Source organism: Bufo bufo, chromosome 6, assembly GCF_905171765.1.
Source record: "Bufo bufo chromosome 6, aBufBuf1.1, whole genome shotgun sequence".
Lineage (NCBI taxonomy): Eukaryota > Metazoa > Chordata > Amphibia > Anura > Bufonidae > Bufo > Bufo bufo.
Window position 1 is genome coordinate 343,131,786 of NC_053394.1, and position 144,179 is coordinate 343,275,964.

A 144,179-nucleotide genomic window follows, 5' to 3' on the forward strand; every position below is an offset into this window, starting at 1 on the left:
GACCCAGCACTACCGGAGTGGGAAGCCCCTCCAGAACATAACCTGAAAGCATCTCGTTATGGTGGTCCCCTACCCGAAGGTGTAAATTATGAACCATGTGCGTGAGGTTTCTCTGAGACAGGGGAGCAGAATCAATAGCGAATATGGGAATGGGTCTCTGTAAAGTACAGAGAGACAAACCCAAAGAGCGGGCAAAATGGGCATCTATCAAATTTACCCCTGCTCCACTGTCTAGAAAGAAAGAAATAGTCTCCGTCTTATCACCAAAAATAATAACCGCTGGCAACACAAATTGCGATGTACGTATGGAGGAAACGTATACCCCCCGGCTGACATCCTCCACACAGCCTGGGGTTAGTAGTTTTTCCGACGGTCTTTTGTTTCTGAGGAAAGAAGGACAGACATTAATGAAATGACCCCTCTCCCCACAAAAAAAACAAACCCCACGTCTACGGCGAGCCTCAGGAGGACGGACCTGACGAGTAGTTCCTCCTAGCTGCATAGGCTCGTCTAAGTCCGTACAGACTAACTGCTGCTTGGGAGGGGTTACCAATTGCTCCGGTTTTTTCAACCTGACCCTAAGGCGTCTATCTATTCGGATAGAAAGGGACATAACCGCATCAAGGGAAAAGGGGGTCTCATATAATGCAAGCGCATCCTTAACCCTTTCGGATAACCCAGAGCAGAACTGACTCCTGAGAGCCGGGTCGTTCCATTGGGTATCCGTAGCCCACCTACGGAATTCAGAGCAATACTCCTCTACCGGCCGCTCTCCTTGTAAGAGTCTCCGTAATCTTGATTCAGCCAGGGCGACTCGGTCAGGATCATCATATATGAGACCCAAGGCCCCAAAAAACTCATCCACTGACCGAAGAGCCTGGGAATCAGTAGGTAAAGAGAACGCCCAGGACTGCGGATCCCCCTGCAGCAGGGAAATAACAACCCCCACCCGCTGATCTTCATTACCAGAGGAGTAAGGGCGCAGTTTAAAATATAACTTACAGGCCTCACGGAATATCAAAAACTTGTCCCTTCCCCCAGAAAATCTGTCAGGGAGAGGGACCTTGGGTTCCGCAACAACCTGGTTACCAGTAGCAACCGCTGGGCTTGCAGTCAGTTGTAATTGCTGCTGTTGCTGGAGGACCGACGCCTTCAATCCTACCACCTCCAAAGACAGGCCATGAAATTGTTTGGATAGAGCAGCAATTTGATCCATACTGGATTCTAAGTAGGTAAAAAAAAAATTTTTTTTTTTTTTTTTTTTTTTTTACCTACACAAAAATAATTGGCCAGAGATAATGTAACGACCGACGACACGCACAGGGAGGAAAACAGGGAAAGCCCTGCCCAAGGGAGAGGGAAAGGTGGTGACCCCTAACTCACCTTGCGGCTGGCACCTGACTGCCCTGACGTCCCTAGACGGGTTCCTCACCCGTGCGGCGATCGCGTGCCTAAACCCTGGCTTTCCCTAATATGAGCCCTGGATAGTGAACAGGCCGGTGGGATCGCTAGTCCACACCACTATCACTAAGAGGGAAACACCAGGGAGAGGACAGACAAAACATACAAACACATACACCCAGGTGGGCGACCACAATAAACCAAAAAGGTCCAACAGGGATCTGGAGGGTAGCGTACTGGACCAACTACCAGCGAACGCAGCAACACAGCTCCAGAAGGTCAGAATAGATGTCCAGGCAGGAAGCTCTATCTCTGGCAACCAGAGAAGTGTGAGAGAGAAATATAAGGAGGTCTGGGAGTGCTGGACAAGGAACAGCTGAGGAGAAGGAGCTACGGATCCCTGAGTGAGCCAAAAGGGTTTGCTATGCAAACCCAGAAAGCTACCATAAGGAAAACAGCCCTATCTTAAATAGAGCGTGCAGCCAAACGCTGCGACTTCCTGACCCCGGGTATAACGGAGTCAGGCGTGGTCCTCGACACCCTCGTGACAGGGGGTTCAGAGAGAATATCTTTATGAATGAGCGTTTAAGACATCTTCTCTTATTCACATACCACTGCTCACAAAAAGTTAGGGATATTTGGCTTGTGGGTGAAATTTCAGGATGAATCTAAAAAGCACTCTAACCTTTACAGGTGAACTTAAAGTGACCTTCTCTAACCTTTTGAATGCACATGTCCAGCTGTTCAGTGTTTCAGTACTTTTTGCACAACTTGCTGTTCTCTAACAAGGAGCTTAATGGCAAAATTCACAACAGGTGTTTGATCCATGGATCGCCCAATAAATTTCCTGGTTCAATTAGAATTGGTATTTAATCAGTCCTCCTCATCATGATGTTCACATTTTGATATCATGAGACCAAGACAACACCTAACAATTGATCAACAGTACCCCGCTACTGCGAGACTTCAAGCAGGATGTTCTCAGACGGAAGTGACAGAAAGGCATAGAAGTGGACGTCCCAGACTGGCCAGATCCCACACTGATGACTGCTTCATTGTGAACAATGCCCTGCGGAACCGGATAATGAATGCCACACAACTCCAGGCACATTTAAGGGAGGTGAGAGGCACCTAAGTGTTATGTCAGACCGTTCGAAACCATTTACATCAGCGTGGTCTGCGTGCTAGATGACCTGCAAGGGTACCTGACCACACCACCAGACACAAGCGTCATCATCGTCTTGCATGGGCCAGAGAGCATCTACGCTGGACGAGGGACCAGTGGGCCTTAGTGCTTTTCACTGATGAAAGTCGATTCATGCTGAGCAGAAATTATTGCCACCAACGATGTTGAAGATGTCAAGGAGAGCGCTGTGCATCAGCCACTGTTGTCACCAGACCAGACGAGCCTTTGGTGGTGTCCCACACTTTGTGAATGGTACAGTGACAAGCCCATACTACTACTAATTTCATCTTCTTGGATGACATTTCGTCAGCTCATCGAGGTCACATCATTAGGGGACGGCTGCTGGGGACTGGGGTACCTCAAATGGAGTTGGCTGCACTTTCTCCAGACCTGAATCCCATTGAAAACCCATGGGATCAGCTGAATCGCCGTTTAGAGGCTCATACCCCAGAACCTCAATGACCTGAGGGCCGCCCTTCAAGAACAGTGGGATACCATGCCTCAGCAGACAATAGGTCGGCTTGTGAATAGCAGCAGACGTCGTTGTCAAGCTGTAATTGATGCTCAAGGCCACATGACAAGTTATTGTGACATTGACATTTTTTGTGGGGGTATACCCACCACTGGTGTTGGCTTTTGTTTCAATAAATTGTTTGAGATGAGGAAATCGCGGTTGCTGCTTCTACTTAAATGCCTTACTTTCATGATATAATATCACTGTAGTGTGAACGTTTTACGTTTTCCATAAATGTCACTTGAAAGCCAAAAATCCCTAACTTTTTCTGAGTAATGTTTATCTGCTGCACTGATGTGGTGGTCTGGTCCTTCCTCTTTCTATAGGAAAAGAGAAGTAAACATAGTTTGCACACAGAATTAATAATATGCTGTGGTATCGCTTCTTGTAATCAGGAGCGCTTGACTGTGATATGTGATGAAAAGTATGGCCACCTTTAGGATGGGGCTACACGGTGATCTTGGCTAAAACACCCTTCACGTGACTAAGGATCGCTGTGTAACAGTGCAGCCATGGAAAATAATGGAGTAGAAGCATGACTCACAAACTGTTGCAATCCCAGAATTGCAAAAAATTGAGCAAGGATGTTGGATTTTGCAGTGCAACCCCCATTAATTTCTATGACTGCACTGCTACTCAGCGATCCTTGGTTGTGGCCAAGCTCACCGTGTAGCGCCAGCGTTAAAGAAGTCCTCCAGGTAAAGTTGGGGAGTGATGCTCAAGTAGTGATTTTGAGTTGGGGAGTGATGCTCTTCTTATCAACTCCTGTGGCCTCATTGTGAACATGTAGGGCTGTTCTCTCCTTCACATGGCCTGACCCAGACCCTCGTTACTAGGCCCTTAGGGCACGACCACACTGTTCAGTCTGCCTGCATTGTTATTAGCTGTGCTGTGCTTCCATTAGCAATTCAGATCGACTAAACAGTGTGGTCTTCATTAGCTTAAAGGGGTTTTCCGAGATTTTAATACTGGTAACATATCCTCGGGAAACCTGGGACCCCCCCCCCCCCATCAGCTGCTCGAGAAGGCAATGGTGCTAGCAGTAGATCGGTCATGTAGCCTAGGAGCAGCTCAGCCCCATAGAAGTGAATGGGGCTGAGTCGCAATACAAAGCACTGCCACTATACAATGGACTGCTGTGCTTGGTGAGCGGAGAGAAGGCTGCGGCATTACTGTGAGCACCGGTGCCTTCTCAAGCAGGTGATCGGTGGGGGTCCCGGGTGTCGGACTCCAGTTGATCCGATACTGATGACCTATCCTGAGTCTTGGAAAACCCTTTTACCCAGAACCTGCTGAGGCCAACACGGCCACGTCTCAACTGTGACACAACGGTGCTATTTGGTCGTACCCTTAAGCCACACTGTTCATGGTCCGCCTCCACCTGCTCTTTTTTAAGACTCATTTACACATCAGGGTTTTGGTCACTGATTTCCATCAGTCATTGTGAGCCAAAACCAGGATTGGAGCCTCCACAGACATAAGTTTTAATAGAAAGATCTGCACTTGTTCTGTGTTTAGAGCCACACCAGGCTCAAAATCACTGATGGAAATCACTGACCGAACACTGATGTGTGAATGAGACATAACACAGGTCAATACAGATCCTTACATAAAACTGCCGGACCTCTGTAAGACCTCATGCCGTATTACAGATCCATTATATCCACCCATAGAAATCTGTGGATCTATATACTTTACTTCCATGTGGCTTTAATTTAATACAGAGTCATACGGAGGTTTATTCACAGATTTTGCATGCATTTATATGGGATCCATGAGAAAAGACTGCATAGTTTCAGACGAGCAAGTTGACTGCCAGAAACATGCTCAGTGTGGGAGCCCGATTTCCCGTCCTGGACTCTGGATATCACGGCATTATAACGATTTACAATGCGTTGTGTCCCTGCTCAACCTCAACTGTAATGAATTGTAGTGACGGCATTATGTCAGTACAATTGCAGATGATGTCGGGTAGAGACACACAGCATTATAAATCACTATAATGCAGTGACATCCCATTACAAAGATGGAAAAATCACACTCCCACACTACGCGTGTTTCTCGCAGTCAACTTGCTCGTCTGAAACTGGCCTTAAAGAGGTATTGACCTCTAGAGGTATACTGGGTGTATTTATCACTCCCCCATGCCAGAAAGCATAAAAAAAGTTGCGAACCTTGTGTTTGTGACTTTTTAATCGCCACTGCAACAAATTTATGTTGTATATATCGTTTCTATGCTGCCCTCAGCACTTGTCAAAAATAAAGCGCGCCAAGCACAGGGAGTGTCCTGGCATGAATAAAGACAGAAATCTACGACAGCTTGGAGCTTCCATAGATTTCAGTCTAGCGCACGCCCTGCTGGAGGATGCGCCAAATCTATGACGAGGCCCCGATCTTCATAAATGTCCCCGATTAGGTTTTCCAAAGCTCCGCAATACAGAGACACCCGTGTCATGCTGTAAGGCTCCATATGCATGACTTTGTTGTGTGCCTGAGGCATAAGAACTAGAGATGAGCCAAGCGACTTCAGACGCTACATACGAAGTCACGTTGCTAAAAAATTCATTATAATACTGTACGGAAATTAGTCTCCGTACAGTATTAGAATGTGTGGGCTCTGATGAGCCGAAGTAAGTGAGACAAGTCGCTTGAGACTTTGTTGAATAACTTTGATAATTGATTATTACAGTGAAAAACCTTGGAACGGAACTCAGCTTCGGTTCTAAGGTACCACTCAGAACCAAGGCCGAGTTTGGTTCCAAGTTTTAAAATGGTAATAATCAATTATCGACGTTATTCAACGAAGTCTCGCATTACTTCGGCCCATCAGAGCCTATACATTCTAATACTGTACGGAGATTCCTCTCCGTACAGTATTATAAATAATTTTTTAGTGAAGCGACTTCGAATTAAGCATCCAAAGTCGCTTCGCTCATCTCTAATAAGAACCAATTTATCCCGAGTCTAAGGCCGCGTTTACATCTCTGTTTCGGAGGTCCAGCAGCCTGATCCGGCACAAATGGCAGCTGTCGGCTGGACAAAAAAATCCATGCAATGGTTTTTATCTGGCCAAAACTAATAAATCACTGCAAAGGGGCACTGCAAAATATGCAACGCTAGATGTTAAAATGAGACTTTAGCCAATATATTCCGGTCAAGAACATATCGGATCCTGCGCACCCCGTCAAGGTATCTCAGTTGGTGCGTAACTTACCACTAAACCTACCTTTAGGCTCCATTCACACGTCCGCAAATGGGTCCGCATCCGTTCCGCAATTTTGCGGAATGGGTGCAGACCCATTCATTTTCTATGGGGACGGAATGGATGCGGACAGCATACAGTGTGCTGTCCGCATCCGCATTTGCGGAGCTCGGCCCCGATCTTCGGGTCCGCAGCTCCGCAAAAGATAGAACATGTCCTATTCTTGTCCGCAAGAATAGGCATTTCTATAGGGGTGCCGGGCGGGTGTGTTGCGGATCCGCAATTTGCGGGTCCGCAACACACCACGGACGTGTGAATGGAGCCTTAGTGTGGGAACACTGTCTGATAGGTGCTGAGGTCCAACTCACAGCCAAACTACCACAAACCTCCAAGGTAAGATCCCAAATACAATAGGAGGAGGGAGGAGGGAGGAGGCAGTGCACCTTTGCAGTGATTTATTTATTTGTGCTCGGATCGACTATCAGAATGACAGTAACCTAAACATAGCAGTAGAGTAGTGGCGGAACTGCTGTAAAGGGTAGCCTAAAGGGGGCCACCCTGTAAGTAAGGATGATATGAGGGTTGGGTGGGAGGGGCATGACGCTGCTGTGAACGTGATGCGAACGTAGCTGACAGGGGGGAGGGTACGCAGTGCTTTATATACGATGTGCGGGAGCCTCCCCTCCCACAAATACGGCAACTACGTTGCCTACACTTGTGCTCGGATCGACTATCAGAATGACAGTAACCTAAACATAGCAGTAGAGTAGTGGCGGAACTGCTGTAAAGGGTAGCCTAAAGGGGCCAAAAATACAAGACTCAGTAGTAGAGAAAACAGGGAACTGTTATTACAATAACATCATGACAGCAAATTCTGAAAGCCAAAGACATGTCTCGTTTAGGGTAGGGTATGTAACGAGTGTACCATGGCGATTTCCAACGACCCGGTTCTTAACAATGTGAACAGGTACATTGTACCTGATGCGGCCGAGGCGGCTCCTATTCTGGATGAGTGGCCGGCCATTCTTAACGGATCGATATCTAACTAAGGCGATAAACACGTGTGTACTTTAGGGATATATGAATGCTTAGGGGCCGGAGTTGTATGCTAATACGAGGGGAGTTAGGTGGAGCGCATTTGATGAATTCCGACCGTACGTTAAAGACTGCCACTGGACACCACTTGTTACCCGTAGGGAAGAACTTCAACTTTATGGTTTCGCCTGGTTGTGTGGTTTTGTATGATCAAGTGTAGGACGTGGAGGAACCTAGGCATTTGGTTGTTGTTTTAGCACGAAGGTACTGCTAGTGATGGGGCACGTGAATTTCCCAGGTCGCAGGAACCCCTGGAAACATAAATACAGGGCTGTTTTGACCAAAGCGTAAGTCCTTAACCAAAGGGGTTTGCACATAACGTAATCAACATGGATTTAACATTTCACCTGAGAATGGTTTCCTGGAAATCTTACTCACGGTTGACGCGTTAAGTATTCCTTTCAAGAATGCACTAATAGGGTGTGCTAAGAATGAAGATGACCTGTCTGGATAGGAAAAATGCCAATGGTGTTGTATCCCGGCTAAATATAACTTGATCGTTCCGTAGGAATGTTTAAGATCTAAGTGGCAAAAATGCGATAAACGTGAGTAGGTATGTGATGTGATTCAACCCTGTTGCGGACAAGACTGTTGAAATCTGGAAACGGGACCAAGCCGTCGCGTAATTACTTGCCGTATTCTTGGATAATGACTTCTGCCTTATTACTGTACCTCCTACGGGAAGATGGACCGATACCCAGGACTTTGGCTGGACACCAACACCCTCAGCCCAAGTTTGTAGATGAAATAAGTATGCCTGAGAGAAGATGATGTCCGCCAAGGCAGGCTTGGGATGACTGCTTATAGGGAAAACAATGAAGACCCGACGACCTAGAAAATAAAAGTCAGAGAAAACAATAACGTGAGAGAGACTCTAATGGCGCAAGCCACGCGTGCGAGTCACCACGAGATAATTGTATTGCGAGCCACAGATGACCGAGCCATGCGAGCGGGTCTGAAGGCAGAAAAGACATCGAACCTACTGGTTGTGGGACCATGCAGCCGGCCTCGACTGGCGGAGTTATGTGTGTAACATTTAATTAGAGAAGCCATGCGTGAGAGACTCTAATGGCGGAGCCATATGTGTAAAATTAACACGGAGAAGCCATACGTGAGAGACTCTAATGGCGGAGCCATATGTGTAAAATGAACACGGAGAAGCCATGCGTGAGAGACTCTAATGGCGGAGCCATGCGTGAGAGACTCTAATGGCTGAGCCATATGTGTAAAATTAACACGGAGAAGCCATGCGTGAGAGGCTCTAATGGCGGAGCCATGCGTGAGAGACTCTAATGGCGGAGTCATGTGTGTAAAACTAGAATGGAGAAGCCATGCGTGAGAGGCTCTAATGGCGGGGCCATGCGTGAGAGACTCTAATGGCGAAGTCATAAGTGTGACACTAAACGGAGAAGCCATGCGTGAGACTAATGGCGGAGTCATATGTGTAAAACTAAAACGGCAAAGTAATGCGTGAGAGACTCTAATGGCGGAGTTATATGTGTAACACTAAAACGACGAAGTAATGCGTGTGAGACTAACGACGGAGTTATATGTGTAACACTAAACGGAGAAGCCATGCGTGAGAGACTCTAATGGCGGAGCCATGCGTGAGAGACTCTAACGGCGGAGCCATGCATGAGAGACTCTAATGGCTGAGCCATGCGTGAGAGACTCTAATGGCTGAGCCATATGTGTAAAATTAACACGGAGAAGCCATGCGTGAGAGGCTCTAATGGCGGGGCCGTGCGTGAGACTCTACTGGCGAAGTCATAAGTGTGACACTAAACGGATAAGCCATGCGTGAGACTAATGGCGGAGTCATACGTGTAAAATTTAAAACGGAGAAGCCATGCGTGAGAGGCTCTAATGGCGAAGTCATATGTGTAAAACTAAACGGAGAAGCCATGCGTGAGACTAATGGCGGAGTCATATGTGTAAAACTAAAACGGCAAAGTAATGCGTGAGAGGCTGTAATGGCGGAGTTATGTGTGTAAAACTAAAACGGCGAAGTAATGCGTGAGAGACTCTAATGGCGGAGTTATATGTGTAAAACTAAAACGGCGAAGTAATGCGTGAGAGACTCTAATGGTGGAGTAATGTGTGTAAAACTAAAACGGCAAAGTAATGCGCAAGAGACTGTAATGGCGGAGTTATATGTGTAAAGCTAAAACGGCGAAGTAATGCATGAGAGACTCTAATGGCGGAGTAATGTGTGTAAAACTAAAACGGCGAAGTAATGCGTGAGAGAAAATAATGGCGGAGTTATATGTGTAACACTAAAACGGCGAAGTAATGCGCGAGAGACTCTAATGGCGGAGTTATATGTGTAAAACTAAAACTGCGAAGTAATGCGCGAGAGACTCTAATGGCGGAGTTATATGTGTAAAACTAAAACTGCGAAGTAATGCGTGAGAGACTAATGGCGGAGTTATATGTGTAAAACTAAAACGGCGAAGTAATGCGTGAGGGACTCTAATGGCGGGGTTATATGTGAAACACTAAAACGGAGAAGCCATGTGTGAGAGACTCTAATGGCGGAGTTATATGTGAAACACTAAAAATGGAGAAAGCCATGCGTGAGAGACTCTAATGGCGGAGCCATGCGTGAGAGACTCAAATAGCGGAGTCATATGTATACAACTAAAACGGAGAAGCCATGTAGAGGAGTCATATGTGCGTGCTAAACTGGAGAAGCCATGCGTGGTAGACTAATGGTGGAGTTCTGTGTGCAACACTAAAACGGATAAGCCATGCGTGGGCGACTAATAGCAGATGTTTTTTTTTTGTTTGTTTTTTTCACTTATGCGGCACCAATAGGACTCGCATAACCATGACCATCTCCGACAATGAACTTGAGACCCTAACCAGCCTACAACTGTATAGTACCCCTAATGGACAACACGAAGAACGGTCACCGGGCCCCGAAGCCAAGGGACCGAACTGGATGACCTCATGGTGACGATGAGAAGTTGAACATGAGCCAGACCTGATGGAAAAAAGCATGGACAGTAGTGATTCGAACCACGTGCACAACCGAAACATTAATCAACCGCGAACCGCGAAATTGAACAGATGGGAGAAACCAAGGGCCAGAGGCATTGCAGCTCGCTAAGAGAAGACCCTTGTCGTGGCAAACGAATGACCAACTTGTGAACATAGTAGGAACACACTCTTATAGGCCTAGAAATGAAAAGAAATACAGCTTTAGTGGAAGCAGAGTATAACACATGATGTACGAACAAGTGCGTGAATGCAGCACTGGATGTGAGTGGTGCCTAAAACATGGAATGGGCACAGCTCTGAGTATGAGTATGAAAAGCATGGTATAAAGCAGTCTTATGAATGCAATCTGAAGTGAGCCGAGTATTGATGGAATGCAACCGCGGACGCATAAACGCAGCTCAGCAGTGAAAGGCGCATGGGACAAAAAGTAAATGCAGACGAACGGACGTGGCTTTGAAGGTAACAATCCTAACCACAATCATTCGACCATTAGTGCCCAACCCCCTTGACCCCAGAGCGCTATAAGTCACAAACCGTGGAACCACGTCTGATCCCACCGTGAATGCCAGCCCTCGCCTGACACCTTCTGCCATTTTTTTTCTCTCTCACCTCGTATTGGCCTAAGAAACACGTGAACGTGGTTGACCATAACCCTGATGCAACGCCAATTGATAGACATAGTGCACCTATGAACATGCATGTAACCGCTGACGCGTGCTTGCCCGTAAAGTAGTGTTTACAGAATAAACACTTTTACATGCCAGAACATCGGAACTCAATCACAGATGCCTTGACCCTATCTGCTAGGGCCACCATACATGGACCACTGATGCACACTACCCAACATGTTTGGCGCTAACTGCGGATGTGCGCCACACACGTAGAACAGGAGACCGTTAAACATTTATTTTTTATTTTTTATCACATTACCAATCACTTGAACACAGCGTGCGAAGCTAGGGCCACTGCAGACACCCGCCCCGCATATAACCAAGTATCAGCAACATGCAAACACACGTACTCTAAGCACGTGCAACCCCAATACTGGGCAGGACGAACGAACTAACAACCATCGTTCGACCATTAGCGCCCAAGCTCAGCTCCATCCCAGAGCGCCACATGTCGCCAACCACAGCGTGGGTCCCATATGAACCACTCTGATCCTACCATAAATACCAGCGCACTCCTGAGACCTTCTGCCGTCGCCCCGCCATAAGGAGCCTCCACGCCAGCTGCTGTATGCTAGAGCTGACCCAGGTAGTGAAATCAGCTGAAACAACCCTACCGTGGTATATTTAGACAAGCACTTACGTATAGTTGATAAGCTTGTATGGCACTGATACAGTATATGGGCCCTGTATGTATGGGCTGTTATGCAGTTGTGACATGATATGGGCACTGATTGGTGACCACTATATTTGTGTGCCCACTGATGGCCACTGAAATGGCTGCTATATTTGTAAGAACACTGAATTGTGGTGTTACATTCCTATGGGTACTGTTAAGTGCTTTCTACATATGTGATGGTATTAAAAATGTGCATAATGTTAACATTTAGCAACCATTTGGTGGACATAATGTCAGCAAGTTGTTTTCATAGACTGCCATTTTAGCCTATGGCTTGAAATAACACTTAATGGGTTTTAGACAAAACCTAATTGTGTCCACTATTATGTAGTTGCTAACATTTACCCATACAGTTAGGCGTGAAATCAGAGCCGGTATCTGCCGTGCAGGGAGTTTGAGGCAGCTGCACAGAGAGCCGATTGTGCCGAGCCGCATGTGACAGAGCCAACGCTGCCCGGACGTGGGGCTCGGCTGTCAGAAGGAAGAGCACGCAAGGCCGGACTTACCCTACCCGAACCGGACGCACACGCCGACGAACGATGTGGGAACTCTGCTGGCCGTACGTTGGGGCGCAGAGGACGCTGACCCCGCTCGTGACCCGGAAGTGAAGATGCGCCTGCGCATGACGCTGCTGTGAACGTGATGCAAACGTAGCTGACAGGGGGGAGGGTACGCAGTGCTTTATATACGATGTGCGGGAGCCTCCCCTCCCACAAATACGGCAACTGCGTTGCCTACACTTATTTATTCTCATAGTTTCATCCACACATTATTCCATCTTGTGTAGGATATTTTGTGGCACATGTGGTCCTCTGCCGACATCCTTCATTGTATGCATTATTTGCTGGGGATTGCTGTTTGCTGTGGATCACATGTGGAGGTTTTGCTCCCCCGGTTATAAATCCGCTACAGTATTTGGGGTTCTGAGCATTTCCTCCCATTAAGACCACTTTATTCAGTGATTTCTCTTGCTGAAACCCAGCATTTATGCTGGCAATCAACCAGATAACCCCTGGACCTTATTGCAGTCAATGGGAATATGGTGGTGAAGTAGATGATCTCACCACGCCAGATCTGTGAGATCAGATCATAGCAACCCAGTTTATATAAGTAAGAGATTTAAAGGGGTTGTGCCATCGCTTTAATCGCTAGAGTCCAACCTCTGGGACCCACAGCAATTCCGAGAACAGGGGTCTGCAAGTACCGGCTAACTGCCCCATGAGAATGGAGCGGTCCCAAAGCTCGGACCCACAGCGATCAAACATTTATCCTGTGAATAGGGGGATGAGTGTTATTAGTGAGTCATGACACAACCCCTTTAACTAATGAAGTGGATTAGCCTCTGAATAGGGTCTTTGTGACTGGTAAGATTTATGGTGAATATTTGTGTCTGTAGCTGCTTGGCGACTGCGCTGCTCTGACTTTTACTAGTTTACTAATCTGTGGGTAAAATTCCAGAGACATAAGTAATGCCGTTCCAGAATTTCCTACCTCGGCTACCTGTCATCCTGGCATCATGTGAGCATTACTGATCTGTATTTCATTATTTCACTTATAGAGGACCTGTCCCCTCTCCTGACCTGCCCCCCATGTAATAACAATTCTGGAGCATCTATTTCTATGTTGTACAATTTCTCTATTACTCCTGCTAGAAGTTATCAATGAATTGTTAGCAGTTTGCAATGAAGGTCCAGTTGGTGTGTCCTGCACAGTCTGACACTGGCAGTGCTGTTTGGATAATGGCAGACTGTGCAGAGGGACCCCCCTCCCTTCCCAACTGGATCTTCACTGGTAATTCATTCATAAATTCCTGGAGGAAAAATAGAGGAAGGACACAATATTGAGTTAAAAATGATATATGCTCCAGCACTATTACTACATGTAAATGGAAGCATTTACAAGAACAGACATGTCAGGAGAAGGGACAGGTCCTCTTTTATTAGCCACCATCTTTCCATGAGGAAGTGACACTTGTATATTTTCCCTTCCTTCTCAGGGACATTTTTTAATTAGATTTGTTTCACTTATGAAAAAATGAAATAGGCAGTCATTGTTTAAAGGGGTTGGCTCATCTGAGATATTGAAGTCATATCACTAGGGTATGTCATCATGTACCATCATATACAGTATGCTATGGCACCTCTGGGACCCTCTCCTATCTCTAGAATGGGTCCTCCAAAGCGAAGGAAAGCCCACTGCGCATGCGCAGCTTGCTGTACATTCATTGCTATGGGAGTTCCAAAAACCAGTGCACTAGGCTATTTTCAGAAGTCCCATAGCGGTGAATAGAGAGTCCACCACACAAGAGCAGCCACTGCTGGGGGACTGCCGTAAATAGCCTTCGGGTGCCGCATTCTGACGATAAGAGCGGGTCCCACTAAGCCTAGGGCCCCCCCCCCCCGCGACAAGCAGTCCTGCAGTGACGGACCTAGCGCTCTTATTTTCTGCAGCGCTTTACAATTCGTGAACATGGGTCACTAGAGACCTCTTTGGGCATCTTTGTGCACTAAACAGGGAGGCAAAAGTTTCCAATGCATGAGATGTCTCAGTACTCTTAACTGGTCAAAAGGGCTTATGTGGGAGCGTCGTGGTCCTGCAGTGATGGAGCCAGCAGCGCATGATATTGTGAGGCCCTTATGCACACTATGTACCGTGGTACACTGGTCCAGGTAGAGAAAGGAGAGGCGTCGTCACCATCATGGGGGAGGTAGCGGGCTTGCTGAAGAGGCGGGTTTGGGCTCTTTGTAAGGTAAGAAATGCGTTGCTGGGCTCTTTGTAAGGGCTCATGCACACGAACGCATCCGAGCCGAGTCCGCTTTGCGGACAAGAATAGGCATTTCTATTACGGGTGGCCCGTTTCATTCCACAAATTGCGGAATGCACGCGGGTGGCAGCCGTGTTTTGCGAATCCGCAATTTGCGGACTGCAAAACACGGCAAAGTCGTTTGCATGAGCCCTAACACAGAAGGCATGTTTTAAACCAAGTATGAGTGCAAAACAGCATTAGTTATATAGATGAAATATTGCTGATAGATTCCCTTTAAAAATTTTAAAAAAACACAAAAAAATTTAAATCACCCCCCTTTTCCTACTTTACATAAAAATAACCAATAAAAAAAAATTCCCACATTCGAAAATCTCAGAACTATTAAAATATAAAAATGTTATTCCTGCATGGTGAATGCCGTAACGGGAAATGCCATCCTGCCCCCAAAAATTCAATAAAAAGTCATCAAAAAGTGCTATAAATACAAAACCTGAAAAATCATGGTGAAAATGCGGTTTTATTTTTATATAACCCGACAAAGATTTTTTTTTCTGTTTTTCAATAGAGGGTATAGTAAATGAAATGGCGCCGTTAAAAATACAACTTGATCCGGAAAAATAAAATGCCCCCGTAAGGCTGTGTGAATGGAAAAGCAAAAAAGTTATGGCAGAGAGTTGAAAATGAAAATGCAAAATTGAAACTTGGCCTGTTCCATAAGGGGTTAAAGTGGTATTCCAGCTTTAGGGAACTGTTTACATTTGGCCAGTACTGCACCTTAGCTAAATAAAGAAAAATCCACTTACCTGCTCCCCGACACTCAGTTCCAGGGCAGAGGATCCTCTCAACAACGTTTCTGGTCCCCAGCTTGTACACATCCAGATGGGGTCACTTTTGCCACTGCAGCCAATCACTGGCCTCAGTAGTGATGTGTCCCCAAGCGGCATGTGACCCATTAGTGACATGCCGCTTGGGGACATGTCACCGCTGAGGCATGTGACCCTGTCCGAATGTGTACAGGCCTGGGACCAGAAGAATCTCTGAGAGGAACCAATGCACTGGATCTGTGCGGTGGGGATCAGGTAAGTGGACTTTTCTTTGTTTAGTTAAGGCACAGTACTGGCCAAATGTAAATAGTTCCCTAAGGCCGGAATACCACTTTAAGGCCAAGGACATAGCACTATTTCGGTCAGTATTTGTAAGTCAAAACCAGGAGTGGATCCAAATCATGGAAGAGGTGTGCTTCCGGTAAGGTAAGTTATGTGACATCACAACCAGGAGGTGGGCAAAGGGGCCCACATTCCAAAGAGCACCTTTAGGATTTCACAGGTCATTTACCTACTTACCACACATTAGGGCTCCTAGAATGCCAGGGCAGTATAACTACCCCACAAGTGACCCCATTTTGGAAAGAAGACACCCCAAGGTATTCCGTGAGGGGCATGGCGAGTTCCTAGAATTTTTTATTTTTTGTCACAAGTTAGCGGAAAATTATGATTTTTATTTTTATTTTTCTTCTTACAAAGTCTCATATTCCACTAACTTGTGACAAAAAATAAAAACTTCCATGAACTCACTATGCCCATCACGAAATACCTTGGGGTGTCTTCTTTCCAAAATGGGGTCACTTGTGGGGTAGTTATACTGCCCTGGCATTTTAGGGGCCCGAATGCGTGAGAAGTGGTTTGAAATCAAAATCTGTAAAAAATGGCCGGTGAAATCCGAAAGGTGCTCTTTGGAATGTGGGCCCCTTTGCCCACCTAGGCTGCAAAAAAGTGTCACACATCTGGTATCACCGTACTCAGGAGAAGTTGGGCAATGTGTTTTGGGGTGTCTTTTTACATATACCCATGCTGGGTGAGAGAAATATCTTGGCAAAAAACAACTTTTCCCATTTTTTTATACAAAGTTGGCATTTGACCAAGATATTTATCTCACCCAGCATGGGTATATGTAAAATGACACCCCAAAACACATTGCCCAACTTCTCCTGAGTACGGTGATACCAGATGTGTGACACTTTTTTGCAGCCTAGGTGGGCAAAGGGGCCCACATTCCAAAGAGCACCTTTCGGATTTCACCGGCCATTTTTTACAGATTTTGATTTCAAACTACTTCTCACGCATTCGGGCCCCTAAAATGCCAGGGCAGTATAACTACCCCACAAGTGACCCCATTTTGGAAAGAAGACACCCCAAGGTATTTTGTGATGGGCATAGTGAGTTCATGGAAGTTTTTATTTTTTGTCACAAGTTAGTGGAATATGAGACTTTGTAAGAAAAAAATAAATAAAAAATAAATCATCATTTTCCGCTAACTTGTGACAAAAAATAAAAAATTCTAGGAACTCGCCATGCCCCTCACGGAATACCTTGGGGTGTCTTCTTTCCAAAATGGGGTCACTTGTGGGGTAGTTATACTGCCCTGGCATTCTAGGGGCCCGAATGTGTGGTAAGTAGTTTGAAATCAAAATCTGTAAAAAATGACCTGTGAAATCCTAAAGGTGCTCTTTGGAATGTGGGCCCCTTTGCCCACCTAGGTTGCAAAAAAGTGGCACACATGTGGTATCGCCGTACTCAGGAGAAGTTGGGCAATGTGTTTTGGGGTGTCATTTTACATATACCCATGCTGGGTGAGATAAATATCTTGGTCAAATGCCAACTTTGTATAAAAAAATGGGAAAAGTTGTCTTTTGCCAAGATATTTCTCTTACCCAGCATGGGTATATGTAAAATGACACCCCAAAACACATTGCCCAACTTCTCCTGAGTACGGCAATACCAGATGTGTGACACTTTTTTGCAGCCTAGGTGGGCAAAGGGGCCCACATTCCAAAGAGCACCTTTCGGATTTCACCGGCCATTTTTTACAGATTTTGATTTCAAACTACTTCGCACGCATTTGGGCCCCTAAAATGCCAGGGCAGTATAACTACCCCATAAGTGACCCCATTTTGGAAAGAAGGCACCCCAAGGTATTTCGTGATGGGCATAGTGAGTTCATGGAAGTTTTTATTTTTTGTCACAAGTTAGTGGAATATGAGACTTTGTAAGAAAAAAAAAATAATCATTATTTTCCGCTAACTTGTGACAAAAAATATAAAGTTCTATGAACTCACTATGCCCATCAGCGAATACCTTAGGGGGTCTACTTTCCGAAATGGGGTCATTTGTGGGGTTTTTCTACTGTCTGGGCATTGTAGAACCTCAGGAAACATGACAGGTGCTCAGAAAGTCAGAGCTGCTTCAAAAAGCGGAAATTCACATTTTTGTACCATAGTTTGTAAACGCTATAACTTTTACCCAAACCATTTTTTTTTTACCCAAACATTTTTTTTTATCAAAGACATGTAGAACAATAAATTTAGAGAAAAATGTATATATAGATGTCCTTTTTTTTGCAAAATTTTACAACTGAAAGTGAAAAATGTCATTTTTTTGCAAAAAAATCGTTAAATTTCGATTAATAACAAAAAAAGTAAAAATGTCAGCAGCAATGAAATACCACAAAATAAAAGCTCTATTAGTGAGAAGAAAATGAGGTAAAATTCATTTGGGTGGTAAGTTGCATGACCGAGCAATAAATGATGAAAGTAGCGTAGGTCAGAAGTGTAAAAAGTGGCCTGGTCATTAAGGGTGTTTAAGCTAGGGGGGCTGAGGTGGTTAAAATGGGATGAGTTCCGAAATTGGAGCCATAGCTCCCAGGAGCGCGAGAAAGTTGGTACATGGTTATGGGATTCTAGTGCAAATACCCAGGTTATCCTCAGCAAGCAGTCTGTGGACCTCCATCTGCGGGGAATGATCTGTCTCATTGCTTGTACAAAGGTTCTGAGAACCCCTCTCTTTACCTGTTGGGGCCGTCCTGGGTAAATGGACAGTAGAGCAATCAGAGGGGAGGGAGAGATATTAGAATGGTATAAGGCGTTATATAAAGCAAAGATGTCTAACCATAAGGAGGAAACCCCGGGGCATTCCCACCATATGTGGAGCATAGTGCCCACCGCTGAACTACATTGCCAACAAGTGTCAGTGGCTGAGGGATAAAATCGGTGAACCGTCACTGGGGTCCTATACCATCTTATCAGTATTTTATAATTAAGTTCTTGCAAGCGACATGACGCAGTAGATTTGTGCGTGAACTGAAAAGCTCTGCACCATTGATCAGCGGTTAACAAAGTATTCAAGTCCTTCTCCCAATCAGGAGAAAACTTAGCTCTTGCAAGTTGGGCCGTGAGTGGCCTGTCCCCGATCTCCCTAGCACCCAACATGCCATAAATGAGAGAGATAGCATGTCCAGGACTGGAGTCTGCAAGGCATAGCTTCTCAAAGTCAGTCGAGGGAGCCGATAACTGCGATCCAGGAGCCAAAGAGCGTAGGAAGTTGCGGAGCTGGAAGTAGAGAAACCATTGACCCGGGGAACCCATCAATATGTCAGATAAGTCAGTCATAGGGCGAATACCGGAGTCCCCTAGGAGGTCTTGCACTCTAATCAAGGACGGAGATGTGGCTTGGAAGGCCGGGAGGAGCCCGATCGCCACTGGCACGTCAGGACAACTACCTAAGACCATTAGAGGACCATAGGCCGTGATCAGTCGGAGTTTGGACGCAAACTTACCCCATGATGAAGCAAGCATATGAAGGAGGGAGGAATACTTGGGGTCAAATAGTTGTCTCTGACGGGCAGGCGGCAACCAGAAAACCCCTGTCGCCAGGAGAGGATCCAGGTCATAAACCATCTCCACCCACAATTTCTTGTCTCGGTTATGGAAAAGATCCAGAACACAATTTGCTAACGCTGCTCTGTAGTAGGAACTGAAATTGGGCAAACCCGCTCCCCCTATGTTTTTGGGGCGGGACAAGACACTATAGCTTAGTCTAGCTCTGGTACCTGCCCAAATAAATTGTGAGGCTAGTCTGCGGATCTGGCCAAAAAATGTTTGGGGAATGACACATGGAATCGTTTGAAACAGATATACTAACTTAGGAAGGATATCCATCTTAAGAGCGTTAATCCTCCCAAACCATGAGATTTGAAGAGGAGACCATACCTGTAAGCTGGCCGTAATAGAGCTAATGATAGGTTTATAATTAAGTTTATATAAATGAGTGGGATTGGCCGGTAGACAGATTCCCAGGTGTCTGATATAGAGGGTAGCACAATGAAACGAGAAGGTATCCCTGATGTGGGTGACCTCCCGCTGTGGTAGCGTAACATTCAAAATTTCGGATTTCTGCCCATTCACCTTAAAATTACTAAGGCGGCCGAATGTATCAAATTCTCGTAGGACCGAGGGTAGACCCACCCTCGGAGTCGACAGATACAGGAGGAGGTCATCCGCAAACAGAGACAGCTTGTGCTCAGTGCGTCCCATTTGTATTCCTTTGATGGAAGGGTTGGACTGTAGGGCATTGGCCAGGGATTCCATACACAGAATGTACAGAAAAGGGGAGAGAGGGCATCCCTGACGTGTTCCATTTTGTATCTCGAAGGAACTGGATAGCACTCCATTAACCCTCACTTGGGCCGAGGGGGAGGAGTAAAGTGCCATGATCCTACCAATCATCCTAGTTCCCAACCCTATTCGCTCTAATGCTTTGGAAAAAACTGCCAATTCACCCTATCAAATGCCTTCTCGGCATCAACCGAGAGAAGACAAAGAGGGGTTTTCGAGAGTCTCGCTCTACTTATTATACCTATCGATTTCAGGGTATTTTCTCGTGCCTCCCTTCCGGGGACAAATCCGACTTGTTCCCTGTGGATGCAACTGGGGATATATGGGTGTAGCCTCAATGCCAACAGTTTAGCGTATACCTTCAGGTCTACGTTAAGTAGGGATATCGGACGGTAGTTGGCACATAAGAAAGGGTCCTTCCCTGGCTTGGGTATCACCGTGATGTGGGCACTAAGACACTAAGAGTTTGGTGGGGAAAGGAGCTAATACTGGAGATGTGGTTAAATGCCCACAAGAGGACAGTGGAAAGTTCTTCCCCCAAGATCTTATAGAAACGAGGAGTCAGGCCATCTGGACCTGGGCTCTTCCCAGCTTTATGATCTTTTATGACACCTAAAAGTTCGGGGGCCGAGAAATCGTCCTCCAAACTTAAAGCTGAGTCAACCGGGATGCGTGCCGGACTGAATTGCTGCAGGTATTGCTGCATGTCGGTTAGACAGGACTCGGACTTGGTGCCTCTCCCAGTGTTGAGATTATAAAGTTTCTCATAATAGGCCCTGAATTCAGAGGTAATATCTGACGGGGTACGAACTAGGCCTCTGGAGGGTGAGTTAATGGATGACACATGAGAGAGGGGTAAGCGAGGATGTAAAGCCCTGGCCAACCATTTCCCGCACTTGTCACCATACTCAAAGAAACCATATTTAATCCGATCTCGTAAGCAGAGTGTTTTTTGATCAAGAATCTGAAGAATTTGTTGACAGATTGAGGAAATATCGGCTTTAAGCTGATCAGAGGGGATATTTTTATTTAGGGCTTCTCTACTATCCAGCTTCGCAAGAAGGGTGGTGAGTCGTTTCGATCGCTCCTTTTTTAGTCTGGCTCCGTGTGATATAAAGACACCTCTAAGAACACATTTCAGGGCCTCCCACTGTATAGTCGGTGAGGTTGTGTCTGATTGATGGATCTGAATGAAATCTGTAATACCGGAGCGGATGTCTGATAGACAGACCTGGTCGTTAAGCAGATTGTCATTCAGCCTCCAAGTAAAAAAGCGGTGTCCCAAAGGCGACGGGCTCAAAAGGCCATAAACCGGGGTATAGTCAGACCACAGGAAGCCATCCATAGAGCAACGAGGTTCGGAGTCTAGCAGCTGATGCGAAACAAAAAGGTAGTCTAGTCTACCATAGCTATAATGAGCTTGTGAGTGAAAGCTGTAATCTCTAACCCCTGGATGCAGTACCCTCCACAGATCAACCAGGCGAAGTGAAGCTAGGTCTGTTTTAAACTTGTGTTGGGATACCAAGGAGATCGAGGACTTACCAGTAGAGGAATCCATGGAAGGATCCATTGTCATGTTGAAATCACCACCGAGTATGATAGGGGAACCATCCGCGAGAGAGACGTCTGAGAATTGCCGTTCCGAAGGACACCTGCCCCTGATTGGGAAAATAGAAGTTAGCAACCGTGTAAACAGACTGGTCCACAGACAGCTTGAGGAAAACATATCGCCCTTTGTGGTCAATATCAGAGGATAGTACCACTGGTCGAAAGCCCCTTTGGAAAGCAATGGAAACACCTTCAGACTTTTTCGTGGGATGATGACTATGGTACCAAGTGTTGTAGTAACTATGTGCACATTTGGGTATCGACTGAGCTTTGAAATGGGTTTCCTGAAACATAACTAACATGACACGCTTACGATGGCTAAGATTTGGCTTCTTTTCTCGGGTTTATTGAGTCCTCTAGCATTAAAAGTACAGAAGAAGAGGTGAGACATTACGGACCGCAGAGAAATTCTTCTAAGCGGCTAGGCTGGATAAGCAGTAATCAAGACTAAGGGGGGACCAGTAAGGGCAGAAACACTAGGAAAACAGGGAGGGAAAGTAGGTAGACGTAGACAGGCTCCGGTAAGAGCGAGCCAACTAAAAGGCTCTAGGTAAACTAAAGAGTGACAAAGGTCGCAATCCCTACGTGGGAGGAGAAGAGGTCAAGGGACAGTAAGGAACCTTACTAGTCTCTGGCCACAAAACAACTATGCACTGTAGAGGTGAACAGTGCGAGAAAAACAACAAAAACAGAGATGGAAAGCTGGAACGCAAGAACCATGGACTGTATGTCCAGCCAGGAGACATTCGACTCAGTCTGTGGGTCTTTGATGGCGTCTGGATGACCTCTGCGGCTTCGGGTCTGCCACCTGCCAAGCCTCCCGTCTCTGAGTGGGTGGCACAGTTGGTGGTCGGGGCCAATCAGGGAGGTCCATCATGGGAAGGTCAAAGGTGGCCAGAAACTTCGGGAGGTCCACAAGCGATCTGAAGACTGCCGACTTTCCTTCTTTTTTGGCGATGAGCTGAAATGGAAAGCCCCATCTGTAGATGATAGCATTGTCCCGAAGGGTGATCAGGAGAGGTTTCAAGGCCTTCCGTAATATTAAGGTGCGCCGAGCTAGGTCAGGCAGAATGATAAAGTTAGATGACGCTGTGGAGGATTTCTCTGCTGGTCTAGCGGCTCTGAGGATGGCCTCCTTCTCATTGTAGAAGTGGATACGGCATATGATGTCCCACGGTCGGGCTGGGTCTGATGGCTTCGGGCCTAATGCTCTGTGTATGCTAACTATTTATATAGGCCTGCCGTCTCCTTTGTTCAGTAGTTTGCTGAAATAGCTCTGGGCCCATGCCTCCAGATCAGGTATATCAATTGTTTCAGGAACCCCTCTATACGGAGATTGTTTCTCCTGTTTCTGTTTTGGATCTCTTCTAAGTGGGCCAGTATTTCCTGGAACTGGGCAGTTTGGTCATTTATGACCTTCTGATGTGTCTCCAATGTTGTGAGAATATGTTCTTGGGTGTCCTGTTTATGGGAGGCCTCCATCCTGCTTAGGAGGGCATCTACCTCACTTTTAGTTGGAAGGGCCCGTAGATGAGACTTCCAGTCCCAATCTTCTGGCTGATGGTGGGATAAGGGAGACCCTCCTGACTGGGATGACATGGTGAGGGATGCAGCCCGGAGAGGTGAGGATCTAATGGAAGCCCCAGTGTCTCTGAAGGGAGCAGGGGAAGAAGGAGCCACTGACTTGGGGCTCACCACTGCCGCGTATGAGACTGGTGGATCACTGTGCTTGCCATCCCCCCGATCGCTGAGGTCCGGAGAGGGTGTCTGTGCTCCGGCCGTGTGTAGAGACGCGCTGTGTTACCGCGCCGCCTCCGCCATCTTGGATTCGGCAGATCCCGTGGCAGCCTCTCCTTGCTGGCTGGAGGGGCTGAAATACCAGTCGATTGCTCCCGGATCGCGATCAGCCGGGGTTGAGGTGGAAGCGGGGGCTCTCTTGCGTCCCATAAGGTGAGCTGTAGTGAGGTTTTCGCTCTGTAATGAGGGATAAAGCCGGTGATGTTCAGGAGCTCTGGCGCTATGCTGCCTACTCTGCCATTGGCAAGCTCCGCCCCCTGACATGTCTGTTTTAGTAACTACTTGCATTCCCCATGTAATAACAATTCTGAAGCATCTAAAAGGGGCAGACTGGAAATTCACCTCTCCGGGAAAAAATATGAGAAAGGCTAAATCCATTATGTGAATTTACCCTTACATTAAAAACTGCATGTATGTGTCACGCTAGGGTAGGGAACAGTGCAGCCCTAAATTCCACTCACTCCACTGTCCCTACCTACTTGGACGATAAATGATGGCCCCCAACCAGTCGATGGTCCCTAACCTGGATACGTGCACACAACCTAATCAGGGGGAAGAACGAGTAGTCAGAGAGACTGGGTCAGAACCAGATAGGCACGACAAGGATTAAATCAGAATCAAAAAGCATAACCAATGACAAGCCTAAGTCAAAACCAGTGTCACATCAGAACCAAAACGAAGGGACATAATGTAACACCCCAGAGTTGTGTTACTACACGCCTCTACCCCGCTACTAATTTCTAAGAGCCTGTATATTGTCATCTGACATGATTTTGCTCATGTCTTCACTAATGTGCATACAAAACCATGTTAAACACAATTGTTCTTGTAATTTACCTGGTTACCAGTAAGTGGCAGCAACACTTTGGCAAGGTACAAGTCCCAGTTTAGTGAATTTAAGCTGGAATGGATTATTCCAGCTTAGCTCCCCCTCTGTGGAGAGGTGGGCTGTTCCCACATCCTGCAGCATGGGTGGAGAAGGAAGTTAGAGGTAGTGTAGCCTCCCCCCTGCTAGGGGAAGGCTGTGTGATAGCGTTCAGTGGAACCCTTGCATAGGGAAGACAGCAAGGATCTTGTCTCGGCTGAGACTTGATCATATACCTAGTCTGAGCACCTTAAGCCTCAGCTGGATGAAGAAAACAGAAACTACAACCTCCAGAGTGCCAGGAAGAAAGCATCCCATGAAAATCTATCTGTGCGTTAAGTCCAGAGACCTAGGAGAAGCCATTCCTCCTCAGCTAGTCTGTCCCCATAAAGCAGAAGTTACAGAAAAGTGCAGAAGATTAATTCTTGCCACAATTACAGAGCTACCAAGCAGACGACTTATCCTGCAAGCTCCAGATTTAAAAGCAGAAGTATTTATTCCTGCCAATCATTACCAAAACCTGCTGGTACCAGAGACCAAAGCTGTATACTGCTTGGATACAAGTTATGTAAAGTAAAGAAGCGTTTGAACTTCATCTAAAGGTCTGGACATCATTTATGCTGCAAAATTCCTCTATTACTCCTGCTATCACTACATTCAAATTTATTGCAAGTGAACCAGGAGCCAGGAGTCCAGCCGTATCCAGGTTGGAGACACTGTGACACAATTATCACTACACTAAAGAGACATTATAGGCCATTACACCACTCTGGCATTCCTAATCTGGGGCGTGCGTTATAACACCTTGGAAGGGCCCTGGGATAGTACCCTGCGCATGCTGCAATTGGCGTCACGAACAAATACAGACTATTGTCCACCTGACCCAGCCACTGCATTAAAGTGGCGTCAGCGTACCCGTATCCTGGCCATTGAAATAACTACTGTGTGGGGGCACTAAGGAGACATAACTACTGTGTGGGGGCACTAAGGGGACATAACTACTGTGTGGAGGGCACTAAAGGGACATAACTACTGTGTGGGGCACTAAGTGGACATAACTACTGTGTGGGGGGAACTAAGGACACATAACTACTGTGTGGGTAAACTAAGGGGGCATAACTACTGTACAGGGGCATAAGGGGGCATAAATACTGTGTGAGGGGCACTAAGGGGACATAACTACTGTGTGGGGCACTAAGGAGACATAACTACTGTGTAAGGGCACTTAGGGGACATAACTACTGTATGGGGGCACTAAGGGGACATAACTACTGTGTGGGGCACTAAGGGGGGACATAACTACTATGTGGGGGCACTAAAGAGACATTACTGTGTGGGGGCACTAAGGGGACATAACTACTGTGTGTGGGCATTAAGGGGACATAACTACTGTGGGGACACTAAGGGGACATAACTACTGTGTGGGGGCACTAAGGGGGCATAAATACTGTGTGAGGGCACTTAGGGGACATAACTACTGTATAGGGGCACTAAGGGGACATAACTACTGTGTGGGGCAGTAAGGGGGGGCATAACTGCTATGTGGGGGCACAAAGGGAACATAACTACTGTGTGGGGGCACTTAGGGGTGTGGGAGTTCGCTCTGGTAGACAGGGTGTGCAGACGCAGTACAGAGGCAAATTACCAGTTCTTAAATCAAACTTCCGTGTTTATTCACACATAAAGCAAAAATAAAACGTCACTTTGCAGTCTTGTGTTAGTTCACACACAATGGAAAGCCCACATAGCAAAAAATCACCTTGTTGGCAGTTCTGCCTCCAGCAGTCCATAACAGGCTTTTAGGGGGCCCGTTTCCCTTACAGATAGGTCTCAGCCCTCCAGCACGGCACAAGCCTCAGATCCCAGCACACACATCTCCTGAGCTCCACTGTCAGACTGAGGTAATCCTCCTCACCTGGCAGTGCTGGCTGGTTTATAGGCCTGGAAAAACCCAGCCTGGAACATGGGGAGTAGTCACCCACCCAGCACTTTGACTACTCCCAGTAAGATCCATCCCGGATCAGCTATACAGCCATACTAAGTATTAAAGGGAACCTGTCATCAACTTTATGCTGCCCATACTAACGGCAGTATAAAGTAGAGACAGGTGAATTGATTTCAGCGGTCTGTCATTTAAAAGTTAAAAGTAAGTGGTTGCCAAGAACCAACATCACAATCATTGCAGACTAGGCCTGGAAAAGAGTCATGGCCATCTGCGAAGAGTCATGGTTATTAATTCTTGCTCTCCCTGCCCACCTGCTGATGACTGACAGGCTTCTACCTAATTTTCCCCCTTTCTCTCTAGGAGAGAACTGCCAATCATCAGCAGATGGGCAGGAAGAGTAGCAGATTATGAATAACCAGGACTCTTCTCAAGTAGATTTGACTCTTTTCAAGGCCTGGGCTGCAATGATTATGATGCTGGTTCTCAGCAACCACTTACTTTTAGCTCATGAGTGACACACTGCTGAAATCAGCATTTCTGTCACTATTTTATGCTGCCCTCAATGAGGTCAGCATAAAGTTGATGACAGGTTCCCTTTAAGGTGTCAAACAGTTACTGCTGCTGACACATAAAAACCGGCTCTTACTCCACCGAGGCCAGGAACCTTGGTGACACGTACCTATCATCCACGATGATTTCTTGTACCTTCTTACATACCTCCCCCCTTTATTCAACCCTGAGGGAGTGAACACATGCCATACAGTATACTTGGGACAGGGCATTCGCGTTTCCCTGCAACCTTCCTGCCCTGTGTTCTACGGAGAGCTTAAAGTTTTGTAAGGACAGGAACCACCTGGTGACTTGGGCATTTCTCTCTTTGGCCTGGCTCATCCACTTGAGAGGGGAGTGGTCAGTCACCAGGCGGAATGTTCTCGCTAACAAACAATAGCCGAGAGACTCAAGTGCCGATTTGATAGCCAGGCACTCTCTCTCCACTATACTGTACCTGGTCTTGGCTGGGGTGAGCTTGCAGCTTAGGAAGACAACGGGATGCTCCTCCCCTTTGACTTCCTGAGACAGTACAGCACCGAGGCCTACTTCTGAGGCATCTGTCTGTACTGTGAATTCCCGCTTGAAGTCGGGTGTCACCAAAATGGGGACCCACACAGGGACGACTTCAAAGCGGAGAAAGCCTCTTCTGCCCGGTCATTCCAGTGAACCATCACTGACTTGCGTCCCTTCAATAACCCTGTCAATGGCGTTACTACACTAGCAAAGTGGGGAATAAATCTTATGTAATAGCCTATCATTCCTAGGAATGACTTTACTTGTTTAGTGGTGACAGGTCGGGGCCAATTTCTTATTGCCTCTATTTTGTTTACTTGGGGTTTGATGACTCCGCGCCCAATGACATACCCCATGTATTTAGTCCCCCTAACCGTATCGCACATTTTTTTTGGGTTAGTGGTTAGTCCTGCCTTCCAAAGTGAGTCCACTACAGCCTGCACTTTGGGTAGGTGACTTTCCCAATCGGTACTGTGGATGACAATATCGTCCAGGTAAGCCGAAGCGTACTGACGATGTGGAGGCAGCACAATGTCCATAAGCCGTTGAAAAGTGGCGGGGGCACCATACAGACCAAAGGGTAGCACCTTGTACTAATACAGCCCTTCAGGTGTGATGAAGGCAGTTTTCTCTTTGGCAGCCTCCGTTAAGGGCACCTGCCAGTACCCTTTCGTGAGGTCCAAAACTGAAAAATACCGGGCTTGTCCTAACCTGTTGATAAGCTCATCCAGCTGGGGCATGGGATATGCATCGAGTCCACTACAGCCTGCACTTTGGGTAGGTGACTTTCCCAATCGGTACTGTGGATGACAATATCGTCCAGGTAAGCCGAAGCGTACCGACGATGTGGAGGCAGCACAATGTCCATAAACCGTTGAAAAGTGGCGGGGGCACCATACAGACCAAAGGGTAGCACCTTGTACTAATACAGCCCTTCAGGTGTGATGAAGGCAGTTTTCTCTTTGGCAGCCTCCATTAAGGGCACCTGCCAGTACCCTTTCGTGAAGTCCAAAACAGAAAAATACCAGGCTTGTCCTAAACTGTTGATAAGCTCATCCACCTGGGGCATGGGATATGCATCGAATTTGGAAATCCCGTTCAGTTTACGGAAATCGTTACAGAACCGTAACGTCCCATCCGGCTTGGGTATCAGAACTATTGGGCTGGCCCACTCACTTTTAGAATCCTCAATGACATCTAGCCTCAGCATCATCTGCACTTCCTCTGAGATGGCTTGTTGCCGAGCCTCGGGTACCCGATATGGTTTTAGCCGGACTTTCACCTGAGGCTCAGTGACAATGTCATGCCGAATTGTGGAAGTGCGTCCAGGGAGATCAGAAAACACATCCTTGTTCCGGCCAATAAACTCCCTGGCCTCTTAAGCCTGCTTAGAGGAGAGACTGTCAGCAATTCTTACTGTGGCAGCTGCTTACCTTGCTTCAGACAGAGGGGCCGAAACCGCTCCCCTAGAAAACCTGGCCTTGGGCTGTCTTCAGTACAGGTTTCCCTATCTTTCAACGGTTTGAGTTGGTACACCTGCTCTGGCTTTGACCTCCCTGGCTGGTGTACCTTGAAATTTACCTCTCCAATTTTTTCAAGTACCTCGTAGGGCCCCTGCCACCTGGCCAGGAACTTACTGTCCACAGTCGGCACCAGAACCAAAACCCGATCACCCGGGTTAAAGATTATGGGATCGCTGAGTGGCCTCCATATGCTCCCTGACAAGAGGCAAAACGGTCTCTATCCGCTTTTGCATAAACTAGGATGACCAGGATGTGTTGGTGTCCTCTAGTGGACTTCGGTACTGGGCCTACGAGGTCCATCGCGACCCTCTCAAACAGTACCTCGATGATCGGGAGAGGTACCAAGGGACTGCGGAAAAAGTGCTGGGGGCTAGTTGCTTGGCAGGTCGGGCAAGACTTACAGAATTCGTCCACCTCTCTAAACACACTGGGCCAGTAAAACCGTTGTAGTATCCGATCCTGTGTTTTCTGCATTCCTAGATGCCCCCCGAGAACATATTAGTGGGCTAACTCTAGCACGAGTTTGCGATAAGCCTGGGGCACCACTTACTGTTCAATATGTTCACCCCGCAGTTGGTTTACCCGATACAACATATCCTGATGAACCACAAAACGGGGAAACACCGACTCTGCCATCTACTATTAATACATTTCCCCAAGCTCAGTATAGGGTTGGGTCTCGGTGTTCTGCAGTACCAAAATTATCCCCACAGACATTAAGGTCTGCCAGCTCAGGCAGCGGCGGCAAGTCCTCTACATCTCCCACCATTACGCTCAGTGGGGTTGTCCCCCCCTCTTCCACCGAAATGGCGGTCACCCCTACCACTGGCTCTTCCCTGAGTCCAGCAGTGCCTCCACTGGAGTGTCTCCCACCCGGCACAAGTGGTTTAGAGTTTCTGCGGTACCTGCTGCACACAGCTTCCTGGCATATAACTATTGACGGTAGCCATAGTTAGCATCCATGGGTTCCACCTGATGTGGACAGTCAGCTCTTACATGGCCAGGCTCCTGACACCGCCAGCAGACTATCAGAGCCAGGTTCGTAGGGGGTACATCCCGGGTGGGTTTGGTTGATACAAGTCGCCGGGTCTGGGATGGAGATTTACGGGGTTTGACTTCCCCCCTCCCAAAAGAACCCCCGTAAGATTCTTAGTAGCCTCGTAGCACTCTACCATTTCCAGGGCATTGCCAGGAGACACCTGGCCGATCCAGTGCTGGAGGGGAGGTGGCAGAGCCCTCCAGAACATATCAGCCAATAGTCTATCCAGCATAGCCGTGGGACTCAGCACATCAGGCTGTAGCCACTTTTGCAAAAGGTGGAATAAGTCATAATCAGGGGAGCTCCCAGGAATTTTGTCTAGGGGGGGTCCGAAAGGCAAAAAAATGTGGCATGTGTAGTGCGGGGGGGGGGGGGGGGCTGTAGTGTGTTGCGCTGATTCTTTTACTTGGCCATTTCTAAAAGCTCTGCAGGAATGGAATAATGCGCCGCCATTTTAGACCCGCCCATTATTAAAAGCCCCTCCTGCATATAATAGGCCACGCCCAACAAACACTGTACAGCTGAAATTCTATAGTTGAGGCCTGTCTCTACATATCATACGGAGAGGGGAGGGTCTGTCCTGGCTGCACTGCCTGCTTATACAACAATCTACAGCCAGGAAGCTCCTCCGCTCTCCTCCCTCCCCTGATCCTGCTTAAGGCTTGTGGTTCCCCCCCACCATCTGTCACCCGCCCGTGGCCTGCTGCCCCCTTTTGGCCGTCCTCACCCAGCTCTGAATCCTCCTTCTGCAAATGGCAGGGGGAGGAGCCGGAGCATCTCCTCTCCTACATAGCGCCCCATACCTCTTACATCCAGTGATGTCACCTTTGTTGTAGACGTTCTCTTTCTTTATCTTCTCCATTCAGACCAGCCGGCCATGATGATTTTTCAGCCATCTCCCGTCTCTGCAGAGATTAACAAACAGACATTAGTTTCCCACATTTCCATCATCTTCTGAACACCCTTTCCTGCCACCCCCAATATTATACTGCAGAGAAAGTCCCCCTGGAAATACTGCTACCACACAGATAGTGCCCCCTTCAACAATTATTGGCACACAGTGCTCTAAAAAATAACTGCGCCCAGACACTAATAGTATAAAGATAATGTCCCCCAAAAATTATTGTGCTAAGCTGATACTGTGCCAGGGTGCCCCCCAAAGTAACAGTGCTCCCCAAAATCCCACCAATAGAAATAATTCTCTGCCAGAGCACACTTAGTAGTAATAATGCCCCTATAGTGCGCATACTAGTAATCATGTTCCTCATAGCCCCCCAGTAGTAGTAAAGCTAATACCCCCTAGTAGTAATAATTCTCCCTATAATATGACAGTACATGAAATTCCCCCGCTTAGTGCCCGCAGTTAATGTCCCCATAATGTATGCCAGTATAAAATACCCCTATATAGTGCCCCAGTAAATGCCCTCATAGTGCTCCTCTCGCCCTTTATCATAGTGTCCCCCATAATATGCCAGTAAAAAATGCCCCTTCTAAGTGCCACCATATGCCCCAATAGTGCTCCACTCCCCCATAGTGCCCCCAAATAATGCCCCATAGTGCCGCTCCCCGATAGTGCCAGTAAAAAATGCCCCCTTAGTGCCACCAGATGCCATAATGCCCCCCATAATGTGCCAATAAGAAAAAAGGCCCCTTTAGAGCCCCCACTTCCCCATAGTGCCCCCATAGTGCCCCAAATAATGCCCCTATAGTGCCACCAGATGCCCCATAGTGCCGTTCTCCCCTATAGTGCCCCCCATAATGTGTCAATAAAAAAAAAGCCCCTTTAGACCCCCCAGATGCCCCCATAGTGCTCCTCTCCCCCATGGTGCCCCCCCCCATAATGTGCCAGTGAAAAATGCCCCTTTAGTGCCACCAGATGCCATAATGCCCCCCATAATGTGCCAATAAGAAAAAAGTCCCCTTTAGAACCCCCACTTCCCCCATAGTGCCCCCAAATAATGCCCCTATAGTGCCACCAGATGCCCCATAGTGCCGTTTATCCTATAGTGCCTCCCATAATGTGTCAATAAAAAAAAAGCCCCTTTAGAGCCCCCAGATGCCCCCCATAGTGCTCCTCTCCCCCTTGGTGGCCCCCCCCATAATGTGCCAGTAAGAAATGCCCCCAGAGTGCCACCCCCAAAAAAAATTGGGCTGTAAGAATTGTCAGATGCCCCCATAGTGCCAGCTCCCCCCCCCCTCTCCAAAAAAAAAAAAGAAAAAAAAATAGAAAACACTGATACTTACCTCCATCAGCAGCGATGTGATGCAGGCTCTTCCGGCCTGTGTCCCTGCTGTGTGCTGCCCGGCTCAGGCGGCGCGATGATGACGTCATCGCGCCGCCTGAGCCGGCCTCTGATAGGCTGCAGGCATTAGTGCCTGCAGCCTATCAGAAGAACAGGGGAGGGACACACCTCTCCCTCCCCTGCCGCAGCACAGGATGGATATGGAGATGAGCGCTTCCACAATGGAAGCGCTCATCTCCTACTGCCCGCCCGGCCCCCCCACCGCTGCCGCAATTACATCCAGGGCCGCGCCGCCTGTGGTGATCGGCGGTGCGGCCCTGAGGGATAAAAATAAAAGTCTGGTTGTTCTAGGGGGGGTCCAGACCCGCTGGAACCCCCCTGTAGGTGCGCCACTGGTCATAATATTGGGGTCTCGCAGGCTCCGCCAGCTTAAACCCCTACTGATGTACCCGCTGGGCCCGGACCAACACATTCACCCCCAGTCTTGCCAAAATCTCACCCTTTACTTTTTGGTAGGCGGCCTCTTGATTGTCCGGCAAGTCGAAATACACTTGCTGGGAATCGGATGCCAGGAACGGAGCGACGACCTCAGCCCACTGGTCTCGGGGTAGCTTCTCCCTGATGGCCACTTTCTCGTACATCGCCAGGTAGGTTTCGATGTCGTCTGCGGGGGTCATCTTAGGAATCGCGGCACGGACTGCTTTCCGGGCATCGTGGACGTTTGGGGTTGCTCCTGCTGTCTGCAAAGCCATCACATGTTGTAGCAGCAACTGGTTAGTCTCCTGCTGCTGCTTATTAGCCTCGTGTTGGTGCAGGTTTGTCTCTCGCTGCTGCAGATTAGCCTCCATGACGGCCTTCACAACAGCCTCCATTTTGTCATGGGGCACTGGTTGTAATACAGCTGGTTTAATGTACGACATACAACCGTGCCTGGAAAAATGCAGAACCCAAAAACCCACTGTTCTTGCCCGCATCCTCAACCAATTGTGGAAGTTCGCTCTGGTAGACAGGGTGTACGGACGTAGTACAGAGGCAAATTACCAGAAATTAAATCAAACTTCCATGTTTATTCACACATAAAGCAAAAACAAAACGGCACTTTGCAGTCTTGGTGTTAGTTTACACACAATGGAAAGTCCACATAGCAAAAATCACCTTGTTGGCAGTTCTGCCTCCAGCAGTCCATAGCAGGCTTTTAGGGGGCCTGTTTCCCTTACAGATGGGTCTCAGCCCTCCAGCACAAGCCTCAGATCCCAGCACACACACCTTCTGAGCGCCACTGTCAGACTGAGGTAATCCTCCTCACCTGGCAGTGCTGGCTGGTTTATAGGCCTGGCAAAACCCAGCCTGGAACATGGGGAGTAGTCACCCACCCAGCACTTTGACTACTCCCAGTAAGAGCTGTCCCGGATCAGCTATACAGCCATACTAAGTATTAAGGTGTCAAACAGCAACTGCTGCTGACACATAAAAACTGGCTCTTACTCCACCGAGGCCAGGAACCTCGGTGACAAGTACCTATTATCCACGATGATTCCTTGTACCTTCTTACAGGGGACATAACTACTATGTGGGGGCACTAAGGGGACATAAGTACTGTGTGGCGGCAGTAAGAGGGGGACATAACTACTGTGTGGGGACACTAAGAGGACATTACTGCATGGGAGCAGTAAGGGGGGACATATCTAATGTGTGGGGGCAGCAATAGAGGGAACATAACTACTATGTGGGGGCACTCAGGGGCATAACTACTCTGCGGAAGCAGAAAGGGGATTGGGCGTGTATAGATTTCCATTGGGGGAGTTAAAGGTGTGGCTTCCTGTAAAAAAATTTGCTCTTGTCCATCCTTGGACTTTTCAAGTTAGCCGTTCGGTCAGTGGCGTAACTACCGGGGAAGCAGCTGCTTCGGGGCCCGGCAGCGTGTCAGTCAGATTATTTAGAGAGGACCTTTCATGGGTCCGGACTTTGTTAACTAAGTAGCAGGACATGTAGAGCGGCGCCCAGGGATCTCCCTGCACTTACTATTATATCTGGGCGCCGCTCCGTTCGTCCGCTGTGGCCACTGTTACCATCTCCCGAGCTGTATGATAATTACTACTATCAGAGCAGGGAGGAGGAGACTGCCCTTTTTTTCAATGGGTGTTCCTTCTCCCTGGCTGTAGCGCTGTCCAATCGCAGAGCGTCACAGCCAGCCGTCCGGCGCCCAGATATAATAGAAAGTGCAGGGAGATCCCTGGGCGCCACTCTACATGTCCTGCTACTTAGTTAACAAAGTCCGGACCCATGAAAGGTCCTCTTTAATACAGTTTTTCAGGCCAGGCCCCTTCACATACAGTGCTGCGCCGGCGACATTGGGGCCCGGCTTGTCCATCATCATCCTTCCATCGTCCATCCATGTCTGTGCCCGCTGCCTGTTTGCCCCCCCTTGGCTGTGGCTCCCTGGCCCCTGGGTCCTAGCCCTTATCTGTGCCCCACTTCCTTTCCGGCCTTTGTCTACGCCCCTGGCTGCGCCTCCTTGGCCCTTGTCTCTGCCCCCTGTGTGCGCCACCCTGGCCCTTTCTGTGCCCCCCCCCCCCCGGCCCCTGTCTTCACCTCCCTGGCCCCTGTCTGCGCCCCTGGCCCTTATCTGTGCCCCCTCCCTGACCCTTGTCTGCGCCCCCCGGCTCTTATCTGTGCCCCCACCGGCCCTTGTCTGCGCCCCCTGGCCCTTATCTGTGCCCCCCCTGGCCTTTGTCTGCGCCCCTGTGTGCTCCTCCCTGGCCCTTTCTGTGCCCCCCTGTCTGCGCTCCTGGCCCTTATCTGTGCCCCGTCCCTTGTCTGTACCCCTGGCCCTTATCTGCGCCCCCCTGGCCCCTTATTTGTTCCCCCCCTGTCCCTTGTCTGCGCCCCTGGCCCTTATCTGTGCCCCCCTGGCCTTTGTCTGCGCTCCTGTCTGCCCCTCCCTGGTCCTTGTCTGTGCCCCCTTGGCCCCTGTCTGCGCCCCCCTGCTTGCTGTTCTGCCAACTACTACTGCTTATTTTACTCTCATATATGCAGAGGGTGTGCGCTTATATATGCCATAATAAGCACTAGTACATGGCGGAACAGCGGGCAGAAAGAGGAGACTGCCATGTACTGCAAGCTATAGACAGTATCACCCACCTATCACCCCCAAAACACACACATGCACCAAAACAAAAAAATATTTTATAAGGGCCTATGCACACGACAATATGCCGTCTGAGACATTCGGTCCTTGAGCGGGCCATATGTCCTGGAGCAGCATTGATCGTGTGCACGGGAGTGCACAGCTTCATAGATTACTAAAACGTATGATTATGGGACAGTAGTCTCGCGCGCAGCCCAACGCGCACATAACCTATGATGCTGTGCGCTCCTGTGCACATGATTAATGCCGCTGCGGGACATATGACTCGCTCACAGACTGTATGAGACGGAGGGCATACGGTTGTGTGCATGGGCGCTAACAATGATCAAAAAATTGCACACACCCCAAAAATGGTACCAATAAAAACTACAGTTCACCCGCAAAAAAGCCCTCATAAAGAAATATGAAAAAGTTATGGCTGTCAGAAAATGGTAATGCAAAGAAAAAACTTTTTTCCCCTCAAAAGTTTTATTTTAACCCCTTCTACCCTAGAGGCTTTTTTCCTTTTGCATTTTTGTTTTGTGCTCTCCGCCTTCCCAGAGCCTCAACTTTTTTTATTTTTCTGCTCACATAGCTGTATGAGGGCTTGTTTTTAGCAGGACAAGTTGTACTTTCCAATGCAACCATTTAATATTGCATAAAATGTAGTGGGAAGTGGTAAAAAATTCCAAAGGTGGTGGAATTGAAAAAAAAACACCCAACTTTGCCACAGTTTTACACGTTTTTTTTTCACTTGTGATCTTGATTCTCCAGGTCAGTATAAATCTGGCGGATACCACATATGTATAGCTTTTCTTGCGTTTTGCTACTGGAACAAAAAAAAATTAGAAAATTATTATTTTTTGCCATTTTTGGACCCCTATAAGCTTTTTGTAGTTAACTAGTATTGGAGTCTATAATGATTTTACTAGTTTCCTATCGAGCCCGGCTACAGACGGGCTCCGTAGGAAACACTGTGCAGCAGCCTCCTGTCATTTACTATGACAGGGGCTGCCGTACACAAGCTCCGGCTCCTCTGATCGCCACACAGGGGATCTGGAGCATTACCAGAAGCGCGTATTGAAAAAAAGGACTATGTAAATTAAAAAGTTCCTGATCTTGGAGGCAAAGGAGGAAATAAAAAAATAAAAATTAAGTATTAAAGGGGCTGTGTAATCTTAGACATTGGTGGCATGTTGCTACAAAATGCCACCAATGTCAGTTAGGTGCGGGTCCCACCTGTGCGGGTCCCATCTCTATAACAAAACCCCAAAACTGAAAATAGCCAAGCGCACTGCTCAGGTCATGTCTAGGATTCGATGACTTTCTTACCCTCATCTTATATTTTCTACCTCTTGGGCTAATAGTATATTATAAAAGATTTTTTTCTACCTTCTAGATTTCATTGCTTGGAGCAGTGCGTCGGCACAACTTGAAGAGGAGGATAGCACGTCAGTGAAGACTGCAGTCCAGTGAGAAAGATCCCAACATGGCTGAGTATGGCTGGCTTCAGTGCTGTGGGCCCGAGTGTCTCCTTCTCAGCCTCTACATCTTAGTAAAATTACAGGAGGAGAAGGATGGACTTCCGTGGTATCCGGCACTGGCCGCCAGGCTACACCGAGTGGGACTTGGAATGTGCAGGGTGTTGGAGAAGGGCAGCTGCAGACTACTAACACAATCTCCTTAAGGCCTCTTTCACACGGGCGAGATTTCTGCGCGGGTGCGATGCGTGAGGTGAACGCATTGCACCCGCACTGAATCCGGACCCATTCATTTCTATGGGGCTGTGCACATGAGCGGTGATTTTCACGCTTCACTTTTGCGTTGCGTGAAAATCGCAGCCTGCTCTATTTTGTGCGTTTTTCACTCAACACAGGCCCCATAGAAGTGAATAGGGCTGCGTGAAAATCGCAAGCATCCGCAAGCAAGTGCGGATGTGGTGCGATTTTCACGCACGGTTGCTAGGAGACGATCGGGATGGGGACGCGATCATTATTATTTTTCCTTATAACATGGTTATAAGGGAAAATAATAGCATTCTTATTAAAGAATGTGAAGAAGTCCGGGTTCGGGTACCAAACATGCCAATTTTTCTCACGCGCGTGCAAAACACATTAAAATGTTTTGCACTCGCGCGGAAAAATCGCACATTTTCCCACGACGCACCTTATCTTAGCCGGCCCAAATCCGTGACGCCCGTGTGAAAGAGGCCTAAAGGCTTTGTCTGTTTTTTTTTTCTATTCATGACCTATTCAGTACAATCGCTGCCTTCTCCTCATTATTAACCTGCTTACCGACTGCAGTGAAGAGCAGTGTAATTGCAACTATGGCATCCCCATTCACTTCTATGGGACATTACCCTACTACTCACTTGGACAGGAAGGAGCTGTCCCATTGAAGTGAATGCAGTTGCGAGGGCAAGCAGGCAAACAATGAGGAGAAGGCAGTGCTTGTATGAGCGCTGCTTTCTCTTCAAACAGCTGATTGGCGGGGGTGCTGGTGTCGGACCCACGCTGATCTGATATTGATGACCTATCTTGAGAATGGGTCATCAATAGAAAAAAAGCTGAAAACCCCTTTAAGGAAATGATCTGCTTTTATAAAACTGATAACCGATCCGGATAGGACATCGACATTAGAGCTCATGCACACAATAGAATTTCCCCCCCATGTTCATTAGTTTTTTTTAGGCCTGTATGTATAACCATTCACTACAATGGGCCTGGCAAAAAATGGAAATGACACAAAGTGCATTACATGCCTGTATGTACGGATGGCGGTTCCAGGGGTAAGGATAGGAAATTTCTGCAGGAGCCAAAATAAAGGACGACACACCCTAGGGCAGAATCAGTGTTTTGTCGTCCTTCGGTACTGACTGGTACCTTGGTTCTGAAGCCGACTTCAGATACCTGTTTAAAATCTGTTTTAAGTTAAATAATCAAATACCGAAGTTATTGCCGGTCTCCCAAGACTTTGTCAATAACGAAGTTTGAAGCGAATTGACTTTGGATCTTGGCTTTGAAGATCAGTACGCTCAACCCTAGTGAGGATGCTTGTTACTGATAATCTGAGCATGTAAGGGCTCTTTCACACAAGTGGATCCTGTGCGGGTAATCCGCTGCGTGAATGACAGCCAAGCCCCGTTCCGGACAGCAGAGACACGGAGCACTGACATGACTGATAATGCTCCGTGCCTCTCTGGGATCTTTTTACTACAAAATCCCGGTGACAACTTTATCTCACTTTCATTTTGTAGTAAAAAGATCACAGAGAGGCACGGAGCATTATCAGTCATGTTACATGACAGACAGTGTGTGTGTATATGTATATTATATAGGAAAAGGATGGCGTGGCAGCCTGGTCTGGTCTAGATCGGGACTAGCCAAAGGAGTGGGGTTTACACAGGAGGAAGGGGGGGGGGCATACAAAAATGTGCTGTGGGGCCCAGTCACTTCTAGCTACGCCCCTGCGTTCTGTAATAACGTTCTACACACCGAGGCCATGGGCGTAGCACCTGCTATGGGGCCCGGAGGTTCGGGGGGCAGTCAGGTGTAAGAACATTGTACGTTTTTTGCAGGGAATAACAACATGGCAGCGTTCTGCTGTAATGTGGGTTTTGTATTATATGGCGCTATTATACTTACCTTTCGTTATTGCTATTTATGCCACTAGGTGGTGGGGGCCCGGTTTTATTTTGCTATGGGGCCCTATGACTTCTAGTTAGGCTCCTGATCCAGGATATTTGTGACATATTGTTAAATTAACACCAGTGTCAAGAATAGACCATCTACCAAGGCGGCGCCCCCTGTGCCTGCCCCCACGGCCTCCTGAGGTGGCACCGGCTCATCCACATGACTTCACTTCCTTCTCCTAGAAGCCATGTGTCAGCCATACATGTATCTGTATGAATGCTCCATGCCTGGCAGATGTGTCACACTCCTATTCACTAGGAAAGAATGAGGGAAGCAGGAAAAAGGGGCTCGGGCTGGGGAGGAGGAGGAGGAGGGAGATAAGGCAAGTGCAGGAATGGAGGAGGAGGAGGAGGAGCGGCGCCACATAAAGGAAGACACAGAATACAAGGAAAGGGATGCGCCGAGAAGAGACGGGCAGGGCCAGCTGGGAGAAGCCGCCCGTAGGGTGTAGCGCACAGACACAACCGCTAGGGGGAGCACGAGAGACTGAGTCATACAGACACATGGAGGGAAGGACTGGCTCATCTCCGCCTCCCGGGGGTGGGCTGCAATCAGTCGGTCTGGAGGAGGGAGCCGCTGCCGGCCGGGCGTGAACCTCAATCCAAGGAGAGGCGCAAACTTCTCGGCCCGGAGCATCAGGGGATCAATGGGAAAGTGATAGGAGCGCAGGCCGAGGCTGACCCCGCGGGAGCGCGCCTTACCCCCCTCTAACTGAGGGGGGTCCCCGGAGACCGGTACACCCACCGACACCCCCCTGTGGGTCACAACAAGGTGAGCATTGGGTCGGGGGCGGCAGTGGGGCAGGAGTAGTCTCCCCCTTTAAGCCTCCTTGTGTCTGTATTGTGGTCCAGTCCATGAGGGGCAGCTCCAGGGCAGGGGGGGATGCATGTTACTGTGAGCACCTTACTGGGGGCTTGTGTGTCACCGTGTATCACACCTATGTCACCGTGTGTCACACATGTAAATATGTGCTGCTCACTTGTCTGTCCAGTCTGTGTCCCTGTGAATCACACGTCGTCCCCTGACCTATGTATATATGTGCTGCTCGCGTGTCTGTCCAGTCCGTGTCACCGTATATCACACATGTATGTGCCGCTCACGTGTCTGTCCAGTCTGTGATCCTGTCAATCGCACGTTGTCCCCTGACCTATGTATATATGTGCCGCTTCCGTGTCCAATCCGTGTCACTGTGTATCGCACATGTATGTGCCGCTCACGTGTCTGTCCAGTCTGTGATCCTGTCAATCGCACGTCGTCCCCTGACCTATGTATATATGTGCTGCTTCCTTGTCACTGTATATCACACATGTATGTGCTGCTCACGTGTCTGTCCAGTCCGTGTCACCACAGATTACACACATAGTCCCTATGTATATATGTGCTACCCTCCGCCCAGTCCGTGATACGTGGTTACGAGCGTCAGACGTGAAAACTTTATAATGTACGAAATCTCAGGCCGGACATGCTGAGGTGCCGCATGAGTATGTTGATGAACGAGGGGCGTGAAAACGTGCAGAACGCCTACATACATCTTGTACTTACCTTTGTAAAGCGCCCCTTTAAGGCTATCTGGCCTATTGTAGTCGTGTGACATAAGATCACCTATCCTCCTACGACAATCGCACCCAGTGATGGCGAGATCACAAACCGCCAATTACCGTGATACGACATTCGCTGTCATTAGGGGCGACACTTGCAATCTTAATGTCGTGCCGTTAGGAGTCACTGTGTAGACCGAGCCTCAGGCGCCCTTTTCTTCAGTGTGCCATCTGTAGTTTTTGTGGGTAGCTCACTGACTCATTTCTACAAGGCCACATCTGCAGGTTTTTGTCGCTGTTCCGAAAATATCAGAGCACGTCCTCTGGTCTGTTTTGCGGCCGAGAATAATAATTTCATTGAAGAGATCTGTGGTTTGCCAACAGAAACGTGGACGCGGTTGTGTGCACGAGGCTGTGGCTACGTGAGGACGCCTTTTGTGGTGCAGCCACTTGCCTGGCTAACGGTTGTAAGATTCGGTCCACTTGTCCCTCAACAAAACCGCTATCTTTTACCCTGTGTATAGGGAAGCACAGTATGAAAAAGGCAGTGTGCCAGCACTTACCACCTTGACAGGGGCCAAAAGGAGAATAGTATGGCCTTCTTCAGGTGAATGTCGCCCTAAGGGTACAGTTAAAGGGGTTGTGCCACCTCACATGTTGGTGGTAGGGACACTGCTCCTTTCGCTTCAGTGGGAATAGCTGAGCCAGAACTTGGCTATTTTTTATTTTATTTTTTATTTTTGGAACTCCCATAGAAATGAATGGAGGGTGGCTGCGCATGCGCGATGCCCGCTCCTTCACTTCGGAAAGAAGTGTGACCCGCACTTATCTGACATTGGTAGCGAATCCTAGCAGTAGACTACCAATGTCTGTAGCACATTTGACTGGGAGCCTTTTCCAGTGCATGTGTAAAAGGTAGTACTCCAGCACAGCGTGCGCAGGGCTGAAGTGTTGCACGTGAAGCCGTTGTCCACCAGTTTCGTGATTGTCGCACTGTGTGTGACTGCGTTCTGTGTAGTCCCAGCCTCGGAATCTGATTACCCTGTGACTTAGGTCGTACCACTATAGCTTCCATCCCCTAAGCTTGGTCCAAGATATCGCCCTTGGCCGAGCCAGAACCCTACTCCGTGCTCATGAGGGTCATACGCCCCAAAACAGGTGTCTGCGGGTGGATGTTTGGCTTGACTATTTCCCCTTATGATCTCATTCTTAAAAAAAAAAAAAAGCCGGCATAGACTCAGGGAGCCACGTCCAGAAGGTGGTGCTAGTGAGATGATGGTTCTCTTTCTCTTGGACAGGGGTCAGCAGCGTTCCGCACTCCAGTTGTTGTGAAACTACAATTCCCAGCATGCTCCATTAACTTCTATGAGACTTCTGAGAAGAGCAGATCAAGGAGATACTCTTTGCATATTTTCCTGTACAGCATAGCCAATAAGTCTCCATACAGGGCTGGTCTCCTTAAGGAGAGCCGGTACCTCTCCTAGACATAGTTGTGACCTCTGATGGCACCAAAATTGCAATTAGCAGCTTTGGCGCAAGTGTCTGTCACGTGACGTGCGCAGCGCAAAAGAGATGGCACCGCATCACATTCACCAGGCCGCCAGGGCTTCAAGTTCGCTGTGTGAGCGCCATATTGGTCGAGGTTTGGCCCGGCTCTATGTAGTGGAGTGATTGTGCCAAGAAATCACTGGTTAATCTGTTGTCGGCATTTTCTCTTCAGAGCTTGTTCGCAATCACTTCCTATCTCGGTAGAAGAGCTGACTATCAGTTTGTAGTATCTTTTCCTCTGCTTCCCCGTCTTAACCCCCTGTTCATCTTTCTGGCAATTTTTTTTTTTTTTTTTTTTTACATTTTTTTTTTTTTTTTTTACTGTTTTAGGTCTGTGGATATTATCTAGACCAAAATATTCAGCGTTCCACCTCCTCCTCACCGACGTATTCCTGGCAGGTTGCGGCTTGTCTCCTCTGGAAGAATTGCACATACCTCTCCTCCCAGCTGCAGGCCACGAGGTGGGGGTTCTGTAAGGCTACCCGGAAATTTCAGAGATATGTGTGCGCTGTCCATACGGACAAGTGATGTGCAGCAAAGTATATGACGCGTACATTTCTGGAGTACATACTAACTAGAGTCCGGCTTCACGTGCAGTGCTAACGTGTAATGTCCGCCACGCTGCTATAGGAGAAGCAGAATAGGAAGTCCTTTGTCTTACTTTTAGTAGCTCTTTTTTTAAAGTTTTTATTACTACATGTTCCATTTATTATTATTGTGATTTATTATACTCCAGGGTATACAAAAAGACAATTGGGGGGGGGGGTCATTTACTAAATGTGCCTTGCCACTTTTTGGCAAAAAAAAGTTGCACAACGCCTATTTCCCACACGCCCGTGTGACAATATTTAGTCACCCAGGCGTTTGCCACTTGGGAAGGAGGGGCTGGGAATTTACTTACAATTATGCCTGTTTCCAGATGCACGGCTGTTGTAGAAGCGCATAATTTATGATAAAGTGCAATCCTTGTCATAAATTAGCTGAATCTTACGGAGGCCCAGGGGGGAATCTAAGGGCTATATTAGACCTGCAGATCAGCATTTCGATTCTCGGGAAGGAAGCGTTCCTTCTCAACAGTCACCTGCTTGTCAATGAAGGAGACCTCTGCTATTACATGCAGCGATCTCCTCCCCAGTATGGGGAGGAGTGATTTCTAATGCCAATCGCTAATGTAATCGGCGGCACTTTTACACTGACCGATTGCCGCTGGCCGTCCCTCTGCAGGTCTAATACAGCCCTAAGACGGGCGTAAAAAGCTTTGCTTAATAAATGACCCCTTGTGTGGTACGGACAATTGAGTCCACCTTTGTTTACATTTCTCACCTCCATTCAGCCAGCTAATGGAACAGGAAAAACCTCTCTGCAGGTGTCTAGGCCATTCCCCAGTTCAATAAAATTTAGCAGGCAGCATGGAACCGGCAGTACATAAGGAATTATGAATCGCCCGCCCATCACAGGCACAAACCAGATACATATTTGTGTCCCTGTGGCCACGATGAACAGGCCGTGGTCATAGTCTGGCGGTGGGATGCCAGGGAGGGGAGATATACATATCTACCCACAGAAACCACATAACGGTACCAGGTTTGAACTCTACTTGTAGCCGGAATCCAGGTGGGTCCGTTGGTCCCAGAACCATCTCCCTGTGATCTTCTGGTCTGGAGCTATGAACTCTAAAGGGTTTTGTGGGTCATTTGCTGCCAGACCAGAAGAGGGGGAGTGGACCCTTTCCGGAGGCGGGAAGAGGAGAGGCCGGCTATAGTTTAAAAGGCTTGTGCCAACAAGCGGGCATGTCTTTTCTCTGAAGGAGGGTCAAATCGTGCCATATGTTTAGAGGGACATGCAACCTGCTGACATCACTGCCCTCAATGTGACTATAGCAAAGGATTCCTCACAACCCAAAAGGACTGATCCATCTGGTAAACTGACTTTTGCTCTATTTATTCCTGTTTGTACCATACCACTTGTATTTGTAACCTCAGACCATTGTATATATCCTTGTGTGTGTGTGTGTGTATAGTGTATTGTCTAGTGAGCCCCTAAGGCGATTAAATATTTAATTTTAATCTTGTGCTGTCTTGGATCACGAATCCCCACGTCCGTGTTTTGGCATAGTTATACTCTACCGCGAGTTGGTTTCTTAACCTATATAATCCCATTAGCGGACCAGGCTTATATCAAACAAGAAACTGGTGACAGTCTTCCCAGGCTGAGGACGGGGGCAGTGAAAAGGCTCTCACGGCTTGTTGCCTCTCTGTGCCTATGTGGACAGGAGGAGTCTGTGAAAACTGTACCAAGGCTGACCTTACCCGCTCCTTCAGGTCACGCTTTGGTAACCAGTGACCATACAGTATCTCGTGAGCTCGACGTAGTTGACGTCAAGCGGGCACGAGGGGTGGGATCCCTCATATATTGGTGGCAGCAAAGTGGGATCGAGATACTATGTGTGTGGGACCCATACTCCCAGACACTAAAGACTATCAGCAGTAGCTTTTGCCGCTGGAGTCTTAAGATCAGCTCAACATTAGACAGTCTGAGTGCAAATACAATAAGGTGTGTGTGCATCAGGTTGCAGTCTGTGTCAGTGATCATCCGTGGCAATGATGGCCAGTATCACAAGGAGCAAAGATAAGGAGATGGCCGATGCTATGAATTAGGGGTGGGCGATATGGCCTAAAATTTATATTGCGATATAATTTTAAGCATGTGCGATATGCGATATATATTGCGATATATTGTTTTCTATATTGGGGGGGTGTTTAAACTTTTTTTTTTTTTTTTTACTTTTTATTTAATAACTATTAGCCTCCTTAAGGGCTAGAACCCTTGTCATATTCACCCTAATAGAGCTCTATTAGGGTGAATAGGACTTCACACTCTCCCTGCTGCCCTGTGCTTTGTGCACACAACAGCAGGGAGCTGACCATGGCAGCCAGCCTCTCATGTGCCCCCTCCAGCCTCTCATGTGCCCCCCCAGCCTCTCATGTGCCCCCCCAGCCTCTTATCTGCTCCCCCCCCAGCCTCTTATCTGCTCCCCCCCCAGCCTCTTATCTGCTCCCCCCCCAGCCTCTTATCTGCTCCCCCCCAGCCTCTTATCTGCTCCCCCACAGCCTCTTATCTGCTCCCCCACAGCCTCTTATCTGCTCCCCCACAGCCTCTTATCTGCTCCCCCACAGCCTCTTATCTGCTCCCCCACAGCCTCTTATCTGCTCCCCCACAGCCTCTTATCTGCTCCCCCACAGCCTCTTATCTGCTCCCCCACAGCCTCTTATCTGCTCCCCCACAGCCTCTTATCTGCTCCCCCACAGCCTCTTATCTGCTCCCCCACAGCCTCTTATCTGCTCCCCCACAGCCTCTTATCTGCTCCCCCACAGCCTCTTATCTGCTCCCCCACAGCCTCTTATCTGCTCCCCCACAGCCTCTTATCTGCTCCCCCACAGCCTCTTATCTGCCCCCCTATGGTAACTCAAACCCACCCCCCCTCACTCCCTCCCCTCCCTCCCCAGTATTAATCATTGGTGGCAGTGGCCACAGGGTCCCCCCCCCCCCTCCCCTAGTTCATTGATGGCAGTGGGCAGTTCCGATCGGAGTCCCAGCAGTATAATGCTGGGGCTCCGATCGGTTACCATGGCAGCCAGGAGTCACGCTACTGAAGTCCTGGCTGCGATGGTATGTTAGTGAGCAGCATTATACTCACGTGCGCCGTGGCCGCCGGGCGCTCCTTCTTCTCATAGGTCTATGCGGCGCATTGCTAATGCTATAAGCATTAGCAATGCGCCGCACAGACAGAAGAAGGAGCGCCCGGCGGCCACGGCGCACGTGAGTATAATGCTGCTCACTAACATACCATCGCAGCCAGGACTTCAGTAGCGTGACTCCTGGCTGCCATGGTAACCGATCGGAGCCCCAGCATTACACTGCTGGGACTCCGATCGGAACTGCCCACTGCCATCAATGAACTAGGGGGGAGGAGGGGGGGGGGACCCTGTGGGATATGGCCGGCCACAGTCCGTCCCCTCCTCCTACTCTGTCCTCTCCTCATTGGTGTTCAGCGGCAGCCGCGCACAGTGGGGAGGGAGGGACTCCCTCCTTCTCCCTCCTTCTCCCTCCTTCTCCCTCCACTGTGCCGGCCGGCAGGCTCAGGAGTAAATGGTGCGCGCAGAGAGCGCAATCATATCGCGGTCCGGCGATATGGCGAAAATCCATATCGTGGCCCAAATTTATATCGCATATCGCCTATATCGCCTATACCGCCCACCCCTACTATGAATGGTGGCGGGGAGGACGCAGTCCAGAGGAGGTGGAAGGCAACTTTATTCAATGTGAGGGGGAGCACAGCCAAAGCTCCCCAAGGAGCCAGTTGCCGGCGGTGAGGCCCGTGGTGGGCCGCACTCCACCTGCCCATCCCCCCCCCAGCCAGGCAGGCAGGCTCTGCTGCTCTCCTAAAAGCTGCCGTGGAGGCCGGAGACCAGGCGGCCTATGAGATCCTCATGGCAGCTGCAGAACATCGCGTACGAACAGAGGCTGCAGAACGAGAACGTCGCGAGCAACCACAGGCCGAGCGCGAGCATCACCTGCGAGTGCTCCAACTCCAGCAGCCTAAGCCCGATGTGAGTCTCCAGAGATCCGGATTCCTAAACTGCGGGCGGAGGACACTTTGCTGGACAAAGATGGGGACTTGGACACTTTTTTGTTGGCGTTTGAGATGGCCGGACCTCAGTACCAGCTGCTGGAGCACCAGTGGGTCCAATTTCTAACACCACGTCTCAGGGGAAAGCCCTCAAAATCTTCGGGTACCTGCCCAGTGAGACCATCCTGAGCTATGAGGACATCAAGCAGGCTCTGGTCCGGCAGTACAACTTAACCCCTGAGTCGTACCAGAAAAAGCTCCGAAGTTTGCAGCGGGGTCCTACCCAGAGCTGGGCCGATCACATGCAGGCCTTGCTGAGAGCGGTCGACCAATGGACCACGGGATTGGAGCTCACCACTGTCCAGCAGCTGAAGGAGCTCATTGCCACAGAGCAGTTCTTGTGGAATTGCCAGGAAGACCTCCAGCAGTACCTCCGTAATTGGAAGCCAAAGGGGGCCTTGGCAACAGCAGCCCTGGCCGACGAGTACATACACAACCGGACTTCAGAGGCCCGGAAACCTGTCTGCTGGAGAAGGGGGTAAGACACACTACCCCTGCCCCTAGGCCCAGGTGGGCACCGGCCCTGGCTTCACTTTCCAAGTTGGTGGGGGAACACTGACTTTGCCACCTCTGGAAACAGCCAGGACACTTCAAGGCCATGTGTCCCCAGCGCCCAAGGGACCCATCCCAGTCATCGACCCAGAAACCGTTCACTGTGTTGTGTGTGTGTGTGTGTGTGTGTGTGTATAGGCCCCTTGACAATTTTCAACCGGTCACCGTCGGCCAGGCCGTGGCCATGGGACTTAGAGACACCGGCGCTGCGATGACTTTGGTACGGCCTGAACTAGTGGCACCCCATGATTTATTGCCTGGAAGATCCCTTACTGTCTCTGGGATTGGAGGAGTAGAACCATCGCTGCCCGTCGCCAAGGTCTATTTGGACTGGGGGTATCCTCAAATATCCCTGCCAGTGTTTTGCTGTGATGTCATGTCCACCCCTGTTGATACTGTTAATGTACCTAACATGCCTGTTGATGGGGATGTAATGTGTGCCTCTCCCCTCAGTGGGGAGAGGGTCATTCACGCCATCTATGCTGAGGCCCCAGGGTGTGGCCAGCAAGCCTGCTGGAATCTGTTGTCCTCAGGTGTGGCTACTGAGGGGATAAGCAGGGGTCAGACAGCTGCGGGGGAGGAGGATGCAAATGAGGTCAGGGCTGTCCCAGAAGAAGTAGGGCTCTTAGGTAAAGCCTCAGTGCAGGGTTCCTCCCCAACCGGGATGTTGGAGGGCCAGGTTAGTCCGTCTGGAATGATGACTTGGTCGGAAGCTGAGGGGAAGCAGGCACTACCAGCGGTGGCAGTGGCTATAGCTGCTGTCACGCGCAGTGGGAGTGCTGGAGCCCCTCAGTGGTCTGATGGCTTTCACCCTTTCGACCAAGTGGCTGCCAAGTCAGATGGAGGCCAGGAGACAGGTCCCAGGGACCTGACAGGACGTGGCAGTCTCGTCTATTCTGTCCATGTCTAGTCAGGAGTTTCAGGCAGCGTAAGTGGCTGACGCCAGCCTGACCGCTCTCAAGGAGCAGGCGGCGCAGCCCACCTCGGACTTGGACCTCAAGCGAATGGTCTGAGACCAAGGACTGCTGTACCGGGTCACGGTCCAGCAGGGCTCACCGGAGGCGTGGCCTAGGGATCGACAGCTAGTGGTACCCTATCAGTTCAGAACAGAGTTGTTGCGGGTTGCGCATGAGATTTCCATGGCTGGACACCTAGGGGTCTCTAAGACAAATGCCAGACTAGCCCAGCATTTCTACTGGCCAAAGATGGGGGACGATGTGGTTGCCTACTGCCGTCCATGTGACACCTGCCAGCGGGTGGGGAAGGCGGGGTGGCGCCCCAAAGCCCCACTGTTAACGCTGCCCATAATCGAAGAGCCTTTCAGGAGGGTGGCTGTGGATCTGATTGGACCGCTGTCCATTCCCAGCAGCTCCGGGAAACGCTTCATATTGACGGTAGTAGATTATGGTACCCGGAAGCGGTAGCCTTGTCCTCCATTTGGACTGACAAGGTGGCCACCGCCTTGCTGGAGATTTTCTCCAGAGTGGGCTTTCCCCAGGAAATGCTCACTGGCTGGGGGACCCAGTTCATGTCGCAATTGATGGAGTCTCTCTGTAGGCAAATACAGGTGCAACATCTGGTGACCAGCCCATACCACCCACAGACCAACAGCCTATGCGAACGGTTTAATGGCACCTTAAAGCAGATGCTTAAGATGTTGGTTGACTCCCATGGGCGTGACTGGGAGCGGTACCTCCCAAATCTATGGTTTGCCTATCGAGAGGTCCCATAGGCCTCCATGGGGTTCTCCTCCTTTGAGCTCCTATATAGTGAAAGAGAGCTTGGAGGGAGTTGTAGCCACCCCTGGAGTGTTGGTCATCGAGTGTGTCATGCGCTTCCGAAACAAGATGCAGGCCTTGTCACAGCTGGTGCACGATAATATGAAGCGGGCTCAGGCCGACCAGAAGCGATGGTACAACCAGAACGCTTGTGAGAGGACCTACTAGGTGGGTCAAAAGATATGGGTACTGGTCCCTGTACCTCAGGACAAGCTTCAGGCAGCCTGAATGGCCCATACCTCGTGCATCAGCGCCTCAACGAAGTGACGTACCTGGTCACCCTGGACCACGCCCGGGGAAGGCGGAAGGCCTTCCATGTGAACATGATGAAGGCACATCAAGAGAGGGAGGCATGTGCCCTCCCTGTCTGCAACCTCCCAGAAGATGGGGAGGAGGAAACCCTCCTGGACATGCTCGCCCAGGTGAAGGCGGGTGGGTTCATTGTGGAGGTGGACCAACCGTCCAAGCTATGGGCCACCCTTCACCCCTTCCGGGAGTTGTTCACCCCTGGAGGACATAGTTGGTCGTCCATCACATGAACACCAGGGATCTCCCCCCCCCCCCCCCCCCCCCCCCCCCCAATCCAGCGTTCAGCATATCGGGTTTCCTTGGAGGTGAAGCAGCACATGCGCCAGGAGATTGATGGATGCCTGGATGACCACCAGCTTCAGCATCTCAACAGCGCATCACCTGTGGTCCTTGTCCCAAAGAAGGACCAGACCACCCGGTTCTGCGTGTATTACAGGGGACTCAACGCTGTCTCGGTCACCGATGCGTACCCAATACCACGCATCAATGACCTACTCGATCAGTTGGCCCTGTACCTAACCATCATGGATCTGAGCTGGGGGTATTGCCAGATTCCCCTGACCCGTGAGGCACGGGAACGCTCTGCCTTTATTACCCCCTTTGGATTGTACAAGTCCACTGTGATGCCGTTCGGCATGAAGAATGCCCCTGCCACTTTTCAGCGTATGGTCAACACGTTGCTTAAGGGACTTAAAGAGTACGCAGCCGCGTACCTGGATGACATTGCCATCTTCCGTCCCACATGGGAGGAGCACCTGATGCAGGTGCTCGGGCGGATCCGCCAGGCAGGCTTGACCATAAACCTGGAAAAGTGCCAGCTGGGCATGAGCGAGGTCCACTACCTGGGGCACCGAGTAGGCGGGGGGGGGGGGGGGGGGGGGCAGAGCCTAGAAAAGTGGATGCCTTCGCATCCTGGCCCACCCCCAGGACCAAGAAACAGATGATGTCCTTCCTGGGCACTATAGGAGGTTTGTCCCCCCACTATAGTAGCCTGGCAAAGCCATTGAGGGGCCTCACCAAGAAGAAGCTGCCCTCCGCAGTTGATTGGACAAACAACTGTGAGGCGGCCTTCTGGGCACTGAAGGCCGCCCTCTCGAGCTTCCTCGTACTACAAGCAGCCGATTTCACGTGGCCGTTTATAGTACAGACCGACGCCAGTGATTTTGGCCTCTGTGCCGTACTCAGCCAGGTCAACACTACAGGCCAGGAACACCCGTTTTGTACCTGAGCCGGAAGCTCCTGCCGAGGGAGGTGGCGTACTCCACAATGGAGGAGTGCCTGGCCATGGTCTTGGCACTGTAACGGTTGCAGCCGTACTTATACGGGCGCCGCTTCACTGTGGAGACGGACCACAACCCCTTCAGCTGGTTAAACACCGTCTCAGGGATAAATAGAAGGCTGCTACACTGGAGCCTCTCGCTCGAGCAGTATCACTTGACCATTTGCCACAAGAAGGGCCGTGACCACGGGAATGCCAAGAGGCTATCCTGGCAAGGAGAGGGTGTGGATGGGCGCACAGGGGAACACAGGAAGGTGCTGCCCCCTGGCGCCCTCTAAAAGGAGGACGTGTGAGGAATATGGATTATTATTTATGGCCAGCCATGTTCCCAGACTAACCATCTGCTGAAAGGTAGCAGAGGTAGTGAGCTCCACAGGGGGGGCCCTGCTTCACAGCACAGCATTATGGCAGAGAGCCTCTAGCAGTCCACCTTTGTTTACATTTCTCTCCTCCATTCAGCCAGCCAGGAACCCAGGTAATGGAACAGGAAAAACCTCTCTGCAGGGGTCTAGGCCATTCCCCGATTCAATCAAATTTAGCAGACAGCATGGAACCGGCGGTTCATAAGGAATTGTGAATCGCCCGGCCATCACAGGCACAAACCGGATACATATTTATGTCCCTGTGGCCAAGATAAACAGGCCCGTGGTCATAGTCTGGCGGTGGTACATATCTCCCCACAGAAACCACATAACGGTACCAGGTTTGGACTCTACTTGTAGCCGGAACCCAGGCGGATACGTTGGTCCCAGAACCATGTCCCTGTGACCTTCTGTTCTGGAGCTATAAACCCTGAAGCGTTTTGTGGGTCATTTGTTGCAAGCCCAGAAGAGGGGGGAGTGGGACCCTTCCCAGAGGCGGGAAGAGGAGGGGCCGGCTACAGTTTAAAAGGCTTGTGCCAGCAAGCCGGTGTGTCTTTTTGCTGAAGGAGGGTCACATCGTGCCATGTGTTTAGAGGGACCTGCAACCTGCTGACATCACTGCCCTCCATGTGACTACAGCAAAGGACTCCTCACAACCCAAAAGGACTCGTCCATCTGGTAAACTGACTTTTGCTCTATTTAATCCTGTTTGTACCATACCACCTGTATTTGTAACCTCAGACCACTGTATATATCCTCGTGTGTGTGTGTGTATAGTGTATTGTCTAGTGAGCCCTTAAGGCGATTAAATATTTAATTTAATCTTGTGCTGCCTTGGATCTTGATCACGAATCTCCACGTCTGTGTTTCGGCATAGGTATACGCTACTGCAGGTTGGTTTCTTAACCTATAAGCCCGGTCCTCTAACAGGGTTATATATCAAACAAAAAACTGGTGGCAGTCTTCCCGGGCTGAGAACGCACGGTTTCACTGGGGCAGTAAAAAGGCTCTCCGCTTGTTGCCTCTCTGTGCCCGTGTGGACAGGAAGAGTCTGTGAAAACTGTACCAAGACTGACCTTATCCGCTCCTTCAGGAGGGCGTAACGTCACGCCTTGGTGACCATAACGTATTTCATGAGCTTGACTTAGTTGACGTCAAGTGGGCACGAGGGGTGGTATCTCACACCAGTCTATAAATCCATCCTGTCTTATCTTCTTACCTCATTGACTTCAATCTGGAAAAGTTTTTTTGGGAGTGCTACAGTGTATGTGGTATGTGGCACAGTTTAGGATCATTGGCTCCTAGGCTGGACAATCCCTTTAAGGCTATGTCCACAGGTGACTGATAAGCTGCAGCAGGTCCGCAGCGTTGTAAAGTACCAGCAAAATGGGTGAGATTGTGACAGGTGCTGCGTATAAAAACCTCAGTGTAAATTCACCTGGGGTGCGGATTTGACGTCTGCAGCTCGTCAGTATATGCTGCAAATCTCCCCAGCGGATTTTACCCTTTGCAGTGGAGAGGGTGACGCCTGATGCAAAACACGTGGGTTTTACTGTTGAGCTGTGGCAAAAACGGCTGTGGACATTTCTGCTGTATTTTCCAGCATGTCTGAACATAGACTAAAGGTATGCACAAAAGTGGTGGGAACGCTGCAAATGTTCAACATGGAAAATTCACAGCATGTTACAGTACCAGCAAAGTGGATAGGATTTTAGCCAATAGGTGAGAAGTGTCTGATCCCTGAGGGTCTCAGCACTGGACTCTCATTTTTCACGAGCACAGAGGTAATGTGAATGGAGAGGTGGTCACACACGTGCGCCGTTTTATGATTCAGTGTCTATGGGGCTGATGGAGATGGCAGTGGACAGCGGCAGATTTTTTTCAGAAATTTCTGTAACCTTCCAATTCATCTGAATGGGGGCTTCTAGAAAACCGTGCGCTTACCGCCAAAACAGCCATTCTCAAATATGGGACTGTATCCTTGGAGTAGGTTCTGGTGTCGCAGATTTTTGGTTATAATTCTGGACTGAATCTACAGCCATTTATACATATGAGTAGTGAAAACCCCCATCCACAAAATCCTGCATGTGCAGCAGGTATGGCTGTCCTGTTATATCCTGTGTGGATGTAGCCGCAGCAAAATCTGTGACAGAAAGGGGAGATCTATCAAAACTGGTGCAACCAATCAGACTGACCCTTCCGTTTTTCTAAAGGAGCTCTGAAAAATGTAAGGTGGAATCTGGTTGCTACCAAGCCAGTTTTCCTTTGTTTCAGTTTTGATAAATCTCCCCCAAATGAAAAAAATAATAATTTTCCCCTTCTTGCACTCACTGCAAACAAGGCCAGGCTCTTTAGTTAATGGGTCGTCCTGTTTTGGAGCCGACAACCCCTGGGGCCCTCCTGGATGTTAAAAACCCCCCACTCACTTGTCGCGTTCCCAGCTGCTTCCGCTGCCGGGACCAAGTCATCTATCTATCTATCTATCTATCTATCTATCTATCTATCTATCTATCTATTATCTCTCTCTCTCTCTCTCTCATATCTATCTATCTATCTATCTATCTATCTTAAAAAAAAATATATTCTGCAGCCGATCCACACTTATTGCGGGTCGGATGGTGACCCAGTCACTTCTATAGGGCCATAAAAGATGCAGACAGCACACTGTGTGCTGTCTTCATCCGTATGTCCGTTCTGTGGCATCTGCAAAAAAATAGAACATGTCCTATTGTCCGTTTTGTGGACAAGGATAGGACTATTCAACAGAGGGCAGGACGTTCCTTTCGACAAATTGCGCAACGCACGCAGACAGTATGTGTTTTGCGGACTGCGAAAATGGCTACGGCCGTGTGCAATAGCCATAAGACTGTATATTTTTGCATAGTATTGGTGTTTCTTGTGTAAACCTCCTAAAGGTCTTGTATGTGGCCTGTTTGACCCTGTGCTCCGGAAAACACCTGGTGAATACTGAACATATCCATAGGCCTATGGACCCAGTGTATAGCAAGAGCGTGTCAGCATATCTTTTTTGTGGTTTGGTATAGCATTGTAGACTACATTATTCCATATACCGCTATACAGACAAAAAACATTGGGCGGTATACATTGTTACTGACATAGTATATGCCTGTACAGTGGGATAGGGTGCAGCTTTCTGTTGACATTATATGTCTTGAACAAGGGCTCAAAAAGAGGTCAGTGGGGTCCATTTATAGACCGATCCAGCATAAACGTTTCACGTCCTGCACAGGAGTTCTGCTGAGCCACCGCCATACAAATATTCCCCAGACCTGTCGTGAATAACGTAAACCATTGCCCTGCTCTGATTTATAAGCTGGATTACAGGCCATAGCCACTCTCCATGGGCCACAGTGGAAGCGGTCATCTGAAACCACCTCCAGAGTGCTGAGGCTATGGATTTGGAGCGGAAATCGCCCTGTGAAATTTATTGTCAAGCAGTGTATTTAAAATCCATTCCCCAGGTCCTTTTCCGCAAAGATTTTTTTTATATAATCATCCACTTTGCTGCTGTAGTAATATGCTGCTTATTTTGCGCCAGCAAATGGCACAACTCCTCCTTTTACTCTAAGTTCTGAAATGACCCCCTATCCACAGTGCAGTGCTTGGCTACCTCCAGCCATAGAGGTGAATACAGCAGCCGCCATACACAACCTGTTGTTCCATTGATTCAGTGGAACTGGACCCCGGTTCTCGTGATCGGTTGGTGTGTGTGTGGGAGGGGGGGGGTCTGCCATTAGTCTGACCGCCAGCGATCAGATGGCTGCCAGTCTCTTACCTACCTAAACCTAGTTTTTCTTTAGAAATGAGCAGCACACAAAGCATCTGGCAGCCGCTCATCCCCTGACTTTATTCTGGCTATGGATACAACCGTATCCGTTTTGCGGCCCGCAAATCGTGGATCCACAAAATACAGACGCCGTCCACATGTTTGCGGATCCGTTGTTTTCATTGGGTCTGGGGTCTGCATTTTGAAGACCTATTCTATCTTTCTGTGGAATAGACATAAGGATGTGAAAAGCACATGGATGATCTGCGTGCTTTCCAGTCAGTTTATCAAAAAGCTAGACTATGTCCTATAATTGTCCCCTAGATGTGGACCACGGACGGGCTGTCTAGTCTCTAGTCCGTCTTTTTGTGCAGAGCAAATCACAGCATGCACCATTCTGCTCCGAGCGATTGGGTCTGGTAGAAGAACGGGCGACAAGGACGCCATATGTGCATGGTCCTTTCAAAAACTCATCCATGTTCACTGTCCGAAACACAGATGAGTTTCCTGTCGTCCGTATGAAAGGGGCCTAAAGGGTTAAAAAAAATGGAGACCTACCTCTGACTGTAGAGGGTGTGATGCTTTGATAGTTCCTCTATCGGTGCTAAATAAAGCGTGAATTCTCCGTAGAATAAATTCTGTTATACTGTGTTTGAGGTTATGGAGAGTGGGGTCTGGAAGGCATTGACAATGTGCTGATGAGTATTGATCCATCATATGTAAGTGGTCAGGTGATTGCAGCTTCCTCATATGATCGGACAGAAGATCTCAGGAAGCTCCAAAATCACCATTTGTAACTCATGACGATGATTCCATACAAGAGCCCAAAGAGAGAAGGGACCTCAAAGCTTGACGACATTTGGTCTGCTGGGCAGAATTATAATCCGCGATAGGAACCTGGTCCGAGACCATGAAGAGAAGGAAGAGAAAAAAAAATAAAAAATATTATATCTATATCTCTCTCTTCACTGGTTTCTGTTTGGTATTTTGACAGCAAGAATAGAGCTGAAGATTGGTAACGCAGATGGAGAATCTCATCATAAATGTGAACAGAGCTTTTCTGAAGAGCATGGAGATGTTGCCATGCACAACTTTTTGTTTAGAAATCCCAAGTTACTTGACGTGTGAACACTTTCTAATCTAATGTTCGATATAATTGTAAAGAACTTCCATACAGTTTGTACCAAAGTGTATGGTGGCGGTTTTGTCTGTACAGGTCCCAATGTTCTTCCCCTGTAGGCAATGAGGACTGTATTTTAAGGAGAAAATACAACAAAACTATTAGAAACATAAGCTCCAAACGCTTGTACCTTGTGGAACTTAAAGTTTGGGTGTCCACATACGGTGCCAGTAGCGTCCTGGTTGCCATGGTTACCGATCGGAGCCCCAGCGATTAAACTGGGACTCCGATCGGTACTCTCCGCTGCCACCAATGATAGGGGGGGAGATTTTAATTAGGAGGGGGAGGGCCCACTGGCCACCAATGAGTTAACTACAGGGGAGGGAGGGGGGGCTGGCCGCACTGGACAACAAAGAGTTAACTACAGGGGAGGGAGGGGGCCCACTGGCCACCAATGTGTTAACTACAGGGGGGGGGGCCTGCCCCCTGCTGCCTGGCAGCACCTGCCAGGCAGCAGGGGGCAGTCATGTACACAGTTCTTTTAGTATATTCTAACCTGAAGCGTCCCCATCACCATGGGAACGCCTCTGTGTTAGAATATACTGTCGGATCTGAGTTTTCACGAAGTGAAAACTCAGCTCTGAAAAAGCTTTTATGCAGACGGATCCATCTGTATGAAAGTAACCTACGGACACGGATGCCAATCTTGTGTGCATCCGTGTTCTTTCACGGACCCATTGACTTGAATGGGTCCGTGAACTGTTGTCCGTCAAAAAAATAGGACAGGTCATATTTTTTTGACGGACAGGATACACGGATCACGGTCTCGGCTGCAAAACGGTGCATTTTCCTTTTTTTTTTTTTTTTCCACGGACCCATTGAAAGTCAATAGGTCCGCGAAAAAAAACGGAAAACGACACAACGGCCACGGATGCACACAACGGTCGTGTGCATGAGGCCTAATATAGTATATCTTCCATGTAATTTATCATTTAGCTATAATATCCTGCCTACATTCAGTGCGCTGCCTGTGCTATTCATATTGCGCCCTGCGCTGATGAATGGCAGGAAAAATCTAAGGATATTAGTACACCATAGACTTTTTCGCAGGTGCCCACAGAGAGGGAGGCCACAGAAATTTTAGTCCAAACTCCCTTTAAAAGGCTCCATGTCTTGGTGTGTTTGGCACCATAATAATGCAAGAATTATCGGAAAAAAATGTGCTTCATTACGGCATGTGGACATCAGAGTTTATTGAGAAACTATTCCTCATTCCATTGGAGCCCTTTAGTTCTGTTTCCTTCTAAGAATTTCGGTAGGTAAGTTGTCATGCAGATGAGAACGCGTACCGGACTACTTTTCCAGGAGGTGCTCTCCAGTGTATGTACTGATGGGGTACCCTTGAGTTCTCCTATGACGTGCTGCGGTTAATACCAGTGTTGAGTGTGCGCGCGCTGTGACGGACTGGGAAGGTATTATCTGTGGCACACTGACGGCTCAGCACCACACAGGGTAATGTCACTGGGCGCTGACGAATAACCGTGCTGTCTTTGTGATGATTGATTATATAGATGTGCGTTTTATATGTACACTGGATGCAGTCACATCATTTGTAAAGAACAAAGTCCTGTTGTAAAGAGGCTCATGGCATAAAAGTGTTTTCATTGGAACTTCTGGCATTTGAAACAAATGGCATGGTGCTAGGGGTGATGTTACAGTGACATCAGTGACGTCTCCAGTGAGCATTGCAGAAAGAAAACTTCGAAAAAGTACCTGTCTGGTACCTGGAGTCATTGGGGCGTCTCTCAGCAATGCCTGAGTCACTGTTGCAAACCCCCCGATCTTAAAGGGGTTCTGCAGTTTGTTTAAACTGATGATCTATCCTCTGGATAGATCATCAGCATCTGATTGGCGGGGATCCGACACCCGGGATCCCCGCTGATCAGCTGTTTGAGAAGGCAGCAGCGCTCCTGTAGTGCTGTATCACTGTTTACTGCAGGCCCAGTGACGTCACGACTAGTATCACTGACCTGGGCGGGGCTAAGCTCCATTCAAGTAAACAGCTTAGCCCCGCCCAGGCCATTGATACTAGTTGTGACTTCACTGGGCCTGCAGTAAACAGTGAGAAGGCCGCGGCGCTGCTGGAGCGCCGCTGCCTTCTCAAACAGCTGATCGGCGGAGGTCCCAGGTGTCGGACCCCCACCAATCAGATGCTGATGATCTATCCAGAACCCTTTTTATGGTTACGTTCGCATCTGCCTCGGAGGCTCCGTTTGGGGCTTCAGTCACAGAGGTTGTCTCCTGAACGGAAACCTAACTGATCCCATGAAAGTCAGTGAGATCTTTTATGCTGTGTCATGTATTGAATCCGGCACTTCCGTTATTTGCATTCTTCTGCTCCTATAAAGAACCAGAAGAACGGAAGTAGCGTTTATGTGGAAGCGTCTTTACTTCGTTTGACGTCCACCTAGTTTGGAAATGTCCTCACTGGTGCTGCTGAATATCCCACGTAGGAGAAGGGGAAACTAGGTGTACGTAAGATTTCACTGGTGCCAGTGATGACATCTCCAAGCTAGGGGGATCTGAAGCAAAGTTAGGCCTCTTGCACATCTGTTTTTGCGGATTCCATTTGTGGTCTGTATGCGGAACCATTCATTCCAATGGTTCCGCAAAAAAAACTGAATGTACTCCGTATGCATTCCATTTCCGTTCCGCTGAAAGATAGAACTTGTCCTATTGCCCGCAAATAAAGATCTGTGTGTCCGTTCAAGTCAATGGGTCTGCAAAAAATACGGAACACATTCGTGTCATCCGTTTTTTTTGTGGATCCATGCGAACTTTGCCAATGTCTATACTGTTAAAACACATTACTGTACATTACATTAATGCTTAAAAATTGTATGTTTCTGTTTGCTATCTGCGAACAACGGATCGCATATAGAGATTTTTTACAAAACGGAAACCAATAACGGAACAACGGATCCGTTAAAAACTGACCGCAAAATACTGAAAAAGCCATATGGTCGTGTGCAAGAGGCCTTGGGGTGCTTTTACATGAACCGATGATCTGGCGGATTTTCTGGAATGAAGCGGACGCTCCCGATCACGGTCAGATCATCAGTGGAGATGAGAGCTGCATTTACAAGCAGCAATCGCCTGCCACGTCAGTGTTCGGTCAGTGATTTCCAGCAGTGACTAAGCCAAAACCAGGTGCGGCTCTAAACACAGAACAGGTGCAGATCTTTCCCTTATACCTTGTGTCTATGTAGCTCTACTCCTGGTTTGGAAATCACCGACGTGTGACTGAGGCATGACGTGCAGATTTTGGGAGTGGACTGCAAAGGGCAAAAGAATGACAGAATTGACTGCTGCGGTTTAGAAAATTCTGCATGCAAGGGTCCGAGTTCTCAAATGTAATTATTTCTTTTTTTCTTTTTCTGCCACATGTGGTTGAAAATTGCTGAAAGCTCTTTCACTTTGCTGGTATTGTACAATGCTGCAGATTTGCAGCTCCTGATCAGTCACTTGTGAACCCAAGGCAGATGTGAACGCTCAATTTAAAAAAATCCTTGTGGCTCTTTTTAATAGAGTAAGGGTGCTGGGTCACTGGTTCCGCCTGTATTTTTTTCATCATATTGCAAGGAGTGAAATCCACTGCAGCAATCTGTGCCGACCATCCCATTTGAATAGGGCATTTCAGACACCATAAGGTCCCTTTCACACGAGCGAGTTTTCCGCGCGGGTGCAATGCGTGACGTGAACGCATAGCACCCGCACTGAATCCTGACCCATTCATTTCAATGGGTCTGTGTACATCAGCGTTGTTTTTCACGCATCAGTTCTGCGTTGTGTGAAAATCGCAGCATGTTCTATATTCTGCGTTTTTCACGCAGCCCTGGCCCCATAGAAATGAATGGGGCTGCGTGAAAAACGCATTGCATCCGCAAGCAAGTGCGGGTGCGATGCGTTTTTCACTGACGGTTGCTAAGAGATGTTTGTAAACATTCAGTTTTTTATCACGCGCATGAAAAACGCATCAAAACGCATTGCACCCGCATGGAAAAAACTGAACAACTGAACGCAATCGCAGACAAAACTGACTGAACTTGCTTGCAAAATAGTGCGAGTTTCACTGAACGCATCCGGCCCAAAAACATGACGCCCGTGTGAAAGAGGCCTAAGGGTACATTCACACGACCGTATAATTTTATCGTCTTTTTGCGGAATAGATGCGAATCGATTCGTTTCTATGGGTGAATAAAATGTGCGGACAATGTTCAGTATGTTGTCCGCCTCTGTTTCCGCATTTCTAGTCCGCAAAGATATGAAGCTTGTACTACTATTGTCCGCACAGATCGGTCCGCAGCCCCATCAAAGTCAATGGATCTGCAAATTGCTGGTTTCCATATGTCATCTTTTTTTTTTTTTTGTGGATCCATTTCTGTATTTTTGAAGGCCTTAATCATTTTTTATTTTTATTTTTTCCCCCGTTTTTTGCGGACCGTAAAAAACTGAAGACATACGGAACACAAACGGAAGTCTTTTGTCTGGAAAATGTGGACACATGGTTCCGTTATTTGCGGACCGCAGAACGGAAAAGATTACACATGGTCGTGTGAATGTACCCTAATTCTGCGCCCTAGTATGGAATCTATTGACCAAAGCTTTCCTGCCATCTCTCACAGCAGAGGTCTCAGCATTAAAGTGACAGTGCGCTAATTCTTGGACGGGGACGTCTGCTTCCTCACTGCAGTTATCACACGTGCCAGGCTTTCCGACTGCTTCCAAATTTAGCAGGACGGCTCTTGAACCAGCGGCATATTGAAAGTCAGCCATACTGGTATCGATGGAGTTTTAGATGACTACATCTCTTTTCGTGACTGGCGGTAACATCCACAGAATAACCTGTACATATGTGTAGGTGTTCTCTGCACCCCACAGCGTTTCCTGGAGTCACAGATGCAGCAGCGAGACTGTACCTGTCTGGAATGTTGTTCATGTTCCCTATGAACAGGATGTGTAATTCCTAGGAATCATATACTGTACCGTGTGTACAGATGTCCATGCAGCCTGTACCGTCATATTGTTCCCAGACGTCTGTCTCCGATGGCTTCTGTTAATGGTCGACTTCTCCATTTTCTGTGGCTTTTGTGGTATTCTTTTGTGAGCGACTTGTAAGACGTGATAAATAAACTCCGCTCTGCTGGGGCTTGTAGTTCTGCAGCATAAGGGTAGGTCCACACACTGCAAATTTTTCCATGCCCCTTCCCCCTCCAAACGGTGTAACATGCAGATTTTGCTGCGGACTCTCACAGCCACATTGAGGGTGTGTCATAAATGCTGCAGCGGAATTTTGTGCAGAAAGTCTGCAGCACTTACAGTGCAATACAAGTGAATGAGATTTCAACGCTCATTCACGCGCTTCGGTTTTTCTGTTTTGCATCATGTCCATTTATGCTGTGGGTTTTACTTGCAATGTAAAAGTAACTGCAGCAGAGGAACCGCTGCAGTCCCGAATGAGCCCGTTTTGGAAAGATTTTTGCAGCAGAGGTTTTCCTCCCGGTCAGCTGCGGAAAATCTACCGCAGGCTTGCCATGTGTGAACCCTTCTTGATCCGCAGTCAAAATCTGCAGCAGAAATGGGCACGTGGCGGATTTAAAAAAATCTGCTCAGCAGGTCAAATTACCTGCAGAAACGTGCAGCGATTTGTTCGGATTTTACCTGCGCAGATCTGCGGTGGTGCAGATGGCGTGGTTGATGGGTGGTACAGTTGTCACATTAGACGGTTAGTGTCTGGGAGAAGAGACTGTACGCTCCGCGGGGACAGGAACTGATGCGAATGAATAAATCAATTCTCTCACGCTGTATAGTGGATTTCTTTATGTCCTCAGCGCTGTTCCCCTTGATCCCTCGCAGACGTCTTCTCCTTTCCCCCTTGCGTTCACCACGGATCAATAACTCACTGTTCATCTCCATTCTGCTCGCTGATCACGTCTATTTTACCACCTGTTGTTCCTTCATTCCTCCTCTCGCCCTTCTCCTTCCCATGCCAACCTCCCCCTTTTTCTTTCTCTCTCTTCCTCTGCTTTTGCCGTCACAGCACATTCCAAGACTTTCAATTAACTCTTCCCCCCCCCCACCTCCACATTTCTCCTTTATGAGGGATGGGAGGGAGTGGATCCCATTTAGCATGTCCACCAGGCGGGTCATGACCTCATTTAGGGGATCCAGAGACGCCCCCACTACTTTAAGTCACATTAGTTAAGTGTTTTTTTTTTCATTTTATGTCTTCCAGGCTGGTTGATGCTATCATTCGCAGTCATGTGATGCATTCCTCAGTAGGTTGTAGTACCTTGTCCTAATACTCACCCACTTCTTTGTCTCTTTCACAGATGGGCGTTACGAAAAGCAAGCCTCGAGAAGGTGGGCAACGGAGCCGCAGTCTGGATATCGCCGAAGGGTCGCACACACCTTTTCCTTCTCTCTCTGCTTCTCAGACTCCAAGCAAGAGCCTCGACTCCCACCGTCCTACTAACCAACCTTTCGGGGGCAACTGTGATCTTACGCCATTTGGAGGGGTCAATTTTTCAGACACTGTCACGTCACCCCAAAGGACCGGACCTTTATCAGGTGTGTACAAGGGACTGAGGATGGGCTAGTTTTCGGGAGCGGCTCCAGGAGGTCTAGTGTTTCTATACGTCACCCTTTTCCTCCTTTTGGGGTAGGGTCACACATGGTGTATACCAGTAGCAGCAAGGTGAATGTAAATCTCATCCTGATGCTGTGGGAAAAGTCGGCAGAAATTAATCTTTTCTAAGAATTTGAAATCCACAATTTGTCATTTTATGCAAATTCCACAGTGGAGTGTCCACGGCATTAAATCCACCCCCTGTTGCCGTACCGTTAACGGTCATCAGTCCCTTTGGCAATTGGATGGGTGATGGGGTGCCCGCGGGGAATTTGTGTTCTCCAGTCACCATGAGCCTCCATCAGAAGGCGCAATCTGTGCTGTAAAAGCCTACCGACCACAGCTACTTCATGTGTTGGATATGCAACATGTAGATCCAACATGGGTCTTCCTACAAGATTCTAGGCTTACACTTGGATTTCTGTTGGAGGTATGCAATAGATCCGCATGAGGTTTAGCCCCAGTGTTCCCGCTCAAAGTGGCAAGCCTCTCAAGTGGCAAGCTTCTTATTTTTTTGGCAGATTATTTTTTTTACTCCACCTGGTGTACGGGGCTGCAAAAACCTCATTGACATGCATTAGATGCAGATTGTTTGCAATATTATCAGTACACCTCCCTAGATCTGTACATACCTGCTTTACGGCCACATCGTAGAATCCCTGATGCTCCCTGTTGGTGCAGTAAAAATAATTTTGGTAGGGTCTGTCTATTACAGGAATAAGCAACCTCCGGCACTCCAGCTGTTCCGAAACTACAACTTCCAGCATGCTTCATTCACTTCTATAGGAGTTAGAAGAGCAGCCGAGCTTGTTTGCATGCTGGTAGTTGTAGTTTCACAGCAGCTGGAGTGCCGAAGGTTGCTGATCCTTGGTCTATTAGATTACCACCTCATGTAGTGTACCCAGCGCTAGCTTTATAGTTGGGCTTGGGAACATGGACAATACAGGATGGATGCGGAGGCGATGGGCTCGATAGGATGTGCATTGGAAGGTAGCGCTGTCAGTCACACTGTCTACTCTACAGCCTTGCACCGAACACCAGCGGAGGAGGAGGGGAAAGAAACAGACAGCCGATTATGTTGATTTCTTTGCAAACGGGTACAAAGCACCTATTAATGATACGCTGCAATTCATTATGTCCTCAGATAATCCCTCAAACTCCCCTGGCCGCGGTACGGTGCTTTAGGATCATTCCCACTCCTAACAAGAGCGATTTTGTTAATAAGAGTTTCCGTTCCCCAATATGTTATATAAAGAGCCGCCCTCTGTGCTGTCATCATTTCTTACAGGACTACATGACATGGTTACTAAAATATACGTGCACGGTCTCCCTCTTGCACCCTATTTAACAGCAGCATGGGCGGACTGGCTATAGACCCTACAGGGAGATTTCCCGGTGGGTCCCGACCTTCTTCATGGTTGCCCGCTGAGTACATGATGATCCGATGCTCCTCAGCGTTAATTAACGCTGAGGAGCATCAGGTACTTATGCACCTGGCCAGTGGCTGCAGACGCCTTCCTGACCTCAACAGTATCACAGTCTTCAGGACGGTGATACAGTTGAATACTGTGGTGAGGGCGGCAGTATTTTGTGCTGCACTGTGGTATCTGTACCTGCTCAGGTGGTATTTTGTGCTGTATTACAGGCAACATCTAGTTGTGTTGCCTTGCTTTGTCAGTTTTGACCCACCTACAACATGGGGCCACTTTAAGTTCCCAGTCCACCCATGGACACTAGGTCCTAAGAAGCTGAGCTCTATGTTGCCGTTTGTAGGTTTCTTGCAGTAAAAAGCTCCATTGCCTATCTGTGCCTGCAGCACTGACATTCATGAATGACTTTTCTAGTTGAAAATAGTGAAAAATGCACTTATTAAATATGTTTTTTTTTTTTTTTAGATAGAGATCACTATTGGAACGCTGTCTTCTTTCCTACAGGTTGCTGCTGGATACGCTGAGGTAGCTTATTTAGTAGGAAAACTGCAAATAGCAGCATAGATCTCTGCTTCCTGTAGTGTCCCGTTGGGAGATTTAGCTTAAAGGATCACTAAATATAGAAAATGCTAAAAAAATTATCCCACCACTTCCTCCATTAATCTTTTCTTCCCCATGATCGTATTTTGTATCACACTGCAATTAAAACGGAGAAATGTGTGACGTTATATTGGCTGTCTGACCCAGGAGATCAGCCATGTCCTCCTCACTATCCTGAGTCCGGCTGCAGCAGGAGCCTCCTTCCTTTTACATATCTGCAGTGGGACACTGCTAATGAAATCAGTGGGGGTCATTTATCAAAGACGTGGCACTGTGGTCAATCAGCTGCTCGGGGAGGCCGTGGTTCTCTGCGATCCCTTCCATGCAGGGAATTACAGCTTCGTCTCACTCATTGAATGTTATGGGGATAAAACCGCTGTGAAACCTGAATTTCCAGGTTTTGAGTGGACTTGACAATAAAAGTTAATGATTTAAAAGACAAAAATGCCTGCTTTGACCCTCTGCAAGTGTGTTCCATCTGTTGTAACTGGTTTAGGCCTTGTTCTAAGGGTGTCTTGCAGTGGACAGGACATTAGATAAACCACATACTGGATTTACAGTGGGGTGGTCTGACATCACCATGCCGTCCATTCACTCTCCCTTATCTCTGTAGGGGGCGTCACCACCTTCGTAGCTCTTTATGATTACGAGTCTCGTACGGAAACGGACCTATCCTTCAAAAAGGGGGACAGGCTGCAGATCGTCAACAACACGTGAGTGGGACATGTATGACTTCATTATTACTGACACGTAGACGGAGCGGATGGTTAGGACGCCGAGTGGCAGCATCGACATTTCTGTGGCTACTTAGTGTTTGTCTAATCCTCTTTAGTCATGGCTTTCCATCCAGTTTCTCCGGGTCAACTCTAACCTCTCTTTACAGCAATTCCTCATCAGGGAGTCCTGCACTAATAATTGCTTGACCGGCAATTCCCCAATACAGTGATATCATCGTGTTCTTTACCAGTAGGCCCTCATGTTATCAGACAAGAGCTCTTATGTGACCCTACAACCTATAGTGCAGGGGTCAGCAAACTCTGGCACTTCAGCTGCTGTGAAACTACAATTTCCAGCATGCATGCTCCTGTACAAGTGAATGGAGCAAGCTGGGAGTTGTAGTTTCACAACAGACGGATTGTTGAAAGTTATTGACCTTTGCTGTATTGTGAGAATGGCGTACAAATTTTAGGCACTGGCAAAAATATGATGCCCCCTGCTGCATTATGTCAGCGCTGCCGCTAAAATATAGGGGAACTTCCTTACTGTATTCCTGTAAGTTCACCGACGGGCTTCCCACATTAACTTGTGTAGGGCTGATGAATGGGTACACAGGGCTCACAATGAAATGTCAGCTCGCCTTATCCTTTGTACCTACAACCTATTCCCCATCTCTTAGAAATCACTCGGGCAAGCTCAGCCTATACCAGACCATCTTCTAAACCTGCACACTTGGCTAAGCTCAGCCTATATTAGACCCCCTTTATAAACCTGCACACTTGGCTAAGCTCAGCCTATATTAGACCCCCTTATAAACCTGCACACTCAGCCGAGCTCTGCCTACATATGGTCAGTGGAGGTCCTGCCCCTGAGGTTCCAACTAATCAGCAGAATGAAGGGACTGTGAGACTTGCTGGATGGCCACAGCCCCTTCACTGCAGTATTTGGCACCAGGCTGTACTTCCCGTTGTAGTGGCTACTGCAGTTCAGCCCCATTCACTTGAATGATCTGAGCTGCTGTACTCTGGCATCTGCCAGTATGGAGAGTCGGGAGGCCTCCATACACATTAGCTGGTCAACCAGTCTTTTGGACTGTCTGGATGTATAAGGCAAATAGACAAGATACTTGACCTCTGGAACCCACTCCTATCATAAAAATGGGGCCTGCCGTAAGTAGAGAGGACAGCACGCATGTGTGGCTTCTTCTCCTTCGTTGTTGTGGAATTTTCAAAAATGGGCAAGCGCTGGCTGGCTCCTCCATTCACTGTGGGGCCCCGTTCTTCAGATAGAAGCAGGTCCCAGAGTTGACATTTATGGTATATCCTACCGGTATGACATAAATTTCCAGATAGGACAACCCCCTTTAAGCGACGTGACTGGTCTGAGGTTCCTGGCTTAGTGCTCTGCAGTCCGTCTGATGCTGCTTATCTCAGATTATTATGAGCTCCAGAGACACTGTAGATTCTTCTATATTAGTATCTGATATGAGAGAAGCTCCTTTAAAGGCTGTGTTCACCTCTACACCTTCCATCACAAGCCATTTTTTATGCTCTGATTATTCTTGAATGAAAAATTAGCAATTAGTCTTCATCAAAAAAATCTTCTGTTGCTCCTATGCAGAGCTATGCATCTCCATGGTTACAGACTACAGACTCTCTATGTAGTCTGATCCTGCAGTCGTACTTCCATATATCCCTGTTTTATGTAATCTCCCAAACATAGGTTAGTAGGGAAACAACTGGGATGTTCAGTGAAGACTGTCTGCGGACCTGCTTCACTAAATAAATGGTTGCAAGGGGGACATGGCCTTCAGAATTGACATGAGGAATATTCCACTTTTTTTTTTTTTTTTTTTTTACTTTCATGCGTTAATGATGGTGTTTTTTGCCCATATTCCAGTCTTGTCTTTTGCTGTTGGTTTTCCTTTATAATCAGTTGTCCTGTTTTTGGCTCACGTGCTGGGCGCTGTCTCTTTTTCACAAATCTTGCACCGCTTCTCTCTGTCACCATGCATGATCCCGCATCTCTTTCTCTCACATGCTGCACCACAGGAGGCCAGACATCAGGTATGCGACTAGATGGGTTTTTGGCCGTCCAGTCTGTCCATTTGTGTGTCCCTCGTTCTATTTTTGCAATTGTGTATCGGAATAACGTTTTTATGTCCTGCAGGGAAGGCGACTGGTGGCTGGCCCGCTCCCTCAGCTCCGGGCAGACTGGGTATATTCCCAGCAATTATGTGGCTCCTTCTGACTCCATCCAGGCTGAAGAGTAAGTGGTTTAAGAAATGCACCCCCTCCGCACATATATACTAAAACCTATTTAAGGCTACTTTCACATCTGCGCTTTCCTTTCCGCTATTGAGATCCGTCATAGGGGGGGGGGAACGCTTCCATTTTGTCCCCATTCATTGTCAATGGGGACTAAAATGAACTGAACAAAACTGAGTGCATTCCGTTCCATTTTGTTGTGTCCCCATTGCGGACAGAATTTCTGTCTGCGATGTGGTGCGAAGCAAGACGGATCAGTCATGACTCACAATGTAAGTCAATGGGGACGGATCCGTTTTCTCGGACACAATAGAAAACGGATCCGTCCCCATTGACTTTCACTGGTGTTCATGACTGATCCGTCTTGGCTATTTTAAAGATGGTACAACAGGATCTGTTCATAACGGATGCAGACGGTTGTATTATCATGACTGAAGCGTTTTTGCTAATCCATGACGGATCCAGCAAAAACGCTGGTGTGAAAGTAGCCTAACCCTTTTTTCAAGTGAAGCTCCATCTTTGCAGCCATTTAAATACCGGAATATTGCATAAATTGCACTTCGTAATACACACTTATTGAAGACATTTGGTTCCTCACTGGCAGGAATCTGATAATAGCCCTGCATGTCTACAGGGAGCATTAAATTCCCCTGTAGTTGTCTTGGTGAAAGTTCTGCAGATACAGTCCGTTTTATTACAATGGCTCAGCAGGGCAAGCAGAGGGAATGCGGTATTTACGGCTCTGCAGGTTGTTAAAATTGCAAAGGGGTTTTCTATAATCTTACATTAGGAATTGCTATTTAAACATTTTACAAGAGCACTCCGAGCAGAACTGATACACCTAACACATGTCCTGAGGGGCACGTTACATGACACTGGGATTCTCTCTCTGCTGTGGGATTTCCAAAAATAGGCAAGTGCCGGCTAGCTCCTCCATTTACTGTGGGGCCCCGTTCTTCCGATATGAGCAGGTCACAGGGTTGACATTGATGGTATATCCTACCAGTATGCCATAAATTTTCAGATAGGACAACCCCCTTTAAGAGACGTGACAGATCTGAGGTTCCTGGTTAGTACTGTCTGATGCTGCTCATCTCCGATTATTATGAGCTCCGGAGACACCTTAGATTCTTTCATATTAGTATCTGATATGAGAGAAGCTACTTTTAAAGGCTGTGTTCACCTCTACGCTTTTCCTCACAAACAATTTTTGCTGTGGTTATTCTTAAAGGGGTTATCCAACCCCTAAAATGCCTCCTCTACTGCCCGGGCACCTCAAACTCAGTCTATCGACCTGGCTCCTGCGTTGCTTCTTATACTGGCAAGGCCAAAAACATCCGATGACAGGGTGAGTGGCCAATGCAGGCCGCGACAGGAACGAGCCTCCCTAGCGTCACCCGATAGATAGATAGATAGATAGATATATATCTCTATCTATATATCTCTATCTATATATCTCTATCTATATATATCTCTATCTATATATATCTCTATCTATATATATCTCTATCTATATATATCTCTATCTATATATATCTCTATCTATATATATCTCTATCTATATATATCTCTATCTATATATATCTCTATCTATATATATCTCTATCTATATATATCTCTATCTATATATATCTCTATCTATATATATATCTCTATCTATATATCTCTCTCTATCTATATATATATATCTCTATCTATATATATATATATCTCTATCTATATATATATATCTCTATCTATATATATATCTCTATCTATATATATATCTCTATCTATATATATATCTCTATCTATATATATATCTCTATCTATATATATATCTCTATCTATATATATATCTCTATCTATATATATATATATATATATATATATATATATATCTCTATCTATATATATATATATATATATCTCTATCTATATATATATATATATATCTCTATCTATATATATATCTCTATCTATATATATATATATATATCTCTATCTATATATATATATATATCTCTATCTATATATATATATATCTCTATCTATATATATATATCTCTATCTATATATATATATATATCTCTATCTCTATCTATATATATATATATATATATATATCTCTATCTCTATCTATATATATATATATCTCTATCTATATATATATATATATCTCTATCTATATATATATATCTCTATCTATATATATATCTCTATCTATATATATATATCTCTATATCAATGAAAAAGACCGGCACTCGCTGTTGATAATTCTTTCTTTGTATTTATTCAGTCACATGTACAGGCAATAAGTGACGCGTTTCGGTGCTGCCGCACCTTCCTCAGACTTCGATAAGTCTGAGGAAGGTGCGGCAGCACCGAAACGCGTCACTTATTGCCTGTACATGTGACTGAATAAATACAAAGAAAGAATTATCAACAGCGAGTGCCGGTCTTTTTCATTGATTCTACATTGGGACGCCATCCCATAGACTTGTGCACCGTGACCATATACAGCAGTGCCGACCTGTGATTATTATTATATATATATATATATATATATATAGATAGATAGATAGAGATATATATATATAAATTTATATTATACACAGCCCCTATGCAGACTTGTGTATTTCCATGGTTACGGACTACAAACTTTGTGTAGTCTGATCCTTCAGTCACACTCTCTTCTATATGTCCCTGTTTTTGTAATCCATCTACATAAAGTATCAAATTATACAGATGTGTCAAAAATCTTAGACTTGGTCATTTTATTTATTGAGGAAAATGATCCAATATCACATGTCTGTGAGTGGTAAAAGTATGTGAACCTTTGCTCTCAGTATCTGGTGTGACCTCATTGTGCAGCAATAACTGCAATTAAAAGTTTCCAGTAATTGTTGATTAGTCCTGCACATCAGCGGGGAGGAATTTTATCCCATTCCTCCATACAAAACAGCTTCAGCTTTATGTTTTTGGGTTTCCTCCAATAAACTGCTAATTCAGGTCCTTCCAAAATGTTTTGTTTTTTTGTTTTTTTTGGATTAGGGTCAGGACTTTGACTTGGCCATTCCAAAACTTTTACTTTATTTAACTTTCTTTATTTTGTGTGCTTGGGGTCATTGTGTTGCTGTATGACCCACCTTCTCTTTAGATTGAGCTCAGTCCTAAAAATTTCCTTTGGAATTTGCAGGCACAATTAAGAATTCATTGATGGCAAGTAGTGTTGAGCGAACTTTTTGTTTTAAGTTCGGCGTCTAAAGTTCGGCTTCCGGTTAGCGGAGGATCCCGATATGGATTCCGAATTCCATTGTAGTCCGTGGTAGCGGAATCAATAATCGGCCATTATTGATTCCGCTACCACGGACCACAACGGAATTCGGAATCCATATCGGGATTCTTCGCTAACCGGAAGCCGAACTTTAGACGCCGAACTTAAAACAGAAGTTCGCTCAACACTAATGGCAAGCTTTCCTGGTCCAGATGCAGCAAAACAGGCCGAAACCATGAAACGACCCTGGGAAACAGGGGAGTGAATGGGGCTACAGAGTAGCACAATAAGCGTTGCCGATTCTTAGTGCTTTGAGATTACTTTGGATTCCTTTGTGACCCCACAGTTTGTTGCACCCTTTGCTTTTGGCGTGACCACTCTTGGTGAGTGTAATAATCTTGAATTTCCTCCATTTGTAAGCAGCCTGACTGTGGACTGCTGGGGCCTACACTCTTTTTAGAGTTGGTTTTGTAACCTTTTCCAGCCAGATGAGCATCAACAACTCCTCTTTTGAGGTCCTCAGAAATATCCTCTGTTTGTGCCATGATACACTTCCACAAACGTGTGTTGTGAAGATCAGACTTTGATAGATCTATGTTTTTTAAATAAAACGGGTCGCCCACTTGCACCTGATGGTCATCCCATTGATTGAAAGCACTTGACTCTAACTTCACCTTCAAATTCTCTGATAATCCTAAAGGTTCACATACTTTTGCCACTCAGACATGTGATATTGGATCATTTTACTCAAATAAATGACTAAGTCAAATAATTTTGACTCCTTTGTTTGCTTAGGTTATCATTATCTACTTTTAGGACTTGAGGAAAATCAGATGTTGTTTAAGGTCAACTTTTATGCAGAAATTTTCACGTTGACTCTACCCATTTGCAGGTGGTACTTGGGCAAGATCACGCGGAGAGAATCGGAGCGTCTGCTGCTGAACCAAGAGAATCCACGAGGAACATTCCTTGTACGAGAGAGTGAGACCACCAAAGGTGAGGAGCATAAGTGTACATGTAGTACATACACATGTACTTTTCAGTTAAAATTATCCATTAGTATTTCTGAGAGTCCATAGATTTGCTAGACAGCGTCACACAGCTATTTACTAATGGAGGATGTGGACAATGGGTGACAACAGCTGATCTGTAAATTAGATGAGGGTATATACTCCCTGTATATTTCAAGAGAGAGTAAAATGGTTTCAGAATCCCAGCGCTATGTCTTGTATTGTAAAAGGCCTGAGATGGAGCAGAATGTCTTAGCTGAATGTGGACAGAGCAGGTTGTGCGTGTGTGATGCAGTGGGTAAAAGGGGGCGGCTGTGGTAAATGTGCAGAGATTCATAGCGGACAAGGGGAGATGTGTAGTCTCTCGTTCCTCTTTCTCTCCTTCTCGGTTTCTCTTTCCCCACCACCCTTCTGTCAGACCTGCCTCTGGCAGAGAGGGGAGGGGGCGCATACGGCGGGGAGGGGGAGCTGCATTAAGTGGGTCAGAGAAATGAATATCCATGTTACCCGTAGCAACTCGAAGCGATGTGTTTGCTTGCGGCCTCAGGGCTCCACTTTCTCTTTTCCCTCTTGTGCGTGGAGCTAGGGGGAGATGCCGGGTAGTCTCAGCCCTAATATATTTCTTTTCATGCTGCAGTAATGGGAGGCTCGGGCTGACATGAAGCCACCGGCTATTCCCTCACACCCTTACACCACTCTATTTCATTCCTCTGATTCTTCCATAGTCTCGCGCCGTTACCTTATTTTACTTTGATGTCTCTTCTTAGAAGGAGAGTGTATCTGACAGATACCCCGGCATCTCAGTTCCTCCGATGTTCCTGTTTGTGGGGCCGGTCTCCACCACGTACCATTTTTCTGCATCTGTCACAACCCATTTCCATTCTCCTTTTCACGCACACTAAATCTTTCTGACTCTCATTCTCTTTCATCTTGTGGGAAAATCACAATAGCAATAAAATACCATAAATAACCGGTGTAATTGGCCAAAAAATGGGAACAGATTTTTGTTTTGGAATTTGTCCTCAATGACTGCAATTGTGGATTAGATTTATCGAGCGGCCAGGATTTTATTTTTATTTTTTTGTATTTTCTTAGCTGACATTAATATTGTTCAGTCGTATCCATCATCCTGCCCGGTATATCTGTGTGATGCTGAATCAGAAGAGAGGAAGTGCTACATGTGATCTCTGTCCAGGACTAGAACAAGATGGCTGCTTTCTTCCAAAAACAGCACCACGCCTGTCCGCAGGTTGTGTGTGACATTTACAGCTCAACCCCATTCACTTCAGCAGAGTTGGGCTGCAATACCGAGCACAACCCAGGTGTGGAGCTGTTTTTTTTGTTTTTTTGTGTTTTTTTTTTGGAAGAAAGCGGCCATATTTTTTTAATACCGGACAACCCCTTTAATTATTCAAAGGAAACTTCAAGGGCGCTGCAGTCAAATGACGCAGCAACTGTGCTATCTGAAAAGATGACATTTTGATGTGGGGAACAAATGCTGGAACAGAGCATACTGTGGTTTAAAAAAAATAATCGGTTGCAATGTATAAATGATTCAAAATTCTTTATTTTTACATTCCTTTAACATATTTTTTTGCAGTTTTTATTTACTGTGACTCATTCTATTTTTTTTTTTCTCCTGGCGTCAGTCTTCATCACTCCATCATGATCTTTAATTTTTTCATATTGTAGCCAATAAGTGACATTGAAAATAAAAAATTCTCACATGCGCACTCTATATATGATTTTTATAGTGGTATAGTTCATGTTTAGGCTTCCTGCACACCACCGTGCGGCATAATGAATGTCGTAAATATTAGTACACATCTGTCAGCAGATTTGTCCCTATGACACTGTCTGACCTGTTACATGTGCACTTGGCAGCTGAAGACATCTGTGTTGGTCCCATGTTCATATGTGCCCGCATTGCTGAGAAAAAAAATGATGGTTTAATATATGCAAATGAGCCTCTAGGAGCAACGGGGACGTTGCCATTACACCTAGAGGCTCTGCCCTCTCTGCAACTGCTGCGCCTCCTGCACTTTGACAGAGCCAGACAGTGAAAACGTCATCGCACCTGGTCCTGTCAATCAAAGTGCAGAGGGCGGGGCAGTTGCAGAGAGAGCAGAGTCTCTAGGTGTAATGACAACGCCCCCGTTGCTCCTAGAGGCTCATTTGTATATATTTAAACATCATTTTTTTAATTTATTTTTTTATCAGCAGTGTGGACACATATGAACATGGGGCAAACACAGGTGCCTTTAGCTGCCAAGCGCAAATGTAACAGGTCAGCCGGTTTTATAGGTACAAACCTGCTGACAGATGCCCTTTAAGTGCAGAAAGTAAGGTCTAAGAATACACTGACTCACAAACATTTGGCCTTAATGTCCAAATGGGTTTGCTAGTTAACGGGTTGAATAGTAGCTTAAAACTGAATTACAAACTCCCTCTATGTAGAACTATACAATATACTTGTATAACCTTGTGGCACCACCTAACGCAGGGATGCTCAACCTGCGGCCCTCCAGCTGTTGCAAAACTACAACTCCCAGCATGCCCTAATAGCTGTAGGCTGTCCAGGCATGCTGGGAATTGTAGTTTGGCAACAGCTGGAGGGCTGCAGGTTGGGCATCCCTGGCCTAATGTGTTCTACGATCAGGCTCTTACTCACATATAGAATAACTAACTGGGACCTCTGCCAGACATATGCTCTTCCTCTCCTTGGAGCAAGATAGGTCAGCAGCAGAGATTCTGATTAAAAGTTATAAAACAAGCGTCTAGGTGGTTTTCTAGTGCTGCGTCGTGGAGACTGCAGTGCTGAAGGCTATATGAATGCCCCATCACATGGGTATATAGCATGGAAGATGGTCATGTGGAAAAAGGCAAAGTGTCACATTCTCTGCTCCGGTGCAGATGTCTTGGGCTGGGTTCACACCACTGCTAGCATTTTCTGTTGTCGTGGTCCATTAGAGGAGCAGAGCAACAAAAATAACGTAAGTGCTGGATTTGGCAGATGACTGTTCCAAATGGAGCCAAACAACCCCCACTGACTATAATGGGGTCAGTTTGTGAAGATTTTTTTTTTTTTTTGTCCACTCTCTTTACCAGAGTCTGTGATGGAGGCCCTGAATGGAGCCTCCAATGTAGATGTGGAGAAGCCCTTATGTGATGACCTGTCTGATGTCCAGACCTAAGCCTGTTGTTCTTGTTTCTGCAGGTGCCTATTGCCTCTCTGTCTCAGACTATGATCCCAACCGTGGTCTAAATGTGAAACATTACAAGATCCGAAAATTGGACAGCGGTGGCTTCTATATTACGTCTCGCACTCAGTTCAGCAACCTCCAGCAGCTGGTGGCTTATTACAGCAGTAAGACCAATATGGGGCACATGGGTGGTATAACTATGTCTGTCTGAATATGTGTATGAGTGAGGCCCCCTTTAGACAACCATAATTCTGACACAACCCTCCCACGCTATTCTGGTCATCTTAAAGTGGCCTTAGGTCTAATCTACACGACTGTATGTATTTTGCAGTCTGCAAAATACGGATACCAACCGTGTTGCATCCGCATATTTTGCGGACCCATTGACCTTGATGGGTTGGTGGGTCGGCGATTTACGGCCAGATATAGGACATGTTCTATCCTATTGCGGAATGGACATATGGATGTGGAAAGCACACGTCATCCGTGATCCATATGTCTGTTCTGCCAAAAGATGGAATAGGTGTGCAAAATGTGGACCATGGACTCATTGAAGTCAATGAGTCCACAAAAAAAAAAAGCGGTCGGCGTACAGACTACATCCGCATTTTGCGGACTTGTGGTAAGCATGAATGAGGCCCTAATAAAACATATTGGGTCATTTATTATGACCCCCCCCCCCCCCCCCCATCCCTTGTGTCACCTCGTCATATGTTAAAGGGGTTGTCCGGGATTTTAATATTGATGACCTATCCTCGGGATAAGTCATCAATATGAGATTGGCGGGGGTCTGACACCCATCACCCCCACGATCAATGGTTTGAAGAGAAGATCGCGCTCCGTGTGAGCGCAGCCTTCCCTTCATTGTTTGCCTGCTAGCCGTCAACATCACATCGGCGAGCAGGTGTAATTACAAGCTGTCCCATTCACTTCTATGGGATGGCGGGTAGGTAAACAAACAAGGTAAGGCTGCGTTCGCATGGAGCGCAGCCTTCTCTTCAAACAGCTGATCGGTGGTGGTCCCAGGAGTCAGACCCCCGCCAATCTAATATTGATGACTTATCCTGAGGATAGGTCATCAATAGTGTTGAGTGAAGCGAACTTCCGATGCTTCTTCCGAAGTTGCTCCGTTAAAAACTTCGGAGTAATACTGTACAGTATTAAAATGTATGGGCAGTATTATTCAGAAGTTTTGAACGAAGAGTCTTCGGATGTTACATCTGAAGCTCTCTTTGCGCAACACTAGTCATCAATATTAAAATCCCGGAAAACCCCTTTAAGCACATCCTTCAGTAGTGCAAGAGCATGTCAAAAACCCCCATAGATAGACTGTGGCTGTGGTTGCTACCACTGCAAACAGTTAGAGCAGTTTTTTTGTTACCACCCCTCAGTGATAACTGAATATAAAAGTGCTTTATAATAACGCCCGATCAGCTGAGAATTGGCCATTTTTTAGTATATGTCCTAAAAGCCAGCACGACAAGTAAGATGTTCAGTACATTGTCACACAGTAATTGGTCTCTTCACTGAAAGAACATGACCAGTGTCGGGCAATTCAGTCTAAATTGTCTCTGGCCAACGTTAGAGAAGATTATATCGCATATTTCACATTCATTCGTCTTCTGTGCAAAGACATTTCTGAACACACTGGAAAATCTTAGTGGGGATATTGTCTGGTAGAGGGGCTACCCCACCCCTAAACATAGTTCATTTGATATCACACTGAATATGGCAGGTTAGAAGTACATGTCATTAAGGAGGATCCCTCAGAAGTCCTGGCATGTCTGTTTTTAATAAATACTGATATTTCACGTAAAATAACAATTGTGGATCATCCTATCTTCCTCTGTTCCTCCTGCAAATTGGTGAATACATTTATAACTGGATATTACCTCTCACCTTGTCAAAGGGACGGCAGTGATTGGAGAGAGTAAATATATAAGGAACCCCAGCCCTCTCCCCATAACTGGTAACACCCAGTTGTCAATTTACTCGGGTAAATGTTATTTTACAGGAAATGCAAGCATTTACTAAAACGGACATGTCGGGTAAGCTGACGGATCCAGCCGCATAGTAGAGGCATGCTCATGAATGAAGCAGTAGATTATGTCCAGTCCGCTGCCATTGAGATGTTGAGGCCCTGATTGGTTGTCACAGATCAGCAGTTTAGTCTTCCATTGTTTTGCAGGGTTGTCAGACAATAATGACCACCCATAAAAACCCATGTCCTTCACAGTTCCTCTTGGTCTCATGTTACCTTTGAAGGGGCGTAAAGTAGTTGTTCTTCCCCCTCCATCGCTCTGTCCGGACACAATAGAAGTGAATGCTGTGGGGAGGTGATGGTTTCACGCTATGATCTCTTGGTGTTTGATTTCTCACCACCATCACCAGCGGGTCCTTGTTTGTATTCTAGATTGTTTGGATAAGCCAGTGTGAACTGCTCCTAAACGCCGCCAGGACCTGTCACCCCATGAAACTTAAATCTCTGCCCCTCCCTCACTCGCCACTTTGTCTTACAGCGCTATTTTTTTTACCTCTGTGGCCCCTCTTCCTGTTACCGAAATATCTGTGCAGTCACCAACACTCAGTTCTCCAGGAGGAGTTCAAAGGAATCTTTCCCCCCCCCCCCCCCCCCGATTTTGGACTATTATCTACAGTAATACATTAGTACTGCAGATTTGGAGTCCGTATCGCTATTACTTTCCTACTGCCCACAATTCTCCAGCTGTCCGCGCACAGAGCTGCATTAAAATGCATTGTCAGGACTGCCGTGCAGGCGTCCTCTCCATTATGTGAGAACAGCAGAGCAGTCCAGACTGTGGGTGACGGATTCCCTTTTAAATTTAAATAAATTCCCTGCTGTCCTCTCTGCCCATACCGTATCAGAGCGGTGGGGGTCACTGCCCCTTGAGCTCTGAGGGCTGGTGAACCCTTCCTTAGCACAGTCGCATTTTCATAATGGGCATCAGAACTAATGCCCCCAATATTTAAGGAAGGTTCTTGAGGCTAGAGAGGAAAAATTTCCTCCAGAACACTGTTTTTCTCACTGATAATGGGGAGGGGATAACACCAGATAACACACAGAAGGAAAAGACCGGAGGCCTCAAAGCTAAGGGAGAGGTATGGTGATCTCCTAGAAATCCCTAGACCTCTCCCTGACTCCTGCCAGTATGAGTAGACCCTGAGGGTGGAAATACTCATACACCGGAAATGGAGACCCTGGAAGGCCCTAGGAGTGGTGGCATGGAATGAGACTACTGGTTCCTCCCCGGATGAAGGAACCAGTGTCTCCCTGAGGCCTAGACAACACACACAAACTAACAACAAAATGCACTTAGCTTAAAGAAGAATGGAGGAGCAGGAGATCCAAATGAACAACACGCCAGCTCAACCAACTCCAGCAGGAAATATTAACCGCATGGTAAGCAGTGTGAGTCAGAACTAAATAGAGCCTCAGTAATGACCACAAGCTGCCACAGACACGAGGTGTGGTCATTACCAAACAACACTGCAAGATGAAAACAGAGACTGTCAGATAGTACCCTCACGTGCCGCCAGTCTCTCAGAACTTCTCACCTTTGTCATGGGAGGGGCCGTGACCGTTTTAATAAGTGTCAGCAGGTGACAGTTCATCTTTATGGCCCATTTACCCGAGCGACTGATTGGGCAAACTTACAAACGCTCGTTCTCAATCATTGCCCTGTGTAAGCATGTCCGGCTGATCGCATACTTCGTGGTATGTCAGCAGCCCATCACAAAGTGTGAACAGGGATTTGCTGGAGACATTGAGACTGTGTACGTGAATAAGCGGTGTCCAGAACAATTGGTCACGTCTAGTGGCGCTCATTGCTGCATGGAGTTTAAAGAGGTTATCCCATTAATAATGTAAAAAACTAAAATCGGACATTGTATAGTACATGACAATCTCTAACAAAAAAACAGCCCTGTACCTCACATGGATCCAGAGATCTCCACATTCATTACTCTGCTAGATTTATATCAAGCTGGCAGCTGAAGGGGAGTGTCTTCTCTTCTGCCGCTCAGGAGGCGTGTCTCAGCTCTCCCTATCACAGCTCAGGGGGCGTGTCTCAGCTCTCCCTATCACAGCTTAGGAGGCAGCTGACAGCTGAAACTGAGCATGTGCGGCCTTCTCAGTGAGCAAGTCAAAGATAAGAAAAAAAACTAACAGCAGGTGGCGCTATACAGATACATCTTATTGAATAATTCAGTAACTATACAAAATGTTTGTTACCTGCAATTACAAAAGTATTCTGATCCAGGTGCTGGTTTGAAAACTATAGAATATTTTTTGTGGGACAAACCCTTTAACGAGCGCTGATCCAGTTGCTATATTGATTGACACTCATTACTGGTCCAAAGTGTTAGCTATGCTATGTTGAGGCCTGTTATTGCTGGTAAGCAAGCCCTGACCGATACAAACAAGGCCACTGATTTTCTATGACTTGAGGTGGCATAGACAGAAAAACATGGTCGCAATCAGACGAATATTTAAAGGACATCTGTCGGCAGGTTTGTACCTAACTGACCTGTTACATGTGCGCTTGGCATCTGAAGGCATCTGTGTTGGTCCCATGTTCATATGTGTCCACATTGCTGAGAAAAATTGTTTTAATATATGCAAATGAGCCTCTAGGAGCAACGGGGGCGTCTGTTATTCCTAGAGGCTCTGCTCTCTCTGCAACTGCTGCGCCCTCTGCACTTTGACTTTAGGAGACTTTGACATTTACACTGCGAGGCCCTGTCAATTCAAGGTCAGAATTGTTGATATTTTCTTCCTTGTCTTTCTTTAGAACATGCAGATGGTTTGTGTCACCGACTGACCAATGTGTGTCCCACGTCGAAGCCCCAGACTCAGGGTCTGGCTAAGGATGCATGGGAAATTCCAAGGGATTCCTTACGTCTGGAGCTCAAACTGGGGCAGGGTTGCTTTGGAGAAGTATGGATGGGTAAGTGCTGGCTTTTGTACATGCATATATAATATGTAATAAGTGACCCCTAGGAACCCTGCAACACTAGAATGAAGGGGCACAGTGCTAGGTGAAGCATAGCTGCCCCTTCTAATATTTTCCTCTGCATACCACCCCTCTTGACCAGGTTCTCTGCGCAGTGCTAGGTTAGGAGCCTTGCTATGTAGGAAAAAACCTGAAGCAGGACCTTTGCCAGTAGATACTAGTGATTGCTTGGGGTCCAACCTCTGGGACCCCTGCAATTAATGCAGTAAGTGATGTTGTATCCACCCCCTGTGCCATGTCGTATACAACCTACATCCTCTGCACACTTCTGGTGTGGTTGAGGTTGATCAAGTCTTGCTGTAGTATTTTAACCACTATATTTGTCTTGCCATCAGGTACATGGAATGGGACCACAAGGGTAGCCATTAAGACTCTCAAACCTGGTACTATGTCTCCGGAAGCGTTCCTCCAGGAGGCCCAAGTTATGAAGAAACTACGACATGAGAAGCTGGTACAACTATATGCTGTAGTATCAGAAGAGCCCATCTACATTGTCACCGAGTACATGAGTAAAGGTGTGTATAGGCCGAATACATAGATTGTATTCCATGATGTTCTGCATACACCCGTGTCTTACTCTGTTCCATGTCTGTGCTTTCAGGCAGCCTCTTGGACTTTCTGAAGTGTGAGATGGGCAGCTACCTCAGGCTTCCACAGCTTGTAGACATGTCTGCACAGGTAAGTCTGGTTGCTTCACATTAGCCACTTGATGATGTCTTTTTGTTGCCTCGACCATATATAATTTATAAAAAAATAATAATAAATTAAAAAAAAAAAAAATGTAATCCCCTTTGACAGATTGCATCTGGCATGGCCTATGTAGAGCGGATGAACTATGTGCACCGTGACCTCCGAGCTGCCAACATCCTAGTAGGAGAAAACCTTGGGTGTAAAGTTGCTGACTTTGGGCTGGCACGGCTGATTGAAGATAATGAATACACAGCGCGGCAAGGTATCACCACAGACCCTGAATCAGCATGTATTGCCGTCTGCTGATAATTATATACACACTCCCTGTAATTATGGAGCGGCTTGTTTATGTGCAGGGACTGGTGACTCCTATTCCATTGTACCCTCTGTTTTCTGTGTAAACATGCCAAGCAAGTGTAAGGCTACATTCACACGTCCGTATTTTTCTACATCCCGATTTTCGGTCCGTTTTTTGCGGATCCGTTGTTCCTGAAAATGTTTACGTATGTCATCCGTTTTTTGCGGATCCGTTGTTCCTGAAAATGTTTACGTATGTCATCCGTTTTTTGCGGATCCGCAAAAAACGGAAACATGTGAAAACTCAAATCCGACAGTATATTCTAACACAGAGGCGTTCCCATGGTGATGGGGACGCTTCTAGTTAGAATATACTGAGAACGGTGTACATGACTGCCCCCTGCTGCCTGGCAGCACCCGATCTCTTACAGGGGGCTGTGATCCGCACAATTATTGTGCGAATCATAGCCCCCTGTGAGAGATCAGGTGCTGCCAGGCAGGAGGGGGCAGACCCCCTCCCTCCCCTGTATTAAATGTGACTAGTGCGGCCCCCCCCCTCTATATTCATTGGTGGCCAGTGCGGATGTGACCAGTGCGGCCTCACCTCTTCCCCCCCCCCCCCCCCAATCATTGGTGGCAGTGCGGATTCCCAGTATTAATAAATGTGCCCAGTGCGGTCTCACCTCTCCCCCCCCCCCCATCATTGGTGGCCAGTGCGGATTCCCAGTATTAATAAATGTGCCCAGTGCGGTCTCACCTCCCCCCCCCATCATTGGTGGCAGCGGAGAGTTCCGATCGGAGTCCCAGTTTAAATCGCTGGGGCTCCGATCGGTTACCATGGCAGCCAAGATGCTATTGCAGTCTTGGCTGCCATGGTTACTTGGCAATAAATAGAAGCATTATACTTACCTGCGACTGCGAGCTGCGATGTCTGACCGGCCGGGAGCTCCTCCTACTTGTAAGTGAAAGGTCTGTGCGGCGCATTGCTTTTAGCACAGACCTTTCACTTACCAGTAGGAGGAGCTCCCGGCAGCTAGAACAGAATGAACAGACACAAGGCACATGCTCAACCTGCTGCTCCAGTCATTTTCTATGGGATTGTCGGAAAGAACAGATTAAAACTTTCAGGTGCAAATAATGTGTGTAACTCTGGTACAATAAAATAATTCCAGCCCCCCCCCCCCCCCTCCTTCTTAACAATTTGTCATTTCCGTAGTAAATGACTCACCTTAGTCACAAGACAGTAATATGTTCCTTCTTTATACTTTCCAGATGTATGCTCATGTAAGTTGCGTGCATCTGGGAATAGAGGAACAGACACAAGTGGCTAAAGATCTGACTTTATTGGGCAGCTAATAATATACATGGTACAGGACTTAGTAGGTCTACTGTACATAGTAGAAGGATTGGTGGTCCATGTGCTGTCTTCATTGTAGGGCCTCTAATGTGACAAGTAGATGAATGTGATCTTGTATTTCGGCATAAATACTTATATATCATTCTGTCTCCTAGGTGCCAAATTTCCCATTAAATGGACAGCCCCAGAAGCGGCATTATATGGACGATTCACCATTAAATCTGATGTCTGGTCCTTTGGGATCCTCCTGACAGAACTAACCACAAAAGGACGGGTTCCATATCCTGGTGAGTAGGAGACATTGTAGGTTGTTTAGATCCTTAGCAGTCTCCCTCATCTAATCTCCTGCTTCTGATCTTCTCAGGAATGGTGAATCGAGAGGTACTGGATCAAGTAGAGCGGGGGTATCGAATGCCATGCCCTCCAGACTGCCCAGAGTCCCTCCATGATCTGATGTTGCAGTGCTGGAGGAAAGACCCAGAGGAGCGTCCAACATTTGAATACTTGCAGGCCTTCTTGGAAGACTATTTCACTGCCACTGAGCCCCAGTACCAACCAGGGGACAACCTTTAGGAGAAATGGCGAATGATCACGACTACAGGATGAGCCCGATCTTAACATAGCAGACAAACCTTTGCAGGTGCAATACTACCCAGATCCGCCATACATTTTGTAGTTGAGGATCTGATGACACTAAGCAGAAGGTACAGAACCATATATCTTTTTTTTTTTAAACCTGGACAGAAGGACCACTCCGACTCTGATGTTCCATGTCCATCTTGTATCTTTTGCATTCTGGTCAAGTATAGAAGATTTGGCTGCTCCTGATACATCGCCTACTGATACATGTTCATCTGTTCCTTCCATAGAAGACAAAGGAACTTGAGCAGATCTTGGGGAACCCTCCCAATGTTACTCTGCTCGCTGGGGTCTTCAGACATTGTAAATAATCACTCAGGAGGGCTCATCACTCCTGTCATCTACTCTTTTGAAACTGCAAGACCTTTGAGCTCCGTGACTACGGTTTTTGTATACTCAGTCGTGGGAGGGTTATGGGGTCTTCCAGAATATAAAAAATTGCTCTCGAGGACCAAAGTCCCACTTCTGTCTTCCACCCCCACTTACTTTCACCAGATGGGGGGGACAGACTACTGTGCTACGTTTTTGATAATGAAGTGACTACACAACCTCCCAAATTCACCCTGAATGGGGTCAAGCTTGTAACCTCTCCTGACTACTTACTCCCTTACAATTTCTAAAAACGCCATCACGGACATTTTTTTTAAATTTTAACCCCGTAGGTGGGTTTCTAGTTCTTGAATAACCCAGCAGGCCTTTTTCATGTAACTGTTACACTTGTACATCAGCTGTTCCTCAGTTACTGCTTTCTTTTCCCCCATAATTACAGTCCCTTTAGGATGGTATCCCTCTGTTATGCCTAATGGCACGGAGGTCTTCATGGTTGTCCATGACAGGCACTTCCCCAGTCAACCCTGTTCAAGGCCTACATGTGTTTTTCTTCACGTCATTGGGACGAGAACTAAATTCTACACCCATCTAGTTTTATTTCAGACCGGGTTGATGACTTCAAGCATCTAAATCTCTGTTCATCCCACTGTGTAATAATCTGAACAGGACTTTTGATAACGGTACGAATGCATTTTGTTGCGGTTGTATGGGAGCCTTGCGACTGGCCCTGTGTTATATCACTGGCAAAACTGTGGACTCTGCCAGGATGGTATGGGTTAGTCTTCCAATTTCTCAGGGATGGGAAAGGTGTGGGATTTTTATTGCCAATCATGGAGGTGGGGATACACGTTACCTGCTCCGGCTTTTCCATAATCTAGCATTGAGCGGCCGGCTCAGGTCAGAGGATGGTTCCCTCTCCTAAGGTGCCAATCTAGTTACATCTGCCTGCATTACTGATAAATGTGTATATATACATGTTTTTTAATGGTTATATACCACTCGAGTGCAAGGGGAGCGTTGTGAATACTATCCCGGATACACTGTATGTAGACTTGTGTTACAGATCTGTACGTAGTACTGGAGCGATCTTCCTTTTTTTTTTTTTGTGTCATTTGATAATATGGAGCAGGGACGGGTTAATCTATATGGGGACCAGGCTTTCCCTTTCATTCAGAGCATGGTTACACCTAGTTAAAGGAGGCCACGGGATCACTCTAATTGCTATCCTTTAAAGGGGACGTCCGCCGGGAGCTTTCGCACATGCTGCAGCTGTACCGGACAGGCATGGCTTTGGCGGGGACAGACACCGGGTCAGTTTACGTTATTAACACTTTAAACACTGGCACTACTGCTTTTATGTCCATAGCAATAATCGTAAAGAATGGTGTGGTCAATAAAGATGAAAGGCGGACTTGTGGCTCTTGGTTTTTATTTCTAGTAATGCAGATTCGGGTCTCATTATGGAATTCTACTACATAAGTGAAGGGTAGGATAGAAGATTATCGATTACTACTGCGTATGCAGGCGACAGGGCTGTAAGTCACTGAAAAGTGTGGTCTCTGTCACCACCTATTGGCAGAAGGTGAAACTGCACAGGTGCTTTTTCTATTTTTGTGCTGTGTATGGTATCCATGTGCCATCCGCCTTTTTTTTTTTTTTTGTGTGTGGACCCTTTGGCTTCAGTGGGTCCATGGTCTAAATTTTGTGGACATATTCTATCTTTGCGGAATGGCCCATGGGTCAACTTTCTGCATCTCTGTCCTTTCAGGAGAAAGAGAGAGCATGTCCTGTACCGTCCACAAAATGCGGCCCATGGACCTATTGAAGTCAATGGGTCAGCAAAAAATGCATATGCAACACAGACTGGATCTGCAATTTGTGGACCACAACATACGTATTGTCATGTCCATAAGGCCTTTACGCAGCAAATTTCTGATTTATAGTATGTTTGTTCGACACTTGTTTAATGACCTTCACACAGGCAGAAAGTTGCCCGAATGAATGGTCATATAAGTGATTGCATCTTTCATGCCGCCGGTTGTTTCTGTTGTCTGCAGCATGTCCCGTGTTCATATGTGGCCATGTACTGGTGAGGAAAGATCACTTCTATGCTGGCATAAAAGGCCCAATCAGCTGAAGAATGAGCTAGTTTGTCAGATTGGCAGACCTTTTACATGGGCCAACGATAGGCAGCAACTGTGCCTTTCTTCTGACCATGTAAAAGATTTTTAAAGGGGTATCCCAGCTTCACAATAGGTTAAGGGTTCATGCACACGGCCGCTGACTGGATGCGGTCCCATTCATCTCAATGGGGCCGCAGAAGATGCGGACAGCACAAAAATAGAAAATGTCCTATTGTCTGTTTTGCGGACAAGGATAGGATATTTCTACAGAAGTAAAAAAATAATAATAATAAATGGTGGCTTCCACTTGGCCGGGATCCGTGTTTTGCGGATCCACTATTTGTGGACGGCAGAACACTTAGTCTTGTGCATGAGGCATTAGGCTGTAAATACCCTTTTTCTCTCCCCCCCCCCCTTCCCCCCTGTTCCAATTATGTCTCCAGGCAAATTAACTATTGAATATGGGATCCGTAAATATATTAATAAGACCAGGACTCCAGAACATATCTGAACCGGAACAGGTTCATGAGTCTTATATATCCTTCTATATTGTATATCAATTTGAGATATCTAATTACTATCATAAGCATTCCAATTTAGTTTCTGTATATAATTGCAGGGTTTCTATAGTGCCAATGGTGAAATTAGATTGATCATAGCAACTAACATAAGTGAGGCACGATGCGTTCCACAGCCGGCTAGGCTTGCGTTCCACAGAGAGGAAGTAGTGAGCACGTGAGGTTGAGCTCCCGATCACATGACCGGACATGACGGCGTTCTCGGAGGAAGCTAGCAAGCAGGACTGGCTGACAGGTATGCCACTATCCCATAACCCTGACCCTAGACCAATGACATAACTAGCATAGTGGGGCATTACTAACGATTGGCCATGTCAGACTTCAATCACTCCTAAATCAAAAGGGGCGGCACCGCTTATCCGGCGCGAAAAACTATGCTATTTAAACCCTGCTTTTAGACATAGAGGCTGCGCATCATCAGCCACTGCCAGCATATAGCCACCATCCTTCGGCTACGTGATTATAACCATCATGGTCCCCTGAGGAACCAAGGATTCACTTGGGGAAATGCGTCGGGACAACTACAAACTTTTATCATCTAGGACTGACATCTTTGTCCTATCTAACAGAGGAGAACCATTGAACCCACCGTGAGGTAACATCCAGGGTCACGTGAGGGTAAGGAAAGGGTTTAGCCACCGAGAGGTGGGGTCGCCCCTTTCGGGGCGGGTGCTCTGCCTGTAGGCAGGGGTAGACACCTTAGGGTATCAATAGGGATATTTTTTCGTCCTGACCTTACCGGATCTGACTTGGGAAACATCAAACTGTAAGTGCTACACCTCTTACCTTCTTTACCATATGACCTACTACCCTGAAGTCCACGGTGGGTCCTGATTCTACCTTTATTCTGGCAATTGATAATATATCAAGTGTTAATATATCAAGAAATCTTTGGAAAATTATACCTCTCTCAATATTATCTATTAAAAGTTACATTTTAATTGAATAGCTTATAATTTCTGTGACATATTGATGATAGCTTTTCAGAATATTATATGACACCCTGTGATTGTGTAAATACCCTGCACAATCGATACTATGGAGACTGCATACAGGTAAGGTTGCTGAGAGTGGGATCCCCAGAGATCTGATATTGATGACCTATTTTGAGGATGATCCATCAATATTGTGGAATATCCCTTTGTGTTGTATCATGTAATAACTATCCCAGCACGTGACCCAGGGTTAATTTACTCAATTGTGCACTCGCCTTTCACTGAGTAGTCAAGCACGTGAATGTGGGTTTTTTTTGCCCGCATCCGATCTGCATTTTCTGCGGGTTGCAGGCGGACTCATTCAGTTCAGTTGGGCTGCAAAAGATGCAGACAGGACACTGTGTACAGTCCATTCTGTTGCACCCACAAAAAGATAGAACAGTACGGACAAGGATAGGACTGTTCTATTATGGTCTGGACTTTCCATTCTGCAAAATGCGGACTGCACAAGGCCAGTATCCGTATTTTGCAGTTCAGCAATTTGCGGACCGCAAAAACTCAACAGCCCAGAGGCTGCAAATTGCACCTAAATCACACCCCCCAGTCCATGCACCCCAGATGCACGCTGCCAGTGCCTACTCAATTCTAGGCCAATAGGTACTCAGACACACGCACTCCCTGCTCTCTAGCAGTCAGACGGCACAACAAGCTTTACAAGGCAATGGATCCGTAGGGCAGACTGGCACCAACGTTAAGGGCTCATGCACACGGCCGGTGTTTGTGCACTGCATGACAGATGTGGACCCATTCACTTGAATGGGTCTGCAATCTAAAAGGAACAGAAGCAAAGAAACTCATGGAAGCACTAGAGAGTCTGTGCCTTCGCGCTGCAAAAAAGTAGTGCATGCAAGTGAATGGGTCCTGCGTCCACCCCAAGGCAATTTGCGGTCTGCAGCATGGGCCTGGCCGGCACGTTCGTGTGCATGGGCCCTTAAGCAAACACTTTAATCCAAAAGGTTTTAGTGCCTACAAAAAGACATAAACAAAAGGAAATAAGTTAGTCATTCTGATGCCCTGGGGGTAGAAGGAAATTAAGGGCACACACTCAGATCTTGGCTGACCCCCACATGTTGTGCTCATGTTGTCAACCTTGTGTTTTACACTTTTGGCCCGTGGTTTCAGGCCAGCCCCTTTGGATCATTACTCGGATCCATGACTGGGCAGCAGATTAATAAGGGAGAAGGTCCCAAGAATATTAATTTGTGACTGGTTTGGGGGTATAGAGTTGGGGGGTGCTCTGATTGGGTAGACACATGTCCATTTACCCATTCTTTGTAGCTTGTAGTTGTAGAAGCCAGACCCGAGTGTGAAAAGTCGCACACTCCCTTTTCCATGCGCTCTGGCTCACATCCTGCAATAAGAATTCTCTAGAGAAGTTCAAAGGGATTTAACAAAATTGCATTTATCACATATAGACACAAATATACACAGTTCTGGGCCCTTCATCACACACCATTGTAAGTCTATTTCTTGGCAAAAACTGGACCAATTGTAAGGGGGGAAAAAAACTTTGCCGATAGCTGGAGATGTCATTTAAAGGGCTTGGCCGAGAGTGGAATGTAAAGTCCGTGGGGCCCGGCACAGTTTGTAATTAAATGACATGTGACTGCTGCGGCTTGGCGGTGGCCTGCTGTTCCTGCGCAGTGGTGACTGGACCGCTCACGGCCGATCCAGCAGAGACAGGAGCTTGGTGCTTTTGTGCTTTTTGTTAATAATCTTCTTCTACACTGTGCCTGGCCCAATAGACATTACATTCCAATTTTGGAAGAGCCCTTAAACACATGATTGTAGCATGATGTAACAAATATGCCATTTAAGGCTACTTTCACACTTGCGTTGTTCTTTTCCGGCATAGAGTTCCGTCACAGGGGCTCTATACCGGAAAAGAACTGATCAGGTATATCCCCATGCATTCTGAATGGAGAGTAATCTGTTTAGTTTGCATCAGGATGTCTTCAGTTCAGTCGTTTGGACTGATCAGGCAAAAGAGAAAACCGTAGCATGCTACGGTTTTATCTCCGGCTAAAAAAACGGAAGACTTGCCTGAATGCCATAGGAATGTATTAGTGCCGGATCCGGCATTCAGAATACCGGAATGCCGGATCCGTCCTTCCGGTATGCGCATGCGCAGACTAAAAAAAAGGTGAAAAAATAAATGCCGGATCCGTTTTTGCCGGATGACACCGGAAAGTCGGATCCGGCATTTCAATGCATTTTTCCGACTGATCAGGCATTTTTAAGACTGATCAGGATCCTGATCAGTCTTACTAATGCCATCAGTTAGCATACATTTTGCCTGATCCGGCAGGCAGTTCCGGCGACTGAACTGCTTGCCGGATCTCTCTGCCGCAAGTGTGAAAGTAGCCTTAGGCTACTGTCACATTAGCGTTTTTCTTTTCCGGTATATAGTTCTGTCACAGGGGCTCTATACCGGAAAAGAACTGATCAGTTTTATCCCCATGCATTCTGAATGGAGAGTAATCCGTTCAGGATGCATCAGAATGTCTTCAGTTCAGTCATTTTGACTGATCAGGCAAAAGAGAAAACCGTAGCAAGCTACGTTTTTTTTTCTCCGGCAAAAAAAAAACTGAAGACTTGCCTGAATGCCGGATCAGGCATTTTTTTCCATAGGAATGTATTAGTGCCGGATCCGGCATTCAAAAATACCGGAATGCCGGATCCGTCCTTCCGGTCTGCGTATGCGCAGACCTTTAAAAATGAGAAAAATAAATACTTGATCCGTTTTGCCTGATGACACCGGAAAAACTGATCCGATATTGCAATGCATTTTTTTGACTGATCAGGCATTTTTCAGACTGATCAGGATCCTGATCAGTCTGGAAAATGCCTGATCAGTCAGAAAAAATGACATGGGTTTGCATACAGTTTACCTGATCAGGCAGGCAGTTCAGGCAACGGAACTGCGTTGTTTGATTCCAGCAGGCAAGTGTGAAAGTAGCCTTAATGGCGTTTTCAGGAACTATGATATCGATGACCTATAAGTCCTCAATGCATCATACAGTAGAAGGTGCTGGGACAAACTGAATGTTAAAAAGGAAAAGCTCATTAACCCCTTAAGGACTCAGCCCTATTTCATCTTAAGGACTTGGCCATTTTTTGCAAATCTGACCAGTGTCACTTTAAGTGCTGATAACTTTAAAATGCTTTGACTTATCCAGGCCATTCTGAGATTGTTTTTTTTCATCACATATTGTACTTCATGACACTGGTAAAATGAAGTAAAAAAAAAAAATCATTTTTATTTATAAAAAAATACCAAATTTACCCAATTTTTTTTTTTAAATTGCAAATTTCCAAGTTTCAATTTCTCTACTTCTATAATACATAGTAATACCTCCAAAAATAGTTATTACTTTACATTCCCCATATGTCTACTTCATGTTTGGATCATTTTGGGAATTTATATTTTATTTTTTGGGGATGTTACAAGGCTTAGAAGTTTAGAAGCAAATCTTGAAATTTTCAAAAACCCAATTTTTAGGGACCAGTTCAGGTCTGAAGTCACTTTGCGAGGCTTACATAATAGAAACCACCCAAAAATGACCATTCTAGAAACTACACCCCTCAAGGTATTCAAAACTGATTTTACAAACTTCGTTAACCCTTAAGGTGTTCCACAAGAATTAATGGAAAATAGAGATACAATTTCAAAATTTCACTTTTTTTGGCAGATTTTTCCATTTTAATTTTTTTCCAGTTACAAAGCAAGGGTTAACAGCCAAACCAAACTCAATATTTATGGCCCTGATTCTGTAGTTTACAGAAACACCCCATATGTGGTCGTAAACAGCTGTACGGGCACACGGCAGGGCGTAGAAGGAAAGGAATGCCATACGGTTTTTGGAAGGCAGATTTTGCTGGACTGTTTTTTTTTTTTTTTTTTTTTGGGTTTTTTTTGACACCATGTCCCATTTGAAGCCCCCTGATGCACCCCTAGAGTAGAAACTCCAAAAAAGTGGCCCCATTTTAGAAACTACGGGATAGGGTGGCAGTATTGTTGGTACTAGTTTAGGGTACATATGATTTTTGGTTGCTCTATATTACACTTTTTGTGAGGCAAGATGACAAGAAATAGCTGTTTTGGCACCGTTTCTATTTTGTTATTTACAACATTCATCTGACAGGTTAGATCATGTGATATTTTTATAGACCAGGTTGTCACGGATGCGGCGATACCTAATATGTATACTTTTTTTTTTTTTTTTTTAATGTAAGTTTTACACAATGATTTCATTTTTGAAGCAAAAAAAAAATCATGTTAGTGTTTCCATAGTCTGAGAGCCATAATTTTTTCAGTTTTTGGGCGATTACCTTGGGTAGGGTATGATTTTTGCAGGATGAGATGACTGTTTTATTGGCACTATTTTGGGTGCGTGTGACTTTTTGATCGCTTGCTATTACACTTTTTGTGATGTAAGATGACAAAAAATGGTTTATTTAGCACAGGTTTTTATTTTAAATTCATCTGAGGGGTTAGGTCATGTGATTTTTTATAGAGCCGGTCGATACCTAATATGTATACTTTTTTTTTTTTTTTTATTTATGTAAGTTTTACACAATAATATAATAAAAATAACTAAATTTTTGTCTCCATATTCTGAGCCATAGTTTTTTTTTTTTGTTTTTTTGGGCGATTGTCTCAGGTAGGGGCTAATTTTTTGCGGGATGAGGTGACTGTTAGATTGGTACTATTTTGGTGGGCAAACTCCTTTTTGATCGCTTGCTGTTGTACTTTTGTGATGTAAGGTGACAAAAAATTTTTTCTTTAGCACAGGTTTTATTTTTTACGGTGTTATGTGATGGGTTAGGTCATGTGATATGTTTATAGAGCCGGTCGATACAGACGCGGTGATACCTAATATGTATACTTTTTTTTTCCTATTTTTTTATTTTGATTTGGGGAAAATGAAGTTTTTGTTTATTTTTACTTGAAACTTACATTTTTTGGGGGGGAAACAAATTTTTTCAAATTTTTTTATTTTTTTTTTTCACTTTATTTTTTGTCCCACTTTGGGACTTGAACTTTGGGGGGGTATATTCCTTTACAATGCATTCCAATACTTCTGTATTGGAATGCATTGGCTGTATGAGTAATACTGTGTGTATTACTCATACAGCTTCCGGGGCCTGTGAGATCCAGGGGGCTGGATCTCACAGGCTCTTCACCGGAAGGCAGCGCGATGCCTTCCATGCCATCAGGTCCCCCCCACAGCCGCATGGGGACCCGATGGCACCACCGACCACAGCCGCCGCACCAGGTAAAAAGCCACAAACCGCAGGTCTGAATTGACCTGTGGTTTGCGGTGTTGACAGGATGCCCGCTGAATGATTTCAGCGGCATCCTGTTCCGATTAACCCGCACCGCAATCGTGGTTTAAACCCATGATGTACCGGTACGTCATGCGTCCCTAAGGGGTTAAAGAGCATCTGTCAGCAGGATCATCTCTATTATACTAAGCATACTGCCTGGTAGGATTGATCATGTACAAACAAACTAACTAAATGATGTGGTCTTAACCCCTTAAGGACACAGCCTTTTTACACCTTAGGACCAGGCCATTTTTTGCAAATCTGACCAGAGTCCCTTTAAATGCTGATAACTTTAAAAGGCTTTGACTTATCCAGGCCGTTCTGAGATTGTTTTTTCGTCACATATTGTACTTCATGACACTGGTAAAATGAAGTCAAAAAAATATTTTTTTTTGCACCAAAAAATACCAAATTTAACAAAAATTTGGAAAAATTTAGCAAATTTCAAAGTTTCAGTTTCTCTACTTCTGTAATACATAGTAATACCCCCAAAAATTGTGATGACTTTACATTCCCCATATGTCTACTTCATGTTAGAATTGTTTTGGGAATGATATTTTATTTTTTGGGGATGTTATAAGGCTTAGAAGTTTAGAAGAAAATCTTGAAATTTTTCTGAAATTTACAAAAACTAAATTTTTAGGGACCAGTTCAGGTCTGAAGTCACTTTGCGAGGCTTACATAATAGAAACCACCCAAAAATGACCCCATCTAAGAAACTACACCCCTCAAGGTATTCAAAACTGATTTTACATACGTCGTTAACCCTTTAGGTGTTGCACAAGAGTTATTGGCAAATGGGGATGAAATTTGAGAATTTAATTTTTTTGTCTAATTTTCCATTTTAACCCATTTTTTCCACTAACAAAGCAAGGGTTAACAGCCAAACAAGACTGTATCTTTATTGCCCTGACTCTGCCGTTTACAGAAACACCCAATATGTGGCCGTAAACTAATGTACGGCCACACAGCGGGGCGTAGAGTGAAAGGTGCGCCGTTTGGTTTTTGGAGGGCTGATTTTTATGGACCGGTTTATTTACACCGTGTCCTGTTTCAACCCCTCTGATGCACCCCTGGAGTAGAAACTCCCTAAAAGTGACCCCATTTTGGAAACTACGGGATAAGGTGGCATTTTTTTGGGGACTATTTTTAGGGTAAATATGATTTTTGGTTGCTCTATATTACATTTTTGTGAGGCAAGGTTACCAAAAATTTAAATTCTGAAATTTCATCTCCATTTGCCATTAACTGTTGAGGAACACCTAAAGGGTTAATAAAGTTTGTATAATCAGTTTTGAATACCTTGAGGGGTGTAGTTTCTTAGATGGGGTCAGTTTTGGGGAGTTTTTACTCTAGAGTGCATCAGGGGGGCTTCAAAAGGGACATGGTGTCAATAAAAAAGGCCATCAAAATCGGCCTTCCAGAAACCATGTCAGTCCTTTCCTTTTGCGGCCTCCCTTTTACTGATACAGCAGTTTACGACCACAAATGTGGTGTTTCTGTAAACTGCAGTATCAGGGTAATAAATATTAAGTTTTGTTTGGTTGTTAACCCTTGTTTTGTTACCGGAAAAAACGGATTGAAATGGAAAAGTGCCAAAAATAGCGGTTTTGGCACCGTTTTTTTTTTTTTTTTTTTTAACCGTGTTAATCTGGGGGGTTAGGTAATGGGATATTTTTATAGAGGAGATTCTTACGGACGCGGCAATACCTAATAAGTCTACTCTTTTTTTACAATTATTTAGGTTTTTGACTATCTTTTTTTGGGTATCTCTAAAGTCTAAGGGTCATTTTTTTTATTTATTTTTTATCCAATTATCTCATGTGGGGGCTCATTTTTTGCGGGATGAGCGGATGGTTTTATTGGCACTATTTTGGGGGCTATATGACTTTTTTTTCCGCTTGCTATTAAAGTTTTTGTTATGTAAGGTGACAAAAAAATTCTTTTTTTGCACCTATTTATTTTTTATTTTTTGACCATGTTAATCTGGGGGGTTGGGTAATGGGGTATTTTTATAGAGGAGATTCTTACGGACGCGGCAATACCTAATAAGTCTACTTTTTTTTTACAATTTTTAGGTTTTAGACTATTATCTTTTTTGATACAAATTATTTTTTGGGTATCTCTAAAGTCTAAGGGTCATTTTTTTTTTTTAAATTTTTTTATCCAATTATCTCATGTGGGGGCTCATTTTTTGCGGGAGGAGCGGACGGTTTTATTGGCACTATTTTGGGGGCTATATGACTTTTTGATCGCTTGCTAGTAAACTTTTTATTATGTAAGGTGACAAAAAAAAACTTTTTTTGCACTTTTTTTTTTTTTTTTTTCTTGACCGTGTTAATCTGGGGGGGTTGGTCATGGGGTAGTTTTATAGAGGAGATTATTACCGACGCGGCGATACCTAATATGTCTACTTTTAATAAATTATTTTAGTTTTTTTGGGTGTCTCAGGTCTGAGAACCATTTTTTTTTATCCGATGTCAGTGCTAAATTGGGATATAAATTTAGTACTCCATGGAAGTGTGATACTCCCTGAAGCAACCGTCAATGCAGAGGCCCGGATGATCGGGGCACGTGTCGCACTGAGTAGTCGTGTCCTTCCGTATCCCCCTCCTGCGACACACTCTGCACTTTTTTTGGGTTCGTCCCTTCTTTCCAGTATGGGGGACCACACCTGGAAAGTGTTGGCCAGGGACGATCCGGGCACCTACAGTTCCCGAGGTACTCCGGCCTGCTCTTTCCCGGTCCGAAAAGATCAGGGCCTTGAGGACTGCCTCATAGAACTGGAGGAATGTCCCTGTGCTGCCAGCGCTTCGGGATAGTACAAAAGAGTTGTACATGGCAACCTGCACCAAGTAGACCGCAACTTTTTTGTACCATGCCCGGGTTTTGCGCATGGCATTATATGGCTTGAGGACTTGATCAGAGAGATCAACTCCTCCCATGTACCGATTGTAGGCGACGATGCAATCGGGCTTGAGGACCGTTGCCGCGGTACCTCGCACAGGGACAGGGGTGATGCCGTTACCATGAATTGTGGACAGCATAAGGACATCCCTCTTGTCCTTATACCTGACCAGCAACAGGTTTCCAGTGGTAAGGGCACCCCTGGGGGGGGTCTAGGGTCACACAGCTGTGCTGTGGACCCCAGACACCCTAACTTAGGGTGATGCAATCAAAGTAAGAAAAGTTCAGAAACTAACTTTCCCTTTTTTTTCCCTGCCTAAACCAAACTTTCCCTATGCTGTCCCTATGTACCTGATGGGGGGGGTCCTGGGGGCACAGATCGGGTCCTGGGGGCACAGATCGGGTCCTGGGGGTGCTGGCAGCGATGGTGGACACACGTGCAGGCAGCTCCTCTCTCCTCCGGCTCCGGAACACAAAAGGAGGAGGAGAGGAGCGCCTGCCTCTTTTGAATTTGGCGCCGGACCGCCCACAGACCAATCGGAAAGCGATCCTGAGTGGTGATGTCACCATCACCACTCAGGATCGCTGGATGGTGATTGGTGGGGTGAAATCACACCACCATCACCATCCTGTTCCGGGTTATCGGGTCTTCAGAGACCCGAACAACCCGGAAACGCAGAAAACCGCAGGTCTGAATTGACCTGCGGTTTTCTGCGATCGCATACATGGGGGGGGGGGTCACCGGACCCCCCGGCGCATTTGCCCCAAGTGCCTGCTCAATGATTTGAGCAGGCACGGGGTTCCGATCACCGCCCGCCGCGCGGCAGTGATCGAAAATACACAGGGCATACATGTACGCCCTGTGTCCTTAAGTACCAGGGCACAAGGGCGTACCTGTACGCCCTATGTCCTTAAGAGGTTAAACAGCAAAAAAAAAATGCTCAAAACCCTGAATGCAGTTGCGCATTTCTAGAAGGGGAGCAAATTCCGCACGTGAGCCGTTGCTAACCTTAATTCCCAACAAAAATGCATACAATGGAGGATGCCAGCAACTGACCCTATATATACATATACACACACATACCAGAATCACTGCTCCGAGTTCTGCAACTCAAAAACCGGCCCCATACATATACATGGGGTTTCACCCTGTCCATTTAAAGGGAGTGTGTCACCACCAGCGTCAACTTTTTTTTTTTTTAAACCCTTTGCATTGCAGCTGTGCTCTCCTATGGGGATTTCCATATATAGCTTTGTCTTTTGACCCCTTGTTCAGCTGAATTGCGCATGCGCCAGTAGTCCGTGCAGTTCACTTGACCTTGGAACTGGCCATCTTCCTGGCATGCGCAGCTCAGTTGAACAAGCAGAGGTCCACAGAAGTTCGCAGACACATATGGGAGATGTGTGCCTGCATGAGATTTGAAGGGGCAACATGATGATGTTAAGGGGGCAAAGCTAGGAGGTGGAGAGAAGGGGAGGAGCAGAGCGCCTTTAGGAATAGCATAATTATAAAAAACCCATTTACAGTATCTCACAAAACTGAGTACACCCCTCACATTTTAGTAAATATTTTAGTCTATCTTTTCAAGGGACAACTGAAGATCTGACACTTTGATACAATGTAAAGTAGTCAGTGTATGGCTTGAATAACAGTGTAAATTTGGTGTGCCCTCAAAATAACTCAACACACATCCATTAATGTCTAAACCGCTGACAATAAAAGGGAGTACACCCCTAAATGAAAATGGCCAAATTGTGCCCAATTAGCCATTTCCCCTCCCCAGTGTCATGTGACTCATTAGTGTTACAAGGTCTCGGGTGTGAATGGGGAGCAGGTGTGGTAAATTTGGTGTTATTGCTCTAAGGCCCCATTCACACGTCCGCAATTTCGTTCCTGAAAAAAAATAGAACATGTCCTATTCTTGTCTGTAATTGCAGACAAGAATAGGCATATTCTATTAGTGCCAGCGATGTGCGATCCGCAAAATGCGGAACGCACATTGCCGTGTGTTGCGGATCACTGGAAGTTCAACATGGCAAAAACTCTCTGAGGATCTGAAAAAAAGAATTGTTGCTCTACATAAAGATGGCCTAGGCCAGGGATCGGCAACCTTTGGCACTCCAGCTGTTGTGAAACTACAATTACCAGCATGCTCCATTAATTTCTATGTGAGTTCTTAGAAAAGCGGAGCAAGTATGCATGCTGGGAGTTGTAGTTTCTCAACAGCTGGAGTGCCGGAGGTTGCCTACCCACGGCCTAGACTATAAGAAGACTGCCAACACCCTGAAACTGAGCTGTAGCATGGTGGGAAAGACCATATAGTGGTTTAACAAGAGAGGTTCCACTGAGAACAAGCCTCGGCATAGTCGATCAAAGTGCACGTGCTCAGTGTTACATCCAGAGGTTGTCTTTTCAAAATAAAGATATGAGTGCTGCCAGCATTGCTGCAGAGGTTAAAAGGGTATTGGGGTCAGCATTCATACCATAAACCACATCAGATTGGTCTACATGGCTGTTGTCCCAGAAGGAAGCCTCTTCTAAAGATAATGCACAAGAAAGCCAACAGGTTACTGAAGACAAGCAAACTAAGGAGATGGATTACTGGAACCATGTCCTGTGGTCTGAGGAGACCAAGATAAACTTATTTGGTTCAGATGGTGTCAAGCGTGTGTGGAGGCAACCAGGTGAGGAGTACAAAGGCAGGTGTGTCTTGCCTACAGTAAATCATGGTTTGGGGCTTCATGAGGGCTGCCGGCTGTGGGGAGCTACAGTTCACTGAGGGAACCATGAATGCCAACATGTACTGTGACATACTGAAGAAGAGCATGACCCCCTCCCTTCGGAAACGGGGCAGCAGGGCAGTATTCCAACATAACTACCCCAAACACACCTCCAATATGACCACTGCCTTGCTAAAGAAACTAAGGGTAAAGGTGCTGGATGGGCCAAGCATGTCTCCAGACCTAAACCCTATTGAGCATCTGTGGGGCATCCTCAAACATAAGGTGGAGGATCGCAAGGTCTCAAACATCCACCAGCTCCATGATGTCATCATGGAAGAGGATTCCAGTGGCAACCTGTGGAGCTCTAGTGAACTCCATGCCCAAGAGAGTTAAGGCAGTGCTGGAAAATACTGGTGGCCACACAAAATATTGACACTTTGGGCACAATTTCACCATTTTCACTTAGGGGTGTACTCACTTTTGTTGCCACAGTTTAGACAATGGATGTGTGTTGAGTTATTTTGGGGGCACACCAAATTTACACGGTTATACAAGCCGTACACTGACTACTTTACATTGTATCAAAGTGTCATATCTTCAGTGTTGTCCCATGAAAAGATATTTTATTATATCTACAAAAATGTGAGGGGTGGACTGACTTATGTGAGATACTGTAAAAGATATATTTGAAAATTACAATAGAAGAGCTACACTTTGATGCAAAGGGTTAAAAACAGTGGTGACAAGACTCCCTGCGGTGTGACTACCTTTCTACACATCTGAGTCAGAGGATGGGAGCGGCTGGTAAACTCCATGCAGTTCTGACCCGAGGTGATTGTCCTCATGGACTTTACCTTCAGATAAGATCCCACAAAGTGAAAGCAGAGGCCGAGCTTATCAAATACCTGCCAAGAAGTAGCAGCAGCTAAAGGGACACTCCGCGTTGTGTGGTCACAGTGAATATCACGAGTGTCTACTGTTAGAGACCCAACTGAAAGGGTCATGGGAGCAGTGTGCACCTGTCCAAAGTCCTGGAAAAAACATCCACCGCCAGTAGCTACAGGGAAAATATGGGAGCTGTTTTTTTTTATATTTTTACGTCAGCATTTTTGTACTGTTTTGCATGGGAGGATCAGACATGAATACACGCCTCAGGCTCTTTCACATGAATGAGCTTTCCCTCTAGATGCAATACGTGACGTGAACACACAGCATCCGGACTCAATCATCTCGATAAGGCCTCCTGCACACCCGTTTACTGTCCGTTTTTTGCGTTCCGTATACGGAACCATTCATTTCAATGGTTCCCGCAAAAAAAACGGGATGTACTCCGTATGCATTCCGTTTCCGTATTTCCATTCCATTTAAAGATAGAACATGTCCTATTATTGCCCGCAAATCACGTTCCGTGGCTCCATTCAAGTCAATGGGTCTGCAAAAAAACAGAACACATTCGGAAATGCATCCGTATGTCTTCCGTTCTTTGCGGAACCATCTATTGAAAATGTTATGCCCAGCCCAATTTTATCTATGTAATTACTGTATACGCCATACAGAAAAACGGAACGGAAACACTGAAAAAGCCATACGGTCGTGTGCAGGAGGCCCAAGTCTGTGCACGTTTTCCACGTATCATCTCTGCGTTCAGGAAAAATCACTGCATGTTCTACATTGTACATTTTTCGCACAGCTCTGGCTCCATAGAAGTGAATGGGGCTTGTGTGAAAAACGTAAGGCGTCCGGATGCAATGTGTTTTTCACTGATGGTTACTGGAAATATAGATTGTTATTCTTCAGGGGGGTTTTTTTCCACAAAAAAAAATCCATGCAATCTGGACAGAAAAAAAAATGATTCAACTTGTGTACAAAACCATCAGTTTCTCCCTGACACAATCCATATCGCTCATGTGAACGAGGCCTGTCACAGTTTCTAACTGGTGGCAGTTGATGGAACTGAGCATGTGTGACCACCTCAGCAAGGTGGAAGGCGAATTAGGCTAGAGTTACATTGCAACAGAAAAGGGTATGGTTACATGTATTACACATTTGATATGTTATTTAAAGGGTTTCTATCACTTCATATGACATAATTAGCTGGCAGACACTAGCGATCTGCTAGTGTCTGCTCTGGCCAACCATCCTACTATAATCACTTGTGGGGCAGCGGTTTTGCTAAAAAACTAACTTTTATAAATATGCTAATGAGCCTCTAGGTGCTATGTGGGCGTCATTAGCACCTAGAGGCTCCGTCTACCTTCATACACAGCGGCCGCCCAGCACGTCCCTCCAGCCCGCCCATGTCCTCCTCCGTGTGACGCAGCGCCGAATTCTCGCGCATGCGCCGTGCGCGGCTGTATTCAGCGCATTAGAGATGTCGGAGCGGTCAGACATTCAATGCGCATGCGCGGCTGTATTCGGCGCATGCGCATTGAATGTCTGACCGCTCCGAGCTCAGACATCTCTAATGCGCCGAATACAGCCGCGCACGGCGCATGCGCGAGAATTCGGCGCTGCGTCACACGGAGGAGGACATGGGCGGGCTGGAGGGACGTGCTGGGCGGCCGCTGTGTATGAAGGTAGACGGAGCCTCTAGGTGCTAATGACGCCCACATAGCACCTAAAGGCTCATTAGCATATTTATAAAAGTTAGTTTTTTAGCAAAACCGTTGCCCCACAAGTGATTATAGTAGGATGGTTGGCCAGAGCAGACACTAGCAGATCGCTAGTGTCTGCCAGCTAATTATGTCATATGAAGTGATAGAAACCCTTTAAATGGTGTTGCAATGAGACATTCACAGGAAAATGTGAGTTATGGATTTTTGCGCCTGTCACATGTCACCTTGCGACACCATTGAAATGTCGCCATGTAGCTGGACCCATAAGGAAAAGAACAAACAGCAGTTGGCGCTATACAGATGAATTTTATTGAATACTTCAGGGGCTGTAGAAAATTAGTAATTGTAATTAAACAAGTATTCAGATCCAGATGCTGCCTTGAGAAACATAGAACATTTTTCTGGAACAAATCCTTTAACATATTCACACTGTATGGATTTACCAAGGCAAAAGTGCTGTGGATTTTTAATAAAACTCAGACTGGAGCTATTGTAATTCAGTGGAGCTATTCAGCGGGTTTTCAAGGTTCAATCTGTGGCAATAATGAACACCATATAAAATAAATAAGATGCGCTCCCCCCCCCCCCCCCCCCCCCAAAAGTGAGTGAGTGTGTGTAGGAAATGTCAGTGCGTCTTATAGAGTGAATACTAATGAGCGCTTTCATTACGGAAGCGCTCATTAGTATAGTAGGACCGGGGAGCGGTGAGTGTAGTGCTGCTAGAGCTGGCTTTACTCACTGGTCTTCTGCTGGCACTGTGTCCTGACTGTATACAGCATCAGGACGTTGGACGCATAAGCTGGCGCTGTGCAAAATCAGGTCACCGTGCATCGCTGCAGGATCTCCAATAGAGGGAGTTAATTTTTTTTTTGTCTGATCTGAGGTCTGATGAAAAATACGTATTTTTTATTTTCCTCCTCCAAAACCTAGGTGCGTCTTCTGGCTAAGTGTGTCTTATATGGCAAAAAAAATAGGCTGTTAATTTTAAAATACCCCAATGTTAGCGGAGGACAAACTCCTTAGTGTGTAAAGGACCACAACTGAATGAGACCTTTACCGCAACGATTGGGACGTTGCCACCCTGCAGCCATACAAGTCACAGCTGGATCACGTAACAGATTACAACTGATTATTTGGTGTTCATTGTTAAAGGGAACCTGTCACCGGGATTTTGTGTATAGAGCTGAGGACATGGGTTGCTAGATCACCGCTAGCACATCCGCAATACCCAGACCCCATAGCTCTGTGTGCTTTTATTGTGTCAAAAAAACTATTTGATACATATGCAAATTAACCTGAGATGAGTCCTGTCCCTGACTCATCTCACGTACAGGACTTATATCAGGTTAATTTGCATATGTATCAAATCTATTTTTTGACACAATAAAAGCACACAGAGCTATGGGGACTGGGTATTGTGGATGTGCTAGCGGCCATCTAGCAACCCATGTCCTCAGCTCTATACCCCAAATCCCGGTGACAGGTTCCCTTTAATGGATGTGTGGTAACCTGCAATAAAGGCTGAATATGCAATCTAGTTGTAATTAGTGTTGAGCGAACTTGTGTTTTAAATTCGGCGTCTAAAGTTCGGGTTACCGAAGAATCCCGTTATGGATTCTGCTACCACGGACCATAACGGAATTTGGAATCCATAACAGGATTCTTCGATAACCCGACGCTGAACTTAAAACACAAGTTCGCTTAACACTAGTTGTAATCTGTTAATATGACACCACCTGTGCAGCTTGTACGAACGTGTCCCAATCGTGCCATATGGTCACACCCTTAGGCCAGACACAGACAAGCGGGTTCAATGTGAGAAACTCGCTGCGTGCAGCAGTGTGATTTCCCGTTCTGACCTCTGCAGGAGCCCTGAGAGTCTTGGAATCTACTGCATTACACCAACAGCATTAGAAGTTTCTATAATGCTGTGCAATCCTGTCATAGGAGCAAAGGTCAGAACGTGAACTCACTGCTGCACGCATAGGGTTTCTCGCATTAAACTCGCTCCTCTGGGTCTGGCTTTAGGCTATGTTCTTGTGGGCAAAATCTGCCACTGATTCAGCAGCAGAAAACAGGTGTATAGTCTAGATTTTATTTTGACATGGAATAGTGAAAAAAAATAAAAATAAAATCTAAAAACAATACAATTCAAAAAATAGGTAATTTTTATTTTGAAAATCCCAAGACATACCAAAATTCTGGATTAGTATATCTGCCCCATTGTATTAGACACCCATAACAAGTCCTGTTGGGAATTCCCATGCAGCAGTTTTCTTCATCAAATACTATATATCTGCAATGCTGTTTTTTCACTGGCTGGATTGACAATACAGCGCGTAGATTTACATGGAGCAATCACCGGCTCTGTATGCGACAGGAGGACATGCATTGGTACAGCCTGTCACTGCAACACATTAGGGGTGTAGGTTGATACTAAAGGAATGGTCATGACAAACCCAGGTGACAAAGGTATTCCACAATATCCTCTAAACACAGGATAGGGGATAACACCGTACCCTGGGGGAACCCCAAAATGAATGGATCGGCAGGTTGAGCATTCATACTGTTGCTCTATTCATTTCTATAGAATTGCTGGAAATAGTGCTTGTACTAGGCTATCTCTAACAGTGCCATAGTTATCCCGTACTCTGTGGATAAAGGATAACATGAGATAACCAATTACCCAGGTACCGGCAGCAGCAAAGCTCATTACACTCCGCGCTGTGAAACCCACACGGTGCAGATTTTCCACCCTCGGCAATGCATAAGGTGAAATCCAGAGCAAATCTGCATGCAACGAGTGTTGAGCGAACGTGTGTTTTAAGTTCGGCGTCTAAAGTTTGTCTTCGGGTTATCAAAAAATCCAGTTATGGATTCTAAATTCTGTTATGGTGCGATTCTTCGATAACCCGAACTTTAGACGCCGAACTTAAAACACAAGTTCGCTCAACACTACATGTAACTCAAACCGAAGCTGATTTTTCTGTTGCTTTTTACGTCCCATGTGGATTTAGGTTAGGGCTCATGCACGCGAACGTATTTTCTTTCCGTGTCCGTTCATTTTTTTGGGGGAACCATTCATTTTAATGGGTCTGCAAAAAATAAAACTGAAGTTACTCCGTGTGCATTCCGTTTCTGTATGTCCTTTCCGCCAAAAAAATAGAACACGTCCTATTATTGTCCGCATTACGGACGAGGATAGGACTGTCCTATTAGGGGCCGGCTGTTCTGTTCCGCAAAATATGGAATGCACACGGACGTCTTCCGTATTTTTAGCGGATCCGTGTTTTGCGGACCACAAAATACATACGGTCGTGTGCATGAGCCCTTAAAAGGTTTTTAGGGCACATTTACAAAGACAGGCTAATACTCTAGCCGCGCAAGGAGAAATGCCAAATTTAAGATGAGCTGTGCACCTCGCAGGGGTGGACTGGGAACTTAAAGTCGCCCTGGGGAAAAATTACTAAAAAGTGACCCCATGTTTATAGGCATGGGTCAACACAAGTAGATGGGGTCAGCATAAGTAGGCAGGGCCAGCGGCAGTAGGCAGGGCCAGCAATATCACAGTGCAGAACCAAATACCACAGGGCAGCACAAAATCCTGTCACCCTCACCACAGCATTCAACCGTATGACCGTCTTGAGGACAGCGATACAGTTGAATTCGGGAGGCCACCGGCGGCTGTTGGCCGGATGCATAAGTACCTGATGCTCCTACGCTAATTAATGCCGAGAGTATCAGATCATTATGTACACAGCGGTCGGCCATGAGGGCACAGACGGCCCACCAGGAAATGTCCCAGTAGGGTCTATAGTCAGTCTGCCCGTAGCGCCTCGTAATAAATTTGGCTAATCCTCTGGCAGGCTGGAGTAGTTATTAGCCAACATGTACACTTGTTTCCAGGCATACATGTTAGTAATTTGCAGGGGCAGGAGTCCTGGCCCTGCCCCCGCCCAAATGTCAAACTTTTCAGGATTGGCTGAGCAAGTTAATACTGTCGCATGACCAATGAAAAAGGGGACTATTTTTAAGTCTAAAATAGCGGGGGTTATTTAGCGACTTTTTTGACATGTCAGAAGTTGTGTTCAATGGGGAGAACCACAGATATGAATAAGTAGGACTCATCCCCTCAGGTATGTCCTCCTCAAGAACAGCATCAAAGCTTGAATCGACTGACGTACATGTGTCACTAGAATGATTAATAAAGCTTTATTAAGGTTCGTTTTGCTCCAACACACAGGGATAAAATCTCATGGTCCATACACATCCTCAGGACTACCACAAATAGCGGGCAGCCTTGCCCTGAAACCACACACACCGTCTCTGGGGGTACAGGAGCAACTTCACGTGTACGTGTCTCCTGCTTACAGGAGGCAGTGATCTGTGGACTGAACAGATATCACAAGTGCAAATCTATCAATTCACTACAAAATGTGCAACATCACCGATGCCTGAGCCCACAAAATGCCACCTGAACATGTACACTCATCTTATTAGATGGCATGAGCAGGGCACTCTCACTGTACTGAAGGGCAGTATCAGAAAACAACTGTCAGAAAAACGGACAGAAGAGAAGTAAACATGACCAACAGCTAGCGGAGCCCCCAAAATACTTGTAATTAAAAGTCCCCCTAGAAGGATAATACCAAGGGGTGGGTAATGCAAATATCTCTGCCCACCTCCAGGTGCGTGGTAACAGGGGAAAAGGGGATCAATTGCACAAAAACCTGTTTAATTATCTTGGTGCCCCTGTAGTCCCAGTATAGTCCTCAAGACACAATGGTGCAAGCTGTGTCATGTCACTGGCAAAAAGCAGCAATCCGTTGGCAAAGGAACTGTGTGTCTTCTTTAGGTGCCCACCACCGAGGGGTCATGGGCCAATTCTGGCAGCTGGCTGCCGCTGCAATGATACAAGAAGCAATTGCCCCAACAACTGTAGCAGATAAGGATGAGGGCTCCCAGGAAGACCAAGGCGCAGATGGTGCACGGCTTCCTCTCCAGCAAGAAGCTCAGGAGGTAGAAGCCCATGAACATCGAGTGGTTGAACCAAAGGGCTGGATTTAGAGGCTTGGGGATGAGGAGAACCGGGAGCAGCCATTGTAGGCAGTACATGATGGAGGCGGAGGTCCGATTCCCGACCTGCGGAGACAAAGGAGAAAACCATGTCATAGTCTGCAGCTACCGAGGGCTCTAGACTGACCAATGAGGCCGGACCGCGCTCACGGTACAGCCCCTTTACGCGACGCACCGCGCTCACGGTACAGCCCCTTTACGCGACGCACCGCGCTCACGGTACAGCCCCTTTACGCGACGCACCGCGCTCACGGTACAGCCCCTTTATAGGACGGAACGTGCAGACCGCGATCATAACACAGACCCCTGATAGGATGGACCATGCTGACGATACAGAGCCTTTATAGGTCGGCCCAATGACATGTCTACATCTGAGGCATGGCTAGGCTTGTAAGGCTCTGCCCTGTCCACACATCAGTCACACTGCCCCTCAGGGCGGTGTTCTGCTCATTCTCCTGGTCCTTGCCCTGTACATGTGATGTCAGCAGAGATACTGCGTCTTAGGACAGGGTTTTTCTTCAAGTAGGCTTGGATCAGTGACGTTCAATCTGGGACTGGAAGGAGAGGCAGAGATCTGATACTACAGACACACCCCGCGAGTCTTGTGCTGGGATATAAGCACGAGGTGCGGGTCACAGATCACCAGAGGAGTCAAAATGCACTTAGATCATCATCATCTGACTTACACAATGCAGTAAGGTTGAATTATACTGACAACACAGACCCCTCATAGGATGGACCATATTCACAGCACAGACCCCATAGGACGGACCATATTCACAGCACAGACCCCATAGGACAGACCTCACCCACAGCACAAGACCCCTCATAGGAAGGACTGCGCCCACAGCACAAGACCCCTCATAGGAAGGACTGCGCCCACAGCACAAGACCCCTCATAGGAAGGACTGCGCCCACAGCACAAGACCCCTCATAGGAAGGACTGCGCCCACAGCACAAGACCCCTCATAGGAAGGACTGCGCCCACAGCACAAGACCCCACATAGGAAGGACTGCGCCCACAGCACAAGACCCCTCATAGGAAGGACTGCGCCCACAGCACAAGACCCCTCATAGGAAGGACTGCGCCCACAGCACAAGACCCCTCATAGGAAGGACTGCGCCCACAGCACCAGACCCCGCCCACAGGACAGACCCCTCCCACAGGACAGACCCCTCATAGGACAGACCCCTCATAGGACAGACCCCTCATAGGACAGACCCCTCATAGGACAGACCCCTCATAGGACAGACCCCTCATAGGACAGACCCCTCATAGGACAGACCCCTCATAGGACAGACCTCGCCCACAGCACAGACCCCTCATAGGAAGGACTGCGTCCACAGCACAGACCCCTCATAGGAAGGACTGCGTCCACAGTACAGACCCCGTCCACAGCACAGACCCCTCATAGGACAGACCTCACCCACAGGACAGACCCCTCCCACAGCACAAGACCCCTCATAGGACAGACCTCACCCACAGTACAGACCCCTCATAGGACAGACCCCGTCCACAGTACAGACCCATAATGGGACATGTTCTTTACCAACTTCCAGTCCCTTCTTGAAACTATAGTTCCTCTCTAACAAATTCTGACAACCGCCCCCTCATCAGCCCTGTCCCTAAAACATGATTTCCCCCTTCCTCATACAAGAATCAAGCTCTGCCCCCCCCCCCCCAAACTACAGCCGCCACCTGTCCCCTGGAAGGTCCATGATGTCACCTGCCTTCCCGTCACTACAACTTCTGCCCCTCCAACAGTAGAGTCAGCAGCTACTCCTGTCCCTCCTACTGACCCGTGCACTCAGCCTCTGCTCCCCATGACCTCAGGCTTCTACTACCACCAGCCCCAGCTCTCACTGACTCGCTGCTTTAACCCTAACACTGAACAGAAGACTGCTGGTGTCCAATTTCACCCCCGAGTACAACTTCCTCCATTATCCCCTCCGCTCCCGTTTCTCTTGAACTGGCTGCTCCGTCCGGTTTGCCGCGGCCCCCCGCCTCAGATCCTGCCAAGTGTCCCGCACACCCTCCGCACCCTACTATCGGCGTTCCCACGATAACCCCACATTAACCCTACATTAACCCTATAAATACCGCGGCAGCACTCACTCTGCTCCAGGCCGCGGCTCCCACTCGCAGCTAATGGAACGCTCCGAGTTCACGTCATGCGTCTTCCTGCGTGAGGACGTCAGAGCGCACGCCGCCGCTTACAGTGGACGACAGCTCCCCCTAGCGTTCAGACGTAAGAACTTGCAATAAGTCACTGAAGTTTATGGACATTTTCACATTTGGCCACAATGAGGCGCCCTTCTGATATCAGACTGTATAGCGCTGGTCCTCAGACTGCTGCATTTCTGTTGTATAGATAAAAAAAGCTCAATCATTTTCTGACTGGCCACAGTGACATCACACAAAATGCTAAAATACGTTTGTGTGATGGTAGCTGTGCAAGAAAGGGTTTATTAAGACATCTCCACAAAATAAAATGCAACATTTTAACCCATGTAGGTGTTTTTCTTAAAGGGATTTTCTGGTTTTGTTATACTGATGGCCTATCTTGAGGATAGATCATCAATAAAAGCCTACAACCCCTTAAAGCAAAAGTACAATGAGCAAGAAGGTGACATCATAGCCTCAATATGACTATGTGACATCATAACTGGGCTGACATCATGTGATATGTAGCATCATAGCCTGAATGACATCATAACATGAATATGACTAGGTGACATCATAACATGAATATGACTAGGTGACATCATAACCAGATGATGACATCACTATGAAAGGATCATAAACATACACTGTGACATACATTTAAAGGGGGATATCCAGCTGGAAACAAAAGTTCTTTTAATCTGCTTCAAGTGAAAATAGACATTAAGAAAAGTTCTCTGATGTCAAGATGTCAGTGCCTGTCCCGGGTCCCAGCACCTCTACTTCCACATAGATTCCTCCTCCCTGTCCATGTCGGTCATACACCTTAAAGGGGTTGTCCAGTAAAGGTTCTGGACACCCCCCACCTCGGCCAATCAGCTGCTAGGAAGTAGCTCCACCTATTGTGTAGTGGATGGAGCTGGCTGCTGTAGCACAGCCCCCACTACAATGGATTGGGGGGGCGGGGGGGTAGTGATCGGCGCTGTTAACCATAGTCTCTAATGGGTTTGGTAGGTGTACTGTCTCCTCTATCAGCCCCCCGCAATGTGATCACTGGGTAGCGATAGATTATAATAGTAGTCCAGGGCTTAACAATGGAGTCCGGGTCTGCATCTACAGAAGCCTATTATGCCCTGCCAGAGGCAAGGTGTAATAGTCGTATTATAATACTGTAATGCTATTATACACTGCAATGCAGAAGTGTTACAGTCTATTATAGCAACGATCAGCGTGATGAATGTTTAAGTCCCCTGGTGGGAATAAAATAAAAGCTAACATTTTTAAAAAAAATATAAGAATGAAAAAACCATTTAAAAATATTATTTTCCCCATTAAAAATGCTTTATAGCTGTAAAGAAAAATACAAAAAAAATTACATATAATAGGTATCACTGTGTGCCTAACATCTCAAGCGATACAATTCTCATGTTATGTAACCTGCACGTTGGATGCTGTAAAAAGAAACCTATAAAAACAATTTACCACAATTACTTCTTTTGTTCAGTCCGCCAAACGTAAAGAATAAAAAAAACAATCAAAAAGTCCACGCCCCTACTTACAGTGGACAACAGCACCCCCTGGCATTCAGACATAGGAACTTTAAAGTGTACGGCACAAGGTCCGCGGGGCTCTGGGGAACGATCGGGGTGAATTGCGGCACCATGGCTGCTCTTACCGGCAGGCAGCGATGCCAGTTAAGGGCAGCATGGTGCTGCACAGCCCCCTGCAGCTCCAAGCGCTGTGATTGGCCAATCAAGGAGACCGGCAAGTCAGCACCGGTCACATCCGAGGTGAGGCAGGGGATACCAGTGTTTTTGGTCCCCTGCCAGCGCTGCGATTGGCTGGAACAACGCTCCAGCCAATGGCAGCGCTATAGCTGCACAGGAAGAGGCAGAACTTCCCTGCATGCAGCCATTCTAGCTGGTGACTGCATGCAGAGAGGTTCTGTGCTGCTTGTGGTTTGCTGGGACTTATGGTGCACACCACTGCGATTTTAACCCATTTCATGCCGAAAAGAAGAAGAAAAAAGAAGAACATCTGCAATAGCTGCACAGATTTATTTTTTCATTTGCAGCTGTTCCAGATCCCTAAACCACCCTCCGTCCCTGTCCCTTCCCGCCCCCCCCTCCCTCTCCCCCAGCCCCCCCGTCCTTTTTTTACGGACGCCATTTGATCCGTGCACTTTTTTTGGTCTTTTTATTTATTTTTTACCATTTTCCAGCTCTGCACCACTTTCTGCATGCAAGCTGTGACCGCCAAGCAGGGGGCGGACTGGGAACTTAAAGCGGCCCTGGAAAAAATTCTAAAAGTGGCCCCATTTTGTAGTGGGGTCCAAATTGATGGAAGACAGGACCAACACAAGTAGGCGATGTCAGCAATACCATATTGTGGTGCATTATACCACCTAACAGAGCCAAATACCACAGTCCATCACAAAATACATTCCCAAAAACTTCCACTGGCCGGCCACGAGGAGGGCTCAGGCGGCCTCCTGGGCATCGGCCCACCAGGAAATTTCCCTGTGAGGTCCATGGCCAATCCGCCCCTGCCGCCAATTGCTGTTCAGTGCGTACCTGCCTGATCAGCACCTGCGGATTGTTCTTTGCGCTGTTTTCTTTTTTTTTTTCACATCTGTGATGATTTTTTTGCCAATTTTTCAATTTATTTGGTTAAAAAAGAAGAAATTGTAGTTAGGGGTTTATATAGATATATAGAGAGCTCTATATTTCTATATATATATATAAATTTTTAGACAGTGTACACTGTAGTGACTTTTTATACTACAGTTTTTGCACGCACGATCAGTGTGCATGCGTGCTGCAGAGCACTGATCAATAGTGTGCTCATTAGCATCTGCACATTTTTGGGTTGTTTTTTTGTACAATTTTTTTTTGTGTGTGAAAAAAGAACTGCAGCTAGTGGTAGTTAGATATATATATATAAATTTCAGTTAGTGTCAGTTTAGATTTTTGCACAAACGCACCATCTGCGTGCGTGCATTTTGCAGAGCACTGTAGTGAATTTTTATACTACAGTTTTTGCACGCACAATCTGTACACACCGATCAGTAGTGTGCTCATTTGCCTCTGCACATTTTTGAGGTTTGTTTTTTTTTACATTTTTTTTGTGTGAAAAAATACCTTCAGTTAGAGGTAGTTTTATATATATATATATATATATATATATATATATATCAATTTCAGTTAGTGTCAGTTTAGGTTTTTGCACGAACGCACCATCTGCATACGTGTATTTTGCAACCACTGAGCACTGATCAGTAGAGTCCATTACTGATCGCGTCTGCTCAATTTGCACTGCAAATTGCACTGTTTTTTTGTTGCAGAAAATACTTTTTTGTGCAGAAGACTTTTTTGTGCAGAAAATACTTTTTTGTGCAAGACTTTTGTGCAGAAAATAATTTTTTTGTGTAGAAAAGACTTTTTTCAATTTTTATAACTTTTCTTCTAAATTTGATTTCAAATTTATTACAAGCTCCTTCACATGTGAAAACACTACATACACACCCCTCACACTAAATAAAGGTATCCACATTTCACACGTCACACCCCAATAAAATAAAAAATGGCCCGTCCATCCCAAAGAGTGTACTCAGCTGAAGATGCATATGCCATGCTTGCCTCCTATACTGAGTCTGCCAGTAAGGGAGAAGAGGATGCCACTTTCCTCTACCCCTCATCATCATCATCATCATCCGCTGATGAGGGACCCTCTAGAAGGCGCCCCAGGGTAGCAGCGGAGGCAGCCCCCCAGAGTGACCCAATATGAACCCCACCCCATGATGATTATGCAATGGCCAGGATACGTTTACGCTGACGCCACTTTAATGGAGTGGCCGGGTCAGGTGGATAATAGTCTGTATTTGTTCGTGACGCCAATTGCAGCATGCGCAGGGTACTACCCCAGGGCCCTTTCAAGGTGTTATAACGCACGTCCCAGATTAGGAATGCCAGAGTGGTGTAATGGCTTATAATGTCTCTGTAGGATAGTGATAGTTGTGTCAACAGTGTCTCCTACCTGGGTACGGCTGGACTCCTGGCTCACTTGCAATAAATTTGAGTGTAGTGATAGCAGGAGTAATAGAGGAATTTTGCAGTGTAAATGATGTCCAGACCTTTAGATGAAGTTCAACCGTTTTTTTACTGAAGATAACTTGTATCCAAGCAGTATACAGCTTTAGTCTCTGGTCCCAGCAGGTTTTGGCAATCATTGGCAGGAATAAATGCTTCTGCTTTAAATCTGGAGCTTGCAGGATAAGTCGTCTGCTTAGTAGCTCTGTAATTGTGACAGGAATTAATCTTCTGCACTTTTCTATAACTTCTGCTTTGTGGGGACAGACTAGCTAAGGAGGAATGGCTTCTCCTAGGTCTCTGGACTTATCTCTCAGATGGAAGAGATACTTAATCACCAGTCCGCAAAGATCTGCTGCAGGTCCGAGGAGTGTTGTGGGGTCGATCACACTTTCATAAAATGTACATAAAGGGATCGGACCGCGCGTATCGTAAATAGACGGTATAAAACAGTTTTTTTCTCTTTCTCCCTTCAAAAAGGTACCGAGGTCTGCAGATGTCCTATTTCTTTCACTTGACCCTACACTTGTATCTCTTAATTCTCAATGGGAAAAATCGCAGATCTCTAAGCCTTAATTCACATGGCGATAGTTGTTCTACCAACTTCTATAACTATTTTAGAACAGCTTGCAGATCAAAATCTGCATTCAGGCCCCCCGGTTGTAGCGTACTCAGTTCATATATCCAGCTACTTTCTTTTTTGTTAATTTTCTCTAAAAAACTTCCTCCCCTCCAATGGTTTTGTACTAATTCTACCCCCATAAATTTGAGTCCCTCTGGATTCTTTTGGTGATATTTTTTATAGTGCGCCGAGACACCATGACTTTCAAGCCCCTTCTTGATATTTCTTATATGTTCCTGCACCCGGACCTTGAGGGGTCTGATGGTACGTCCTACATACTGGAGGCCACATGGGCACTCCAGTACATATACGACCCCTTTGCTATGGCATGTCATCTCTCCCACTACTTCCAATTGTTTTCCTTTCGCAATACTGTATACTGTGGTACTACTTTGTGATCTTTCTGTTCTTTTTCTATTTTTGCAGGCAATACAGAAACCACACCAATTGAAACTGTTTTTTCTTTTTTTGCTTGTCTCCTCAGGTCGAATGGCACTATGTATAATTTATTCTGTAGATTAGGTGCTCTTTTATAAATGACCAGTGGTTGTGCGGGAATTACAGGTCCAAGTACTGGATCATTTCTCAGGATGGGCCAGTTTCTTTTGATTGCGTTTTTTAGTTCCCCAGAACATTGTGTGAACTGGGTTATGAACGAAAAACGAAAATCTATTGTATTTTTCGCTGTTTTTGGGTTATTTGGGGTCTCCTCTCTTTGTTTTTTGTTTTTTATCAATTGTCTTTTTATTGACGATTTTTACAAGAATAAACATGTACATACATAAAAGAAAACATGACTTTGGTGTACATTATTCCTGATATAAAGATATAACTGAAATCATTTGAACAGCAAAGAAAAAATTAGCATACATCATATTTTTGTGTATGTATATCCCTATATTAAGTAGGTATGAAAAAATACACACACGATGATCATAGATGTACTAAGCCTATAGGCTACTAAAGTAACAAAGTTTCTATTTTTCGCTTTACCTATGTAGAGCTATATAAAATTTACTATAAGAAGGATTCAGACATACAAAGGGGAATGACAAGACTTGAAACATTAGGGTTAGGATGGGTAAGGTAAGGTATAGATTCATTCAATTTGAGACATCGAACACCACGTCCCACTGCCTCCAAACCCGGTCAAACTTGTCAACCGAGGCAAGCAATGTAGCCGACATATGTTCGAGGCGTCTAACTTCTAATACACTATTTATGAGTTCAACCCGTGATGGGCAATCTGTTCTTTTCCAGAATCTTGCTAACAAACGTCTAGCCGCAGTCAGGACGTATAACATTAGCTTTAACAAATGTTTCTTCAAAGGTATGTGTGGGACATTTAATAAGTATATGTAAGGGTCCAAGGGAAATCTTATTTCAAACAAGCTGTACAGAATTTCTTGTACCATACTCCAGAATGGATTTAAAATCTGGCATTCCCAAAAAATATGGATATGTGATCCCACCTCCGCGTTACATCTCCAGCAACGATCCGAAACATCAGGGTTAAACTTATGTAATAACTGGGGGGTGTGGTACCAAAACATCATTATTTTGTAAGTATTTTCCCTATGAATAGCACACGTTGATGTCATCGCAGCTCTTTGCCAAATTATCCTCCATTCATCTACTGAAATAGAACGGTGCAAAAGCGATTCCCACTTAGACATATATGAGTGACGTATAGATGCCGGGGAGGAGAGGAGCACATATATTTCAGATATAAGTCCTTTAGTAGACTCCGAAAGTTTACATGTCTTCTCAAAAGACGTGGGGACAGATACCTGCTTTGAGTGAAATAATGTAGTGAACAAATGTTGGATCTGCAAGTATTGATACTCAGTGACTTCCGTAAGTGACCTAAAACTTCTAAGCTCATCTAGTGGAAGTAATTGTAGCGTTCTATAGTCGATCATATCCGCAAACCTAAATATCTTCTTGGAAAACCAAGGTTTAAAAAAGGAGACTTGCAACCCGGCATCGAAAAGCGGTGTAAACAGAAAAGATGTCATGGAGGATTTCTCGGAAACCAAGGAGAAACGGTGCTTACAATGCTGCCATATCTTGTATGTATGTAACATTGGTCCTAATAACTCTGGTAATTGAGTGTGTGGAATTGGAGACCATAATAAAGAGTTAGGATGTAATGGAGCAATCCACAGTTTTTCAATTTCCATCCACCTAGAATAGGCGTAGAGTTTAGACCATGCTGGTATCCGTCTAAGATGTGTGGCCCAATAATATTTGGTAATGTCCGGAACTGCCAACCCCCCTTGAGATTTTAGGGCCATAAGGGTACTACTAGCTATCCTATGTCTCTTCCCATTCCATATGAATTTAAATATACCAGCCTGTAATGCTCGTAATTCCGTCCTTGGCACATGTACCGGGAGGGTCTCAAATAGGTAGAGTAATTTTGGCAAAATGGACATCTTAACTGCCGCTATGTGGCCAAACATGGATATGGGGAGAGACATCCATTTAGCCATCAGACGCCTAAGCTCTCGAAAAAGGGCGGGGAAATTATGGGAATATGTAGAAGAATATGTTGCTGCTAAATTCACACCTAAATAACGCAAGGCAGCCTCTTGCCAACGAAAGCGGTAGTTAGATCGTAACGGAGCTAATATATCTACTGGTAAGTTTAAGGGAAGGGCTTCTGTTTTCGAGGAATTAATCTTATATCCGGAAAGTCGACTATACAGTGTTAATATGTTAAATAAGTTGGGCAGAGTAATATGCAGGTCTGATAAGGTAAGCAAAACATCATCCGCAAATAATGATATCTTATATTCCACTTGGTTAGCCATGATTCCATGAATATCCGGGTGGGACCTAATTGCTGCGGCTAAGGGTTCAATGCAAAGCACAAACAGGAGAGGGGAGAGCGGACATCCCTGCCTGGTGCCGTTTTTAATCGGGAAAGGAGCTGAATTTGCATATGGTAATTTAATTGTCGCTGTAGGATGGCTATATAATGAGTGGAGGGCTGAGATAAAGGGACCAGAAAATCCAAAGGCCCGCAGGGTGGAAAACATAAACGGCCAGCTTAAGCGATCAAACGCTTTTTCAGCGTCTAAACTCAATAGTAGTGCCTTTTGATGTTTCCTATTGACAATATCTATCAGATTAATAAGTCTTCTGGTGTTATCCCCACCCTGCCGGCCTCTCACAAAGCCAACCTGATCCGAATGTATCAATCGCGGGAGCCAATACGCCAACCTATCCGCCAATATCTTGGTGAATATTTTTAAATCAGAATTTAGAAGAGCAATAGGGCGGTAATTTGCGCAATCTAGGGGATCTCTTCCCGGTTTCGGAATGAGAGTTATATGGGAATGGAGCATGGTTTCTGGTATAGCTGAACCTTGTAGAAATGAGTTAAAAAGTGTACATAAATGAGGTGTAAGGAGAGATGAAAAAGTCTTATAATAAGAATAGGGTAACCCATCTGGCCCAGGTGACTTGCCATTAGGTAACTGGGAAATTACACCTTGAATCTCCTCAGCCGTGATCTGAGCATTAAGTGCAGACCCTGCCTCTGGTGATAATTTGGGTATATTACTTTGAGCCAAAAAAGAGTCAAATAGTGCTTGGCGGTCAACTGGGTCAGAGGGTGCCTGTGGTGTAAGGGAGTATAAGGAAGCATAGTATTGCTGAAATTGGTCAAGTATCGCTTTGGGGTCATATACCATGTCTCCACTGCTCGTTCTCAGAGACATTGGAGTAGTAGTCGCGGTTGACTCCCGCAACTGATGAGCTAAAATAGTATGTGATTTATTCCCCCACATATAAAACCATTGGCGTGAGTACAATAGGAGTTTACCAGTTTTTTCAAAAGCCATTTCACGTAACCGAGCACGGAGAAGTACTATACGTCGTAATAAGTGACAGGAGCGATGAGTCCCTAAACGGGTTTCTAACTGTTTTAATTGGGCAAGGGTGTTATTATATCGGAGATTGTAATCCCTTTTCAATCTAGTGCTAACACTAATACATTTGCCTTTGAAAACGGCCTTATGCGCTTCCCACAGTATAGCTACAGACGGGGGCGAGGGTTGATTAAAGGTAAAATATTCCTCTAAGCAACTTCCCAATTCCTGTCTGGTCGGTAATTTAGTTAATAAAGATTCATTAAGTCGCCAGTGGCATATCCTAGGACAAGCACTCTTTGGGTTAAACGTGACCGATATTGGCGCGTGGTCTGACCACGTGATATTTCCTAATTCAGCATCTGTCAGCATCCTAAGGGCAGGTGTATTCCCAAAGAAATAATCTATGCGAGTATGAGTTCTGTGAGGGTGGGAATAAAACGAATATGTCCTAGCCGAAGGATTATTGACCCTCCACAGATCATACAGGGCATATTGTCTAATGAGCTTTCTAAAGAGACGTGATAATTTTCGCTGGGCTCTAGACGGTGGCGCTTCTCCGAGGGTCAATCTATCCCAATATTCTGAAAAAGCGACATTAAAATCTCCGCCTATAACAAGCGCTGCCGGTAAATATTTTTCCAATTCTCGAAAAACCCTCTTCAGGAATGGAATCTGATTTGAGTTTGGGGCATAAATATTGCATAAAATAAGTGGAGCACCATGGAGAGAGGCCTGAAGTATTACATATCTACCATGGTCATCAATCTGTGCAGATTCAACTTGTACAGGACATGTAGTAGATAAAAGAATAGCAACTCCAGCAGTTTTTGTATCAGCACTAGCCGAATATATTCGTGGATAGGATCTGGTCGCGAACTTAAAGGAGCCCTCTCTGTCAAAATGTGTCTCCTGCAGGAAAACAACGTCCGCCCTGTGAGATTTACACTCAGTGAGAGCTAGACGTCGCTTTGCGTTAGAGTTGAGTCCTTTAACGTTCAAGGAAATGCACTTAATCATGAGTGTATGTGGTGTAACAGTACTTGCCAATGACCAGAGAAGTATCCTCTAACAAGCATCCGTCTCCATACACTGAAATTCGTCCCAATACAACATCAATAAGGAACCTAAGAGGAAGAAACATAAGGGAAAAGGGAAAGACAAAGGACAACATATACGACAAAGAACATGATATACAATTCTGAACAATGGGTGTGATCACCCAGTCAAGACTCAATATAACGTGAGCAAAAATGAAAAGTAAAGCCCACGTCTGTCCCACCTCAAGATCTAGAGTGAGGGACAGAGAGAGGGCAACAAATAGAGTCCTGTTGGTAGGGACCTGACTGGACGCCATAGCAGGCGAGGCCAGAATGGTAACTCAGAGAATATCTGAGACAAGAAAGATCAAATAAAAGAGAGAAACAATGCAATGAAAACAATTGCACCAATTGTAAGAGCTGCTGCTCAAAAAGTTAGTTATCTGAAGGCCTCAGAGGGATTCAATCCCTCAAATATAAACTTTCAAGGAGGCGCGTCACGTAGGGGAGATCCATATGCTCCCGGTTGGGATGGAGGTCGGTTTCTTTTCCGCTGGACTGTGTGTCATGATGGAGCTGGAGCTGAGGGAGGGTCCGGGATCTCCCAATTATCAAGGGCCGGAGTGTTAAGGCCCAAAGAGGAACAAAAACGGGATAAGTCCGCGTGTGTGCGTAATATAGAGGTCTTGCCATTCTTCGTAGCAATCAAGGCAAAGGGGAAGCCCCAGCGATATGGGATTTTGAGATCCTTCAAACATGCTAATAAAGGTTGAAGGCTTCTCCTTTTCTGTAGAGTCAGCCAAGATAAGTCCTGGTATAGGTGGACACTTGAACCTTTAAAAGAAATCGTACGTAAGGTACGCGCCTTGGCCATAATGGATTCTTTCAGGCGGAAGTCATGTAGACAACAAATCACATCTCGTGGTTGTGACATAGTATTTTTCGGCCTAAGCGCTCTGTGGGCCCTATCAAGTTTGATGGCCAGCGGTGCTTGGGGCGCCAAAATCAGATTAAACAGTTCGTTCAATATAATGTCCAAATCTTCATCAGACTCCGATTCTAGCAGACCCCTAACCCGTATATTATTACAGCATCCTCTGTTGTCCAGATCTTCCAGATGATTAGTATTTTCTTTAATGGCTTGGGATTGAGTGGCTATAATAGACTGTAATTTGGACACATATCTTCTGGTGTCATCATGCTCCGATTCAATCTGATCTACACGAGCAGACACTTGCTGAAAGTCCACTCTTAGAGAGGAAATTTCGGCTTTAAAGGCATCATGTACCCCGGCCACCATTACTTTAAAATCCTCTTTTGTGGGCATCTGCTGTAATGCTTGCTGCAGGGATTTCATATCTTGGGAGGCATAGGGGGGCTCATCCCCATTCTCATCCCCAGACACTGAGCGTTGGCTCCATATATTTAATTCTTCAGGGGGGTGCAAAGTGGCAGAAGCTGTGTCTGCCTCAACATCAGGGCTATCTCCCCATTCGCGGCGGCGTGCCGGTGTAGCCGCAGGCTGTCTAGCCTGTTTAGGCGCCATTTTAGGCGGCATGTTAATGTGTATATCCTGGGAGCCCTGTAACCAGCCAGGGGACTCCAAGCCCAGGTCAGGGGTGTCTGTGGGTCGCTCTGGTATAAAATCGGTAGCCAGGGGGCAAAGAGAGGGTTCCCCTGCTATCCTGCTGCTGCGCTCACCTGCTGTGGCAGAAGATTCAGGGGCCGTCTGCACTGTAATGGCGCCTGTTGCTGACCGTTGGAGAAGGCCGCTCTGGGAGGACGGAAGCTGGGAGCCGCGAGTGAGGTAGGTGTCCAATGTTCTTTCCCCTCGGGAGGACGGGTGGGTAATGAGCTTCTTTCGGGGCAACTTTTTCCCCATGTGACGCGTCGCTGTTAGCTGAATCGGCCTGATTTAGTAGCAAGAGCAGCGGAGCTCAGGGATCACGCCGCCATCTCCGCAGACGTCCAGGCCACGCCCCTCCTCTCTTTGTTTTATTGTATCTATTATACATCTTTCCAATTTTTCACTCTCATATCCTTTTTCTAGGAAACGCTCTTTTATTTTTTTACTTTGTTCTTTAAACATAGCTGTGTCAGTGCAGTTGCAGTGGATTCTCTGGACCTGTCCCTTGGGTATGTTTTGAAGCCAGGGGGCATAATGGCAGCTGGTTAAATCTATGTACCCGTTGACATCAGTGGGCTTAAAGTAGGTCTTGGTTTTAAACTGTCCCTCATCTACATATATGGTTAGGTCCAGAAAATCCACCGAGACCGCACTAACAGTGCTAGTGAAACTTAAGTTCCATTCATTATTTTCCAAACCTCTGATAAACGCCTCTAGCTGATTTTTTTCCCCTTCCCATATCACCAGGCAATCATCTATATACCTTTTCTGTCACAGGGTTCCGAAGGTGCACTCGGTCCCCCATTGCCCGCAGAACTGTTGCTTAGCTTTTGGAATGAGGTTCTGTGTTTGACCTCATTCCCAGGGCGGCTTTACTAGCTGGGTGGCTCCCTGCTCCTAGTCTGCCTTGAGCGCCGAGCTGATCACTCGGTGCTCGACTGGTTGGTCTGTCGGTCATGTGACGCTGGCCACGTCACATGACCCTCACTCCCCACTATAAATAGAGGCAGCCTGCTGGCTACAGGTTGCCTGTTAATTTCTAGGTTCCTGGCTATTTGTTGGACTACTGAATATTTACCTGATCCTGTTCCCTGACGATCCTCTGCCTGCTCCTCCTGTACTGCGCATACATCCTGGTATTGTGACCTCGGCTCCCACCTGACTACTCTCTTAGGACTCCTCTTGTACTTCGCTACTCTCCTGGTATTTGACCCCGGCTTCTCCTGACCATTCTTTGCTTAATCCGTTGTACTGCGTAGCTCTCTTGGTTCTGACCCAGTCCGTTCATGTTCCGTATTTTGTCTTGTCTGTCTTCCCTGCACATATCCTAAGTTAGGGACTGCCGTCCAGTTGTCCCCTGTCATCAGGACTCGTGAGGCAAGTAGGCAGGGCCAGGGGTGAGGGTGGAGCGCAGTGGTCACTACCCTTCCCCCTGTGTGTGTGTGGACGTGACCGTTACAGATTAACAGGCTCAATAACCACTGTATCATGAATCCTCTTACTACCCTGACTGACCATGTCTTTAACTTGACACAGAGGGTGCAGGAGCTAGGAGAGAAACTCCGTTCTTGTGAGTTAGGGAAAGGTTCTTCCACTCCTCTGTCCTCCAGTCCATATTTTGAACCCCAGATCAAGCTCCCAGAACCCTTTTCTGGAGACCGGAAGAGGTTTCTCTCCTTTAAGGAGAATTGCAAACTGTACTTCCGTTTGCGCCCCGTGTCCTCCGGTCCCGAGAGCCAACGCGTGGGGATTATCATTTCTCTACTACAGGGTGATCCCCAGGACTGGGCATTTTCGTTACCTCCTGGGGCCAGTTGTCTAACTTCTGTGGAGGGTTTTTTTCAGGCCCTGGGTTCCCTCTATGACGAACCAGACAGGGCCCTGGTAGCCGAGACAGCTCTTAGGGCACTGGTTCAGGGCCATCTCCCTGCGGAGTAGTATTGCACCCAATTCAGACGGTGGTGTGTCCCCTCAGGATGGAATGAACCAGCCCTGAAGAGTCAGTTTAGGTCTGGTCTATCTGATAATTTAAAAGATCTATTGGTCAATTACCAAATTCCTGAGACCTTAGAGGAGATGATGACCCTAGTTGTTCGACTTGACAGACGAGTTAGAGAGAGACGACAAGAACGACAGTTCTGTTCTCAGATGGTGGTCCAGCCAGAGGCCTTTTCCAAGGACAACACTGAGGTCTCCACCGAGGAACCCATGCAGGTTGGCATGACCCGGGGTAATCTTCGTCGCAGACGCGGAGAGTGCTTCTACTGTGGAGATCCTGGCCATTGGATCAACAAGTGTCCTAAGAGGGACCTCTCTGACAAGTCTTCTAAGGCAAGACAACCTAAAGACCAGGTACACCCTGATTTTTCTAAAGGTAAGCTTTTGGTACCCATAACAATTTCTCTGGGGGTTAATAAGTGGCCGGGTAAGGTCTTTATTGACTCCGGTTCAGCGGCCAGCTTTATTGACTTTGAGTTTGCTTGTAAATTGGGTATTCCAATGTTTGCTTTACCTACACCTATCCATGTCATGGCTATTGATGCTACTCCCCTGATTGGCGGTACGGTGAGGTCATGTACCTCTGAAATTTCTCTGTCCGTGGGTGTGTGCCACTCTGAGAGATGTTCTCTTCTAGTCCTGGAGAACCTACCGGTTGAGGTGGTACTAGGGTTGCCTTGGCTCCGTTTACATAACCCCACAATTGATTGGTCCAAAGGAGAGTTGGTGAAATGGGGACCTAAGTGTGACTCATGCTTGTCCGTGGTCCAGGCTGGGGTTTCAGTAAGGTCTAATACATTACCCTCTGTTATTAAGGAATATTCTGATGTGTTCTCGTCCCTTACTCCAGAGGTTCTACCCCCCCATAGACCTTATGATTGCGCCATAGAGCTAATTGAGGGTGCCGAATTTCCTAAAGGTCGAATTTATAATCTTTCAGGGCCCGAACGCAAGGCTATGGAAGATTATATTAAGGAGAGCCTTGCTAAAGGGCATATTAGACCTTCAGTCTCTCCTATGGGAGCAGGGTTTTTCTTTGTTAAAAAGAAGGATGGTGGTCTTAGGCCTTGTATTGATTACCGGAGATGAAATAAAATCACTGTCCAAAATAGATACTCTCTCCCATTGATTCCGGATTTATTTAACCAGGTTTTGGGGGCAACCTGGTTTTCCAAGATTGACCTGAAAGGGGCATACAATCTAATCCGAATCAAGGAGGGAGACGAATGGAAGACAGCGTTCAATACTCCGATAGGACACTTTGAATATCAGGTGATGCCTTTTGGACTCAGCAATGCCCCAGCTGTGTTCCAAAACTTAATGAACGATATTCTTAGGGAGTTCTTAGGTAAATTTATTATTGTCTATCTTGACGACATTTTGATATTCTCTCCTGATTTCGAATCTCATGTGTCCCATGTCAAACAAGTATTAGAGGTGTTGAGGGAGAACCAGCTATCCGCTAAGCAAGAGAAATGTGTCTTTGGTGTACAGGAGATACTGTTTCTAGGGCATGTTTTGACTCCTCACGCCTTTAAGATGGATCCTGGTAAGGTTTTAGCAATTAAGGAATGGGTAAGGCCTTCATCCTTAAAGGCTTTACAACGGTTTTTGGGTTTCGCTAATTACTATCGTAAATTTATCATGAATTTTTCTGTAATTGCTAAGCCATTGACCGACCTTACTAAGAAAGGGGCGGATTTGGAGAATTGGTCTACCAAGGCCATTTCTTCATTTGAAACATTAAAAAAGGCATTTAGTAGCGCTCCCATTCTGATCCAGCCTGATCAGGAGAGACCCTTTATTGTGGAGGTGGATGCGTCCGAGGACGGCGCAGGAGCAGTCCTTTCACAAGGTCCTGCTAGCCTCACTAACCTGAGACCGTGTGCCTTCTTCTCTAGGAAATTCTCTCCCACGGAGAGAAACTACGACATAGGGAATAGGGAGCTGTTGGCCATTAAATGGGCATTTGAGGAGTGGAGACATTTTTTGGAGGGGGCAAGGCATCGAGTAACTGTTGTCACTGACCATAAAAACCTAATGTTTCTCGAGTCCGCTAAGAGGTTGAATCCCCGACAAGCCCGATGGGCTTTGTTTTTCACCCGTTTTGATTTCTCCATTACGTTCAGGCCGGGAAGTAAAAATTATCTCGGAGCTTCCATGCTTTTCAACCCACTGAGACGCCGCCTGAATCCATCCTACCAGCAAACATCTTCTTAGCGGCTCTAACCCAGGATATCTCGGCTCGCATTAAGGCTGAACAACATCTGGCACCGGCATCCACCCCAACAGATAAGTTGTTTGTTCCCGTACAATTTCGTCTCCAGCTGTTGGGTGAGTGTCACGATTCTGCCTTTTGTGGACATCCGGGTATTGAGGGCACTAAGGATCTGGTTTCTAGATCTTATTGGTGGCCCACTCTGACCAGGGATGTCAAGTCCTACGTGTCAGCCTGTGTGGTTTGTGCCAGGTCTAAGACACCTAGGACTCGCCCTGCTGGTAACCTACGACCCCTACCCATTCCCAGTAGACCCTGGTCCCATATCTCGATGGACTTTATAACTGACCTACCGCTGGCGGAGGGTAAGACTGTGGTTTGGGTTGTGGTCGATAGGTTTAGCAAGATGGTTCATTTCATTCCCCTGTCTAAACTTCCGAATGCTAAAACCCTGGCGTCTATTTTTGTGAGAGAGATTGTTCGTTTACATGGCATCCCGGAAAATATTGTTTCGGACAGGGGTGTGCAGTTTGTGTCCAAATTCTGGAGGGCCTTCTGTCAAAGATGTAAAATTTCGTTGTCTTTTTCTTCCGCCTACCATCCTGAGAGTAATGGGCAGACTGAACGCCTTAATCAGTCTGTGGAACAATTCTTCAGGTTGTATGTTGCTGATGACCAGCAATTATGGGTCAAATTCCTTCCGTTGGCTGAATTTGCTCTGAATAACCGTGTCAATTCTTCTGCTGGGGTCTCCCCTTTCTTTTGTAACCATGGTTTTCATCCCCGTTTTCATTCTGGGTCGTCCGTCTCCTCCTCTAACCCTGAAGCTGATAAACTCTCCTCCGAACTGTGCACAGTTTGGGCCCGGGTTCAATCGAACCTAGAAAAGGCTCAAAGTTCTCAAAAACTCAAGGCCGATAGGAGACGTTCAAGGGGGGTGAACTTTCAGGTTGGGGATAAAGTATGATTGTCCTCCGAGAATCTATCTCTCAAGGTAGCTTCTAGAAAATTTGCTCCTCGTTTTATTGGTCCATATAAGATCACGGAGGTGATTAACCCGGTATCATTTAGGTTGGAGCTGCCCGAGTCATTCCACATTCATAATGTGTTCCATAAATCTCTACTTAAAAAATATTTTGAACCGGTAGTACCATCAAAAGCCTCGCCTCCGCCGGTTCTTGTTAATGATGCTGTCGAGTATGTGGTGTCTAAAATAGTGGATGTCAGGAAGGTGCGTAATTCCTTGCAGTACCTGATTCACTGGAAGGGGTATGGACCTGAAGAGAGATCTTGGGTACCTGCCAGGGAGGTTCATGCTCCTAGACTTGTTCGTAAATTTCATTTAGAACACCCTGAAAAGCCATCGCCTGAAGTCTTGGGTCCGGTGGCCCCTCGTAAAAGGGGGGGTACTGTCACAGGGTTCCGAAGGTGCACTCGGTCCCCCATTGCCCGCAGAACTGTTGCTTAGCTTTTGGAATGAGGTTCTGTGTTTGACCTCATTCCCAGGGCGGCTTTACTAGCTGGGTGGCTCCCTGCTCCTAGTCTGCCTTGAGCGCCGAGCTGATCACTCGGTGCTCGACTGGTTGGTCTGTCGGTCATGTGACGCTGGCCACGTCACATGACCCTCACTCCCCACTCTAAATAGAGGCAGCCTGCTGGCTACAGGTTGCCTGTTAATTTCTAGGTTCCTGGCTATTTGTTGGACTACTGAATATTTACCTGATCCTGTTCCCTGACGATCCTCTGCCTGCTCCTCCTGTACTGCGCATACATCCTGGTATTGTGACCTCGGCTCCCACCTGACTACTCTCTTAGGACTCCTCTTGTACTTCGCTACTCTCCTGGTATTTGACCCCGACTTCTCCTGACCATTCTTTACTTAATCCGTTGTACTGCGTAGCTCTCTTGGTTCTGACCCGGTCCGTTCATGTTCCGTATTGTGTCTTGTCTGTCTTCCCTGCACATATCCTAAGTTAGGGACTGCCGTCCAGTTGTCCCCTGTCATCAGGACTCGTGAGGCAAGTAGGCAGGGCCAGGGGTGAGGGTGGAGCGCAGTGGTCACTACCCTTCCCCCTGTGTGTGTGTGGACGTGACCGTTACATTTTCCAAATTTTTAATGTCCCACTTTTTTCGCATTTATTCACCTTGGGGTCAATATAATGTTTTTCCCACATGATCATAAAAATATTTGCAAAACTGGGGGCGAATTTCGCCCCCATCGCCGTTCCGACCCTCTGTAGATAATACTGGCCCTTAAACCAAAAATAATTATGTTCTAGGCAGAATTCTACACAACGTACAATAAAGTCCGCTTGTATTTTTGTCATGTCAGGGTCATCATACAGGGTATCTTTTATTGCTTGTAGTCCTTTGTTTTTTGGTATAATTGTATACAGGGAGGATACGTCGATGGTAGCCATCCACGTATTCTCCCTAACCACCTGTAGTTCTTTTATCATTTTCACCACACAACCACTATCCTTCAAAAATGACGGTGCTAATGGTACGTATTTCTGTAAAAAATGATCTATGTACTCCGTGATCCTACTGGTCAGGGAATTAATCCCTGACACTATAGGTCTACCTGGGGGGTTAATAAGGCTTTTGTGGATCTTCGGTAGTACATAGATAATTGGGGTCGTAGGCTCTTTTATATTCAGATATTCTATTTCCTTTTTATTGAGTATACCTTTATCTCCTCCATACTTGACTAAATCTTGTAGTTTATTCCTGTATTCTGGGAGAGGGTCTTTTTTCAACATAGCATAGGTTTTTGTGTCTTTCAGCTGCCTCAATACCTCTGCTTCATAATCCTCAACATTCATCACTACTATCCCCCCCCCCCCCCCCTTTATCCGCAGGCTTTATTATTATGTTCTGATTATCTTGTAACATTTTTAGTGCATCTCTTTCTTTTTTAGTCAGATTACCTCCTTTATTTTTTGGTTTTATTTTTTCCAATTCATTAGAAAATAATAATAAAGCCTGCGGATAAAGGGGGGGGGGGGGGGGGGGGGGGGGGATAGTAGTGATGAATGTTGAGGATTATGAAGCAGAGGTATTGAGGCAGCTGAAAGACACAAAAACCTATGCTATGTTGAAAAAAGACCCTCTCCCAGAATACAGGAATAAACTACAAGATTTAGTCAAGTATGGAGGAGATAAAGGTATACTCAATAAAAAGGAAATAGAATATCTGAATATAAAAGAGCCTACGACCCCAATTATCTATGTACTACCGAAGATCCACAAAAGCCTTATTAACCCCCCAGGTAGACCTATAGTGTCAGGGATTAATTCCCTGACCAGTAGGATCACGGAGTACATAGATCATTTTTTACAGAAATACGTACCATTAGCACCGTCATTTTTGAAGGATAGTGGTTGTGTGGTGAAAATGATAAAAGAACTACAGGTGGTTAGGGAGAATACGTGGATGGCTACCATCGACGTATCCTCCCTGTATACAATTATACCAAAAAACAAAGGACTACAAGCAATAAAAGATACCCTGTATGATGACCCTGACATGACAAAAATACAAGCGGACTTTATTGTACGTTGTGTAGAATTCTGCCTAGAACATAATTATTTTTGGTTTAAGGGCCAGTATTATCTACAGAGGGTCGGAACGGCGATGGGGGCGAAATTCGCCCCCAGTTTTGCAAATGTTTTTATGACCATGTGGGAAAAACATTATATTGACCCCAAGGTGAATAAATGCGAAAAAAGTGGGATATTAAAAATTTGGAAAAGGTATATAGATGATTGCCTGGTGATATGGGAAGGGGAAAAAAAATCAGCTTGACGCGTTTATCAGAGGTTTGGAAAATAATGAATGGAACTTAAGTTTCACTAGCACTGTTAGTGCGGTCTCGGTGGATTTTCTGGACCTAACCATATATGTAGATGAGGGACAGTTTAAAACCAAGACCTACTTTAAGCCCACTGATGTCAACGGGTACATAGATTTAACCAGCTGCCATTATGCCCCCTGGCTTCAAAACATACCCAAGGGACAGGTCCAGAGAATCCACCGCAACTGCACTGACACAGCTATGTTTAAAGAACAAAGTAAAAAAATAAAAGAGCGTTTCCTAGAAAAAGGATATGAGAGTGAAATATTGGAAAGATGTATAATAGATACAATAAAACAAAGAGAGGAGACCCCAAATAACCCAAAAACAGCAAAAAATACAATAGATTTTCGTTTTTCGTTCATAACCCAGTTCACACAATGTTCTGGGGAACTAAAAAACGCAATCAAAAGAAACTGGCCCATCCTGAGAAATGATCCAGTACTTGGACCTGTAATTCCCGCACAACCACTGGTCATTTATAAAAGAGCACCTAATCTACAGAATAAATTATACATAGTGCCATTCGACCTGAGGAGACAAGCAAAAAAAGAAAAAACAGTTTCAATTGGTGTGGTTTCTGTATTGCCTGCAAAAATAGAAAAAGAACAGAGAGATCACAAAGTAGTACCACAGTATACAGTATTGCGAAAGGAAAACAATTGGAAGTAGTGGGAGAGATGACATGCCATAGCAAAGGGGTCGTATATGTACTGGAGTGCCCCTGTGGCCTCCAGTATGTAGGACGTACCATCAGACCCCTCAAGGTCCGGGTGCAGGAACATATAAGAAATATCAAGAAGGGGCTTGAAAGTCATGGTGTCTCGGCGCACTATAAAAAATATCACCAAAAGAATCCAGAGGGACTCAAATTTATGGGGGTAGAATTAGTACAAAACCATTGGAGGGGAGGACGTTTTTTAGAGAAAATTAACAAAAAAGAAAGTAGCTGGATATATGAACTGAGTACGCTACAACCGGGGGGCCTGAATGCAGATTTTGATCTGCAAGCTGTTCTAAAATAGTTATAGAAGTTGGTAGAACAACTATCCCCATGTGAATTAAGGCTTAGAGATCTGCGATTTTTCCCATTGAGAATTAAGAGATACAAGTGTAGGGTCAAGTGAAAGAAAAAAAGAGGAGGCGTTTTGAGTAGCACATCAGGTGCTTGATTAACGCTAACCTACTAAATAAAAGAGAAGGGGGAGGGAGAGATGATGTGTGCCCCTGACGAAGCTCGAGGAGCGAAACCTGGGTCGGGCAAGGAAAAAGACGCTGGGATTTTTTTATGCGATTTTAAAGTGCATGTTTGTAAGTATGTACTGAATAAACATTTTAAATAGTTATCGGAGCTTCACTATGGTGGGAGCCACTTGTATCCACAGAAATTTCTGAATCAAAAGAAGTTGGGAACACTAGCAGACCCATCTGGTGTGTGCTGTAATTAAGTCAGTGGTTGAGCCCTGTGTACTGGCGTGTGAATGTGGACCTTCGCCACGAAGAATTAAACAAGCTGCGGAGGATACCTTTGATACGCCTGTTGTTGGTGGAGTGCCGTGTAAGTACAATCTGAGCATTACAGGGCAGCACAACCATACGGATTTACACTATTGTATTCTTTTACAAGTTGCAGGATATCCACAAATAGGACATCTGCAGACCTCGGTACCTTTTTGAAGGGAGAAAGAGAAAAAAACTGTTTTATACCGTCTATTTACGATACGCGCGGTCCGAACCCTTTATGTACATTTTATCTCTCAGATGGTTCCTCAGGGAATGCTTTCTTCCTGGAACTCTGGAGGTTGTCTGTAGTTTTCTGCTTCTTCATCCAGCTGAGTCTGAAGGTGCTCAGACTGGGAATATGACCAAGGCTCAGCCAAGGTCCTTGTTGTCTTCCCTATGCAAGGGGATCTCCTGAACGCTATCACACAGCCTTCCCCTAGCAGGGGAGAGGGTACACTGACCTTCTTCTCCACCCATGCTGCAGGATGTGGGAACAACCCACTTCGCTCACAGAGGGGGAGCTAAGCTGGAATAATCCATTCCAGCTTGGATACACTAAACTGGGACTTGAACCTTGCCAATGTGTTGCTGCCACCTACTGGTAACCAGGCAAATTACATGAACAATTGTGTTTAACATGGTTTATATGCACATTTGTGGAGGACATGAGCAAAATCACATCAGATGACATTATAAAGCTCTTAGAAGATAGTAGTGGGGTAGAGGCGTGTAGGAACACAACTCTGGGGTGTTACAATTATCAGCCCCAAATTCCAGAGTTTGTGGGAAACTCTGGAAACCAAATTGACTGCACGGGCTTCAAAGAAATTGATTTTTAAAAAAAATCTTTTTCTCAGGAAGATTTTAGAAATTTGATGGTGACCTGAACAAATTTATATGCCCAGCAATTTATTTCCCAGAACCCTACTTCGCCATACGCTAGACCCCTAGGTTTGACCTCAGTAAGTGCAGCAGAGATGATGACATTTTGGGAACTCGTGCTGCATATGGGCGTTGTAAAAAAAACAACCATTAGGCAATATTGGAGTTCAGACATTTTCTACCAGACTCCAATTTACAGTAACATGACCCGATTTGATTCAATTAGCAAATTCCTACACTACAACAACAATTCACAATACCCACCATGGGCGTCCGCAGGGGGGGGCAAGGGGGGGCAAGTGCCCCCCCCTGGCACCGCAACTAACCCAGTACTATTAAGAAAGTTACTACTAATTAGTTGCGGGGCGCGGGCGGCCGCCGGCCGGCTAACAACAGCTGACAGCACACTGACTGAGCGCACGCCCGGCCTGAAAGAGTGAGCCGCTCTGAGCTCCGCTGCCTGGCCTGCCTGTCTAGACTCTAGACTCAGACAGTGGCTGCTGGAGCAGCTGCCGCACAGCACAGGCACTGAACGTGATGTTGCCAGTGAGCTCCGCCCCCAGAAGAGAGCTGCCTGTCTGTCACTGACCCTGAGCCAAGTTCAGTAACGGCTCCAACAAGTTCCAAGACAAGTGAAGAAGTTTCCTATTCCAACTGTCCAACAGTCACAGAAGTAGTAAGTTAACATTATTACAGCCTTTATATTGTACAAAGAAAAAGAAAGATAAATCAGATTCACAACATAAGTACATCACAACAACAAGTGGATGGATGATGGATCATGATGACATGGTGGATGATGGCAGTGTCAGCAGCACATCTCTCCCCCCCCCCCCCCCCCCCAGGCACATTTCTCCCACTCCATCTCATGGGCCAGACCAGTGGCAGACATGGGATCCCATGTCTGCCACTGGTCTGGCCCATGTGATGGAGTGTGGAAGAAATGTGCCTGGGGGGGGGGGGGGGGAAGGGGGGAGAGATGTGCTGCTGACACTGGCCCATGGAGGGGCCCGAGCCTGAGGGGGAGAAATGTGCCGTGGGGGGGGGGGGTTTGTGGAGGGTCACGGGTGGGAAGTGTGCTTCCATGATGGAGAGGGGGAGAAATAATGTGACGTGACATGGAGGGGGAGAAATGTGACATTAAGGCCGGGGCCCGGGGGGGCATCATTGGGGGCACTTTTTACTGGCACATTATTAGGTTGCACTATGGGGTCACTTCTTACTGGCACATTATTGGGGGGCACTATGGGGGCACTTCTTTCCAACACATTATTGGTGGGCACTGTAGGGGCATCTACGTAGGGCGAAGCTACAAAGAAGTGGTATGTTATATGGGGGGCTCTGTACAGTAGTATTTTATACTGGGACACATTATGGTGGGTACTATGGGGAAGGGGGAGAGGAATACTATGGGGTCATCTACGGGGGGCACTAAGAAGGGGTATTTTATGCTTGCAAATTATGGGGGACACTGAGGGGCATCTACTGGGGCACTATATATGGGGCATTTTATACTGGTACATTATGGGGGCACTAGGAGGAAGGGGGAGAGGAGCACTATGCAGCATTTACTGGGGGCACTATATAGGGGTATTTTATACTGGTACATTATGGGGGCACTATGGGGACATTAGCTCAACTGGGGGCATTACAAGGGGGTATTTTTGCACTGTCTAATATAAGGAGAATTATTACTACTGGGGGGGGGCATTATGGTGGGCTTTATTACTCCCCCATGCTATGACCCCCTAGTAGCAGCACCAGCCTCTCCCTGCTCTGCTATCCCTCTGCCCCTTCTCCAAATCCTTATTATGAAATCTTTCTCATTAGGATAAAACACATCAGCTCCGCCGAGCCCCAAGGGCCAAAGTGTGGAAGTGGCGTCCGAGATCCCTAAGGGCCAAGCCAAGTAATTGGAAGTTTTCATGTAAAATATATTTATGCTATACACATACAGCCTACACTGTGCCACACAATATACAGTTTCTTCTGTATGAACGTCCACAAATTAAATCTCCAGACTGATTGATGAACCAGATGTGTGGGCCAGCCACGATTAAACCTATTATTGTTTTTATTGATGACAGTACTCCCTGAGTGTTAGGTGTGGGGTGACCAGGCGGTATATGAAGGGGCAATACTGGTATTATATGGACAGCAGATATGGCATCCTCTGGGCAGTACTGTCTATGGTCAATTCATCCTTCAGAAGCTCCCTGACTGCCACCTGCTTGGCTATCAGTGAGTGACAGTCAGTCAGTGTCACAGTGTGACTACTGAGTCACTCCCTGACCCTGAGTGTTAGGTGAGAGGCGAGTCACTGATAGCCAAGCAGCAGGCAGTGAAGTGGCATGAGAGCCAGGCCAAGCAGGTGGCAGTCAGGGTGCTGGTGAAGGATGACCATAGACAGTACTGCCCAGAGGATGCCATCTCTGCTGTCCATATACCAGGCAGTATTGCCCCTTCAATCATATACCGCCTGCCCGCCTGGTCAGGGTGACCAGGCAGGCAGGCGGTAATACTGGTGGTAGGCCTGGTATTCTGCAGACCATCTGCTTGTAAGTTACATATGACAAAAGCCTGGAAGCGTTCAGGTACAGAACACAACATTTCATTTGTTGGCGACAAAATGCAAATTAACATATTGCTGAGACTATAACAAAGGGTGCAAAAATAATATAGAATTAATAGACATTCAAGTGAAATAAGAAGAATTGGTCTTTCCTTTTGTGGTGGCTTCCTATTTTAAAGTTTAGTCCCTGTACACAAACGGGGTTCCGTTCCACCCTCTTATATCTGCAGTTAGGCTTCATACACGTGCCCGTTTCAATGTCAATAAAATTATGCCCCCCCCCTGGAAAAATTTGTGCGGACGCCCATGATACCCACCCCAAAATGACCCAACATTTGACCGTCTGTTCAAAGTTAGGCCTGTCATTGACAACTTCACCACAAAGTTTGGTGAGGTGTACAGTCCCGATAAAAATGTATGTGTAAATGAGTCCCTATTATTGTTCAAAGGGAGGATTAGATTCTGCCAGTACCTGCCTAGCAAACGGGCAAGGTATGGCATAAAAATATACAAACTCTGTGAGAGTAGCTCCGGGTACAGCCACAAGTTCCGCTTTTAAGAAGGGAAAGATTTCCGAATAGAAGCCCCCAGAATGCCCCCCCCCCATCCTAGGAGTTAGTGGGAAGATCGTGTGGGATTTACTGCACCCACTGCTGGATAAGGGTTACCACCTCTATGTGGATAACTAATATACATACAGCCAGGTCAATAAATATTGGGACATCGACACAATTGTAACATTTTTGGCTCTATACACCACCACAATGGATTTGAAATGAAACGAACAAGATGCGCTTTACCTGCAGACTGTCAGCTTTAATTTGAGGGTATTTACATCCAAATCAGGTGAACGGTGTAGGAATTACAACAGTTTCCATATGTGCCTCCCACTTGTTAAGGGACCAAAAGTAATGGGACATAATATTAATCATAAATCAAACTTTCACTTTTTAATACTTGGTTGCAAATCCTTTGCAGTCAATTACAGCCTGAAGTCTGGAACGCATAGACATCACTAGACGCTGGGTTTCATCCCTGGTGATGCTCTGCCAGGCCTCTACTGCAACTGTCTTCAGTACCTGCTTGTTCTTGGGGCATTTTCCTTCAGTTTTGTCTTCAGCAAGTGAAATGCATGCTCAATCGGATTCAGGTCCGGTGATTGACTTGGCCATTGCATAACATTCCACTTCTTTCCTCTAAAAAACTCTTTGGTTGCTTTTGCAGTAAGCTTTGGGTCATTGTCCATCCGCACTGTGAAGCGCCGTCCAATCAGTTCTGAAGCATTTGGCTGAATATGAGCAGATAATATTGCCCGAAACATTTCAGAATTTATCCTGCTGCTTTTGTCAGCAGTCACATCATCAATAAATACAAGAGAACCAGTTCCATTGGCAGCCATACATGCCCACGTCATGACACTACCACCACCATGCTTCACTGATGAGGTGGTATGCTTAGGATCATGAGCAGTTTCTTTCCTTCTCCATACTCTTCTCTTCCCATCACTCTGGTACAAGTTGATCTTGGTCTCATCTGTCCATAGGATGTTGTTTCAGAACTGTGAAGGCTTTTTTAGATGTTGTTTGGCAAACTCTAATCTGGCCTTCCTGTTTTTGAGGCTCACCAATGGTTTACATCTTGTGGTGAACCCTCTGTATTCACTCTGGTGAAGTCTTCTCTTTATTGTTGACTTTGACACACATACACCTCCCTCCTGGAGAGTGTTCTTGATCTGGCAAACTGTTGTGAAGGGTGTTTTCTTCACCAGGGAAAGAATTCTTCGGTCATCCACCACAGTTGTTTTCCGTGGTCTTCTGGGTCTTTTGGTGTTGCTGAGCTCACCGGTGTGTTCCTTCTTTTTAAGAATGTTCTAAACAGTTGTTTTGGCCACGCCTAATGTTTTTGCTATCTCTCTGATGGGTTTGTTTTGTTTTTTCAGCCTAATGGTGGCTTGCTTCACTGATAGTGACAGCTCTTTGGATCTCGTATTGAGAGTTGACAGCAACAGATTCCAAATGCAAATAGCACACTTGAAATGAACTCTGGACCTTTTATCTGCTCATTGTAATTGGGATAATGAGGGAATAACACACACCTGGCCATGGAACAGCTGAGAAGCCAATTGTCCCATTACTTTTGGTCCTTTAACAAGTGGGAGGCACATATGCAAACTGTTGTAATTCCTACACCGTTCACCTGATTTGGATGTAAATACCCTCAAATTAAAGCTGACAGTCTGCAGTTAAAGCACGTCTTGTTCGTTTCATTTCAAATCCATTGTGGTGGTGTATAGAGCCAAAAATGTTACAATTATGCCGATGTCCCAATATTTATGGACCTGACTGTATATACCAGTATCCTCCTATTCAGGTCCCTAACTGCCAGCGGTATTGTGGCCTGCGGCACAATGCACAAAAATCAGAGAGGCCTCCCTACATCCCTGGTACGGCAACCACTGAGAATGGGTGAAAGTAAGGCTCTCCTCCATGATAACATGCTGGTGGTTAACCACTTCACATCCGGGCCATTTACCCCCTTCCTGACAGAGCCTAATTTTGCAATCTGACATGTGTAACTTTATGTGGTAATAACTTTGGAACGCTTTTAGTTATCCAAGCCATTCTGAGATTGTTTTCTCATGACACATTGTACTTCATGACAGTGATAAATTTGAGTCGATATATTTCACCTTTATTTATAAAATAATCCAAAATTTACCAATTTTTTTTAACATTTTGCAATTTCTCTGCTTTTAAAACAGAAAGTGATACCTCATAAAAATTTTTTTAGGACGTTAGAAGGCTTAGAATTTTAGAAGCAATTCTTAAAATTTTTAAGAAAATTTCCAAAACCCACTTTTTAAGGAACAGTTCAGGTCTAAAGTCATTTTATGGGGCTTACATAGTGGAAACCCCCCATAAATGACCCCATTGTAGAAACTACACCCCTCAAGTTACTCAAAACTGATTTTACAAACTTTGTTAACCCTTTAGATGTTCCACAAGAATTAAAGGAAAATGGAGATGACATTTCTAAATTTCACTTTTTTGGCAGATTTTCCAAAATTATGTTTTTGTGTCTCCATTTTCTGAACACCATATTTATAAAAAAATAAAATTTGCCTATCGTCTTTTGCAGGGGCTCGTTTTTTGCAGGAAGAGTTGACGTTTTTATTAGTACCATTTTTGGGTACATATGATTTAGTGATCATTCATTATTACACTTTATGGAGCAAGGTGACCAAAAAATTGGTTGCTTTAGCACAGTTTTTATTCATTTATTTTTACAGCGTTCACCTGAGGGGTTAGGTCATGTGACACAATAATAGCATTTTTGAAACAAAAAAAAAAAGATGTTTTAGTGTCTCCATAGTCTGAGAGCCATAGCGTTTGTATTTTTTGACCAATTGTCTTAGGTTGGGTCTAGTTTTTTGCAGGATGAGGTGACGGTTTGATTGGTACCATTTTGGGGGGCATACGCCTTTTTGATCGCTTGGTGTTGCAATTTTTGTGATGTAAGGTGACAAAAAAATTGCTTTTTTGGCACAGTTTTTTTTTTTTTTACGGTGTTCATCTGAGGGGTTCAGTCATGTCATATTTTTATAGAGCTAGTTGTTACGGACACAGCAATACCAAATATGTCTATTTTATTTATGTTTTCTATTAAAAAAAAAAAAAAAATTCCTTAATTGGGGAATTTTTTTTTTTACATGTGAAACCTTTTTTTTTAAAAAAATGTAAAACACTTTATTTCACTTTAACACAATGGTAGCATTTTTTAAACAAAAAATTATGTTTTAATGTCTCCATGTTCTGAGAGCTATAGTTTTTTTTATTTTTTGAGCAATTTTCTTATGTAGCGGCTCGTTTTTCATCACTTGGAGTTGCACTTTTGGTGACGAAAGGTGACAAAAAAAATTTTTTTTGACAGTTTTTATCTTTATTTTTTTATGGTGTTTATCGGACGAGGTGGATCATGTGATATATTTATAGAGCCGGTCGTTACGGACGCGGCAATACCAAATATATATATATTTTTTTTACATTTCTGTTTTTAACATTTTTTTTATTACTTAATTGGGGATTTTTTTGTTTACATGTGAAACCTTTTTTTATTTTATTTTTTAAAACACTATTTTTAATTTTTTTTATTTTACACTTTGCGTCCCCCATAAGGTCATACAAAACCTCTGGGGGACATTTAACTTCACTTTTTTTTTTCCCACTATTGATTTCTCCTGTAACTGGGGCTGACATAGTAGCCCCAGTTACAGTGGAAATACACCCCCCAGAGAGGCTGTACAGCACTATACAACGCTGTACAGCCTAAGTGCAGGGCTGATCGAGGTCTGTAGAAGACATGACAACTCCTGCACTCTCCCGTCCCCGGCGGTCACATGACCACCGGCTCGGGACAGGAAGCGGCATAGCGCTTCCTGATCTGTATAGACAGCGCACATTGAGCGCTGTGTATACAGCGATTTAGAAGGCAGGGACACCTGGGAACTGTCCCTGCCTTCTCTCTGGGTTGCCCTACTGTCACTGACAGTGGGCAACCCGCTCTGCAGCTGCGTGATTAGCGTGCAGCTGCGATCTCTGAATGGACGTTCCAGGACGTCCATTCAGAGATAAACATCCACCCATAGGACGTTTATTTCCTATGGGCGGATGTGAAGTGGTTAAGTACAAGGACAAGAGGGACGTCCTTGTACTGACACTGACCAACATTCACACTAACGCCAGCTCCCCTGCTTCTGTACGAGGTACCACTACCACTGTCCCCAAACCAGTTTGCATGCTGGACTACAATAGGCACATGGGAGGGATGGATCTTTCAGATCAAGTTCTGAAGCCCTACAGTGCCACACGGAAAACAAAAGTGTGGTGCAAAAAGCTGGTCGTACACATTGTACAGATGGCAATGTGCAATGCGTACGTGCTACTTCATGGAGGCACACGACACCCATCAATCTAAAGAATAAATTACATAAATAAATTATTAAATAAAAACCAACAGACTCCAAGTTTGGAATGAAAAGGCTGCAATGCTTTATTATGAGTTACCCATTAAATTACCATAACATCCATTACTCACTCAATAAATTAGAATAAATTAATAATTAATTAACCATTAAAATCAGTCCATTAACCATTAAAACCACAATCCACTCAGCAGTAGCGGAGTGATAAATCCCACTAATAAAGCATGCGACAATTAAATAAAAAAATTATTTCAAGTGAGGGAGGGCGGGCGCAGATCAAGGTCCTCTTCAAACCGGCACCTCAGCACAGCCAACTGCCGCATTATAAAGGTGTCAGTTTCCCGCCGCCACACACCACAACAAATCAAGATCCTGGATTTCTCCCCCAGCAACCGATGACAGCCAATCAGGAGGGACCCTTCAATTCAGATCCAACCGGTCTTCTTTACTCAGGTAAAATTCCTCCTGAGGTAGATTTTACCTGACAAAATACAAAAGGGAGGGGGGAGAAGAGAGACACAAATACCGCCAAAATATATCTAAACCCTATAGGTGTATGTGTACCCATGTGTCCCCCAAGCTAGGAGCTCTGGGGGGCCTATACATGGAGGCACACTACACCCATCAAACTAAAGAATAAATTACATAAGTAAATTATTAAATAAAAAGCAACAGACTCCAAGTTTGGAATGAAAAGGCCGCAATGCTTTATCTATTTACCTATTAAATTACCAGAACATCCATTACTTACTCAATAAATTAGAATAAAGAAATAATTAATTAACCATTAACCACCTCCGGACCGCTGTACGCACAGACGCGTCCTGGAGGTGGTTGATTCATTCCGCCTGGACGCATATACGCGTCATCTCGCGAGACGCGAGATTTCCTGTGAACGCGCGCACACAGGCGCGCGCGCTCACAGGAACGGAAGGTAAGAGAGTTGATCTCCAGCCTGCCAGCGGCGATCGTTCGCTGGCAGGCTGGAGATGTGTTTTTTTTTAACCCTAACAGGTATATTAGACGCTGTTTTGATAACAGCGTCTAATATACCTGCTACCTGGTCCTCTGGTGGTCCCCTTTGTTTGGATCGACCACCAGAGGACACAGGCAGCTCAGTAAAGTCCCACCAAGCACCACTACACTACACTACACCCCCCCCCCGTCACTTATTAACCCCTTATTAGCCCCTGATCACCCCATATAGACTCCCTGATCACCCCCCTGTCATTGATTACCCCCCTGTCATTGATCAACCCCCTGTAAAGCTCCATTCAGACGTCCGCATGATTTTTACGGATCCACTGATAGATGGATCCGATCCGCAAAACGCATCCGGACGTCTGAATGAAGCCTTACAGGGGCGTGATCAATGACTGTGGTTATCACCCCATATAGACTCCCTGATCACCCCCCTGTCATTGATTACACCCCTGTCATTGATCAACCCCCTGTAAAGCTCCATTCAGACGTCCGCATGATTTTTACGGATCCACTGATAGATGGATCCGATCCGCAAAACGCATCCGGACGTCTGAATGAAGCTTTACAGGGGCATGATCAATGACTGTGGTGATCACCCCATATAGACTCCCTGATCACCCCCCTGTAAAGCTCCATTCAGATGTCCGCATGATTTTTACGGATGCACTGATAGATGGATCCGATCCGCAAAACGCATCCGGACGTCTGAATGAAGCCTTACAGGGGCATGATCAATGACTGTGGTGATCACCCCATATAGACTCCCTGATCACCCCCCTGTAAAGCTCCATTCAGATGTCCGCATGATTTTTACGGATGCACTGATAGATGGATCCGATCCGCAAAACGCATCCGGACGTCTGAATGAAGCCTTACAGGGGCGTGATCAATGACTGTGGTTATCACCCCATATAGACTCCCTGATCACCCCCCTGTCATTGATTACACCCCTGTCATTGATCACCCCCCTGTAAAGCTCCATTCAGATGTCCGCATGATTTTTACGGATGCACTGATAGATGGATCGGATCCGCAAAACGCATCCGGACGTCTGAATGAAGCCTTACAGGGGCATGATCAATGACTGTGGTGATCACCCCATATAGACTCCCTGATCACCCCCCTGTAAAGCTCCATTCAGATGTCCGCATGATTTTTACGGATGCACTGATAGATGGATCCGATCCGCAAAACGCATCCGGACGTCTGAATGAAGCCTTACAGGGGCATGATCAATGACTGTGGTGATCACCCCATATAGACTCCCTGATCACCCCCCTGTAAAGCTCCATTCAGATGTCCGCATGATTTTTACGGATGCACTGATAGATGGATCCGATCCGCAAAACGCATCCGGACGTCTGAATGAAGCTTTACAGGGGCATGATCAATGACTGTGGTGATCACCCCATATAGACTCCCTGATCACCCCCCTGTAAAGCTCCATTCAGATGTCCGCATGATTTTTACGGATGCACTGATAGATGGATCCGATCCGCAAAACGCATCCGGACGTCTGAATGAAGCCTTACAGGGGCATGATCAATGACTGTGGTGATCACCCCATATAGACTCCCTGATCACCCCCCTGTAAAGCTCCATTCAGATGTCCGCATGATTTTTACGGATGCACTGATAGATGGATCCGATCCGCAAAACGCATCCGGACGTCTGAATGAAGCCTTACAGGGGCGTGATCAATGACTGTGGTTATCACCCCATATAGACTCCCTGATCACCCCCCTGTCATTGATTACACCCCTGTCATTGATCACCCCCCTGTAAAGCTCCATTCAGATGTCCGCATGATTTTTACGGATGCACTGATAGATGGATCGGATCTGCAAAACGCATCCGGACGTCTGAATGAAGCCTTACAGGGGCATGATCAATGACTGTGGTGATCACCCCATATAGACTCCCTGATCACCCCCCTGTCATTGATTACCCCCCTGTCATTGATTACCCCCCTGTAAAGCTCCATTCAGACGTCCGCATGATTTTTACGGATCCACTGATAGATGGATCGGATCCGCAAAACGCATCCGGACGTCTGAATGAAGCCTTACAGGGGCGTGATCAATGACTGTGGTGATCACCCCATATAGACTCCCTGATCACCCCCCTGTCATTGATTACACCCCTGTCATTGATCACCCCCCTGTAAAGCTCCATTCAGATGTCCGCATGATTTTTACGGATGCACTGATAGATGGATCGGATCCGCAAAACGCATCCGGACGTCTGAATGAAGCCTTACAGGGGCATGATCAATGACTGTGGTGATCACCCCATATAGACTCCCTGATCACCCCCCTGTCATTGATTACCCCCCTGTCATTGATTACCCCCCTGTAAAGCTCCATTCAGACGTCCGCATGATTTTTACGGATCCACTGATAGATGGATCGGATCCGCAAAACGCATCCGGACGTCTGAATGAAGCCTTACAGGGGCATGATCAATGACTGTGGTGATCACCCCATATAGACTCCCTGATCACCCCCCTGTCATTGATTACCCCCCTGTAAAGCTCCATTCAGATGTCCGCATGATTTTTACGGATGCACTGATAGATGGATCGGATCCGCAAAACGCATACGGACGTCTGAATGAAGCCTTACACGGGCGTGATCAATGACTGTGGTTATCACCCCATATAGACTCCCTGATCACCCCCCTGTCATTGATCAACCCCCTGTCATTGATCACCCCCCCTGTCATTGATCACCCCCCTGTCATTGATCACCCTCTGTAAGGCTCCATTCAGACATTTTTTTGGCCCAAGTTAGCAGAATTTTTATTTATTTTTCTTACAAAGTCTCATATTCCACTAACTTGTGTCAAAAAATAAAATCTCACATGAACTCACCATACCCCTCACGGAATCCAAATGCGTAAAATTTTTTAGACATGTATATTCCAGACTTCTTCTCACGCTTTAGGGCCCCTAGAATGCCAGGGCAGTATAAATACCCCACATGTGACCCCATTTCGGAAAGAAGACACCCCCAGGTATTCCGTGAGGGGCATATTGAGTCCATGAAAGATTGAAATTTTTGTCCCAAGTTAGCGGAACGGGAGACTTTGTGAGAAAAAAATAAAAAATATCAATTTCCGCTAACTTGTGCCAAAAAAAAAAAAATTCTATGAACTCGCCATGCCCCTCATTGAATACCTTGGGGTGTCTTCTTTCCAAAATGGGGTCACATGTGGGGTATTTATACTGCCCTGGCATTCTAGGGGCCCCAAAGCGTGAGAAGAAGTCTGGTATCCAAATGTCTAAAAATGCCCTCCTAAAAGGAATTTGGGCACCTTTGCGCATCTAGGCTGCAAAAAAGTGTCACACATCTGGTATCGCCGTACTCAGGAGAAGTTGGGGAATGTGTTTTGGGGTGTCATTTTACATATACCCATGCTGGGTGAGAGAAATATCTTGGTCAAATGCCAACTTTGTATAAAAAAATGGGAAAAGTTGTCTTTTGCCAAGATATTTCTCTCACCCAGCAAGGGTATATGTAAAATGACACCCCAAAACACATTCCCCAACTTCTCCTGAATACGGCGATACCACATGTGTGACACTTTTTTGCAGCCTAGGTGGGCAAAGGGGCCCATATTCCAAAGAGCACCTTTAGGATTTCACAGGTCATTTACCTACTTAACACACATTAGGGCCCCTGGAAAATGCCAGGGCAGTATAACTACCCCACAAGTGACCCCATTTTGGAAAGAAGACACCCCAAGGTATTCCGTGAGGGGCATGGCGAGTTCCTAGAATTTTTTATTTTTTGTCACAAGTTAGTGGAAAATGCTGATTTTTTTTTTTTTTTTTTTATACAAAGTCTCATATTCCACTAACTTGTGACAAAAAATAAAAACTTCCATGAACTCACTATGCCCATCAGCGAATACCTTGGGGTCTCTTCTTTCCAAAATGGGGTCACTTGTGGGGTAGTTATACTGCCCTGGCATTCTAGGGGCCCAAATGTGTGGTAAGGAGTTTGAAATCAAATTCTGTAAAAAATGACCTGTGAAATCCGAAAGGTGCTCTTTGGAATATGGGCCCCTTTGCCCACCTAGGCTGCAAAAAAGTGTCACACATCTGGTATTGCCGTACTCAGGAGAAGGTGGGGAATGTGTTTTGGGGTGTCATTTTACATATACCCATGCTGGGTGAGAGAAATATCTTGGCAAACGACAACTTTTCCCATTTTTTTATACAAAGTTGGCATTTGACCAAGATATTTATCTCACCCAGCATGGGTATATGTAAAAAGACACCCCAAAACACATTCCTCAACTTCTCCTGAATACAGAGATACCAGATGTGTGACACTTTTTTTCAGCCTAGGTGGGCAAAGGGGCCCATATTCCAAAGAGCACCTTTCGGATTTCACAGGTCAATTTTTACAGAATTTGATTTCAAACTCCTTACCACACATTTGGGCCCCTAGAATGCCAGGGCAGTATAACTACCCCACAAGTGACCCCATTTTGGAAAGAAGAGACCCCAAGGTATTCGCTGATGGGCATAGTGAGTTCATGGAAGTTTTTATTTTTTGTCACAAGTTAGTGGAATATGAGACTTTGTATGAAAAAAAAAAAAAAAAAAAAAATCATCATTTTCCACTAACTTGTGACAAAAAATAAAAAATTCTAGGAACTCGCCATGCCCCTCACGGAATACCTTGGGGTGTCTTCTTTCCAAAATGGGGTCACTTGTGGGGTAGTTATACTGCCCTGGCATTCTAGGGGCCCAAATGTGTGGTAAGGAGTTTGAAATCAAATTCAGTAAAAAATGACGAGTGAAATCCGAAAGGTGCTCTTTGGAATATGGGCCCCTTTGCCCACCTAGGCTGCAAAAAAGTGTCACACATCTGGTATCTCTGTACTCAGGAGAAGTTGGGGAATGTGTTTTGGGGTGTCATTTTATATATACCCATGCTGGGTGAGAGAAATATCTTGGCAAAAGACAACTTTTCCCATTTTTTTATACAAAGTTGTCATTTGACCAAGATATTTATCTCACCCAGCATGGGTATATGTAAAAAGACACCCCAAAACACATTCCTCAACTTCTCCTGAGTACGGGGATACCAGATGTGTGACACTTTTTTGCAGCCTAGGTGGGCAAAGGGGCCCATATTCCAAAGAGCACCTTTCGGATTTCACTCGTCATTTTTTACAGAATTTGATTTCAAACTCCTTACCACACATTTGGGCCCCTAGAATGCCAGGGCAGTATAACTACCCCACAAGTGACCCCATTTTGGAAAGAAGAGACCCCAAGGTATTCGCTGATGGGCATAGTGAGTTCATGGAAGTTTTTATTTTTTGTCACAAGTTAGTGGAATATGAGACTTTGTAAGAAAAAAAAAAAAAAAAAAAAAAATCATCATTTTCCGCTAACTTGTGACAAAAAATAAAAAGTTCTATGAACTCACTATGCCCATCAGCGAATACCTTAGGGTGTGTACTTTCAGAAATGGGGTCATTTGTGGGGTGTTTGTACTGTCTGGGCATTGTAGAACCTCAGGAAACATGACAGGTGCTCAGAAAGTCAGAGCTGCTTCAAAAAGCGGAAATTCACATTTTTGTACCATAGTTTGTAAACGCTATAACTTTTACCCAAACCATTTTTTTTCTACCCAAACATTTTTTTTTTATCAAAGACATGTAGAACTATAAATTTAGAGCAAAATTTCTATATGGATGTCGTTTTTTTTGCAAAATTTTACAACTGAAAGTGAAAAATGTCATTTTTTTGCAAAAAAATCGTTAAATTTCGATTAATAACAAAAAAAGTAAAAATGTCAGCAGCAATGAAATACCACCAAATGAAAGCTCTATTAGTGAGAAGAAAAGGAGGTAAAATTCATTTGGGTGGTAAGTTGCATGACCGAGCAATAAACGGTGAAAGTAGTGTAGGTCAGAAGTGTAAAAAGTGGCCTGGTCTTTCAGGGTGTTTAAGCACTGGGGGCTGAGGTGGTTAAAATCAGTCCATTAACCATTAAAACCCACAATCCACTCAGCTGTAGCGGAGTGATAAATCCCACACGCCACAC

The 144,179-nt window shown here is 46.1% G+C and overlaps 2 protein-coding genes across 4 annotated transcripts; one reads left to right on the forward strand and one right to left on the reverse strand.

The window, feature by feature from the left end:
* The first annotated feature begins 39,372 nt into the window (after positions 1 to 39,372).
* On the forward strand, positions 39,373 to 84,759 carry SRC (SRC proto-oncogene, non-receptor tyrosine kinase). 2 transcript variants are annotated; one of them, XM_040434693.1, is made up of 12 exons: positions 39,373 to 39,639; positions 62,224 to 62,461; positions 65,163 to 65,262; positions 67,436 to 67,534; positions 71,682 to 71,785; positions 75,017 to 75,166; positions 79,814 to 79,969; positions 80,371 to 80,550; positions 80,637 to 80,713; positions 80,834 to 80,987; positions 82,535 to 82,666; positions 82,744 to 84,759. In XM_040434693.1, the coding sequence occupies exons 2-12, from the start codon at positions 62,224 to 62,226 to the stop codon at positions 82,950 to 82,952; spliced, it is 1,599 nt and encodes a 532-aa protein (XP_040290627.1). In that variant the 5' UTR covers positions 39,373 to 39,639; the 3' UTR covers positions 82,953 to 84,759. The 2 variants fall into 2 exon arrangements, with proteins under 2 accessions (XP_040290627.1, XP_040290628.1); XM_040434694.1 differs by lacking the exons at positions 39,373 to 39,639; positions 62,224 to 62,461; positions 65,163 to 65,262 and adding an exon at positions 67,233 to 67,332.
* A 20,059-nt stretch (positions 84,760 to 104,818) lies between these two features.
* LOC121004761 (BLCAP apoptosis inducing factor) lies at positions 104,819 to 107,925 on the reverse strand. 2 transcript variants are annotated; one of them, XM_040437105.1, is made up of 2 exons: positions 107,814 to 107,925; positions 104,819 to 105,763 (listed from the first exon to the last, which is right to left on the reverse strand). In XM_040437105.1, exon 2 carries the CDS (start codon positions 105,734 to 105,736, stop codon positions 105,473 to 105,475), a length of 264 nt encoding a protein of 87 aa, XP_040293039.1. In that variant the 5' UTR covers positions 105,737 to 105,763; positions 107,814 to 107,925; the 3' UTR covers positions 104,819 to 105,472. The 2 variants fall into 2 exon arrangements, with proteins under 2 accessions (XP_040293039.1, XP_040293040.1); XM_040437106.1 differs by lacking the exon at positions 107,814 to 107,925 and adding an exon at positions 106,036 to 106,362.
* Between the last annotated feature and the right edge of the window lie 36,254 nt (positions 107,926 to 144,179).

Coding starts and splice junctions, on each gene's coding strand:
- LOC121004761 (XM_040437105.1), bottom strand. CDS start 105,736: ATGTACTGCCTACAATGGCTGCTCCCGGTTCTCCTCATCCCCAAGCCT.
- SRC (XM_040434693.1), top strand. CDS start 62,224: ATGGGCGTTACGAAAAGCAAGCCTCGAGAAGGTGGGCAACGGAGCCGC. Junction 62,462..65,162: donor AAGGACCGGACCTTTATCAG/GTGTGTACAAGG, acceptor TTATCTCTGTAG/GGGGCGTCACCACCTTCGTA. Junction 79,970..80,370: donor CTTTGGAGAAGTATGGATGG/GTAAGTGCTGGC, acceptor TCTTGCCATCAG/GTACATGGAATGGGACCACA.